The sequence below is a fragment of the Crocodylus siamensis genome, chromosome 3, assembly GCF_052110815.1.
Source record: "Crocodylus siamensis isolate JL-2025a chromosome 3, ASM5211081v1, whole genome shotgun sequence".
In the NCBI taxonomy this organism is placed as follows: domain Eukaryota; kingdom Metazoa; phylum Chordata; order Crocodylia; family Crocodylidae; genus Crocodylus; species Crocodylus siamensis.
The window spans coordinates 206,233,681-206,355,576 of NC_143397.1; the positions used below are offsets into that span (position 1 = coordinate 206,233,681).

Genomic DNA, 121,896 nt, shown 5'->3' on the forward strand with positions numbered 1-121,896 from the left:
CCGGCTGTGGCCTCACCAACGCCGAGTACAATGGGAGAATGACATCCTGAGATTTACTTGAGAAGCATCTATGGATGCAAGCCAGAGTTTTGTTTGCTTTACCACCTGTGACATGGTGTTGGTGGCTCATGTTCATCTTGTGGTCAATCATGACCCCAAAGTCTCTTTCAGCCATGGTGCTAGTGAGTGTAGTACTGCTGAGCCAATAAATATGCTGTGGAGTTCCTCCCCGCTCCCTCCAAGACGGAGTACCTTGCATTTTTCGGTCTTGAACGTCATCAGGTTTATATCTGCCAACTCTCTAAGCTTATCCAAGTCAGCTCGGATTATTAACCTATCCTCAGGGGTGGAAGCTATGCCTCAAAGTTTAGTGTCATCAGTGAACTTGGCCAGTGCACTTCTGACACCAAGGTCCACATTGTTGATAAAGATGTTAAAGAGAACCAGTCCAAGCACAAAGCCTTGGGGGACACCACTGGTCGTGGAGCACCATAATGATTCACTTCCATCCACTACTACTCTCTGGGTCCAACCTTGGAGCCAATCTCCCAGCCATCAAACTGTGGTGTAGCCAAGGCCATGGTTGGCCAATTTTTCCACGAGGAGATCATGGGACACCTGATCAAAGGCTTTTTTAAAGTCCAGATATATGATGTCAATCTCTTCTCCCTTGTCCAGGTGATATATCACCTGGTCATAGAAAGAGATGAGATTTGTCAGGCAAGACCTGCCCACGACAAACCCATGCTGGCTGTCCCTCAGGATGTTGCCATCAGCCAGCTTATCAAGAAGGGTCTCTTTGATAATTTTCTTGAGAATCTTACCAGGGATTGAGGTCAAGCTCATTGACCTATAATTCCCAAGATCTACTTTCTGCCCTTTCTTGAAGACAGGTACCACATTGGCCTTCTTCCAGTCTTCCAGTTACAAATCATATTTTTTTACATTTGCAAATACGCAGTAACTACACCTCAGCTGTCCTGTTTTTAAAAAAAAAGAAATCATAGGTACCAATTAAAAGCACTTGCCATATGTAAAAACATGTCTGCATTGTACAGGAGGAATTTGTTTGCCTGGAACATATATACCTCTTGGTATTAGAGTTAGCTTGGTCCAATGGCTTCCTTTAAGAGGTTTTACTAGAAGGAAAACCACTGTGTACCAGCACACATGGATTTAAAGACAGAGACATCATTATTTACTGTTTATCAAACTGACAGCAATTTTCACAATTCACACAGTTTACTTGAAATACTGCAATCAGTTCTAGGGACAAAGGAACAGCATGACAACCATGAAAGGAAAAAAAAATGCAAGAGAAAATAAATTAATTCAGACTCAGGAAGATGAACACTTTTTCAAATTCTTCCGCCTCTTGAGCTTTTAAAGTCCAGATTGCAGCTTCTACTGATGTTGACACTTTGGCAGACTGTTGTTAGGAAACTGCAACACTGTAAAACATACTGGGTGTTTACACAGGTGCAAGCAACCTGTCGGGGAGGCACTGTAACCCATGGCACTTTACACACAGCACCACGAGTTAGAGTGCCATTGAACCCAACAACTGTTTTCCTGTTGCAGGGTGGAAAGGGTCAGAGCCTGCCTGCACTGGTCCTGGCCAGCAGGCAGGGGCACTCAAGCAGCCTCCCAGGAGGCTGTCAGACTGCCCCTCTACCCAGCCCTGCTCCCCCCCTCCCCCTGCAGCTACCCCTGCTAGGGTCTTGGATGGAGCCAGGCTGAGCTGGGCCCATGTAGTGGGGGGGTTCCTTTCCCCTGCCCCTTACATGAGTGTCTTGACAGCAGCAGAGGTTGCCATGCCTAGAGCTTTAGTGGAGGGGGGAAATGGAGCTCCTCGACTTCGTGGGACCAGCCCAGCTCCTCCCAAGCCTCCAAAAGAAGTAGCCAGCTCAGGCCCATGAGGCAGGTAAGATTCACTTCTTTCCCCCCTGCCCCAGCTTCAGGCATAGCATCCACAAGTCTGACATCAAGAGCCTCAAGTGGGAGAAGGAACAGAGTCCCCCTACTGCCCAGGCCAACTACTCCTGCTGGGGTCTTGTGGGGGGCTGGGCCAGGCCCATGATGCAGGAGGGCTCTGATTCTCCCTCCTAGCTCCAGCTTCCAGCACAGCAGCCTCTGCTGCTGTCAAAATGCTTGTGGTGGGTGTGGGGGGGGGGAAGGGAAGGGAGCCCCCTACCTCACAAGTCCAGCCCAGCCCCTAAGATCCTAGCAGGGGTAGTTGGGGGGGGCACATGCCTGCTGCAGGGCGGGGGCATTTTCCCACCACTTCTCACTTCCCTGTCACAGACAGGAGACTGTTTCCTCTCTGTAAGCCCCACAAAACTGCATGGGATGCAGGTGGAATCACCCAAAATTAACCTGTACACAGGTTCCCTAAGGCACTCTGCATTAGAGTGCCTGCGTCTGATACTTTATCAGACTAGGGTTACATTTTCACGTGACTGGCCATTTAAAAAGTGATCTATAGCCATGAACATTCATTATGTTTTGGCTGTAGAGCGCTTTCAGGAACCTCATCACATGAAAAATGTAATTTCTGTAAGTGCCCACTGTTATGGTTACAATATGGTATACTGTGTCTGGCATGGTAAAAACCCTTAAGTTTGCAATTGTTGTCTGTCATTGAAGATATACGCAGGATCATTTTCATGAAGGAATGAATTTCTTTTCACTCAGAGCTGGCCTTCAAGAATAATAATAGGATATGGACATTTTCCTTCTGCTTCCACAATGATTGGGGTGGGAGGCAAAGCTGCCAAGACAGATTGGCTTGCCAGAACTTAGGAGGGATGGTCAGGAGTTGACTTCATTCCATCTTCCTCACTGAAAAGATGGAGCATGGTGTTGTGCTCCAGCACTTAACTGTATTTTATAAAGCATGACAGGCTGCTCACATGCTCCACATCTGCCACTATCTAAAGAGAGAATGGATAAGCCCATTAATTGAATGGCTATATTACTCTGATAAGCCCAAGCCAGGGCCTTTGCTTCCTTTCTTACACTTCAAATAAATTGTCCTCAAGAGCCAGTCAGTACCAGCTAAAGAAATCAGATTTCAGATAGCTTGTGAATCAGCTGTCCCTGGATTTTTCAAAGACCTACTTTAAAACATAGATAAGACAGGCTTCCTCCCTTTCAAGTCCAACAAGGGGCTTTGACAACACCTCTGCTAGGCAGGAAAAAAATATAAGAGACCCTGTAACTGAAGGGTGGGGGGAAATAAGTATAAGAATGTTTCTCTTTTGAGAGACTTGATAGTTACAGACCATTTTATTGGATGCAGCTGAACATAATTTAGGTCTTCATTGGCTCCAAACTGCTCTCTGAGAGATGACTTTGTCACCTGTCTTTGTATAAAGGACCTATTGCAAGGAAGGCTCTGATAAGTAATTTTTACCCAAAGCCTCTGGGGAGAAACTAGTAATAATGAAGCCAATAATTTGTAGATTTTATTTTAGAAATTTGCATGATTTTTTAAGTTCCACACAACATAACTTCATTTCATTTTTAAAAACATAGTCTCAAAATGCTGCATCTTATGAACTATAAAGGGACCTATCTTCTTTAAAGTCTTTCATTTATTGTTTCAGGTTCTGTCACTGTTGCCTTTTTCATGTTTTATTACTGGAATTAAGTTGGAAACCACAGTAAAGCAAGACAGAGCAATATTTTCCTCTATCTTTCTTCCTCTTCCTATATCATATGACTCCTGCAAGGACATTTTCATTCACAGTTCACAAGACAACTTTGGAATAACTAAGTATATTTTATTCAAGGTTTAAAGGTAGGCTAAGTATGCTATCTGGGGGCTAGTTTCTCAGTAAAACAATAATTAAATAGTATAATTGAGCTGCTTCTGATCTCATTCTGGGTTTAAGTTTGAAGCAAGCTAGAAAAATTCCTTATCAAAATATATTCCGCATGTTGTTAATGGGTAACAGGATCTGGATTCAATATCATCCACTGTTTTAATGAAGTTGTTTTTATAATGAGTCAGTAATAAAAAATAGATTCTAGTACAAGTTAGCTCTTTACAACTTTAAGCCCTTGGCCTACAGGATTTAAGACAAAGCATGTACTGTAAGGACATCCATGTAAAGCATTGTGACAATGCATACATTGTCAGACAAACAAGGGAGAAAAGAAATATAGCTCCCAACCCATTTTAAAAGGAACCAAATAGAATGGTATTGTTTTATACAACATTGCTAGAGACAAAGAATGCTGAGCAAGTGATAAACTTAGTCTTGGCATGATTAAGTGCAACAGCTGCATTTCCAAATTTTGACAGTCAATTGGCTGATTTTCAGTGACCTTTGAATGAAATATTTGCCATAGTCTTTTCAACGTGCATTTCCCACATGCTGTGGACTTGAATAGCAACCCAGAGCAGCTGTCTAATTTATAACAAGATTTTTCACATCATACTACTTCCCATCAGCATCATATAACATGAGTCATCAGAATAATGTTGGTGTGACATGACACATCATAAGTTAAAGCAAAATATTCATTAAAAAATGTCTACACTCCAAGTCCTGTAACTATTTGCTTCTGATAGTGTCCATAATATGCTAAGACTTTCCAGAAATAAAGGAACATAGGCCCCTCCCCAAAGAACATATTTTCTGAAACGTAGAGATTGGTATAAATGGAAGCAAAAAATCCTGTTCATTGGATAAATAAGGTGACTAGGGAGTGATTCCCAAGAAAATTCAGGTTACAATAAAAGAGACAGTAAAAGAGATTCAAGGAAGATGGTAACTTGGTAATCATGAGAGGCCAGATCTAAGCTAGTCAAGATGTTCATCAGCAGTGCTCATCAAGGAGACTGTTTTCTACTGTCAGAAGTCAGAAGCACAGAAGCATGCATATTTTTGTTTCACGCTTTGTAAAGAAAGTTGTGATCATGGAATTCCTGTTATCCCCAATGACAGCATCTGTGACACATCCTGGCCCTGAATTCAGTCAGATGTGCTTGTGAAAAACACGCCCAGTATAGGGTGTTTTTGCACTATTGGGGTGCCCTTCAGTCCCAAGCCCCTCTCTGCCACCAGAGAGAAGAGACTGAGATGTTCTCTGAGAACAGACTGAGATGCTCCAAAGGTCAGCTCCCTTATTCATGGTACCTCCACTTTACCTATCTAACCTACGTCTTCCTTCCGTTAGCAGAGGGGATTCTGTCAGCTAAAACAATCATCTACTTGTCACTCAGAAATTTTAGATCTCCCCTTCCATAAAAGAGGTCCTGCCTTGTGTGTTCAAATGCTTTGAAATCACAGTTATCATTGACAATAAGCATTATAAATACAAAAAGGATTTATTATAAAAACAAGAACAAACATAACAAATCAGTAACTATACATTAAGACAGACAATGATATAAGAATAAAACAACAAAGAAAATATCAGAATAGCTTTACCTCATCCCTGTGTCTTAGCCCCAAGCCCTAACAGTGAAGCTTTACTTCTCTTTTCAACAGGTTACAAAGCAGCTGCTGCCTCTGACCTTCATGCCAGGGCTCCTGGGAACCTCATTCCCTATGCCTAGAAAAACTGAAGACAAAACACTTGCTTCCAATGCAAGGCTTCTGGGAGCCAAGTATGTTTTCTTACGTGACTATTTACATATTTACAATTACATGCGTTATCCCTTTGATTCTTGGAGAGCCCATACTATGCATATAGAAGATCCAAGCCCCCCAAGGGGATATATGTTTACCAGACCAGGAGTTTGTCCTGCTCCATTTATGACCCAGGAGTATTTACATCCTTTCAGGCATATCCTTAAGGTCCCCACTGTGAAAAATGGCCTTTCCTGAATAGCCAGGTGTCATTCTCACCCCATGTCTCTTATTTTAGAATCTAAATTCATCATTGTCTGGAAGGTCTTGGCTCACTTGTCTCAGACCATGACCAAAAGAATATATTTGGCTGGTCATTAAAACATACTCAGGTTGGATGGTAATTCTCAGTAACTAGCTCTTTCAGCTATTTAGGCTGTTAGCTTAGAAACCGATTGCTTAGGGAGTGACACCTGAAAATCATTTTCATGTTATGTAATCCTGGCCCTATTATAACATAAGAAATACATTTATATCAAATACCGCAATGCAGATAAACAGGAGTAGGACAAAGCTAAATACAGCTTGATAGTACTATCTGTAGAGACTACACACGTCATACAGTAAAACAAATTCAAGAAAACATTCATGTCATTTCACAAACACTTCAAAATCCTATGGGTTTATGACAGCATCTCCTGTACTTTCTATGCTAGTTCTTTCTACATGACTTCAAAGATTTTTGGAAAACCATTTCTTCAACTTTGTCTTTTTTAAGGTTGATATTCTCATTTCTTTGTCTAGGTATACACTGCCAGCGCTTGTGGGATATATTTGCATTATAAAATACAGGAAATCAATGTTACATTCCAAGAGAAATCATTCTTGAAATCCTTGCTTCGTTCTCTGCTACAACTTGGGTAGGGAAGAGTCACTGGAAGCTGGATGAATTCCCCCTTACTAAGATAAGCATAGGGGACCAAATTTTCACCTTATCTTTACCTCGGTCTTAATTCATGTTAGTAATACAGATTTAAAAGTTCTATTAAAAGGAGCAAATAGTTGGCTGAAGTGTGTGTGAACTTAATTTTATGCATGTCCCAACATTGTGGTAGCTAGGTGCAGTTTAAGGATATAGAGTAAGCCAGAAGACCAAGTTTCCTGGGGCAGTTGAGAACTGATTCAGGCAGGTCTGTCTGTCTCCTTGGAAATTTTATTTGAATGTTATAGTGATTTATTTTAGAAACCACAGAAATAAGGCTAACCTGAATAACATTTAGACAACTAAAGTCAGGAGCTGACTTCTGATTTACTGACTGGGTGATGACAGGCAATCATAGCACATTTCATAGAAATTTACTACACTGAATGAAATTATTCACATGTCCAATTCCTAAAAGTGTGTGTCTGGGAAAACCCTTATGTAAGTCGCAGAATTCCATCAAGGTGGGAAAAAGAAGAAATATAACCTATTTCTAGAATGGAAATAAATAGGACAGTGAGGCCTATTAATAGTGATCACTAAAATGCCTGTTATTTTATCTTTCTTTACAACAGGTGACACTGCAAGTGACAGAAAATCTCCCAGCCACTGGGATGTGACTTGTTTATAAAGAGATGACCACAGTAACCAAAACTTTCACTGTTCTTAAGTAGAATATGGCTAAGGATTTACAGCAGTGAACTTGGATCAGAATATTGGAGACTTAAGCCAAGGGTGGCTCAAAAAAAAGAAAAGAAAAAAGAATATAAAATTCAGAAACTGTTATCTCTTAGAAATTAACATCCTAAACAACCAGGAAGAGCCAGGGCTGTGTCAGGCGGCCAGCAGTGGCAGTGTTGGGAGCGGAGCGGCAGTGAAATTTAGGGTGGATGCAGCATCTTCCCAGTGCTGCTGGCGCCTACTCTAAGCCCAGCCCCCTGCCAAGAAGACCCCCACTCAGCCCTGGCTGCAGCCCGCCCCACCCCACACAGATCTGGGAGGCACATGCCCAACATGCCCTCCCGAGGTACAAGCAGTGAGTGGTGAGAGCTACCCACCCCATGAGCCGCAGCTCTGCCCCCTCAACCCACCTGGGCAGTCCCTGCCCCCTCTCTTACTGTGTGGGGTGTTGATCTACAGCCCGCCATCCCTTCCCTCTCTCCTCCCCTTCCACAACACCGAACTTACCAGCTGGAGGCAGCTCTCCATGCTGCCAGCTGTGCTCCTCACTGCCTGAGCGCTGCACTGCGGCTGTGCACAATGCCGGCATTTACTGGACAAATTATTGGCCCATCAGGCTGTATCCAATAGAACCAGTGTTCTTTATATCGGCACCATTCTGATATCAGACTGATGCATCAGTGAACCTCTAATTTAAAGTGGGAAAATCTTTTAATAATTTTTGCTTCATGTAGCACAATTGAAAGTTTGAAATTTAATCAGTTATCATTAGTAGCAGTATATACACCAGTTAAGAAGCAGAGTGATAAAACAAGCATTAGTGTGCTAACTGCAAGAGGGAAAAGGTATCAGAAGAAAGTGAAGTACTTAAAGCACTAGGACAGCACTCAAAAAAATCAAGCTTCAGCTGTCACAGGCTTCCTCTGAGACTTTGGACAAATCAGGTAATTGTACTGTACCACAGTTCTTCATCTGTAAAGCTGAAATATACTCTCCCTTTCTTTGTCCCTTTTCCTAGCATTGTCCAACTAGATTAAAAGGTCTTTAAAGTACAGCCCATACTTTACTATGTCTGTACATCTAATACAGTTTGTGCAAACCATGCTGGGGCTTCTCAGTTTTACCATAACACAAATAAATAACTCACAGTGCTAATATAAACTTATTGAAAGGAGCTTTCTGATGCATGTTTACTTCAGTCTATGTGATTTTTGTAGCATTTTGTTGAATATATGATATTTTAATGCACGCATCAAATATTCTAAGAACCAGTGCAGCTTCCTAACATTCTGGCAACAGTCAATATCAAAACCAGATAAGAATGGAATCTGTCTGACTTATACATCTTTTATACTTTCTTTTCTGTAACACTGCAGCTATTATACAAGATTTCTAGGTTTTAATAACCTTAGCCGGTGAAAATTCATAACATAACTTTTAGAATATGATACCGAAAGAGATAGGCAACCATCTGGTAACACTAAAGAAATGAAACATCACTGCATAATTAGTTATAAATGCATCTATAAACTCTTTAAAGTGTCAAAATTAGTTACATCAGTTTGAGAGACCAAAAAAAGATAAATAGCTGATGATAAAAAGATATAACTAAAATGGAGGTGACTTTGAAGATAATAACTATGAAGGCAGAGAGAGCAGGGTAATATTCAGAAAAGACTGTGTAGGATATTTTACTTTCTGCAAGTTTTTGAACAATGTTAAGGCTGAAAAGGTATAGCTAGTAGTAATAGAATAGACTGAAATTAATAACAGTACACTATTAGCTGAATATAAGGAAAATACTGTCTCCAAATAAAGCCAGTTCCCTTCAGGGTCTAAACAGAATTGACTTTATGGTTGTGGAATGCATTTTAAGAAGATACAGCCTTGAAATCAAGATTCAAATTGTTTCATTAACAAGTAGTGCATTGGACTCAATTTTAAAACTTCATCAAGTTAAAGGTATCAATAAGATAGATGAGTTAGCAGTGTGCCCTTATTGCCAAGAAGGTTAACAGCATACTGGGCTTCATTAGTAGAAGCATTGCCAGCAGAATGAGGGAAGTAATTATTCTGCTCTATTCTGCACTGATGAGGCCACATCTGGAGTACCGTGTCCAGTTTTGGGCTCCCCACTATAGAGTTCGGGAGTGCATGAAATCCCCACGGCTGGGGATCATGGCTGCCATAATCCCTAGGGCTCAGGGGTTCATGAAACCCCCAAACCTTAGTCATCGATGCAGGCATGATCCCTAAAGTTCAGGGATTTCACAGTGGGCATGATGCACCATTGCAGCTGACAGGGCTTCCAGCCACAGGGGAGACCCCGCTGCATGTGCAAATTACAGCTGGATAGCAGCCAGCTATAAAGTTAGTGCACACTTTCAGGGTCTAATTTTATAGCTGGTTGGAGGTTTTTATTGTAATAGTTACCTTGCACATGTAGCTGGTCTTAAGGTAACTGCACAATTAACCAGCTAATTGCACAAATACCTGTAACATGTAGAGGGGCCCTATGACTTAGTTAAAGAAATTCTTTGTTTAGTGATCAACAACTCTAATATGAGATAAAGTTCCAAAAAGTGACTTTCATTGCACGTGGATAATTGGTAGAATTTATCATCATAAAGTCAGATTACAGTTTACAGCTACCAAACTACAAATAAATGTAGATGTTATCAATTTTAAGCAGGTATTTTTGCCAAAATAAGAACTAGGGTAAATCATTACAATATAAGTTTGGCTTACTAAGTTTAGTGTAGCTGTTGCTAACTTTGAGAGAGGTTTCATATCTTTCTCCAAGTGTGTCCACCAGAGACAAAATTCCATGAGAGAAAACTCTATCTGGAGCAGCTTGTGGCTTGGTCTGGTCTTCTCTCTTGTAGACCTCTAAAAAGAGCACTGACAGAGTAGCCCAGAGAGTCAATCATTTTAATACAAAGAGTATTCTACCAGCATGAATACTGAAGAGATTTGGAACTCAGCCTCTCCATGGATGTTGTGCCCATGTTTTGAACCAAATCTCAATTCAGGCAAAAATGAATAAAGCGTGAAATGAGAAGATGGCTTTAATCAGCACATTCCATCTCTTATGTGCCTGGTTATACTTTAGAAATGTTTATACTCCACTTAAATATTGCTTCTGTGCTTTGCTTAGGAAGTAGTTTTATAGATAAATTGTATTCAGAGACTGAACAATTACCATATTATATTTGGTCAAGAAGCACTGTACTCTGGATGACCTAGGGAACATTATTAGTATATTTTTGTGTATTTCACTTTTTAAAGTATTAAAATGATATAAAATTACTTATAGTTTAGTTTGGAGAATAATCAGGTGGAGGAGAGGAGAGGGGAGAAGGTTATTTGTTCTGATTGATCTCCTCAGACTGTTGAACAGTCCTCATCCCAGTGAATTCCACACTTCCAACAGGATCAAGTGAAATGGCAGCAGTAGTAGAAAAGGCTGGTGATGGAAACACCAAACATGACATCCTCTTTGATGGACTTTTTGAATAGGGATTTTGCTATTTAATGGTGTGATTCCAGGATTTCATAGAATAAGGTTGGAAGGGTTTTCAAAGGCTATTTAGTCCAACCACCTCCATTGATGCAGGATTCACTATTCCTATATGATTTGGCCTCTTCTTGAGGCCAACTCCAATGAAGGTTCTGTAACTTCCCAAGGCAGCTTATTCTGTTGGACTACTGTTCTTAGACTGAGAATAGTTTTCCTGAGATTGGATACAAATCTGCTTTTAAAGCCAGATAGATATTCAATATAGAGGGCATATTATTAACTCCTTACTTCAACTTTGTTTTTATTAAACACATAATAATGGAGCAGTAATTTCTCACTGGTGCTGATTAAGTATGTTCATAGGACCTTAGCAGTGATCACTGGAGTTGCAAAATTAACAAAAGCACATAAACTATGTAAAAATCTCCATGGAAGGGACTAGATGACTGCCATTATTAAATACTTATAGAACTTGTTTAAATAATCTCTTTTTAAAAGTAATTTTTAAAATATTTGCTGCCATATAGTGCAGCATGAAAGACGTTACGGTGCAATTAACTGGCTTTGTGTTCTGAAATGAAATGATTTATGATATTAATAACAACCAAAATACCAGGAAAGAGGTCATTTTGGAATATCTGCACCAACTGGATTCTATGCAAAGCAGGATGAAAATAGCAGCTGCTTATAATGCCAAAACGAACAGAACTGTAAGCTTGGCATCAGAGCCTCAGCTGCCTGCATTAGTAAAAACAAGTAGTCTTAGAATACTTGGCTCAGAAATTGTGAGCTCCAAGTCAGAGCCATCCAGTTATCTACCAATTAATTACTCTTTTGTTGCCTTAAGTTAGCTTACATATACTGTCCAAAGGCTCTTTGGAAATACTGTCTGTTCTATGTTCTGCTGCTTCACTGACAAGCAATTAGAAAGCAAAGGGCTCACCTCTAGAAGACAAGTTCTGAGAACACGCAAGAGGTTCATTTGTATGTGTGCTTGCCTGGTTGGTATGACAGTGTATATTATATAGCTGAATGTTTATCATATTTTTATATTAACTCCATTAAAAGAACAATGAAGTTGTCAAACAAATGCCAAAGTTTGACCTGTCTTAGGGTTTCATTTTGCTGGCCATTACTGTAGCTTCTAAGCTCCTGCCACATAAAACGAGATAAAGACTCCACTCTTCTTTCTCATCAGATCATTTTTTCTTTGAGCTGTATAATGGCAGTGTTGGAATTTTAAATATCATTCCGGTTATTCTGGGAAGGCATTTTAGGAGAAGAAGGTTTAAATTATGTGATCACATGCTGGTTCAAACAATGATGTATCACACAGTGTTTCCTATAAAAGCTCAGATATCCACTATCATGCATGCCAGGTAGATTCAATGAAAAAGACCTTTACGTGAAAATTAAGGAGTTCACAGAATTCACCTTGTGTGCAAGAGGCTTTCTAATGATTAGGAAGCTTATGTTATGACCATAGTTAATTGTACTGACTGATATTGTTTCATTGTATCCTTGTTTCTCCAAAGGGCTTACCCTCCTATAAAAGTCAAGTGACAGAAAAACACCAAGATAGCAATTCCAGCACAAAAAATGAGACATGCAGATGGCTGAGTTTGTCAGGCCCTAAAGAGATGTACAACTATAGAGGAAGGACTCAGATACCTGATACTTGAGAGCTGGGGCTTATCACTGCATTATGTTGACTTCCAAATATACATAATGTGATCTTGTATGTACTACATCAGTCTGTAACTTTTGTTATAGATGGTACATAGTGCACTGGGCTCCTCACATTCAGTGGTAGCAACATCAAATTTCCATGTTCTATAGGCCAGATGACATGGCTCAGCATACACAGCCAGGGTCAGACTGGCCCTGTATGCTGGATTGGACCCAAGGACTAGATCTGGTCTATGGACGAATCTGCACCATTCATCCAGCCCACAGGCCCAAAAGATTGTGCACAACTGCATTACATTACTGATACACACCAAAGAAGTTTTGCATTGAAACCAGAAGCACACTTATAGAATGGGAAACTCCCTTCTTGAGAGCACGGAGGCAGAAAGGGATCTTGGAGTCATTATTGACTCCAAGATGAACATGGGCCGACAATGCGAGGTCACGGTTGGCAGGGCTAACGGGACCTTGTCATGCATCCACAGGTGCATCTCAAGTAGAGCCAGGGAGGTGATCCTCCCCCTCTATGCGACGCTGGTCAGGCCACAGCTGGAGTACTGTGTCCAGTTCTGTGCGCCCCACTTCAGGAGGGATGTGGACAACACTGAAAGGGTCCAGAGGAGGGCCACCCGCATGATCCGGGGACAACAGGGCAGACCCTACAATGAGAGACTGTGGGACCTGAACCTGTTCAGCTTTCACAAGAGAAGGCTGAGGGGGGACCTGGTGACTGTCTATAAACTCACTAGAGGGGACCAGAAGGGTTTAGGGGAGACGCTGCTTCCCCTAGCGCCCCCTGGCATGACAAGGAACAATGGACACAAATTATTAAAGAGTAGATTTAGATTAGACATCCGCAAGAACTACTTCACAGTTAGGGCAGCTAGGAGCTGGAACCAACTTCCTAGGGAAGTGGTGTTGGCTCCTACCCTGGGGATCTTTAAGAAGAGGCTTGATGACTACCTGGCTGGACTCATCTGAGTCCAGTCTTTTTCTCCCAACCAGGTGGGGGGTCAGGCTTGAAGATCTACAAGGTCCCTTCCGACCCTACTTCTACGATTCTATGATTCGTTGCTAGAAATCTCCTTCTATGGTTGCTGATTTGTTGGGTTTGTGCAGGTATCCCTGTTCATTTTTTCTTTCTTATGGTCTTAAAAAACATAAGAAATGAAAAGAAGCCTACTCCCACCTCTCCACCCCTGCTGGTGCCCCTCACTCCTTCAACAACAGCCCCCCAGCTCTACTGGGGCCCTTCACTTCCCCCACATCCTCCCCTCCCCTGCTTGTACCCTTCACTCTCCCCACAACAGGCCCCCCGCCCTGCTTATGCCCTCTTCCCCCTACCCACAGCCCCTGATCCCCAGCCCTGCTGGAGGGGGCCCCCAGCCACCAGGACTATGGGGGCAGGGACCCAGGTGGCAGTGGCACAGAAGGCAGTGGCTGCTGCAGCAGAAGAAGCGTGGAGCGGGCTCCCCAGCAGCTGCCTGCCTGCTGCAGGTGGGGGCAGAGTCGGCTCCCAGCTCCCACCCTCCTCCCCAGCCCTGCCAATGCTCCCCAGCCATGACCTGAAACCCCCCAGCCCTGTCCAAGGCAGAACCCAGCCCCCTGAAAGCCCCACTTACCTCACAGGCTCCAGCAAGAATAGTGAGCCTGAGCTAAGCCTTGACTGAATGAGAGCCTCAGGCCCTGCCTTTTCCCCTCTCCCCCACCCTTGGGACAGGGTTGGGGCTTTCTTGTCCTCTTTGCAATCAGCTCTTGCAAGCTGGAACTCTGCCATCTTCAGAGCTCTTTGCAAAAGCAGGAAATCTATGGGAATCTCTGCTGAAAGGGAAAATCTGTTTTTTCTCTGATAAAATCAGGAAATCTGTGGTTTTCTCTCTTTTTCTGTGGGAAATGGAAAACCCGCAACTCAGGCAGTCTGCTGATGGGCAGGGCCCTGGGAATATATAAGCCCAGAGCCTGTACCGGCAAGCTAGCCTCTCCCTGGTAGCCACAGGGGAAGGAGCTCCAGCCCAGGAGAGCTACCTGGGGTTGCTAGGATAACTGCTGTGCTGCCTGTGGGAACAGGGAGGTTGCAAGGAGCCTAGGGCTGAGAGGTATGCAGTTGTTTTTGAAGACCAAATTAGAAAAGGCATTAAATACTTCAGCCTTTTTTTGCATCATCTGTAACTAGGGTGTCTTCTGCATCCCATAAGGAACCAACTGTTTCTTTTGCCTTTCCTTTACTCTTGACATACATGTAGACTGTCCCTTCCCAATTGCACCTCATATTTGGCCTTGGTTTAACTAGTTTTTCCTCTTAAAGGGGCACAGGGCTGTTTCCCCTTTGAGTTTCTGTTATAGCCCAGGGGCTTATGTTTATGTTGTAGTTATACTGGTAGTTTAGGTCGGGACTGTACGTACCTGAGGGGCACACAATCACCTTGAGCTCTGCTGGGGCAGGCTTAAGGCTTGAGCAACTATTGAGCCCGGAGTGGGCAGACAGCAAGGCCACAGAACCAGACAGGGGTCAGGGGCCCGGCGCCTGAGATAGGTGCAAGCAGACAGGTCAGGGACCCAGTGCCCAAAAGGGCCAGACCAGAGCTAGTGCCTCAAAGGCAGGTCTGAAACAGTGGACCCAACCTACAAGACCTAGTGAGAGTAAAGGTGAGGAGGCTGAGCAGGCCAAAGGCCCAACAAGTGAAGAATGGGATGATAATACCCACGAGGCTTGGGGTGTGGTGCAGAGGACCATTAGAGCCACACAATTAGCCCTTAAGGCTGTAGATACCCTTCAGGACACAGCTGACCAGTAGAGCCCCAGTGAGGGGCCTGGGACCAGTAGCGGTCCAGTGGGGTACTGAGTGATCCTAGTGGAGGGTCCAATTGGACTGGGGCTACATGAAGGCCCTGGGCCTTAGATTTTGATTCTTAGAATCAAAAGAAACATCAAGGCATGGTAGGCGAGACAGAAAGGAGGGCACTGTATGGGCAGAGCAAGGCACAGTCTCAGAGCCACCAGGAGCATCATGGCTGCCCCTGGGACTCCAACATGTTACAGAGGGACAGACACAAACTATGTCATCTCAAGTAAATAAAAAACAGCAGAGACAACATCAATATTGAACATGAACACTAGGCTAACCAACCATGGTGCAAAAATCACCTGGTATCTGGAATTAAGTCATTAAAGGGGGTAGGGGGAGGGTGCAGAGTAGCAGGGAAAAGAGGTGTGTTTTCTCCAGTCACCCCCTCCTGTCCCCCACCAGAAGTATATATTCTGTGAACATTCCTGACAGCAGGAAAAGCAAAAATAGTTGCTCTTTACATGTTATTTGAAAACTATGGTGCCAGCAGCACTGAAGAGGTTTTCCAAGTACATGTTTGATGACAGGAAAGAGGTGGGTGGCAGCAAGCTGAAGCACTGTTGGCCACATATATTTCTCTAGCTGTCAGAAGAGAAAACAAAAAGGATCTGAGTCAGCAAACCCCAGGATCCTCTCTCTCCACTGCAGCAGGTGAGAGAAGAGGTAAAGGTGAGAAGAAACAACGTCAGGGCCAGCCCGTCCTACACTGTGAAACCTGCAGCTAAGGGCCCCCCTGCATCTGGATGTTCGTGACCTCCCTGCGCCCCACCGCCTCCAGCTTCTTTGGTCGCTTGCCACTCCCCCCCCCCCCGTCACTGCTGCCACCAGCTTCTTTGGGGTGGGGGGCTCAAAACTACTTCTTGCAGGAAGGCCAAAAAATTGCGGGCCAGCCGTGGATAATGTGCATCAATCCATAGCTCTCTTTCCTGTGACAACCTTGTGCTTTCCTCCTGGTAAAATAGCACCAAAATTGCCAAGACCCTGCTGCTGCAGCACTGCCACCCAGTGAGGCTGTTGTATTGAATAGACCTGACAATGACAGTTAAGACAGATACAACTATGCCATGGCAGCATCATGCCGCAGCTGGACTATTTCTAGGTACAGCCCACCTACTTACTCACTGACACATACACACACACCCCCCTACCAAATTTGAGAGTCCACTGATGAATCCACTATGGGGTATCAAATACCCTGGGTACTTCCAGGTGTGAAGAATCAGAATATGAGAAAGTGAATGCAGTGGGAGTGGGAATAATCCAACTGGGACATGCTGCTGTTGCAGAACAGGTCTGCCATAAATCTGTTTCTTATTCAAGTGGATTATCCTTGCCTTGCTGCTCCCTGCTGAGAGAAAGGAAGCCTTTGTTCTTTTCCAATGTCACCTTCCAGTCACGAGATGGTTTTTTATAAGAAAAGCAGAGAGCATGACTCACACAAGGGATTCCATCCACCATGTTTCTCAGAGTGCATCTGCATGTTTCTCAGTTCTGTCTCCAACAGATGCAGCATGGAATTACATGAATCATCCTTGCTGTAGGATGTTGATTAGCTTCTTTATTGTCACTGGGTAGGTGTAGTCTGGAAGGTGGTGTCTCACTGTCCTTGATTGCATCCACCAAATGGTGAAGCTGCATGTCTTTGTTCATACATATTTCCAGAAGTAAAAGGTGGAGTTTTACCTGCTTGTAACCTCCAGTTTCATCTGGGAATATGGTAATTTCTTTGAGGATTTAATCTGCTCATACATAGGCAGTGCCTTGCCCAGGGCCTACTGAAGATGATCAGATGTTCCTGGTCATGTGCAGTGCCTGCATGACTGCCACAATCCAGAAATTCTCTGACAGCTAGACCAATGCAGTAACTGAGATAACAGATAGGCTGGAAGTGATCATCATACACTGCCTTCATAACATCTGCTCTCGTCTTCTTGTTCCAAATGCAGCAATGAGTGTTAAGGGTCATAGCCCTGGCTTCAGAATATCATAGTTTGTCCAAAACGCTGTTATTTGCTGAGGCTGTGCTATACAGATGGAAGCTTCCAAATCGCTGAACCTGGTGGTTCTCATGAGGGACTTTAATTATTGGGACATATGCTACAAGGGAAACACACCAGTGCAAAAGCAGTTCAGCAAATTCTTGCAGTGTGTTGGGGATAACCTTTCATTATGGTTGGTAGAGGCCAACTTGGAGGGAAAATCTCCCCTAGCTGCTCACAAAGAGGGAGGAATTGATTGAGAAGGTGGATGGTGGGTGACAATGATAGAGTTCAAGATCCTAAGATGACAAAGGAAGGAGAACAACAGAATAAAGCCACTGGACTTCAGAAAAAACAGGCTTCAAGAAGCTCAAGGAATGGGTGGGTAGGATCTCCTAGGAGGCAAGTCTAAGGGGAAAAGGAGTCCAGGAGAGCCGGCTGTAGTTTAAGAATGTCCTTTTTAGGGCACTGGGGCAAGCTATGCCAATGTGACAGAAGAATGGAAGTGCAACAGGAGACCAGCCTGGCTCAGTAGCAATTTCTTCAATGAGTTGAAACTGAAAAAGAAATCCTACAAAAAGTGGAAAACTGCTCCTGGGACATCTTGGAGGTAAGAACAGGAGCTATGAGGATGGTTTGGAGGCTCCTGGTCCTGGGCATGACTTAAAACTGCACCCTGCTGGGAAAGGGTGGCCTGGTAGAGCTCCCTGTGGCAAGGGAGTTTCCAAAAAATGCCAGACCAGTTACCTCCATGGTGAAAGGTGAGGAGGGGCACCTGAAACCTCAGCTCTCACCTAAGGGTGGGTTACAATGCAGAGAGGAGAGTGGGGCCAGGCAAGCACAGCATCAGGGCTGCCTGAGCCCAGAGTAGGGGGCCAGGCATGGCGACAGCCACCTGAGCCCACAGGGTGGAAGGCCCCAGTAGCCCCAGTGAGAGGGGCTGAGCAAGGAATGCAGCCCTGGGAGTGCTGAGTGATAAGTAAAGCAGCCCAGAGTGTGGTTGTGTGTGTGGGGTGGGGTGGGGGGGCAGTGATTTAGTGACATTGTGAATAGGGAAATATTGGATGTGAGAATCAATATCAGTGAGGCATGGGACACGTGTAAAGGGAGGTCAGAGTGTGTATCAAGGCCCTTGGCATGAGAAGGGAGAGCAAATGGCAGCCTCCCACCTTAGAAACAGCAATCATAATTATTTCCATTAAGACGTGGCGAAGGTTTTTAGCCCTGAAATGCTGGCTGGCTGGCACTGAGACCCAGCCCTAAAAGGCCAGCCTGTTACAGCATGGGTGGAGAAAATTAGTTAGACCAAGGCCCAGTTTGAGATGCAACTGGCAAGGGACAGTCTACAAGTATGTCAATAGTAAAAGGACAGCCAAAGAAACAGTAGGTCCCTCATGAAATGCAGAAGGCAACCTAGTTACAGATGATGCAAAACAAAGACTGAAATATTTAATGCCTTTTTCTAATTTGTTCTTCAAAAACAGGAGTAGCTGCCAGATGACAAGCACAGCAGTCAGCAAAGATAGGGAAGGAGTAAAAAAAATAACCTACAGTAGTGGCAGAACAGGCTAGGGATTAGTTAGAATAGTGTTGGACAACCTGCAGCGTGAGTGCCACAAGTTGCATGGGCAGCTTTTTTGCATGGAATACAGCAGATCACTGGGGAGAGGGCAGGAATCACAGTGACAGAGTAGGAAGAAGAGCAACAGATCAAGCTGGGGAAGGGGATCAGAGTGGCAGTTGGGGAGTGTGCAGGCTTTATGTGTGGCATGCCTGCCATGGTGGGCCCCTACCTCCTACAGGTGGTCACCACTCGCCACCCCCCTGCCCCCACCACTGATGCTGCTAGCAGTGTCTGTGAGTGGTCACTGACCCCTGGTCAGTGCTCTCCCTACCCCATCCTCCCCACTATTGACACCGTTGGCAGCATCTGTGGGAGCTCACTGCTTGCCACTGCCATGCTCCCAACGCTGCAGTCCTTTTTCAGGACTCATGGAGGTCAGGTGAGGTTCAAAATTACTGGAAAAGGGCAAACATAGTGCCCAACTTTAAAAAAGGAGTATCCAGGGGAACTACAGACCAGTCAGCCTGACCTGGACATCTGGAAAGATCATGAAACTGGTCCTCAATAAATACATTATGAAGCACCCACAGAACAAGGCAATCAAGAACAGCCAACATTGATTCACAAAGAGCAAATCATGCCTGTACAATCCAATTTCCTTCCATGATAAAGGTGATAGGCTCTGTTGATGGGGAGAAGATTGGGGTGGCGGGGAAGAGGGAGGCGAAGCAGTGGATGCAATATATCTGGACTTTAGCAAGGCTTTTGCCACTGTTGCCTATGGCATGCTCATTAACAAGCTAAGAAAATACAGACTATATTAAAGTACTGTAAGGTGGACATAACGGGTTGGGTTATTATATTCAATAAGTAACCATCAATGGGTTCAATGTCTATTTGGGAATAGGTATCAAGTGGGTACCTGTCTTGGGTTCAGGATTCTTTTAGCATCCTTCACTAATGATCTGGATGATGGAACGGAGCACACACTTACCAAATTCTCAGATGGCATTAAGTTGAGTGAATTTATAGATACTCTAAAGTGTAGCATTAAGATTCAGAATTACATGGATATGCTTTTGGCCATTTCTCCAGCCTATGACCAGGATAATGCATGAATGTCTCTATATTCAGGCCAGCTATGCTGCCTTACATCTGCACCAAGTGGAAGGCAGAGGGTGGGGCAAAAGTCTTCCTTCTCTTTTATTCATCAGTTCAGCAGCAATGATGTGAATACATAAAGTCTTAAAACTCATTCACTATCTACAGTCTAGCATTTACCAGTTATTCAACCAGAACTCCTTAGCTTGGAAAGGTAGATCTTCCACCCAAACCCAACACTGTGTAGTTACCGAGATCAGATGAGTGGGAAAAAAAGTGTATTTAGTCCAGCCTGGCTGCTCCCAAAATGGAAATTTCCTCAAACTAACCTGCAAATCAGTTAATATTCTAAGAATTAATCCCATCCTCACAGTCACAGAGTCGAATAGGAATTATGCTTTTCTAAATGAGGGTCAGAACAGGTACCAAGGCCAAAAATTTCATACTGGTCCCCAAAGTTGGGCACCTAAGTCAAAATTATGAATATCTGTAAATCCCAGAAAAAACACAGTTGATTTTTTTTATGATCAATCCTTCTGGGGACAAAAAAATTACTCTTCTTTAGAAACCTAATTTTAGCCACTCAGTTTGAATGTTTTCACCTTACACACTTAATTATAAATTGTAATTCTAGAAAAGAAATCATCAAAAGAAAGCAAAGCTAATATCTAAAACCAAAACACATACTTCACTTATTTCAGTGTTTTACCATCCATTACTCAGGGGCATGAGAACAAGCAGATAGAAAGAGGAGGAAGACTATTAAAAAAATCAATACTACGCTTAAGTAAATCTATGTATGACCTGTATAAGAATGGAAGTCTATCCAAAGAAAGATGTAAGGTAAGACGTGAATACATGAATCAGAACAGAGCTCCTGGGAATACGAATAATGGTGAAAAGAAATGCATTTAAAGATCAAACAGGGCTAGTTGTACACTCATGGGCATTATAGGCAGAACTGGTACTACCAACTGTTATTAAAATAGCCAGCACTTCCCATGGTAACATCCTCTTTTCCAATTGCTTTCAGTTTTGCCAAGCTTTAATCATAGAATCATAGAATTATAGAAAATGAGGGTTGAAAGAGACCTCAGGTGGTCATCTAGTCCAACCCCCTACTTAAAGCAGGACCATCCTCAGCTAAGTGCATTCCACCCAAGGCTTCGACTAGCTGGGTCTTATACACCACTTTACTACCCTCCATGTGAGAGAGTTTTTCCTAATATCTAGCTCGTGCTGCAACTTGAGACCATTGCTCCGTGTTCTATCATTTGCCACCACTGAGAACAGTCTAACTCCATCCTCTTTGGAACCACCCTTCAGGTAGCTGAAGGCTGCTATTAAATCCCCTCTCAGTCTTTTCTCTAAACCAGCGTTTCCCAAGTGGTGTGCCCTCGGGCACATCCAGGTGTGGTGCAGAATCTTGGGAGGATGTGGCTCCTAGGGGGGACATGGCTATAGGCAGTGATGCCACTCCTCTTATGATTAACTTTCCTTTCAAATGGTTTGGAGTCCCATACAGACTCCAAAAAATCACCCAAGTGCTTCCCAAAACTACTCCAGTGTACAGGTCCCAATGCTCAGATGGAATCAGGATGGGTTCCTCTGTGCCCAAGGATTCACCACCTCCTTCACGCCCACCTAGCCAGTACCAAGTTCCTGGCTGAAGCCATTTCCCTTACAGCTGAGAGGGCTCCAGTCCCTGGTGAGGGTAGCTAAGCCCTTGTGGCAGGGGAAGTGGCTTCAGCCAGGAACTCGGCATTAGGTCTGGGGGGAGGAAATCATCTGAGCCCTTGGAGCTGCTCCAGCATATGGTCCCAGGGCTCAGACAGAACTGGGATAGAGGAGGGACACTCTGTTTTGTACCAGTTTGGATATGACATTGGCACCGCCTCCCCCCCAGCAGTTTATGAGCCCTGCTGCTTCCCACCCTCCACCTCTGTCCTATCCAGGGCCAAATTAATGCATAGGCAAATTAGGCATATGCCTATGACCCTAAGTGAAGAAGGGCCCTGTTGTGCTTGTTTTACATATTATACTCATTTAGTGAAAAAAAGTAGGGATGCATGAGTTTGCTTCGCTAGGGCCCACTAAAGGGTTAATCCGGCCCTGGTCCTGCCTGAAGCTGACAGCTTGAAAGCTTGGGGTTGGGGCCTGCTGGGCACTTGGCTGAAGCAGTTGAGCCTGAGCCAAGTTCCAATGTGAGGAGTGGGGGGAGGGGGGGCTAGCAGGAAGGCCACAAAGCAGCCGGGGATGCCAGAGGACAATGATCTAAGTTGAGTCAGGAGAGGTTCTGGTACAAAAGTTCGATAGACCGGTCTAACCTAAATCAATTAAGTCTGATACTACATCCACCCAGGTGCATCTGAGACTGGGTTCTGCCATTTTTAAACCAGTCTATGTGCACTGAACTTCTATTCTATTACAAGTTTGGATCACTTATACTGGTTTGTGTGTAATGTCTCTATCTGGTCTATAAATGCAAGCATTCAAGAACTAGAACAAATCTGCCCCTCTCAAAAGACTGTACCTTTTATCCAGATTTTATTGTATTTCCTCATATTTGACCTTTATATAACAGGTAGCTTCTTCCATAGTTCCATCAAAGAGCTGGAATTTAACAAAAGGAGCCAACTTTCTCATCAAGCTTAAGGCAAGTCTATACTTGGCAGTTGACAGCAATGAAAGAACTTGCATGCATTAAAAAATATTTTTAAACAAGTGGCCATGGAGACAGAGCTGAGTCTAGTCTACTGTTAAAAAAAGAAAAAGAAAAAAAACCCAAACTGCAACTACAATATTTTCAACTACTTAAAGTAATTATTGTTGTTAATACCCTTTTGTGTTTGCTTTTGGGCATGCCCTTTTCTTTGAAGCGGCAAAAATAATTTAATCAAAAAGGTAGCAAAAGGAAAAGATAAACTTAAGCCCATCCTATTGCTTTCTATTTCCATCATAAACTGTCTGCATAGCACAATGTTTGTGTAAGTTCAAGAAGGAAAGGATGCATGTCAAATGAGCAAAATAAGTCAATTAATGAGCATCAACAATTTGGCACTGAATGAAAATTCTCATTCAGATGGTGACAAATATTCTATGGGTACTGTCAAAAACACATCTTGATATTATTCTGTGATCAATTCCAGCATTTCAGGGAATGACATTTAATTGACTCAAACTGTCACCACAGAGAAGAATTTGATGCAGACTAAAAGTAAAAAAAAGAACCTTTTGTTCCCCAAATGGAAAATGGCATTTAAATGGGTTAATAAGAGGGTTTTTTTTATAAGAGACAATGTATTCTTTACAACGCTAATTTTAAATATCACTGCAACCATGTTTTTCTAACATAAATTCCATTTATTATATAGTCCTTGGGAACTGTCTTATGCTATGCTGCAAAATGACACTTGGGCTTTGTTTACCTGCTGTGTCACAGGGACTTGTATAAGATTTTGTAAGGATTTTTTTAACTCAAGGACGGCCTGTCCTTTAGTTATCTACTGCTGAGGAAAGTGGAAAGTACATTTTTACGGAATATGCATATTTAGTTTATTATTAAATGGGAAAGAAATTAACAGCATTTTATAGAAAAAAAAAGTATATGATAGCAAAAGTTAATTTTTGTTGTTCTTCAGGGGGGAAAAAGCATATTGCATTCTTGCAAAAGCTACCCAGAGAGGCAATAGAGCTTTACCAAAGAAAAGCACCTTAACATGACTATGTAGCACTTGCTAGGTAAAAACAAAATACATTATTTAAAAGATAAAATGATGGGATAAAAAAAATGGCTGGATTTGGGAGGACAAGTTTAAAGGAAGCCTGAGTTAGTGTCATTTATACTTACTTTTGGCCTCTAGACTATATGTATATCAAGGATTCCCCAGGGTTTGGGGATGATCCTTTTTTGAAGCTGGCCAGTATTGTTCACGATGTAATATTTCACCACTAGGTTTGTAAGGTTAAATCTCCTTTGTTCTTCCTGATCCATATAATCTCAGAATAGACAGGAATTATAAATCTTCTCCACTGGTTAGTAGGCACAGAGGGTCTTGAGAAAGTGGAGCAGGAGGGCTCCCAAACTCCAGCCCAGGCTCTAAGATTAAGTTTTCCAGACAACATCATTCTTGTCAGCTTCACCAAGGCTACTTCTTACTTGTACACTTTGAATCCTATTATTACCATACCCTCTACAGATCTAATTTGTAGTGGTTGTCTATGGTATATACCAATTCTTCTTGACACTCCTGACATGAAGGATGGAACAAGTTTAAATGAACCTATTCTGTCTGGTTTCTTGTAATTTATATTAACTCTGCAGTGCCCTAGCATGTTGGGCCAGATTTTCAAATATTTAGCACCCACAACTGATTGGATTTTCAAACAAGCTTAACAGACCCCATTTCATAGATTTTGTAGATTTCATAGACATTTGGGCAGGAAGGGACCCCAGATGATCATCGAGTCCAGCCCCCTGCCCCAGGGGCAGGAAGTCAGCAGGGATCATAGGATCCCAGCAAGATAAGCATCCAAATGTGTTTTGAAGATGTTCAAAGTGGGTGCTTGAAGCGCCTCAGGTGGTAGTCTGTTCCAAACCTTGGGGGCTCGGACAACGAAGTTCTTTTTTATGTCCAGCCTGAACCGGTCACGGCGGAGTTTGTGACCATTTGATCTTGTCATCCCTTGGGGGGCTCTGGTGAACAGTCCTGATGAGCACCCCGATAAACTTATAGGTGGTCACCCGGTCACCCCTGAGCCTGCACTTTCCAGGCTGAATAGCCCCATTGCTCTCAGCCTCTCATCACAAGGTCTGTTTTCCTGACCTCTGATCATGCATGTGGCTCTCCTCTGCACTTTCTCAAGCTTCTCCACATCCTTTTTGAATTGTGGAGCCCAAAACTGGATGCAGTACTCCAGCTGCAGCCTCACCAAGGCCGAGTACAATGGGAAAATGACGTCCCGGGATCTGCTTGAGAAGCATCTATGGATGTGAGCCAGTGTTTTTCTCGCTTTACTAGCCACATCATCACACTGAAAGCTCATGTTCATCTTGTTTCTCTGTTTCAGCTCCTTTCGGCGTTTTGCCCATAGGCTATAATGGGGAATCATGAATATGCCTAATACATTGTCATTTCATGCTTGATTTGGATGCAAATTGCAGAGATGGTAGCCCCTTCTGAGGGCATGAAACCTGCCAAGTTTAAAGGAGATAGGTGCAGAAGTTTCTCAGAAACTACACATCAGAGTATTGAAAGCAAAATTTGCTGGCAATGGCAGCCTCCTGTCATCCGGCATTCATATCCAGGAGTTTGCATCCCTGGGAGGGCTGTGGCACTGTGCTGGACTCCTCCTGGGGCTGTGGGCCCCCGGATCCGACAGGAGGCTGCTGCTGCTGCCTGGGACCAATGCTGGAGACAGACTGTGCCCAGTCCCGGGCTCCATGGAGCTCAGCCCAGCACTGGGAGGTGGAGTACAACCCCAGCTCTGCCCACCTCCCACCACCAGGCTGACATTCATGGGGCTGCGGAGCTGCTCAGAGCACAGCCCAGCAGCAGAAGGTGGGCAGCACCAGGGCTGCTCTGCCTCCTGCCACCAGGCTTAGCTCCATGGGGCTGCGGAGCCACTTGGAGTGCAACCTGGAGGTGGGAGGCAGCCAGAGCCAGTGCTACACTCCACTTCTACCAATGAGCTGAGCTCCATGGAGCTGCAAAGCCATTTGGAGCTCAGCCCAATGGTGGGAAGCAGAGAGAAGTCCCAGCTCTGCCTGCCTCCAGCCACTGGACTGAGCTGTATGGGGCTGGCAGAGCTGATCAACACATAGCCCAGCAGCGGGAGGACTGTCACCCCTTGGAGCTGTGCTCCAATTGGCTCTGCCAGCCCCACAGAGAGCAGCCTGGAGGCAGGAAGTGGGGAGAGCCAGGGCTACGCCTCCCGCCAGGCTGAGCTACGTGGGGCTGTGGAGCTGCTCAGAGCGCAGCCCTGGCTCTCCCCTGGCTCCCACCACTGGGCTGCTTTTAAACTTTTGAAACATTTCAAGTTCCCTCATTTCGTTTTGAAGCTGTTTTGGTGGGGACATGCTTGGGAGGGATGGGCTACATCTCTCCCCTAAAGGCAAGCATGTCTTTTCTTCCAGGTTGGCTGATATCATACGGTGTGCTTTAAACTACCTTTGCTGAGGAATGGGGCCACAAGAGGACATAAGGACACCTCCCAGCCAAGACCGGTGACGTGCACAAAGAGTACCCATGTAAGTGACGGGGATCCGGATAGTCCTAAGAATCGGGGTGGGGGGTGCATGCACCAATACAAGGCTTTAAATGCCTCTACACTAATGCTCATAGCATGGGAAATAAGCAGGAGGAACTAGCCCTCTGGATAGCTAATACAAACCCGGACATAGTACAGCTTACAGAAACCTGGTGGGATTCATCCCATGACTCGGAGGTAAACATTAAGGGCTGTACACTATACAGGTGGGACAGAACGGAGGAAAAGTGGGGGTGTGGCACTCTACGTCAAAGAGCAATACACATCCTCAACTAACAGGATGGGGTCAGAGGAGGGGCAGGCTGAAGTGCTCTGGGTCAGAAGACAGGGGGGTTGTGGGGAAAGGGACTTAATGGTGGGGGTCTACTACAGACCACACAGCCAAGGAGAAGAGCTGGACCATGAATTCTGGGGTCAGCTTGCAGAGGCACTTAAGGCAAGAGATATAGTTGTCATGGGTGATCTAAATTACCAAGACATCTGCTTGGAGGAGCAGTCAGCCAGGTCGGACCACTCACAAAAGTTCCTTGCTGATATACAGGACCTCCACTGAACCCAGGAGGTGCACAGTCCCACCAGGCGGAATGCCCTCCTGGACCTGGACCTAGTCCTGGCCACAGGCGATGACCTGGTGAGGGGACTCCAGGTGCTTGGCCACCTGGGCAACAGTGACCATTGCCTACTGGAATTCATCATCCAGTGTAGGGTGTCAAGGGCCTGCAGCAAGGCAGTAGCCCTTGACTTCAAGAGGGCCAACTTCAACGAGTTGAGGAAATTGGTTGGAGAGGCACTGGGGTCCTGGAGGGGAACTGGGTGTCCAAGACAAGTGGTCGTTTCTTAAGGAGACGATCCTCTGAGCCCAAGGGGTGACAGTCTCAACGAGAATCAAAAGGGCCAAGAGTGCTCAAAAGCTCCCCTGGCTTACCAAAGGCATTCAGGAATGCCTGAAAGCCAAAACAAGGCATACACCCAGTGGAAGGGAGGGGCTAACACCAAAGAGGAGTATACCTCCATCGCTCGGGTTTGTAGGGGGGTTGTTAGGAAAGCTAAGGCAGATATGGAACTAGGGCTAGCATCAAGGATCAAGGACAACAAAAAGTCCTTTTTTAAATGCATAGGGAGTATGAAGAAAGCACCGGGTAACATGGGTCCCCTGTAGGATATGCTTGCAATCTGGTGGTTGCACGAGAGGAAAAGGCAGACCTTTTTAAGAATTTCTTTGCCTCCATTTTTTTGTGCAGGGACTGTGACTCCCCCACTGAGAGTCAGGACAGACTCAGGAGAGACTCTGCCAGGCCTAGGGTCAGGGAGGACCAAGTTAGGGAACTTCTGGAGAGCCTGGACATGTTCAAATCAGCAGGTCCAGAAGCTCTCCACCCCAGGGTTCTGAGGGAATTGGCAGGGGTTATCGAGGGGTCCCTGACACAGCTTTACAAACAATCGTAGTGCTCTGGCAAGGTGCCAGATGACCAGTAGAAGGCCAATGTGGTCCCTATTTTCAAAAAAGGGAAGAGGGAGGACCCAGGCAACTATAGGCACATCTGGGAAGGACCAGCAGTGGGGGATGATTCTCAGGGCAACCAGCATGGGTTCGTTAGGGGCAAGTCCTGTCAGACCAACCTGATTGCCATCTACGATCAGGTCACAGAATCATTGGACGCAGGTGTTGCAGTGGATATAGTCTTTCTGGACTTCAGGAAGGCCTTTGACACCAACTCCCACCCCATTCTCATTAAAAAACTAGGCAACTGTGGCATTTATCCCTACACAGATGGGTCACAAATTGGCTGAGGGGCTGCACCCAGAGAGTGGTAGTGGACGGGTCATATTCAACCTGGAGGGACGTGGGCAGTGGAGTCCCCCAGGGCTCGGTCCTCGGGTCCGCACTGTTCAATTTCTTTATTAATGACTTGGACGAGGGGATGAGAAGCACCCTATTCAGGTTCACTGATGACACCAACACTTGGGGCGAGGTGGGCATGCTAGAAGGTAGGGACAGGATACAGCTGGACCTGGACAGGTTACAGGGGTGGGCAAATGAGAATAGATGGGATTCAATACTGACAAATGCAGGGTACTGCACTTGGGCAGTAAGAACCAGCAGTGTACCTATAGGCTGGGGAACTCTCTTCTCAAAAGCACAGAAGCAGAAAGAAATATTGGAGTCATTATCGATTCCAAGATGAACATGGGCCACCAATGTGAAGACGCAGTCAGTAAGGCCAACTGCACCTTGTCATACATCCACAGATGCATCACAAGCAGGGCCAAGGAGATGATTCTCCCCCTCTATGTGACACTGGTCAGGCCACAGCTGGAGTACTGCATCCAGTTCTGGGCGCTGCACTTTAGGAGAAATGTGGCCAGCATAGAGAGGATTTAGAGGATGATTTGGGGACAGCAGGGCTGACCCTATGAAGAGAGGCTACAGGACCTGAACCTGTTCAACCTTCACAAGAGAAGGCTGAGAAGGGACCTGGTGGCCATCTATAAACTTACCAGGGGGGACCGGCAGGGAATGGGAGACCCTGTTCACCCGAGCACCTCCCAGAGTAACAAGGAATAACAGCCATAAGTTGTTTAAGAGTAGGTTCAGCCTGGACATTAGAAGGCACTACTTCACAGTCAGGGCAGTTTGGATCTGGAACCAGCTTCTAAGAAAAGTGGTGCTGGCTCCTACCTTGGGGGTCTTTAAGAGAAGGATTGACAGTTACCAAGCTGGGGTCATATGAGCCCAGTATTCTTTCCTGCCCATGGCAGGGAGTCAGACTTGAAGATCTACTTAGGTCCCTTCTGACCCTACATCTATGAAACTATGGATGCTTTTTATTTCATTTCTATTTTGTGTTTTGAGCTCAAAACATGTCAAAATACCTTTGAAATGAAACAGTCAAGTGAAATTTCGCACAGCCCTACTTGTTACTGTTGGCTACAAAGCACCGACTCACAGGATCATCATAAAATTCTAGTTTATTGGATGGATGCAAAAATCAGACCATAAACTTTGGTGCTGATTCCCTCAAACACACACACATTCACACACACACACACATACTCACAGTAGCTAGCTCTGATCACTAAGCACCAGTGTCAAGATATACCTATCCCCAAGTGCTGCAGTCCACTGTTGATGGCCAGTCGAGTCTACCTTCAGTGCAATGTTGCTGCAGAGAGGGGCGCTGGCTGGTCCTTCTGGCTGAACAGGCGGGGTGCTGGTAAGGTCAAAGAGGGCACCATTGGGGGGTCATTCTTCCCTGCCTTTTATCCCTCTCTGGCTGACTTTGGTGATGCCCCAATTCTTGGGCTTACCCAAACCAGGGGTCATTAACCTCAAGGGACGTCCCTCTTGGTAGCTGCTGGATGGCAGCTGTCAGCCCCAGGGGTCACGTCCGCACATACGTGCAGTCTCAGGAGTCCGTTGATGAATTTTGATGATGCCATGATGAATAGAGCTCTGGAAGTGGCTGATCAGGGGGTATTTCAGCCCCAAGGGTCTGTTTCCAGCATTGATTAGTTCAAATGGGGGCTTCCATACCTTTAATAATGAAGTTTCCAGGAATTCCTGGCTCTTTATTGATTCTTTCTTCTCCTTGGTCTCTGATTTTGTAGGTATTAATTGCCGCTCATTAACATAATTATCCAGACTAGCTACTCTGTTACACAATCAACCATAATTCATTCAGGGACCTGCTCCATACAGAGATTCCTGCTCTTGCTAACATTGTTACATGGTACAACTTACTTTTAAACTTAAAGTACATTTGTAAAAGCATCTACAAGCTCTATTTTCACTACAAATACACCTTATATAGAAATAAAAATGATAGGATAGAAGAAAAAGAGAGAGGAAGGAAGAAAAGGTAGAAAAGAGAAAGCATTCCCAAAAGGAGGCAAATACTAAAAAAAGGGGCTTTTGCCATATGGAGGAGCTTCACATTTGAGAGGGAGGCAGACAAAAGGGTTTCTTGCTACATTACCATATATAATCTCCATGGCAATTTTATCGTGCTCATTTGCAAAAGTGGTAACTTTTTTTCCACAACTGTTCTCTTTGGAAAGATCTTACTCTTCTGATGGTTTGAAACCTTCTTCTAATTGCCAACTCAAATTTATTATCATGCACAGTATACCCTGTATTTATTTATAGGCAGCCAACACAAGAGGGAGATGTCATATCCCATCTTATCCTTTATTTGCCAGCCTAAGCAAGACAAGTGTTTTTTAGCCTCCTCTCATAAAAGAGGCTCTTGATTCTGTTGAACGTCCCATAACCCTTTTCTGCACAAGTCCCAATTTGAATTGTTTGAATTCTTCTCTCCTAAAAAAAGGTAAGTAGAACTAAACATGGGATTCAAGAGGAAGTCCCACCAGTGCTTTGTACAATAACATTAATATATCCTATAGCAAGTACAGTTTTCACAGCCCCACTCATAGTGAAATAGATAACTTACTGCTCTCACTACCTCAGCGTCTCCAATGCTCAGGTATAGAATAATATGTCAGAACAGTAGCAAAACTTGGGGTGGATGACTGGGGCACTAACCACAGACACTGACTTAGAGGAGGCACCAAAATGGCACCTTCCCAGGGAGTCCACAGCATAGCAGTACCTATAGGAATAGTGTATTGCCAGGTGCAGGGATACCGCACCACTGCAGTAGCAGCAGCAACAACCACAGGAGACAGAGCAAACCATTGCAGGTAAAACGGACACATTTTCAACACATAGTTCTTTGGGACTCAGCATCCCTCCCCAACTGCTCTCTGACCAAGTTTGCTAGCTATGCCTCTGTATCAGGGGATCTAGCACCATGGGATTTATGCCCTCCAACCAAAACATTTTCTTATTCCATTCTTTCTTGTGTGCAAAGCCCCCAGAATAAGAGAAAATACATTTAAAATAGAGTCACCCAAATAGTCTTTGCCTTTTTATTCAATACCTGTTATCAAATCAGCAGCCACAAATTTGTTCAGTATCCCAGGGCCCAGTGATTCCATCAACAATAAGGCTTGCTCAGCCAGAAAGCTCCAGTTAAGAAATATAGATCTTCTTTGTTCTAGTCCTTCTTTCATACAGCTGACTTGGAGCAACAATTATAAGTCCAGTTTAAGGTTAATTAACCAGTCTATGCTCTTGAGGAAAGGGACTGTATCTCTGCAATTTGTATAGAGGACAGGGTGCTGTTATGCGGACCATAGCTTGATCAGGGATGCCACAGTTACATTCTGTAGAACACCTAATACACCATCTGGGCATTAAGTGGCTGCAGCAGCCATGCCTAGTTCAGATTTAGAACCTTCCATATTTTTTGAGGAAAGTCAAAACCAGGAAGCTTTATTGCTAGGTTGGAAATTAGAAGTTTATTCCAAATGGTGGTTTCATTCCACGCTTTCCTCCAAGCTGCTTCATTGTTGTGTCCTCTGCAGGCTTGTACACATGCCCACAAAGGTTTCTGGGAGATTCTTTAAATCTCTATGGATGGTGAGGTCTGGACTGTCATTCATGCAGAGGACCTCCCTGTATGTAGCTTTGTTGCAGCGAATGTCTGGAGAAGCAATATTGGCCAGCTCCAATAATCACTGAGTTGGTGTAGATTTCAGGGTTCTGGTGATAGCATGCATTGCACAATTTAACTGGACATCCATGTATTTGGTATGAATGTTAACTGGTTAAAATGCAGTTCAGCTAACCCCTCTCCTTTTAAACACTGTCCCACACCTGCTGCAGATGAAGCTGCATGGGGTAAACTGAGCCTACATATCTGCATTAAGTTCACCAAAACCTGTATGCCCCTACCACTTACTGGGGCCGGAGCCTGTCAGTAAGTGGCAGATGTGGAGGCTGCAGGTGTGGGGGCAGAGGTTGCAGGGCAGAAAGGAGACAGCAGAGGAGGGTCAATGCTGTGGGGCATGAGGATTATGGTTGGAAGAGGGGACTAGTAGCTACTGCCTTCCTAACCACTGCCTCCTGTACACCTCCCCCTGCTACCTTGTACTTAAATCCAAGATGAGGGGTTTCCCCTCCACACACACATGCATTAAATATAAGCAAGAAACCTCATTTTGGATTTGAGTAAATACAGTACTACCCACAATTTGCTACACTCATTTTTAAAAATTGTTATTGGATTAGCTACGTGTCAGCTCTTTAAGCATTCTTAGACGGAAATTATATGATACCCTTGTTTTAAATCAGTAAACTTTTCCACCTGGGACAGAACTGGAAATGGCACTATACTCTCACTCGCATTAGATTCCTGTCACCTACCCCCACCCTCCAAACCCCAGCCAGCATTTTCTGCATCATTCTCCTTATTGAAAACTGAGGTAAAGCATTCATGTAATTCTGAGACCACACCTAGATGACTATTTTTTAAATTACAAATTGACCTTATTTCTCCTAAAAAAAGAACTATAAAAATCACAGTTGACTAGTATGGATGTCAATCTATATTCAGAACAATACATTACTACTGTAAGAGCAAATAGCCCTGCATGACTCTGTAGGCCATGTGTAGGCCTGTGCAGCATGGGCTATAGGTAGGCTGCCTATATAGAAATCCCAGAAATCTAAAACATTATCCAGGACATTACCCTCCACTCTCCCCAAATTGGTGGGGGTGGAGTGGGGCTGCATGGTAGGCAGGCAGCAGTGCCTGCCTGCCCACCTGCAAGACACTACTCGCTGCTCTGACTCCCAACCAGACTACACCTGTGCCCTTGTGTTTCCAAGAGGCTTATTATAGTTCCTAACAGCTGGCTAGGACCAGCCTCTGACATCCGGGACTGTCCGAGCTAAAACCGGACATAAGGTCACCCTAGCTTTAGGTAACAGGTTGTATCATGTTACAACCTGTTCTAAGCTTGACCTACGTAGCAATTATGTAAGTTAAGCATGCATAGTAATCAAGTGCATTAACATAACACAAGAAAGTGAAAAGGGGATCGATGTAACCAAATGTATTAGATATTAGTTTGATATGATAGATACGTTTTTGTTAAGATGCTTAGATAGTTATTAAAAAAGCAAAACAGCCTTGTTAGAGAAGGCCATAAAGTAAGGTAAAGAAGAAACAGGCCAGTGTTGACAATGAACAGCATTCCACAATGGGGAAGAAAAGGAGATAAAAGACTTTCCCTTTTACTTCCCAAGGATATAAATCCCAACAATTGACACCTTCCAAGTCCATAAGAGATCTGGTTCAATTCAGTTCCAAAAGTTTCAGTGAAACAAATACATTTAAATAAAATCAATCACTTATTAGAGTATTAAAACCAGCTAGCAATACTGGGCATAAGCTGGAGGAAACTTCAGAGAGGAACAAAAAGGAACCAAATCAGCAAAAATTCCCAAGGGAACAAAGTGGACCTTGTCCCCTTGAAATCCAAGGCTACATAAGCATTGTCTTTATTAATATGAATAAGTCTTTGCTCTTATATAGCCTAATAAAGGTTTTGAGTTGTGACCAGAACAGTCTCACTGGTAATCAATCTGACTCTAAACCCCACTTAACATTTGAAGTAATAACTCCTTAAAGAGTCCGTTAGTATGTCCCTTAAGGGTGTGCACAGGGTCATCTGCTCCACCATGGTGTCTGCTGCATGGTGTCACAGAGTTCAGATTACAAGGAAAAAGGCCCCAAGGACTGGCTGACCCAAATCATGATGACCCCTAATTTCCCAGGATGTCCCTGGAGTGAAAGACAGGCAAGCTAGGTGCGCAGAAATCCTAATAGGGGGAAGTCTTGGGTCCCCAGCTTTAGGGCTATCCATGTAACTGCTAAGCACGTCTGCCACAGAGCTATTGCCCACAAGGTTTGTTGACATGAAACCATAAAGAGCTGGATACACTTTAGAAGTGTGGATCAAAATCAAAATGGGTTTTAAATGATTTTTTGTGGACTATGAACTTATTATTCAGAAAAAAATCAGTGATCCTAAAAATTTCTTGAACTAAATTCAAGTCTAAAGTTAAATTTAAAATATTCAAAAGATAACAATTAGTGTCATTCTTCCAAAATACAAATTAACTGAACTGATCCAAAACTTGTACATAATAATTGTGTTACTACAACTACTTGCTTTCTCTTTCTCCATAACATAACCCCCCACAAAACCAGGAACATTTGAATTTGGAACCCCTAAAACCATGTCTGTTTGGATCCAGAGTTTCAGCTCTGTATGTCATATGAGGTTTTAATCTAGAACTGAAGTTCAAATCCAATGATTTCATAAAGTCCTTTTTAAACCAGTTTTTGTTTCCATTTAGCTATTTTATTATATTGACATAGAATTTTGAGCTGAAGACTATATGGTGAGCCTTGAGCAGAATTATTTTTTGGTAGGGAGGCTTTTTTTGTGTGGTCATTTTAGCCTTTTTGGTATATTTAACCCTTAGGGTTCTTTCCTTGATTGTGTGCTTCCCCTCTAGGATTTTTATAAAACTAATAATAATTCAAGGACTTTCTCTGTAGTTATCAACTTATATTAGGGGGAAAAGCTGTTTTTCTTAAAACTGAAACTGACAATGTGAGGTCAACTTATAGGGACAGACTATTTAAAATCAAACCAGTGTATTATTCTTAATTTCAATCCTATTCTTACTGCATAAATTCTCCACTTTTTTCTTTCTTGGTTTTGTTTTATTTATAAGGCTACAATTTGGTTTTTAATATTTATTTTCATTTCCTCTAAATAGTCTAACTCATCCTTATTTTTAGCTCATCTTCACTTTATTCCTTCATTTTATGATCCTAGGGATGTGCCTTCTTCTGCTTATCAATCACTATTTTCCTTTCTTTAGGCTTTTGCAGTGGTTATTCATTGAGGTAAATCTAGAGCCCTTCCCTGCAATAATTTTGTCCTCTTGCTTTTACAAAATCCAGAGAGGTTTAGACCCTTTGGCTACATGAAATTTGCAGTCTCCTCCATCCCTAAAATCTTCTATTCAGCTGAATTAAGTTATTTTCTCAAGCCTGCCTTTTGAAATTTCAAACCTTCGTTACTAACATATTATTGTTTATCTTTTAATTTAAACTGAATTAATTCATGATCATTTGCTACAAGGGTATTTTCTCTGAATGGAAAAGGATCTCTGGGCATCTTTAAATAATACTAATAAATATACTTCCCCAGTAAATAACATAAAATTAGATAGATCTTCTCCATTTTGGAAAATGATGCCTTTTGACTATTATGTTTAGGCTGGGAACTTTTACTTGTTTTCTTTTATTTCAGTGAAAAATAACAAAACCAAAAGAGCCTGTCCAAGCTCACATCAGAGTAGCACAGTTAAGGTACTTCAGTACAACAGCACAAAGATGTTATGTTATGGCTCACATCTTATTTGAGCATATTTGTCTCCCCACCCTAAATGACCAGTTATAGCAGGGCTGACTGGGGCAGCGTTAGGTGCAACTTCTGAGCAAGATGTCCATTCATATCTCTGGAGCTATAACAAGACACTTTAACTATGCCACCACAACTTAGCAAGACTTTGTGCCAATGGAAAAATAATACTAATGACAAACGCAGGCTTTTTATATGCCCAAACCCACTCACTTATAGTAACCGAAAATACTTAATAAACTGTAAACAGTGAGATCACTTACCCAACACTGAAATGCAGCTACTTCCAGGCTGGGGTCAAGCAGCCATTCTGCCCTGGGGTGACTTAAAATATGCAACAGTTTTGAGGTAAGGACTGAAGAATAACTGCCCTGATTAAAACAACAGTAGGAATCCAGGAGAATTTCTTGCTGTGAATGCAAGAGACTGGCCTCAGTGGCTCACGAGACTCTCCTTCTGAAGCTCCCCCCTTGTTTCCAAGCTTGGAGTGGAAGCACTTCTTCACAAATTCCCCCTCCTGTCTCAATCCATTTTAACCACTGTGAAGGATGTCACCTTCAGTAGCATACTGGCTCCCCAACGCTTCCTCCAAATACAGAGGATTGGACTCAGTGGCTCAAAAAAACCCTTTCATTCGTATGTTCCTAAAGCTCCCAGATATATCATAATTCTGGCGTGATTTGAAGGGAAAAATCAAAGTATTGTTTGGCTACTGAGTGTGCTCTACCTCTGTCCTGCGGACCAAATGTAGCCCATTGAGTTGTGGCACCCAGTCCCCGGGGCTCCCCACAGGTTGGGAAATTTGGCTGTGGGGGAGGGGGTGGTAATTAATATGGCCACGTTTCCCCATTGCCAAATTCCCAAACCCAACCCCCAAGCCTGTGGCAGGTTGGCGACAGGCCAAGCCCTCTCCCCTCTGAAGAACCAGGCTGCGACTGCCACAAGCCCCACCCCCAAAGTGTGATTACGCTGGAGCTGGGCCGTGTCCCCCCCACTCCTTACTGGGTTGGTTTGGGGCTCTGTGAAGCCCCCTTTCCCCCTCTACAGGGCCAGGTTGGGGCCCCCTTTCCCCCTTCAGGGCTGGGTTGGGTCACATGAAGCCCTTTTCCCCCTGTGAGGCCAGGATGCCCCCCACCCCACCTCTGCATGTGCCAGAACAACTGCATTGGCAGTCCTTGTGCCTTTGTGAGAGCTTTTCCATCAACATGACCAGATGTGACCCTGCTTAGCTTGTGAAATACAAAGCTCTCCCAATGATATGGCCGTCTATATATTTGGAGAAGGCAAGAAGGCTATTATTTATGTAGCACCACAGTGAACTGTTCTGTGTACAGCAGTGGTTTTCAACCTGTGCTCCGTGGACCCCTGGAGGTCTACAGACTATGTCTAAGGGATCTGCAAAAGATGACTATGACCAATCAAATATATGTGAATACCCACACTTACAATTCAAAGGGCGCCGCACGTCCATTTGAAATTTCCAAAGGGCTCCGCATCTCCATGCAAATCTGTTTAGGGGGTCCAGAAAAAAAGTGGTTGAAAACCACTGGTGTACAAGACCCGTTCATGTTATCCTCAGCTGTGGCTGGCACAAACCCCAGGGGATGGAATTGAGCCTCATTTGCCCTCTACCTGCCCAGTGCTCCAGGAGACCTGGCTGCTTGTGAATCTTAAAAAATTGCCAGGGTACTTTTCTAAAGACAAGAAATTGACTTGGTGACCTGGGACAGGGAGCCTGCCCTTGTTCTTCACCCTCCCTGTACAACATGCTGGACAAGGACTAGAGGGAAACCAGAGATGCTCCATGCCCAGAAACAGCAAGGAGGCTTGGGGCAAGTTGACTGAGCATGGCTGGGGGTGACGAGCTCTGCTGTCAGTGAAGCCAGAAGCACTGAAGTCCTAAGCCCCTGAGAGATGAGGTTTTTTGGTAAATCTGATTATTTTTTATTACATCAGCTCAAATAGTTGGATAATTTCTTCTTTGTAAGCTTTTAGGTACAAAAGCCCTTCGTCAGGCTGAGGTAGCATCTGCAGATGGTCTGTGCTCTTCCTGGAGGAAGTGGTAAAGCAGCCAGAGACCAGCAGTATGCAAGAAAGCCAGTCAGTGAAAATGTACATTAGGGTGGTTGGTAGGTGAGACACAGGTTGTTCTTTTTAATATAAATTTTCCATATCCCAAGCTAAATTAGCCAAAACAAATTCCAAATCCATGAGTCAGTCCAGAACCACAAGTGGCCTTACTATCGGCAATCATCCTCCAAACCCATCTGGGGCTTCAGATGTTTCCAAAACCATTGGTGGTGCATAGGGGGTGCATGTGCACCCCGAGATTGGCCCCGCCCCCCCGGAAACACAATCCGTGAAACTAGAAGTGCACATGCTCACAGACCGGCTGCCGGGGACCCTCTCCCCCTCCAATCTGCGATCGGCCATCGGGGACACTCACCCCCTCGGCGATCTGGTGCCCCCCCCCCGCCCCAGACTCGAGAAGCACCAGTTGCCCATGCCAAAAGCTTTGCCAGACATCCTACATGCAGGCCCAGCCCAGAGGTTTGGCATTCAGGTGCCCAGGGGGAGGGGTGAATCGGGGTATCTGTCCCAGGCCCTGCATTTTGGAGGTCCCCACAGAGTCAGGCGGAGTGGCCGTAGTGACTCCGTGCTGTCACGGACTTCCGTCGAGCCTCTCAGCACCCCACAGCCCTGCCGCTGAACGGTTCATTTGCCAGGTTCATTTGCCCCGGTCCCGCACCCTGCTCAGGTCGCCTCTGCGGATGCCCCCGCGTTTCGCTTGCCCTCAGCCATAAGGCTGCAGGAGCAAGCAGGGGGGAGTCTCCCCTTTCCACAAAGTAGGCATGAAGCCAAGGCCTTCCCACTCCGGCAGCTAAGTGGGAGGCTTACTACACATCACCCTGGCAGGCGCTAGTACTATCCCCGTGCCAGGACAGCGGCCCTCCCCGGGTGCACTAGGAAGGTCGCCTCAGCGGTGACCCGGTAAGCACAGGACTAGGCTGGATGCGAGGCCGCCAGAGGCGGGGGAGACACAGGTGGGGGGTGGGGAATGGAAGTAGCCGGTAAAACCCCGGAGAGGAAGCTGGGAGCGGGGGCGCACAGCTTTGCCCAGCCCTCCGTGGGCTCGGGGCAAGCAGCGGCCGCTGGCGAGACTGGGGCATGCGAGGGCGGTGCTCAGCGCGGAGCCCCCGCGGCAGCGAGGCGGGAGAGGCCGGGCCGCAGCGCATCCCCCGGCGGCGCCTGCGGTAGCGGGCGGAGCCGGCAGGGGGAGGGGGAGGGGCGGGGGATGACTTCATGCGGCCGGAGCGCGGCGCACGCGGGAGCGGGAGCGGCAGCTGCAGCCGGAATGCGGGCGGGCGAGTGAGCGCGGGGGCAGCGCCGGGCGGGCACGTCCCCCCCGCCCCGCTCCTCCCCGCGCCGGCGGCACCAGCGCGAGGGGCAGAGGACGATGCGCTGAGCTGGTCGCGGCGAAGGTGAGTCCGCAGGGGCGGCTCCCGGGGCTGCCTCTGCTGCAAGCGGGGAGGCCTCCAACAGGCCACAGCCCCCCGCCCGGGGGGTCTCTTTAAAACCCTCACGTCCGCCCGGGCTCTGCTGCAGGGGCGCCCGGAGCTATGTCGGGGGATGCCCGTTTTCTGCCCGGCCCCGGGGCTGGCTCCTCCGTGGCTGTCATAAGCAGCCTGCGGGGTGGGGGAAGGAGGTGGAGGAGGTTGCGTCTCATGGACAAAATCCTAGAGGCCTCCTGGATCCATGGTTGCTACAGGTGCGGCAAGATGGTCCCCCCTAGGTATGTTTCCCTGGGGCTTGCTTTAATCTTCTTCAGCTTTCCAAGCGGCTTGGACTTCTCCTTTGGAGGTAGCAGGGGGGAGTGAAAGGAGCTACCATTGATGGACAGGAGCCTCCTTGCTGCACATCCTCACCACCCCTGAGCTAAGGGCGGTAGAGGAGGGCCAAAGAATTAGCCCTGGCACTGGCAAAGGACAACTGGTACCTGGGACTGGCAAGAGCTGGGACATCTTTGTGAGCTGCTGCTGAAGCTCAAAGCTGAAAGGGGTACCAGTATTCAGTGGTGGCAAGGGTCATTTTCTCGGAGGATGATCTCTGCTATGGCTGGTTGATGGGTCTTGAGGTGACTTAAGAGTCCAGTAATTGTTTGCCAGTATTGCCATTATTCCCAGTTGCAATAGAATAGATACCTTGGGGAGCTGCGGCTTCAACCTCATTCCAACTGGGGGATAAAAGAGTCGAGAGAGGAGGCAATCCTAGGTGTTTTGATACAACTTGGTTGCTGATGCCGTATCTTGTGTATGGAATATACCCAGGAGCTTATTTTCACGCATGAGACATCTTAAGGATTGAGCTGACAGAGGAAATCCACCTGCTGTATGTCTGTATTTGAGGGGATGGGGTTCTTGTATTTTTTCCCTTGTTCTGTTTGTTCTAATGAAAATGTGCCCCGAGCTAGCATGTCGACACAAGAAGGGGATTGGCATGCAGAGATGGATCATTAAAGAGAGAGAAAGGATTGTATGAACTACTGGTTAGCAGCTTTTACATGGCTTGAAGTGAAAACAAAAAGTGCCTTGGTACAAGGGAGAGGTGTTAGTTTATCATGAATGTATAATAAAGAAAAGAAGCCGAGCAGGAGAAAGCTGGAGGTTTAAATTCCCTGTGTGTGTATTTAGTTCTGTGTTCATCCAATCAGACCCTGGTATAGCCTGTTTCCTGTGTGTTTGTACTGGTATGATATGATTGGAGCCCCAGTCTTCTTTGAGGCACACCCAGCATTGTGTAACATCTCAAATACATGTATTGTGGTGAATAGTTTGTTGAGCTGTAGCTGCTTCTTTCTGGGAAGAGGTGCAGAAAGATGTGTGTCTGCCCCAGCATTGTTGCTTAGCCCAGAAAGAAGGCCATGGACTGAATGCAGGAGATGTAGTACAAGAAATGCTGGTTTGAAAACAAAAGGCGATTGGTTAATAGCTTTATTAAAGATGAAAAATTCACTAACTTGAGTTGTTGCTTCAAGAAATCTCTGCTAAATGCAATCCGTCAATGTAGCTTCAAAACCTTCCCTTTTAAAACATTCCATAATAATAGAATACCGTTTTTAAGTGTGCATTTTGACATTTCTACAGGTCATCTGGCTAACAATGATTGTCAGTTGGTGTCAAAAATGTTCTCACTGTGATTATGTGTTGTTTTGCAAAAGGAATTAACTGGTATGCTAGTACCTTTTTCATGATAGCCCATATGGTCTATATATTTGTGGTCGTTTCTCTGCTGAAGAGATGCATTGTGATAGCCTTCCATTTTATTTCTATGTAGTGTAGAATGGCATAACTAGTTATTTATGTTGACACTGCATTAGTGCAATAAATGGAGTCATTTGTGTGCTAGGAAAACTAAACACGACTGACGCGCAGTGTTTAACTTGCAGCTAATAAAGCAAGGGTAGTGGAAAAGGAAGAATACCAGAGTACCAGAATAACAGAGAGATGGCTATAAATTCACCTCTGAGGCAGTAAATACCACTGGTTTAAAAGTGAAAATTGTGCATGCCATTCTTTGGATCTCTGCACCTTGCAGATGAACAGGCAGTGTAATAAAATAAAGTGCCCGGAGGAAGAGGTGGTATTTAAATATTAACTTTGATTTCAGTTGTGGCTGCCAAAATGTCATTTTATTTGTTAAGTGTCCTAGAAGTGAAGCACGTTTGTCATTCACTCCATTATCTTATTTTTAAAAAAATGAAACTCTCTCTTCAATCATTTAAATATGGCTTGAAATAACTGAAGTGGGCATGTTTTAGACTAAGCATATAATCTTTCAATCACATGATTTTCTGAAGCATACCTCCAGTACACCACTCATGAACTCTGGGAAAGAAAGGGTTGAGCTAGCTGGAGTGGACAGGAAGGAAAAACAAATGCTTTTAACATCTCTGTAAATGTTTCCTTTAGTACATGTAAATATTTTTTGTTTTGCAAAGTTTATTGTACATTGGAAAATAATATGTGAAGATGGTCTTGATTGTTTGCATGGTCTAAGGGCAGCAGTGTTATAGTCCCAAAAGAACAGAGCACTTCAAATACCTAATTTTTTAATTTGTGTGTAGTAAAAGCATGTGGTATTTAAATGCATTACAGGCAAATCTCTTGAGATTCAAATGGCAGATGTCAGTCTGAATAGCTGCCTTACTCTATGTAAGAGGAATTCCCATGTAAATCTTTTATTAATGATTGCCAGTGGATGTATGAGCACAGACAGCAGACTGCCAAAGCTGAGTACATCCATGGACACCCAAGATGAGAATTCTGATGATTTTGAATAAACAGCACTTGGAACAAGATACGAAATTCAGCCAGTCCAGTAAATGCCTTTTCTTTCTAGGTCTGGGTGTTCAGCCTTTAGATCTAATACAAGGGGTCTACTGAACTCAAAGCAGTGGCCAGCCAATTTTTGTGTGCAAATCGCAGGACGGGTAGCGATGTTTGCAGGCAAATCTTGGACATGGTGACTGAAGTCCATCGAGCTGCCCATCATGGGGAGATCAATTCCAAAATGAAGTATCACTTAGAAAAGTAGTCATTTATCATGGCATATAGTGACAGTGCCATGAGCATAAGACTGCCAAGTTGACAGTTTTGGTATTTTTGGAAGAATTTTTTTTCAACCTTACTCAGCCTATGATTATGTGCAGCATGAGACCAAGAAGAAGCTTCTGTCTTGAATCTTTTTGGTAATTTAGATTTCCTCAATTAGTAAAACTCAGAAATGACACACTTCTCAACAGAGTTGGGTTTGTGTTCATGGTCCAAAATGTGATGAGAGCAAAATAGAAAGTGGAGCAAGAGTTCATAATTCATGTAAGCATTGGAAAATGCATGGAAATTTTCATAGATGTCATAGACATTTGGGCTGGAAGGGACCCCGAAGGATCATCGAGTCCAGCCCCCCGCCCCAGGGGCAGGAAGTCAGCAGGGACCATAGGATCCCAGCAAGATAAACTTCCAACTGTGTCTTGAAGACTTTTAAGTGAGTGCTTGAACCACCTCTGGCGGCAGCCTATTGCAAACCTTGGGGGCTCAGACAGGAAAGAAGTTCTTTCTTATGTCCAGCCTGAATCAGTCATGGTGGAGTTTGTGACCATTTGATCTTGTCATCCCTTGGGGCGCTCTGGTGAACAGACGTTCCCCCAAATCCTGGTGAACGCCCATGATAAACTTATAGGTTGCCACCAGATCCCCCCTGAGCCTGCACTTTTCCAAGCTGAAGAGTCCTATGGCTCTCAGCCTCTCATCATAAGGTCTGTTTTCCTGCCCTCTGATCATGCGCATGGCTCTCCTCTGGACTCTCTCAAGCTTCTCCACATCCTTTTTGAATTGTGGAGCCCAAAACTGGACGCAGTACTCCAGCTGTGGCCTCACCAAGGCTGAGTACAATGGGAAAATGACATCTCGGGATTTGCTTGAGAAGCATCTCTGGATGCAAGCCAGCGTTTTGCTCACTTTACTAGCTGCAGCATCACACTGAAGTCTCCTGTTAATCTTGTGGTCAATGATGACCCCCAAGTCCCTTTCATCTGTAGTGCTAACCAGCGTAGCACGGCCGGGCCTATAAGAATGCTGCAGGTTTTTCCTCCCAAGGTGGAGAACCTTGCATTTTTCAGTGTTAAACACCATCAGGTTCTCATCCGCCCATCTCACGAGCATTTTAGGCTCTTAAAAAGCTGCCTTAATGTGTAACACTAAAAAGGAAGCATCAGGTTTAAACATAGAAGCTGAATTTTAAATAACATTTATTTATAAGAATTTTCTGAGCCAGAGTCTAGAATGAGATGTGCATAAATTACAAAGGTTACATTGCATGAGAATTGACCACAGTTCATATAAAGATGGACATGACATGCATGAAAAGCTTAAGGGTACCACACTCGTTCATCACCTAGGAAAATATGATTATGCTGCATCAGAATATGGCTGATTATGTTAACCTATAACGTAGTTAAAATTCTGCCTGTTTTAATTCGTAATCTCAAATGGAGACGAGCAATGGCATTTCCTATTGCTATTTTTATGTTCAAGATGCTCAGATGCTGTGGGAGTGAATCAGTGTAAACTCATAAGATGCTGAAAAAAACCGCAAGATGTTGGTGTCATGTATAAATAGCCAATGATATATGCAGACTATCTAGATGATTTCCCACATGTTGGAAACCTCCAATGATGTCACTAGGACAGGGGCAGGCAATTGTTTCGGGGAGAGGACCGCTTACTGAGTTCGGGCAAGCTGTCGAGGGCTGCATGGGTAGCTCCGCCCCTTGACAGGTTCCCTGCCCCCTGGTTGCCATCTTGTGACCAGAAGTTCTGCCCCCTCACCCCTGACCTTTGCCACCAGAAGTCCCTCCTCTTGCCTCAGGAAGTACTCCTTTCAGCAAGAGGTTTTGCTATCTCGGAACCAGAAAAATGCCACATTATATTCTAAAAGGAAACATCTATAACACTGATTAATTTGATTTCAAAACATATTTTTGTCTGTATTTACATGTGTAGTGTGCATAGAGGTGATTGCACAATAACTTAAAATGAAGTCTTACTTTTGTATGTTGTAGGATGTGGCTGTAGATTTGTGAGGGGCTGTGGGTATGTGGGGTATGGGGGAGGGTGTGGGTGTGTCTGTTGGGGTGGATCGGTATGGGGTAAGGGCGCATATGGATATGTGAGTGGGTGTGGGGTTTGTGAGGAGCTACCTGTGGGGGGAGAGTGGCTGGGGTTTGTGAGGAGGTATGGGTATCTGTGTGTATGGCAGTGCAGGGGGGGTGCAGCGGTAGGTGCATATGTATAGTGGGGTGTGCATGTGGGACTCACTGTACGAACATGCACACACCCTCTGCCCCTGCCTACATAGACATCCCTCCCGGTCCTGGCCCCTGGGGTAATGGTGTGGCCCACACTCCCCTGTCCAGCGATGCAGCCCTGGGCCACGTGGTGCTGGAGCAGTGCATGGGCAGGAAGGCAGGGAAATGGCTGTGGGTGGAGCTGGGCTGGGCTGCTCACTCCTTCTGGCTCCCCCTGACTCCTACTGCCCTAGCTCCTGTCATAATTGACAGGTAGGCAGGAGCAAATAAATATTAATTTAGTAATTTTTTGAGGGGCCCCATGAGCCAGATAGAATGGCCTAGTGGGCCAGATGTAGCCCACGGGCCATGTTTTGCCCTCCCCTAAGCTAGGATTTATAAGATATGAGAGAGAGGCTTAACACAGATGCTGTATGGGGTGCTATATACTGGCTGATGCATTTCAGTTGTACTGTCTATATGTGTTATGTAATCACTTGAGAGAATGAAGATCAAGAAGAAATATTGTTATCTTCCTGTTTCCAAATTTTGGAAATTCATTACTTATACACCACCTTTCATCTTGGAACATCTCAAAACACTTTACAGCATGTTTAGATCAGGGATGAAAGTCGCTATTTCAGTATTTTCTCACAGAGAGACAGCCAGTAACATAAATGGGTTCCTTGATCTGTAGTGCTAATATTGAGTAAAAAGCATTTCTGCCTTAAGACTGCTGCAGTGTACTGAGCCATACTATTCTTATGCAAGCAGAAAATTCTCTCATCCATGTTGTGCCTCAGAAAGGCTATCCTTTAAGGCTTTTCATCTGTTCCAGAATGCAACTGGCAGCCCCTTAAGGAATGTTTCCAGTGAGGAGCACACTACATAAATGTGTTATGCCATACACTGACTACCAGTTCATATCTAGATTAGGTTTAAAGTAATGGCTCCAAATAATTTGTTCCTGACCTTCCTTAGAAATTGCCTCACTGCTTTCATGGTAAACTAACGTTTGAAATAATTGCACTCATCATAACGGAAGAAATGAGACTAGCAGCGTCACGTTTGTATTGGCTTTGGAATTTACTTTATCTTCCCTTCTCACCAGCACTGACCCTCACACTTGACCTTGGGGGGTCTCCAGGAATCCTGGTACTCTTGGCTGCTGGTCCTCTAACGCCCCCTCCTGAGAGCTGGAATGCATGCAAGAACTGCCAGTTCCCTAGGTATAGTGCTGACCTTTCAGACTTTCCTCTAATTGAAATGCACCCTCTCTCAAATTCTGTGGGAATTCTGGATAGCATTAACTCTTGCAGTGTATTAGCAGGTGTAAGCAAATACACAGAAAATGTCTCTGGCTCTGCCATTAACAGCATTAGAAAATTAAAATAAATGAAGATAATTTTGAAAACAAATGTTCTGAATGCATGATTCTCAGTCTAGCTCTCCAATCTCTGGGATGCTGGGATTCTCAGTCTAGCTCTCCAATCTCAGGCAAGCAGAATCATCAAGCTCCAGGAACTGGGGAAACTGATGGAAGCGTCCTGTGCCTTGCTTCAAGCTTCTTCCTCATCTCTGTGAGGCCTTCTTCTCACTCCATTCTCTTTCTTTTAAACCCCAACTTTTGTCATCTTTATTCCCCAAATCCTGTCCTGAAGAAACCCCTCCTGGGCTTGTCAATTGTTGGCCAAAACTTAGTCTTGGAAGTGCTCTCCATTTATCTCTAGTTTCATAGCTCCATAGGTTGTCAGGCCGGAAGGGACCTCGGCAGATCGTTGGGTCCAACCCCCTGCACCAAGCAGGAAAGATAACTGGGGGTCACGTGACCCCAGCAAGGTGACTGTCTAGTCTTGTCTTGAAGGTTTCCAGGGTGGGTGATTGTACCACATCTGGAGGGAGCTTATTCCACAGTCTAGACACCCTGACTGTGAAGTTTTTCCTAATGTTGAGCTTGAATTGATCTTTCAGGAGTTTGTGGCCATTACTCCTGGTTTCCCCCTCAGGTGCCCTGGTGAACAGTTGCTCACTGAGCCCTTGATGTACTAATGTAATGTAACAGTAAGCTGCTAACAGGTCCCCTCTCAGCCACCTTTTCCTCAAGCTGAAGAATCCCACATCCCTCGGCCTTTCCTCATATGGCTTGCCTTTTAAGACTCTGATTATATAGGTGGCTCTTCTTTGGACTCTCTCAGGCTTGTCCACATCCTTGTTACGGCGGTGCCCGGAACTGGACACAGTACTCCAGCTGCGGTCTCACCAGTGCTAAGTAGAGCGGAAGAATCACCTCCTTAGTTTTGCTGGAGATGCGTTGATTGATGCGCTCCAGAGGAGTATTTGCCCTACTGGCTACAGCATTGCACTGCCAGGTCATATTCATACTGCGGTCTATTATTGCCCCCAGGTCCCTTTTATTCATAGTGCTAGTCAGTATGATGCCGCCAAGCCTGTAGTTGTGTTGTGGGTTGCTCATCCTGAGATGGAGCACTTCACGTTTCTCAGTGTTGAACTTCATCGGTTCCAATCTGCCCAACTTGCTAGCCTGTCTAGGTTCACCTGTATCTGTAGTCTATCTTCAAGTGTGACCATGCTCCCTTATAACTTGGTGTTGTCTGTGAACTTGGCCAGTGAGCTCTTCACCCCCACATCCAAATTATTAATAAACATGTTGAAAAGTACTGGACCAAGCACCGACCCCTGCGGGACACCACTGCCCACTTCTCACCCGGCTGACACAGATCCATTCACTGTGACTCTCTGGGTTCTATCCTGCATCCAGTTTGTCACCCACCTGACTGTCCTGGAGTTAAGCCCACAATCATCTTAATTTTTTTCATGAGGACATTGTGGGATACTAGATCAAAGGTCTTTTGGAAGTCTAGGTATACCATGTCAACCTGCTGTCTCATGTCCAGGTGGTGAGTTACCTGGTCACAGAAGGAGATGAGGTTCGTAAGGCAGCCCCGTATAGCTACACTCCAGTCGTGTGAGGAGTCCCAAAGTTGGAGACCTTGTTAGCAAAGTTAGACATATAGAGCTATTTTATGCAGTTTTCCGACTAGCAGTGGTATATATAACTTCATGATATGGAACATTGTTTCTTAAGTTGATGAGAGTTTTCAAAGTTGTCATGGTGATAGAGAAAGGTTAGGATCACAATTTGTGCTTCCCTTCCTGGACAGTATGTCTATATGGCTCCAGGCAGTGCAGTGATAATATCAGGATTACCTTAGTGCTTACTCTGAAACCAGAAGCAATATGCCTACATAAGTAATTAACCCAAGTTAATTACTTCTGCCAGTCTCAGTGGCATGCCATGCTAATGTGTACAGATTGCTCCTGCTTGTGGAGCTGGTAAGCACAGAGCTCACACGGGTATCTCTGCATGGTACTGTCTTATACCAGGTAGATGTACCCTAAATGTGCAGAGCAGGGCTCTCAGCTTAGTGTGTGAGCATAGTTAGAGCAGATTTAAGGTATCTTCATGTCCTTCAGACACTGAGTTGCTGCAGGCACTAAAGTGTCCCCTGGCATAACTTGACTGGCATGGCAGAAGTAGTCCAAATTATGGTAGCCTCTCCAGGCTGACTTATGGTGCACAATACTTCTTGGACTCTCCACATATTCTGTAGTCCTAAATTGCATGTCATAACTGTGCCTCCAGTATATCCTACCATGTCTCTGTACCAAGCTTCAGAGGAAGTCTTTGGCTGGGAACTTCACAACTGTCTTATTCTGTACCTCTCTGCAAATAGATATGGGAATTTTAGGGCTCTTTATGTTGTTCTGGCCCTTTTAACTTCCATATAGAGTAAAGCTGAGAATCTTGTCTAAGATGTCTAGTGCACTTTCTGAGCTTGATTTTACAACTTTACCTGACACCATTTTTATGTAGTTGCAATCCACATTGTAGGCTTTCTTTAGAAAACAGGTTAAGTTAGCAGATCTAGGTGCTGTTACACCTGAACCACCTAATAGCAGGTATCTCTACTCTGACAAGGATAAAAATCAAAGATTTCTCCTTAACCATGTATGTATATGCATCCTAAGATCTGTTTAAAATCTGATAAGAAAATGGAGGTGGGCATTTTCAGTACATATATTTTATTGGTTCAACAAAACCTAGGATCTGTACTATTTGTTGTAGTCATTTTTTTTTACTGTTACTCAGTAAATGATAGAGCATTTCTGTAACAGTTGCCAAAATGGCCTATGCTCTTTCCTGGCTTTCAATAAGAGATAGTCACTGGCCTCAGGAGTCTAATGATAAACAGAAGAAGACCAGTGAGAGGAAAAGAAACTACCAATGAGATACCCTTCTGCAATTCAAGTAGATTTACTGCAGGCAGGTCAGTAGAAGTTTACATAGTGTTGGGGGGCTTCTGAAAGAGTCACATCTGTTACTTCATCCAGTTAGCATATATGTACATGTTAAGTTGCGTTTAATGGTATGTCTGGTATTTTTTAAATCTATCTCTTTGTTTGAAATAAATGAAAGGTGAGCATATTTTTACTTTTCTTTTTGGTTCAGCCTGTTTAGTGGTGGTGATAGACTTTGAATCATTAAAATAAGCATAGCTGGTGCCTTGGTGATTTTATTAAATGCTTCTTGAACAAGCTCAGTGTGGGTACTGTCTTCAGCTTTTTTGTGGTTCATTTGTCTTTTGGGGTTTTTTTGTCTTAAATGAAGAATGTAGTTGGGAGGAGGGGGGACAAAAAGCTAACTTTTTAAAACCCTGTATGAAGACTTCTTGAGTATACTGTAACTGAGTAGCAGAAGATGTAAATACCCCTGAATGAAAAAGGAACCAGAGAGACCTGAGAAACTGTTAAGTTGAAGTAACAAAATATAAGAGTTTATTCAGGTCAGAGTGATCCTTCAAGAAGCTCAAAGCAAGCCAAGAAAAAGGGATACTTATTGAGGAAGCAAAAGGGAAACATGGAAATTAGGAAAGCTAAAAGCTAAATTTGGGTAGCAAAGTACTGAAGACAAAATGGAAAGGCTTCAATTTCAATAGGAATAAACAAAATGGCAAGAAATAATGACACTGAATCATCAAGAGAACATTCTCTAATTTCCAACCAATTACAGCAGTGCAAATCTACTGGAGGGTGCACAGATGTATTATTGCTAACTCTTGAAATTTTTATTGTAAGTCTCCGGAGGTTTTTTATTCTCCCTTAAAATCCCAGCTGCCTGAGTAATGTAATTCTAAAAGTCAGTCTTAGCTGTCTCTTTCATTTTCATTTTCCCTTTTTGTGGTACTGGTATTGTAAAAAACTTAAACTGGATACACACACGTGCACCCTAAAGTTCAAAAACAAAGCTTTGTAATTGTTTTGAATTTTTAAAAATATTGCTTAATTTTTAGAGTGGGGTAGTCTAACTGATTTTGTTTTTTAAATGCATGGTGGACAGTACTGCCCATAACAAAAAGGGCATAAACTTGAACTTTAGTTCCCTTGTTTTTTAACAAATGTTTTCTATCCAGGATTCTCAACCCTGAGTTTCTTAACCCCTCTTAACATAAAATGAGCTTGGCTGGAAATCCCTGGCTTTTAATGGTTTTGTGTATGTGTGATTAGTCCAATGTGACAAATTGCATTCAGAGCAGCAATTGAAAGACTGGTATATGCTTCCCCTGTATATAGTGTTAGCCTTTCATATTTTATGGCTACCCTAATAAGAGGTGTTATGCAGTGGCAATTATTAGGGGGTGCACAAGGGTGCATGTGCACCCCCTGAGAGTGCCGGTGCAGCCCCTGACAAGCTGCGCTTCCTGCTTAGGCAACAGGTAGGGCGGGCAGGCAGGAGCGCTGGTGCCCCCCCCCCGCGAACACCAGCCAGGGTGTAGGAGCGCCAGATAAATTGCTGCAGCCACTTCTGAGATTGCCGTGGCCCCTTTCCGGTCAGCACGATTGGCCATGGGGGACCCCCCCCTCCTTGGTGAGATGTGCCCCCCACCCCTGCTGCCAGTGGCCCTCCCTTCTCTCCCCCTTTCCCCCCCAACTAAGGTGGCACCAGTCACTTGTGGTGTTATGTGTTTCATAGATGTAGGGTTGGAAGGGACCTAAGTAGATCTTCAAATCCAACCCCATGCCCTGGGCAGGAGAGAATACTAGGCTTATATCGCCCGACCCCATGGTTGTTTCCACGGGTTGTTTCCTTGGAGAGAAACTGGTGGGATTGTGAGTTGATTGATGCAATCTGTTATATTTACAAAACTGTTCAGTGTACCTGTTGACTTATGGCTTGCCTTACCGACCCAGAAAGGATTGGCCCTATTCCCAGGGATGGGGTTAGGCCCTCGTCCTCTGACCTCCTTTGATTTTTTTTTTTTTTTTAATCCAGGAAGTAGCTGGTCGACAGGGATCCAGGTTTTCTATTCTCCACCAAAAAAAAAGGGGGATACTTTTTCCTTTTTAAAAGGGAAACATGCAGGAACAGGAAACAGCAGGTTTCCCCTTGCAGGCTAGCAGAGTTCCAGCCTGCAAGGGGATACTTGGAGCTGTGGGGAGTGGGAGAAAGGTGATTAGGCAGGGCACACACAACCACATGCACGTGGTAGCCAGGCAGCATGAAGAGCAGCTCCCACAGCTCCCCCACAGGTAAGCCTATGGGGGGCAGATTGCAGCCTCCATGGAGTGGGAGGGAGTGGGGCTGGGGGCGCAACCCCAGCTGGGATGGTGCATGGGGCCTAGGTTTGGGGTGGAAATGTGCAGCCGGGTAGCAGGAGGAAGCCAAAGGCAGCTCGTCTGGGAGGTGGCTAGGGGGGCCGGCGCCTTACTGCAATGCACACTCCAGGGGGAGGTTCGGGGGGGGTGTGCAGGGCAGGGGGGAAGTGGGCTGCAGGCTCAGGGTTCCCTGCCCTGCTGCCTTCCCCCCAGGGTCCTCTGCAGCCCAGTGGGTGAGACTTGGCATAGGAGGGCAATGCAGGGTAGGGAGGCTTGGTGCCACAACCAGGAGCCCTGTGTCAGCCATATTCCTATTGGAGGTACCCCCTGCCACTTGGCAGCAGCAGAGAAACACAACTCCGCGCTGCCATCCCCGCTGCTGCTGGAAAGGTTAGGGGGCACCTTGTCATGGTAGTGCAGCTTGTGCGGGGCTCCTGGCAAAGGCACCAAGCTTTCCCACCCCACTCTACCCTTCTGTGCTCAGTTGGACTTGCTGAGCTGTGGAGGCCTCCAGAAGGAAGGCAGCAGGGTGGGGAGCCCTGAGCCTGCTTCCACCCCTCACCACGGCCTCCATTTGGCTCTGCTCCAGCCATGCTGCCCCAAGGGCAGGGAGGAAAGGGGAAGGTGCACTCTGTTCCAGCCACAGCAGCCTCTTCCTCTCTGGGGTGCTGCGGGCCCTGGGCCCATAGCCCTAGCGGCTGGAGGGGTAGGTGGCTGCGGGTCATGACTGAGGTGCACCAGGAGAGCTGGGAGGTGGGTTGGCAGTGAGGGGCACCAGCAGGGACAGGGGGCTCTGGGCTGGGAGTGAGGGACAATGGCATGGGCAGGGCACCAGCATGTCAGAGCTACTTGGCTCCACAAAAGCAGCAAGAAGTACAGCCACAGCTGGACCCAGATCCTGGTGAGCAAATGGGTTAGGGGGAGCTCTGATTTTCTGTGATTAAAAAAACTAATATCAAAATATTAGGTATTTGGAATTTATTTTATTATAATGATTGAGGCACTGATTGCTGATAAGGTTCCAGATTGTTTTATTGATATATTTACAATTTTAAAGCATTGTGTTCAAGTGATATAGATAGATAAATAGATATAGATAATGACATTTCATTTTAATCATAGAAAAACATACATTTTGACTTTTTTTAATCAGACATTTTTGGATTTTTATCAGAGAATTTGCAATTTTTAAACAGAAAACCAGGATCCCTGCTGATCATCCACAAATAAAGCTGAGCCCAGCCTTTTCTTTTATAGGGTCAGTCACTATATAATAATTCTGGTTCTTTGACCACAACAGAAATCCAACAAGGGTCTCCCCATAGTTTCAAGCCCCTTTCCAGTTAAGAACTCAACTCAAAAGCTCTCTTAGTCTTCTCAAAACAAGCACTGGGGATATGGTCATAGTTGTGCTCATGCTTCTTCTGGTATTCATTCCTACTTCTCTCAAAAAGAAAAATGTGTAAAACTTCCCCAAACGTCCTAACCCCTGCATTTGCTTTATGAGGAACCTCTCAACCCACAGGACATGGCTTCTGTTCATCCTTACCTTGCAGGACTTAATACTAGTTTCTGCTTCAGCAGCTACTGAAGTAATCTCTCGCTGAATAAAGGGCAGTAAAAAATAATGTAACAACATGCAAGTGACACGGTTTTAGCAATCTGAAGCGTCTGTCAGGCCACTTTATATCAGAAACCCAAATCAGTTTTACTTCCAAATCTCCTCGGAGTCTTTCTTTCCTTGCCCACTTTTCCTTCTTGATAGTTGAATGAATTCCTTTACAATAAATCTCTGAAAAATGTCTCTTTCTACAGAATTTCCTGGCTGAGACAGATCTTGCGCATTTGGTTTTAATATGGGCATCACTATTGACTCTTACGGTCTCTGTTTCAGCAGCTATATTTGCAGTGTTGGCAGCAATGATACTGAAATCCTGTGTCCTGACACGTTCTCAAGTATTCCTTATGGATAAGAAGATCTCTTAACCGTGCCCTTCCTCCCCGCTTGCAAAAAAATAAAATATTAACTGTGTCATCTACATACATTTCATCAGTTCAGCACTGTGTAGAGCCCCTCCCAAAACTTACCCAGCTCAGAGTTCCTCCCCGTTTTTCTTCTAGACTTGTGGAGCAAAGGCAGATCCCTCCCTATGTTTTCCACATCACTGCAACATCATAGGTGTTTTTCTTTTTGCCAGTGTCATTCTCTAATTTTCCCTAGCAAAGGTGTGTGGGTTTGTAGGAGGTTTTACCATATTCCAGATTTATTTTGTTTCTGTTCAGGAACCCCATACAACAGGTTTACTGGTGGTCTCGGCTCCTGCCTAAACAATGAGAATCACTTGGGTATACTTATTATCATTGACTAATTGATGCAAAAGGGATATGCTGGTCTCAGTTGTTGTTTGATGTTCAGCCAAGTAGCCATGAGAGCCAGCAAAGTCCATCTGATCCCTTCCACATATCATCAGATTTTAGGTGTGCTAGGATACTGTGGACTTTGTGGATCTCTGAATTTAATCAAATCTCCTGAAATACTCTGGATTCCAAGTTTCTCCCTTGACCTTTGCATAAGTAATTTTTTCTCCCTCTGACCTCAGTAAGTCTTGGAAGTTCCCTTGTCTTCTAGAACATGAGAAGAAAGGTAATTATAGTGCCAGTGTTTAAGAAGGATAAGAAAAATAAGTAGCTAGCTAGGTCTGCCAAGCTGATGTTGATCCATGGCAAAACGATGGATTCTCATTGTAGCTGTGTGCCTCTACTACCTCTGCACAAATGCTCGTAGTATGGGAAACAAGCAAGAGGAACTTACCCTCCTGCTAGCTGACACCAACCCAGACATAGTGGGGCTCACTGAAATGTGGTAGGACCCAACGCACAGCTAGGCGGTGAATATCAAGGGCTATGGGCTGTACAGGAGGGACAGGACAGGGAGGAAAGGTGGAGGTGTGGAGCTCTGCATTAAGGGGGAATACACATCCTCATCAAGTAGCACAGAGTCAGAGGAAGGGCACTCTAAAGTGCTTTGGGTTAGAATACAGGGCAGTCATGGGGAAAGAGACTTAACCGTGGGGGTCTACTACAGACCTCCCAACCAAGGGGAAGAGATAAACCAGGAATTCTTAAGTCAGCTCACGGAGGTAGTTAGGTCAAAGGACGAGGTCATCATGGATGACCTGAACTTTCCAAACATCTGCTGGGAAGAGCAGTCAGTCAGGTCTGACCGCTCACGTAGGTTCCTAGCCAGAATGCAGGACCTCCATCTAACCCAGGAGGTGCACAGCCCCACCAGGGGAGATGCCTTGTTGGACCTGGTGCTGGCCATGGGTGACGACCTGGTGAGGGGGCTGAGGGTGCTCGACCACCTGGGCAACAGTGATCATCGCCTACTGGAATTGTACCCTGCAAGATTAAAGGAGCTGCAGAGCACTCACTCCTGCTGTGAATTCAGCAGGCCCCTACTCATCAATGATAATCAGTCTCCATGTAGCACTATGTGAATGTGCCTGCACTGTTTCCCAGTTAAGAGGCTAACCTTCATTATTTGAGGGTGCTATTGTCTGGCACGGTAAGCTTACTGAGTAGATGTGGCCTATAAATTGCTTTGTTCCGTATTTAAATGTTCTCCTGAAGTTCTGTACAAGCCCAGTAGGAGCTCTGGGAGCTCACCTTCACCCCCTTTCCCCTTGTAGTTTTCTCTTGTATCAGCTTCTGCCAGATCCATTGACTCATTCTGCAACAGGCTGTTCAAAATTTGCAGTTTATCAAAAAAAATTAATCAACTTTACAGGTATACATACCTACTTCAGATTCATAACAGCTTTAGTAGCTGAATTCTGAAGTTTGAGCCACTTAACTCTTTCCTATGGTGAAAAGTTACTATAGCACATAAGTATTGGAGGTACAACAAATTGTGACTACAAAGAACAAACAACAAACAAACAAATTGACTACAAAGTATGTGTAACCTGTCTACATCTTATAAGGAAGCTTCCTGGATTGAGTCCTGGCATTGACTCCCACTGGTAGCCATAATAGAATCCATACTGATTGTTCACTCATCTAATGCTTCCCCACCATCTGCCCGGAGGCATGCATGCCTAGCAGAATGCCTTTGTATGCCACACTCTGGCACCTGTCCCAGGGTTGCCTACCCCTGGCCTAGACCTAATCCAGTATGTAGGGCTGATTCTTGTACCTCCTGGTATTGCTTCTTTAACTTGGTATCCCATTCTCCTCCATTCCACTCTCACTATATCTCAAATGGGGGGAAGGGGCTTTTAGGCTTGCAACCAATCTTTTTCACAGTATTAGAATTTAACACAACTGCTTTCCTTACCTTTTTATTACAAATCTCCCTTCCTTATTTTTTATAAGCTTTCTTAGTAAGTTTGCATTAAACTCAAAAACTGACTCCTTCCATGTACTTAAAGAAAGTAGGGAAAAGATTTCTGCAGCTTCCTGTTACCAGACTTACATGGGAGTTGACAGTTCAGGAGGAAAAAGAACAAAGAAATACTCCAACTGCTGGACTCTGTATAAGTTAATAGGGTCCTGGCAAAGCTATGGAAAACCTAAGGAAATTATAATTTGGATTAGGATGCTTTCCTAGCTGCAATTACCTTGGCTCACAGAATAAGGAACCTGTGGTGACAGAGCCACTTTGAAATCAAGTTATTTGAGATGTTAGTTGGTACAAAGATATCATCAGATGTATATACCAAAAACATGAAATTCTTGCTCATAAGCTGTCAAAGCTGTTGAAATGGTCAAACTCTGTAATTCTTCATTTTGGAGGTGATTTTGTTGTATGGCTCATCACGTTTCTTGCCTCATTTAAACCTTTTACACCTCATTATAATCATAGAATTTAATTTTGGGTCTTTGTTTTTTCATTTCTACTCTTGTGCCTTTCTGTATTGGGATAGTAGGCATGTTTGTTTTCTCCCATTTTTATAGTCTGTATGGACAAATTAGATTCTGATGTTCCATTCTGAGTTGACTACTATTTTTCTAGCACACATCATGTCCCCATATATAACATGCACCTGTTTTTTCAAAGGCAGCATGACAGGAAAAAAATCTTCCTTGTAGAAAGCAGTTAGGGAGCTGCTGAGACCTGCTCCTGAAACGGCTTCCAGACCCTCTCACACAGACCAAACTGGTTTTGCCGGGTCCAGGGCTGCACACTAGGTGTGACTGGGCAAGCAGCCTGGTTTTTGAGCTATAGTCTACAGCCGGTCTCTCCACAGCATGAAATCAACTTTGGTGAAAGGAATCTTGTAAGTATAGTTCTGTAGTACTTGTGACAAAAAAAATTAAATTTTCCTGATCACTGAAAGTCATTAATCACATTAGAACAAAACAAAAACAAGCATCAAAGCATATAGATATTTATAATTTATTTTATTAAGATGATACACTGGTAGGCTTCCAAACTACTTTAAAATTGTAAATATGTCAATAAAACATTGTCCAACTGATATCTCTCTCTTATGCATGTATGTGGTCTTTTGTTTTAACTATGGAAGAACATGGATTTGGGGTATTTTAAAGAGTGAATTTGGGATTTTTTTATCGGAGATTTTGCAGTTTTTAAATGGGGAACACCGAAATTCCTGCTAGTGAGGTAAGTGGCAGGACCCAGGCAGAGGAGCCTGCTCAGGGCTGGCACCTGGGACCCAGCTAGAAGCGACTGCTGTCCTGGCCACTTGAGGCTGGGAGGATATGCTTTGACAGTTCAAAGCAGGCCACCATACTGAGAACATCTTCCAGGCAATAGTTGCCCAGATGGCAGGGTGGCGGCACATATGGCAGTAGCGCTACACAAAGGCCAAATGTACAGCCACAGCCTGCTGGCCCGGAGGTGCAGATTCCTCTGCTGTAGCTGTGGAGTCCCCATCCGGGTCTGGCAGGCATGCAGCACAGGGCAGGTTTTTATACTGGTGCAGCCAGCACAGGTGCTAGGTCCAGGCTCTAGCTCCCCCGGCTGCAGATTCGAGAGGAGATAGTCAGGGTTATTTTGTCCCACACCAAAGTGTATGTCTGGGCATGTGCACTGAGGCAAAAATTCCTGGCTCACATTTGTGCTACTCCTATTTGAGCTGCTGCAACTCAAACATGCAGGATATGCCTGCATGTGTGGATGCACCCACAGGGATCAAGTTTTTCTCACATATAATGCATACTCCAATTTTTACCAGCTGGTTTTGTAGTGAAGAGTACAGGTTATAAGCAAGAAAATATGGTATTTCACAAATGTTCCAGCACAGTCTACTGTTCCAAACTCAGTGTATAATGACATTTTGGCAGAGGTGTAATTACATGGTTGGGTGCTGGGGCAGCAGCTGCACACGGGGCAGCTTCTGGTTTGCTACCACACGATTCTGATTGCACAGATGCAGCACCAGCCTTTATTCTTTTTTTCCTACCTCTCACCCCTTTTCCCTCAAATAAGCACCAGAAGCAGCTACCCCAGTTGCTCCACCCTAATTATACCACTGCCTTTTGGTCACTTTTTTAGTATTACCAGATATCCAGTCTTCTTTCAGTACAGAGGATTTTGCATGACTGAAATTTCTCTTGCTTCAAAGCTCCAATTTGAATGCATGCATGCTGTCTTTGCAAGTATAAAAAATATACCTTGTGGAACGCAGTCAGAAGTATACCTGGGTTTTTATCTTCTAATCTTATGTTTACACTGTTGGATCATACAAGCAGTGTGTCATGAGAACATGCAGTGTCCACTCTCTCTCACCTTGCACACAGAAAAAATGCCATATAGGTTAGGGACAGAACTCACACATGAACCAGTTTAAGTGATCAGAAACTGGTTTAAACCTGTAACAGACTAGAAGTTCAGTGCACATAAACCAGTTTCAAAATGGCTGAAACTGGTTTAAGATAAATCTGGTTGAATGTAGTATCAGACTTCACTGATTTGGGTCAAACTGGTTTATGAAACTTCTGTCCCAGCCCCTTCCTGGTTTAAGTGAAATGATAGTCCATTTCGTAGGTTTCATAGACATTTGGGCTGGAAGTGACCCTGAAGGAACAAGTCCAGCCCCCTGCCCCAGGGGCAGGAAGTCAGCAGGGATCATAGGATCCCAGCAAGATAAACATCCAAATATGTCTTGAAGGCATTCAGAGTGGGCGCTTGAACCGCCTCAAGTGGTAGTCTGTTCCAAGCCTTGGGGGCTCGGACAGTGAAGAAGTTCTTTCTTATGTCCAGCCTGAACCGGTCACAGTGGAGTTTGTGACTGTTCGATCTTGTCATCCCTTGGGGGGCTCTGGTGAACAGTCATTCCCCCTGATAAATTTATAGGTGGCCATCAGATCACCCCTGAGCCTGCACTTTTCCAGGCTGAAGAGTCCCACGGCTCTCAGCCTCTCATCATAAGGTCTGTTTTCCTGACCTCTGATCATATGTGTGGCTCTCCTCTGCACTCTCTCAAGCTTCTCCACATCCTTTTTGAATTGTGGAGCCGAAAACTGGATGCAGTACTCCAGCTGCAGCCTCACCAAGGCCGAGTACAATGGGAGGATGATGTTCCAGGACTTGCTTGAGTTCCCCTGCATCCCAGCAGGGCTTCCAGCCCTGGGCTGGGCTATGCTGTCCGTTCCAACAGAAGGATTTGGTGGGGGTGGGAGTAGGGGAGGGGATGGAAGCAGGAACTGCTCTACCTAGGCAAACCCTGTCTGGGGCCAGGAAGCGGGGTTAAACCCCCTTTGCCTTGAGTACAGAGTTGACCCACTCTGCTTAACTTACTGAAAGTTACTTTTGGCCGCAACAGTGTACTACAAATCCCAGAGGTACCTGGAAGCAGGAAGAGGAAATGGTGAGCAACCCTGCAGAGTCCTGCTTTTGTGATTCTGGACTGCAGATTGCAGAGAACTCGGGGGGGCAGGTGGAAGAGGAAATGAACACAGCCCATGCTGGCTGCGTGCCAGACATCCGTGCACTAGTGCTCGCCCCCAGCTTCCTGGCCTGAGCCACTGCAGGCATGTGGCTGCATTTCCTGAATCAAAAATGAATGTCTGTGCAGTTGTTTCTCCATTTAATCTGCAGTTTAGACTAACCTACAAAGACTGAATTGATTCAGCCGCAGGCTTTTTGACCGTCTGTACTTGGCTATAGCCATCAGTAGCCTGATGCTAGGTGGGCCCAGTGCCATTCAAACAAGCATGCACAAGCCTGAGAGGCAGCAACAGATATACCCTGGCTTTGCACCAAAAAGCAGCTACATGACTTATTTTTTCTCTGGCATTCAGCGTATAGACTGATTCTGATTTCAGTGCCACTCCTTCGCGCAGTCCAGCATGGTATAAATATACCCACCAACTTGAACCAGAAAATTTGAGAAATGCAAGATAAACCCGGGACAAATGGCAACAAATATACTAGATAGATACTCAAAAGATTCTCTGTAGTGTAGTTATCCAAAAATATTAACAATTTAGAAAGTAATTTTATTCAACATCATAGTCATGATTATGTATTTAGGAGTAACAAATGTGTTGATCTTCCAGAAAAAGGAACCTTTACAATTCTCTTGTTTTCAGCTTTTAATTCCTCTGGTTCAGCCTCTTTTCTCCATCCTATGACTTTTTCCCACGGGGGGCTGAGATGGTGGTATTTCAGCTCTTTGCCATTGGTAGTCATCCTAATATGTGTGCACTATACACTATGTATTAATGGCCTAGTTTATTTCTTTTCAAAATGATATTGAACCACACTACAAAGGCTGTACTTGTTTGTAATTGAAATTGGCTACAGAGTTTTCCCTATCCCAATGCAAAGCATTAATTTTTAGTTCGTTCTGGCTGAAAAGCTGGATGGAGTGGGTGGTGTTTTGACTGCTGTTGCATCTCTCTCTCTCATATATTTTGGATCATCTTTCATTTGAGAACACTTCAGTTAAATAAGTCCACAGCCCAATAGTAGCTTTTAAAAATGAATAGAAAAATACCGCCCCCCAAAACCCCCAAATCACAACAACCTTTCCCGTATTTAAATTGCTTCACATCACCATGTCTTTCAATGCACTGCTCATCTACCAGACAGTATGTTTTGGCAGCAAGCTGCATAGGGATGCATGTGCCTCCATTAGAAGTCAGGCTTAAAGCCAAGCATTTTCTTTGTTAAAAGGAGTTAAATATGCAAAGCCTTTTTTCCCTAAAAATTGAATGCTTGCTTTACTTTGTGGTTAGAATCTAATGAGGATTCAAATTCTGATCTTTCTGCAGTAAAGTTAATTAAAAGCAGTGTTCTGAGAAAACGCAAAAAGCCCCACAATTTTTTTTTTTTTTACTTTGTTAGACATGTCTCTGGTACCCTAAGAAACCATAACTTATCAAACATTAATGATTGCTAAATTTCTGGAACCTCTTTTTGAGCGCAAAAAAAAAAAAAAAAGTTAATTAAAATGCATCTCATGTATACTCTAGTCTCTGGACACGTAAAATGTACAAAAAGGAGAAAAAAAAAGCACCTGATTCTGGTTTCTTACTCCAGAATAATTACACTGAAGTTACTGTATTTCTGTTCATTTAAAACCAGTGCGAAACATAACAGAGTCCAAGCATGCATCCACAGGGAGGGGGTAAGGAAAGGGGGATTAGTCAATTGCCATCCATTAATGGAAAAGATGGGTTTTTTTCAGTCTCAAAGGCTTGCACAAAGGGGCGAGCAAAGATCCAGTTAGGCCCTAACATGCACTACATCCTCAGGAACATGAGCATATTAACCTGTCATTTGGAATTTTAGGTGGATAATGCAGTTAACTTCCTTTTTTACACCCCTCTTGTTTTCATTCAAAGCCAGCTAACTTAAAGCAAGTCCAGGGTAAGTAGTCAAAAACTACCATTTCATCCTTGGCCTATGGAATATGATGGTGAGGAAGCTTTGTTTTAAGGCTATTCCCATTGCTTGCTCTAATATATAGTGTGAGCTGGGGTCGGGGATCATCCCCTACTTATGCACAAACCAGCAGTTCAATTTGAAATAAATTACCACTTTATCCATCATGGATTTTTTTTTCATAACACCCAAATATCACAAAATGCAAACTTCTATCACAAGTTATCTTGAATCCAACCATTTCCTTCATCAGCTCCCACCCTTCAAAACACCAGTAAATGGCTATGAAATTATTTATCTGTCAGTCTGGCTCTATAATAAACCAGAGGAATTCAGTTACAGCTAGAATCTGTTCACCACAAATAGCTTTGTCCTCTTCTCATGCAAGAAAGAAAAGGAGCAGAGAAACTGAGGGTCTGAGAGAGGGAAGCAGTTGGTACAAGTATCCATGACAGTGATGGCTTCAAGAGGAGGTTTTTACTAGCAGTTGTTTTTAGTACAGTTGTTTTCTTGAAAGCTGATAATAAGTCTTTTCAACAGCAGAGCAGCCAAGTGTATCTCAACTAGTTTTGTTTACAGGAAACAATATAAATACCTGCTTCATTTTCCCAATGGCCAGAGACAGAAGTTACACACAAACTGGTTTAAGTTAGCAGAAACTGGTTTAAACCTGTAACAGAACAGAAGTTCAGTGCACATAAACTGGTTTGAAAATGGTTGAAACCAGTTTGAGATGAACTTGGTTAAATGTAGTCTCAGACTTCACTGATTTGGGTCAAACTGGTTTATGAAACTTCTGTCCCAGATCCCTTCCTGGTTCAAGTTAAATCAAAGTCCCCCAGCATCCCAGCATGCTTTGCAGGGTTGGGCTGAGCTGTCTAGCTGGAGCAGTGAGGGCTGACTGAAAAGGGGATAGAAATATAAACCCCTTAGGGCAGGGGCTGTTTTCTGAGTATGTGTCTGTGTGCATGCTAAGCCGTGACATACATCAGGGTTTTTTTCTGAGTGCTACTACAATACAAGTAACACACTAGAAAAACAGGTAAGATGTAAAGGAAAAAATAACAACGTTTATAAACAAAAGCTAAATGGAGAGAAAAATAATTTAAAAAATTATCTCCACCAATGCAGTACGAGTACAGTCAGCCAGGTATGTGAAATGGATTGTTTCTGGCATTATGCAGTCTCCCTCTCTTTAACTCCATAAAATAAACTGTAACTGAAAATGTCTTAAATGCTTCCCAGAGCAAAAAGTGTTGTCTTTTATTGGAGTTTATCGTTGGTTGGAGGAGAAGGGGGTTATCTACTCAGATAGCCATCATATTCAGTCAAGCCACCTGTTTTAATATAAGCTAATAGTGGAGGCAATAAAAGGGTATTCCTTTCAGGACTTAACCTTTTATTCGAAAAAAGTCTCTGGATTCTATTAAAACCTGAACACTTGTACACCCCCAGCTACTGTGGTTGTCTTCAGAAAACAAAGAATAATCTCCATTGTTGTGTTACTAGGAAAACCTGAATCAAGCTTTAAATCCTACTTCTGTCTTTTAGACAGCTGGTTTATGCTCTTTAAATAGTATGTTCAAGTGGTGCCAAGTGGGGATGCTGTCACCTTGACCTAAAAATAGCTTTACGTTGTATACTACCGAACAAGAATGAAATCCTAAACCTGTTGAAGTTAGTGGAAATTTCATTTTTAAAGTCAGGTTTTTGAAGACACTTAGTGATGGTGGCCATTGAAAACAAATGGTGATTCTTCAACATTTCTGTGCGTACTGCTTTGTTCCATTAATACTGGCAGAGTTCTGTAAGAGGTATCTTTGTATATTTAATTGTGGGGCATAAGGGATAGAGGATTAAGCATGTCAAGCATGTGTTTGTTTGTTGTTAGGCCATTGGTGAAGTGTTCAGTGTTGTGAGAATCTTCAACTGGCAGTGGCACTGGATAACTAGCCTTCTACTTCATGCTCTTTCACTTATTTCCTTTCTTCTTTTTAATGAACCAACTGGTGTTCGAGGTCTTGGAGCATGGTAAGAATGCCAGAATACAAGGCAGAAAGTATTGCCAAACTCTGACAGTCATACAGAGCTATCCCAAATTAAAATATTAATATTAATGTAGCATTAAAGTTACAGCCCTTTAGTGATGAGGGTAGGTTTTTTAGGGAGAGGGAGTGTTACCTTGAGATATTGTTAATGGACTTGATTTTAGAGGGCAGAAACTGAACAGCATGCTAGTTCAAGGTTTTGACCATCTAAAAGCAACATGCATGTTTCAAATGTGGAACTGTGAATATACATTCATTCAATTAAATTCATCATACTACTGTGTTTTGTATCTGCGTCTTTCTACCTAGTATTCTTGCAAAGCATTTACTTGTAAAACAAGCTAATCAATGCTTTTATTAACAGACAGACAAACAAAGGCACTTGCAAAGCACTGCCTCCTGTCTCAGTCAACAGGACATTAACTAAACAGAATAAGAACTAACCTGGTATGATGTAAAAGACCTTACAATTTCTTTGCTCTAAAGTATAAACTGTTTTAGGTGCAGCTTTTGTGGTCTGCAAAGCTGGCAAGCCTTTCCTTTGTTTTTTACTACTTTTGTAAGAGTTAGGAATCCTAGAAACGTTAAGCCTGACCTCTGTTGTTTTAATAAAAGCAAAAAAAAAAAAAAGAGAGAAGTTTTTTTTTTTTATGCTTTCCCATGTATAGAGATCACTGAAGTGTAAAGCAAGGGTTGTAACGTTTGATCAGCCACCAACAGCTTCTTTCTGATATCTGTTAAACCTATGAACAGAAGTCCCTCCATCTTTGGAAGAATGCCAGGTCCTCTTTGTGATTATGGTGATTAGTGCCATACAGGCTGCCTTGATAGCTGGAATACCAAAGTGTCCCTTCCCTGGAATAACAGAGACACATTTGTCCTCAACCTCATACAGCTGAAATGTGATATACTTGCCTGCAGGATGTCTGATCTTCCCATCTGAAATGCTTGTCGACTTGACAGTTAGATGATGGTGCTTTTGGAAGAAGCGTTTGTAATTATGATGAATTAAAGGGAAAAGGGGGCAGGTATGGAAGGAAGCACCATTCCCACTTATCTGCTAAAACAGATTGTCTTCCGTGTTCTTTCCTTGGCTCAATGTTGCAAAACTTTGTCATAGCTCTCGCTCCTGCTTGATAGGTGTTATGAAAGCCACCCCCTCTGCTCACCCCACTCAGCCACCTGCGTTCCTGCTACTGCTTTCCTGCTGTGGTGGTAGGGGGAATGAATTTAAGATGATTCTCTGATAACTAAAGTCTATACTTGGCAAATTGCAACAAATGTATACATTTTTCTCTATATAGGATATAATTTTTGGGAAATTGTTTTAAATTCAAAGTAATCTTGAATTCAGGTAAATACAGTAATTTCATTGGGTGAAAGTGTCACTTGGAGAAGTGTATAAGAGCAACTAGATACTAGGGCCTCCACACCTTGGCGCCCTGTGGGCTGCCTCCAGCTCTTCCCTTAACCAGGCTGTTTGACCTCTAACCATGATTTGGGGGTAGGAAAATAGCTTATTATTTTTAATAGAGAACATTGTAATGTCAATATTTGGATATTTGGATTTCCAGAAAGCCTTTGACAAGATCCCCCATCAGAAGGTCTTAACCAAATAAGGTTGCTTTGTGTGGCTTGTGTGAATTCACTCTTATGCGATGACCATTTTAATGCTAAAAATTTGTTATATGCAAGGTAAATTCACTCTTATGTGATCTATGTGGTAGAAGCCCGCAGTCAGCTGCTTTGTGCAGTCCATTGTAGGAGTGACGCACACCAAAATATAGTTTCCTGTGTGGCTCTGTGCTCCTCGCTCATTGTCTGCGACAAGTGTTTCTGTAATTGCCATCCCCATTATGGTAACATTCACCATCACCCTGTGCTTGCCGTTAGTGAATATCAAAATTGTCTTGTAAAAGTGGTAGAAATGGGTCTGGGGGTCAGTACAGTTGAGGTCTTGGAACATATCCCTATTTGTTACATTGTAAAGTGGGTTTCATTTATGTGAATTCGAGTTGTGCACCGTTTTCCAGGAATGCATGTACAGCATAAAGCAAGGGAAACCTGTAGTCATGAAATTACAGGAGATGTCCAGTTGTGAATTAGAAATTGGCTTAAAGATAGAAAACAAGCATGAGTATAAATGGTTTTTCAGGATGGAAAGAACAGTTTTATGCTGACCTTGATGAAATCCTGTCATCCTGAAACAGGACAAGAGCATCCTCCTTGGAGACTTGAATGCAAGAGGTGGCTGGGACTTTAACATGTGGAGGGGCACCACTGGGAAGGAAGGAGTAGGCAAGGCCAATTCCAACAGCATCTTTTTATTTAGTAAATGTGCAGAGCATTACTAGCACTATCTTTAGACAATGTGACAAGTACAAAACTGCATGGCAACACCCCTGTTTGAAACAGTGGTACCTCCTTGACTACATCATTGTAAGAGTGTGTGATCTCAAAGATGTTCATATCGTGCCATGAGAGGAGATGACAACTTCTGGACGGATCAGCACTTAGTGAAATCAATCATGTCCGTCCGGAGTTGCATTGTGGAAGAAGACTGGCAAGCTCTAAAAGATACCATCCATGAGGCTTGCACAGAATCAATTGGCTTTATCATCTGATGCCATCAGGACTTGTTTGATAAAGTCCTTCCTTCTCAATCTGAATAGAAAATCTTTCTGTGACTGGCAAAACCATCCTACGTCTGGACAAAAGCATGGAACTTTTTGATGACTTAAAGCTGACACTTAAAGAAAGATTTGAGAAATCAGAAACAAATGGTGGGAAGAAGTGAAAGAAATCCAACAATTTGTTGATAGTCATGACATGCAGAGCTTCTTCAGTGTAATCAAGGCTGCGTATGGATCAAGTTCTTGTGGACTCACCTGTGTAGATTGGAAAACAGCCTCAAAGACAAGTCCATGAAAAGCCACTGGAAGGAGCACTACCAAAACCTCTTGAACAGAGAATCAAAGGTGAATGATGAACCCATCAAATCCATACTGCATTATCCAGTAAGGGAAGCACTTGCCAGTTCACCAACCTTTGAAGAAATCCACAAAGTGGAAGAACAACAAAGTGCCTGTCCCTGATGACATACCAGTTGAGGTCTTCAAAGTTGGTGGGGAAACTATGACCAACAAGCTTCACACAGCATTTCTCAAAATCTGGAACCCTGAGGAAATTCCTGCTGATCTGAGGAATGCCAATATTGTCACCAGTTTTAAAAGGGAGATAACTGTGGAAACTATTAAGGTACTGCCCTCCTTTCCATTTCTGGAAAGATCCTCACTGAAATTCTGCTGAATTGACTGCTCCCTCTTGCCAAGGAAATCCTTTCCAAGTCTCAGTGCAGCTTCAGACCATTGAGAGACACCATGGACATGATTTTTGCAGCCCAGCAGATCCAGGAAAATGCCGAAAACAACACAGAGAGCTGTGTATAGCATTTACTGTTTTGACCAAAGCCTGTGACTCTTAACTGTGAGGCTTTATGGAAGAATTTATCAAAATTTAACTGCCCCAGAAATTTATTATCATTGTAAGATGCTTTCATGACCAGATGACTGCCTGTACAAAATGAGTTTTCAAAATCCCATCAACTAACCCCTAAAACTGTATGAACTTTCCTTTCATAGATGTAGCAGACTAGAATAGAGAGCCTGGCTTACAGTGTGTTTTGCCTGGGTATCTATTTCCTTGGCATGGGTACAACATGTTTGTTGCATTTGTGCATTTTTAATAGACAATCATTTGAAAAGATTGGCCTTTTCCAAGCATGACATAATTGCTCAATGTATCATGAGTAAATTGAGGTTTTACTCAGTTTTTGGCATTCTGGAGAGAATGGGTTGGTTATTTATATACTAGCTAATATCCCATCAAGAATGATGGATTTCAGGGAGTGTTTACATGGCACTCCCTTTGCCCCCTGCTCACCCTTCAGGGCCAGCCACGTAAAGACTTCTTCCACCACCACCTCCAGCCTCTGGCGTGGGGCATCCCACCATCTGCCTCTCCCTGCTGGCTGTTGTTGGGACTGGGCAATGGAGGGGTGCTGCCACCATGGCACCCTTCTTCCCTTACTTCCTTCCTCCCTGGGCCCTCACCAGGCTGCTTTTTGCTTTTTTTTCATTATGTAGGAAGTTGAAGATGTTGTCAGGTGTATGATTGGATAGAGCAGGGTAGGAATCATTTATAGAGGGCTTTGGTCTATACAACTCTGTGGCCAGTGTCCCAACCGCATAACGGCATGTATTACAGTAATTTAATATGTGTAATACAGCAAAGGTGTCTGTCACGATGTGATGTTATGAATGTAATGACATGGTACTATTGGTTTGATGGTAATTAGTTTGTCTTTGCTCTCTATATTGGACCTGGACCCTGGAGATGCCAACTTTCTGTACCCCAAACCCCTGAATAAAGTAATTAAAAAGTCAAAAGTCCTCCCTTCCGCTTTGGACACACCGGACCAGGCTCGCTTGGAGCTGTATGGGGCGATCCCGAGCATAAGACTCCCCGGCTTCCTATCTCTTTTCTTTTCCCACTCTCACCTATCTAAAGGTCTCTAGCCTCTGTTTATCTTGCTTTCTCTCTCTTTTCTTGCTGTTTTGCAGCTTTTTCCCCCCCTTTTCTCTCCTCTTTGTCCCATCCCCCCGTACTTCCGGTCTCTTTGTCTTCGCCGCCTTCTTTCTTACTGTCTCTTTCTCGCTCTCCCTCTTTTTTCTTTCTTTTCTGCTTGCTTGTAGCGGGGAGTTATTTTCCATTAGCTTGCCTTTCGCAGGGTGCTCTAAATTACCCCTTTTCCCCCTTCCCTTTTTGTTTTTGTCTTTTTTTTTTTTTTCCTCGCTTTTTCAAACCCCAGCCGCTTTTTTTTCCCCACCCCCTTCCCCCCTCCCATCTGGAGTTTTTGTGGCTGCTTTCCCGGACACTTATCTTTTTTAGTCACTATAAACTTTTTTTGTTGTTGCTCTGCTTAGTTAGAGTTGGGAATTAACCCTGTCCTGTCAGGAATGGCTGCTCCTACAGCCAGCAGCTGGCACGAGGATGCCTCCCAGAACCTTCCCATTACCTGTGGGTTGAGGGTGCACACCCCTCCCTTTGTTGGGGTTGAGGTCTGCGTGGATGCTTTGGCTAGTCTCTTGGGACAGCAGACCATCCGTTACGCAGGTCGTGTCAACACGGTCCCAATGGTCTACCTGAGCGACCCCACCCTAGTCCATAGGGTGTGCGTAGAGGGCCTGGACATTGCGGGCGCGCATTATTTTGTCACCCCTCTAGATAGCCTGGCGGTGAGGGTGGTGATCTCCAATGTGCCCCCGCACGTGACCGATCGAGACCTGACCGGGGTACTCGAGCCCTATGGGGTGCTTACGAGTCTCTTTCGCTGGTTGACCATAGGGAGCAAAAACCCCAAACTGAGGCATGTCCTGTCTTTTCGAAGGCAGGTGTTCATGCTCTTTAGGGAGGGCTCACGGTCTCTGCCTCAGTCCTTGAGCCTCTTGTCCAACGGGCGGAGGTATGTGATTTATTTTTCTTGTGGGGAGGCCACGTGCTTTCAGTGTGGGAGCTCGTCCCACCTAGCGGCTCAGTGCCCACGGCGGGGATCAGCCAAAACGTCGGCGACTGCAGCGACGCCAACAGACAGCCCATCCACTTCCGGGATGCAGGCCCCACCCAGTGAGGCCGAGAGTCTTACCCGACCTCCTCCTGCCCCTGTTCCATCTGAAGGGGCTCAAGTCTCTGGTGTGGGAGTGTCGTCCGGCGGAGGGGCTGGGGCTAGGCCCCAGCCCTCCCCCCCATTCCACCTACGGTGCCCACTCCCACCAGTGCAGACACGGCACTGGGGGAGAGGCAGATGCTTCCGCTTCCGCCCTGCCTGCTCTGACCTCCCCGATCGAGGCTGGGGTGGTCAGCGATTGTGGCACTGAGGCCCCATCGGACGACGGGGCTCAGACCTCCTGCAAGTTGCTCTCCACCACGGCTTTGGCTGAGGTGGCTGGCTCTGGGGAGACAGGCCAGGCACAGTCTGGCCCATCCTCTGTGAAGGATGGGTCATCTGCCACAAAGCAGAAGAAGAAGAAGAAGAGCAACAAGGAGAAGAAAGTGAAAGGGACCCCTCAGGACGCCCCATCCCCACTGAGGCCTTCCTCAGCTGGTGCTGGGGAGGCCCCTGCTGGAGAGCCTGGCCCTGCCCCGGCTGTTACGTCGGCAACCCTGCTGACTGGGGATGAGGGCAGTTTGGAGGTGGGGGAGACAGGGGTCATTAACGCCTCACCCGTCTCCCAGCTCTCGGAGATGGGGGGCAAGAAGACGTATGCACAATGTGTCGCCTCTGGAGGTCTGACCCAGGGAGCAGCAGAAGAGTCTGCTGACCTCTTGGTCACGTCCCAGGCCACTGAATTGGGTGAGGAAGCTTGTGAGATGGAGATCCAGCTTTCTGAGTGTCGCAAGCAACCTCGAGAGCGAGATGACCTCCCCCCCCAAGAAGGCGGGGCTTGCTCCTCAGGAGCCAGACCTCGACCTGGACGATCAGAGGAGGTTGATGGGCTTGGATATTGAGGGTGTGGATGTAGCGCTCCCAGCCAGTGTGCGCCCTCGCCGCTCCTCTGTGGGAAATGTGCAGCCCATGTTGGCAGACCCCCCCGGGTCGGTCCTGACTATGGGGGGCTCCTGACCTTTCTAAAGCAAATGAAAGGACAAAAGAACATAGCGGCCCGCATCACCCAGTGGTGTGCGGACCCTAAAGTGTTCATCAAGGCTGCCAGGGCGGCGGCCAAGCTCATGCAGTAGGATCTGGGCACTAGGCAGATGGCCTATCGTCTGGAGAAGCTCGCCCAGCGGGTGAGAGATGAGTGGGGCCTGGTGGGGTCCCTGGACTAGAGTAGGGCACGATAGGCCTTTTCTTTTCGACCTGTCTCTGCCTTTGCTCGGCTCTTGGGGGCTTTTTATCTACGCCTTGCCTCACTCTTCTTCTTCTCCCAAACTCACACCCGTTGCAGCCACAACCATTGGCACTTTTAACATCAACGGCTGTCGAGACCCGGTGAAGCGAGAGGCCGTGCTGGAGCTCCTGTGCCAGAAGCGGCTGGCTGTCGCCTTCCTCCAGGAGACGCACTCCGACAGGCACAACCAGTTGGCCTGGCACGCTGCCTGGCAAGGCCAGGTGTTCTTGAGTCACGGCACCAACCTTAGTGCCGGGGTCGCGACCTTACTATCCTCACAACTGCAGCATGACACGGCGGTGGCACAAGAGGTTGTCCCCAGCCGCCTGTTGACGGTTCGCGTCACCCTAGGGCAACACCATCTGCTGCTCGTCAACATCTATGCACCTTCTGATGGCCAGGAGAGGGTCACTTTCTTTGAGACCTTTGCCAGCCTTTTGCTCCAGGTCGGCGAGGACGATGACCTGGTTCTTGTAGGCGGGGACTTTAATTGTACCACCGATACCCTGCTCGACCGTATGGGGCCCGAGCCTCACCTGCCCTCAGCCCGCAAGCTGCAGTCCGTCTTGGAGACTGCAAGTCTCGTCGACGTCTGGCGAGCCCTGCACCCCGACGCGCGCCAGTACACCTGGGCCAGGATGAGTGCTGGGGGTCTCACTATGGCCCGCCTCAACCGCATTTATGTCACCAGGCACCACCTGTCACTCCTATGCAGCGGCCGCATCGTTCCCTCGGGCCTGTCAGACCACGGCCTAGCCTTTTGTGAACTGAGCCTGCCAGGGAGAACCTGTGCACGAGCGCCTTATTGGTGCTTCAATGTCAGCCTGCTTCAAGACTCTTACTTCTGGGACTGCTTTGCCAATTTTTGGCGGGGTTGGGGGGCCACAAGACCGAATTATTCCTCCTGGAAGCTGTGGTGGGATGTGGGCAAGGTACAGATTCGGGCCTTTTGCCAGCAGTACACGCAGCTGGCCACCAATGAACTGTGCCGCCGTATCAGAGAGCTGGAGGAGGACGTGGTGAAGCTCGAGGCTGCCCTGTTGGCAGCCGGCAGCGATGCGGTGGTGCGCGAGAGCCTCCGGTTCCAGAAGAAGTGCCTGCGTGACTTGGCGGAGAGTGCGGCCCGTGGAGCGAGGATCCGCGCCTGCTGGCAAGAGCTGGCCGAAACGGATGCCTCGACCCGCTTCTTTTTCAACCTGGAGCGACGGCGGGCAGCGAGCAAAGTCTTAGATCACCTCAGGACCTCTGAGGGCCAGGTCATCACTGACCCAGGTGAAGTACGTGAGCATGCTGTGGCTTTCTATTGTGACCTGTTTGCGGCTGAGCCGTCCTGCCCTGGCGCTGCGCGGGAACTCCATGCGGGCCTGCCGTGCCTTGGTGCCTTGGAGGCTGGCGAGCTTGAGCAAGAGTTGTCTCTGGCGGAGCTGGTGGCGTCCGCCGCTGGCCTCGCCTCCGGCAGGGCCCTGGGCCTCAACGGGCTACCTGGGGAGTTCTACAAGGCTTTCTGGCCTCTTCTCGGCCCCTGCCTCCTGCGCGTTTTCCAGGAGAGTGTTGCCGACAAGGTCTTGCGGATCAGTTGCCGCCGTGCAGTGCTCACGCTGCTGCCCAAGAAAGGAGACCTTGGCTGCATTAAGAACTGGTGGCCGGTCTCCCTGCTGTGTGCGGATTACAAGATCCTGGCCAAGGCGCTGGCCACCCGCCTCCGCACTGTCATGGCCTCTGTCACTGGGCCTGAGCAGAGCTACTGCGTGCCGGGCAGAACCATCCAAGACAACCTGTTTCTGCTGCGCAACCTACTTACAGCCAGCGACCTCTTTGGCCTGGACGTTGGCCTTCTCTCCCTGGACCAGGAGGAAGCCTTTGACCGGGTGGACCACGCCTACCTCTTTCGGACCCTGGAGGCCTTTGGCTTTGGGCCCCTTTTCGTCGGCGCCCTCCGGGTCTTGTATCGAGACGCTTCCAGCCTGCTCAAGGTGAACGACGTGCTCTGTGCCCCGTTCCCCGCGCGCAGAGGCATCCGTCAGGGCTGCCCCCTGTCAGGCGTGCTCTATGCCGTGGCCATTGAGCCACAGTTGCATGCGCTGTGGCACCGCCTGAGCGGTGTGGCCTTGCCACCAGCAGTGAGCCCGTCTCTTGCCCCTCCGCTGCGGCTCTCAGACGATGTGACCGTCTTCCTTAACACCCAGGAGGACGTGGAGGCCCTGACAGCCTGCCAGCGAGCCTATGAGCGCGCCTCTTCGGCCCATATCAACTGGGCCAAGAGTGATACCCTGCTGCTTGGAGAGTGGATCGCCACGACCCCCCCGGCCTTGCCCTGGGGCCTCAGCTGGCGCTGCGAGGGCCTTAAGATCCTGGGCGTGTTGCTGGGGCCACCGGCCTTCATGGCGCGCAACTGGGACGGCCTCGAGGAAGGAGTGAAGGCCCGCCTGCAAAGGTGGCACTGGCGCCTGCCCAGCCTCTCCTACCGTGGACGCGTCCTCATCATGAACAACCTAGTGGCGGCGAGCCTGTGGCATCGGTGCACCGTACTCGATCCGCCGGAGGACCTGCTCGAGAGACTCCAGCGCCTCCTGGTTGACTTCTTCTGGGACGGGCGCCACTGGCTCCCACGACCTGTCCTTTACCTACCTGTGACTGAGGGGGGCCAGAGTTTGGTTGACCTGGCGAGCAGGGTGGTCTCCTTCCGCCTCCAGGCCCTCCAGCGACTCCTGCACAGCGAGGAACACCCACCTTGGCAGCACCTGGCATGCCGGTTTCTGCAGAGGGTGGGGGCCCTCGGCTTTGACCGGGAGCTCTTCCTGCTGGACCTCACGCTTTTGAACTGGGCCGTGCTTCCAGCCTTTTACCGTAGCGTGGTACGAGCCTGGCAAGCCACATTCCACCTCCAGTCCCAGGCCCGTCACCTTCAGTTCCCGTGGTTGCTGGGGTAACCCCTGGTGCACAACCCGGCGCTGAGGCACCCCGTGCCGAGCCTGGCCTCTGCCAGTCTCACAGCCGCTCTCATTCAGGCGCGTGTTCTCCGCCTGGGCCACCTCCTTGACCCCGCTCGGTCGACCTGGCTCTTGCCTGAGGCCTGGGGCAGCCGGCTGGGCACGTGCTCCGTTCGCAGCCTGGGCCGTCTCCTGTGCGACATCCGGGCTGCCCTCCCTTTGGAGGCGGCAGCCGCCCTGGAGGACCATCTCCGGGCGGGCCAGGTCCCCTGCACTGAGGATGCCCCGAGCAAGGCTTTCCCTGCGTTACCCCAGCCGTGGCCGACGATCTGGCCGGCGGCCCTGGCACCCTGCTGACGCTCCCTGTGCCTCCTGACAGTGACACGGGTTGTCCTTTTGCTTCTCTGTCGCGTAGAGGTTTATACGCCTGGGTGATCCACGTCCGCCACGCCCAAGTGCTGGCGGGCCGCCCCGACACACCGTGGCGACGGCGCCTGGGGCCGCCAGGTTCCCCACCGGCCCACCCGGCGTGGTGCACATTGTATAAGCCACCAATCGCCAAGAAGACTGGCGACCTGCAGTGGTGGTTGCTGCACGGCATCCTAGCCACCGGTACGTTTGCGTCCCACTTGGACCCAGCCGCCTCGACAGCCTGCCCTCTTTTCCCGGGGGATGTCAAGGAGACCCTTTTTCACGCTTTCCTTGATTGCCCCCGCCTGCAGCCGCTCTTTGTCAACCTCAGCCTGCTGCTGCGGGCTCTGGGCAGGAGCTTTTCGGAGACCACCTACGTGTGCTCCTGCCCGTACTGGGCGGCTGAGAGGGGCCCCGTCTGCCTGGCCAACTTCGTGCTGGGTCAGGCCAAGTTGGCCGTCCTCAAGAGCCGCCGGAACCGGCTTGCCGGGACCGGCTCAGACGATGTCCTGCGGCTTTTCCGCCTCCTGGTGCAGGCGCGCCTCTCGCTGGAGTTTGAGCACGTTGTGCTCCGGCGGGCGGTGCCCGCCTTTGAGGCGCGCTGGGCCCTTGAGGGCGCGCTGTGCCGGGTGGAGGACGGCCGTCTCAAATACGCGCTCTGATGTCATGACCGGTCTGGGCGACCGGGCTGGCTCGGTGTCGAACTGCGACTTCCAGCTCTGCCGCGTCCTGGGCCCTCGCCAGGCTGCTTTTTTGCTCTCTGTTGTGTGGAAGTTGAAGGTTGTGTGACGTGTATGATGGGATGGAGCAGGGTCGGAATTGTTTAGGATTGTGTGGCCGGCACGCCGACCGCGTAGCATGTGAGACACGACGGGAAATGCAGCGAAGGGGTGTGTCACGGTGTGATGTGTTGGTGGTTTGGTTGTTCCGGGGATTGTTTGTGCTTTCGCTTTGCAAGCGGTCACCATTGTTGTATCCCTGAACCCCTGAATAAAGTATTTAAAAAGTCAAAGTCCTTCCTTCCTTCCCAGCCTGGACAACAGTGGCCACCATGACCCCCCCCCCCTTTGCCTTCCCCCTGCTGTGTGGGTCTGCCCAGGCCCACATAGCCTCCCTCCTTCCCTGCCACCTTCCCCTCCCTGCTGGCTGTTTTTCAGGGCACCCTTCCTCCTCCCTTCCCTCCCCACTGCCCGGCCCCAAAAACAGCCACCACCATGACCCCTCCTCCCCCATTTTACCTCCCCTACTCTGCTCCTCCCCCTCCCTGCTGACTGTTTTGGGAGGCATAGAGGATGGGTGGAAGGGGGGCACCACCACCCTGATTCCCCCCCCCCCCTCGCCCTCAGGCAGGGGGGCATAGGGAAGCCCGACTGTTCACTGCCATCACACGCTTCCCTGTGAGTGGCTCAAACTTGGGCCCACACAGCCAATTGGCACCCACCCTCTCGACGGTGCATGTGCAGTTGGCCAAAAGCGTTATAGACAGACAGACACACAAACAGACTAAGCCCTTTATTATATTAGAATATATATATTTTTTCCTTTTTTCATGCTTCTTCCCTCCCCTTTGTGTTTAGCTTAAATAGTAGAAAAAATATCCTACTTCAAAAGATTTGTGTTTTGAACTTTTGCTGAGACTTGAGACAATAGAAGCACTTAAGTCTCAAACAAGCACAGTTAGACCCTCTATACATGTGCTGGTTTAAGGTGCAATGGGGCATTTCAGCTGAGGGGCTTCCAGTCATGGGGGTGCCACATGCACCCCCCAGGGCTACAGGATTATGGCAGCCATGATATCCCTGGCTTAGGGGTGTGTGAAACCTCTGGGGCCTAGGGATCAAGTCAGGTTTCACACAGCCCTGAGTCCTGAGGATCACAGCTGCCATGATCCCTGTGACTCGGGGGTTTCATGCTGGGCATGGGGCACCCCTGTGCCTGACAGGGCTCCTGGCCGCAGGAGAAACTCTGCTGCACACACACATTAAAGCTGTACAGCGTGTATCTATGAAGTTAGTACATATTTTTGAGGTCTAACTTTATAGGTGGTTGGACCTTTATATTGTCTGAAAACTACTTTGCACAAGTAGCTGGTCTTAAGGTAAAGGCACGGTTAACCAATTAATTGCACAATACCTGGAGGGGGTATTGTAATACCTTGTAGAGGGGGCCTTAAATTCCCTGTTGTTAGCCTCTGGTATTTGTACAAGCTGTTTGTAGTGGCTGGTGGGAGTTGTCTTCCCATAAATAATACACTGATATGCAGGGATCCTGGTTTTTCTTGAAGAAAAAAAATATCACAAATTTTCTAATAAAACCCCCAAAAATCCATGATTAAAATGAAAACCCCCCAGCATCCCAGCCATGCTCCTGCCCCTCACCCACCACCTACTGGAGGGGGCTCCCAGGTGCCAGAGCCACAGGGCCAGGGACTCAGGTCCTCACCTCCCTACCCCTGGCAGGAGGTGGTGGTTGCTGCAGCCTAATGGAGCCTGTCTCTTCCCCGCCTCCCTCCCCCGCCGCCTGCCCACTGCCCCTGCCATGGCTCACACTCCTCGGGGGCAGGGGGACCCATTCCCCCCACATCTGTGTGCAGGTGCTGGGCTCTGCACTGCCTGCTGCGAGCTGCTGCCCTCCCTCAGCACCTCCCCAGCCTGACATGTGTGACCCAGCACTGCAAAGAACAGTGGAGCTGCACAGGAAGTTGCCTGCCACTACAAGCTCCATGTTGCCTTGCCTGCACAGCTGTAGCTGGGGCAGCATATGGGGTTGTGCGTAGGGAACACAGGCAGTGCAAAGCTTCCTACGCGATTCCACTGTTCCCTGAAGCACCGGGTCACACCTGCTGGGCTGCGGAGGCCCTGGGGGAAGGCAGTAGGGTGGGGAGCATGAGCCTGTAGTGGGCAGCGTGCAGTCCCCACCCTGCACACAGATCTGGGGAACACAGATCCCCCCCGCCCTCTGGGAGTGTGTGCTGCGGTGGGGAGCTGGCCCTGCCCCCCAACTACCTGGACGAGCCACCCATGGACCTATCCTGTCCCCATCAGGGCCCTGCAGCTGTGCACTGCAGCCCCAGGCCCTAAGCCTCAGGCACTGTCCAGCTGGCAGCAGCTCCAGTCCTGCCCAATTCCCTTTCTCCCTCGCTATGTGGGCCTTAATTCCTCCCCTTTCCCCCAACTTACCTGCAGGAACTGCTTTCCAGGCTGCCCGGGGCCTTGTATATGCACATGGCACCCCCTGCCAACCTGTAGAGGGCTCATCACAAAACTGCAAAATCTGTGGGCTTCTCCGGTAAAATCCACGTTTGCTTCTGCTAAAAGGTAAAACTCACAGTTAACTCTGTTTTTACATGGGGAACAGAAAACCCAGATTCCTGCTGATTATATGGGTACTTATGTTTGCACATAGAAACATCTCTATGTGCAGGAGTAAAATCTGTGGACTCACTGTTGTACACCACAACTGCTAATTAAATAGTTGTATATGCAAGCCACTTCTTGGTTTCCATCTGTTAACAGCACACAGATATTTGTCGTTATTGTTAACAAGACAGCTTGGCTGTTAGTATCATTTCTAAAATTCAGGACTGTTAATCCCAACTGTTCAAACAAATGTCAGGCTTCCTAAATCAAGAAATTGTGTTATTTAAAAATAACTGGGGCGTTTTTACATGTCTTATGGGTTTTCAGCCTTCAGGAGGTCCTGCTTTACATTTTCTCTTGCCAAATGTGATGCCTTACCTTTTTTCAATTAAAAGTGGATTTTTTTCTGTGATAGCACTACTCAAGGACTTGGGGCTTTATTAGAAGAGCAGCATACTTCACACAATCTGCAACAACATGGTGGGAGTTGATTAATGCTGAAAACGTCTCCTGTAAAAGCTGTGATTTGACTGGCTAACTGAAAAGAATTCCAAGTTACACAAGCTGAAAGGGAACTTTCTGTCTCAAAGAAGACAAGGTTCTTTGGGTGAATCTGTTATCTTTTATTAGACCAACTTAAATAGTTGGAAAAAAAATTAGGAAGCTATCGGGTTTAAAAACCCTTCGTCAGGCTGAGGAAACCTCTGCAGTTGGTGAGTGCTCTTCCTGGATGGAATGAATAGTAAGGAAGCCAGAGGCTGGGTTGGTATGCATGCAAGAAACCTGAATGCTTGCTAAAAAAACATTTTCCAACTATTTAAGTTGGTCTAATAAAAGATATCAGATTCACACAAAGAACCTTCTCTGCCTATGTCCTTAGACCAACACGGCTACAACCTACTACCCTGTCTCTCAAAGAATGCATTTGTCTGTATTTAAAAAGCTGCTTCTCTAGTCACTACACAATGCTCAGAGGTCCAGCCCAGCTGGGCAAAGGAGGCTGTGCTTCACCGCTCCCCGTTCTTCCATCCCCTCCATTTCATAAATGCTTCGGAGACGCAGCTCAAAGATAAAACTAGTTTTGTTCAATTGCATGGTAACTGAAGGATGCCATCTGCCACCATGATGATCTATAGGGAGAAGGAGGAGTTTAAAAAACAAAATAAAAGCTAGTTTCTTTTTTTAAACAGTAGTTACGGTACTTTGAGGGTGGTAAATTCCTTTAAGAGTGTTTTCAAACTCCTTTTGGGAACAGATTGTATATCCCTTGGAACTAGCACTTGCTGAGCCAGCTCACACAGTTAATTTTTGGTGCCCATAGAAAACTCCTGTAATGTGGGGAGCTCCATCACAAGCCCACTTTCACATGGCAGAAGCAGCTTGCTGTGCTCAGTTATGGCTCTTTCTATGGATGGCCTAATACTTCAGATCTTGCAGGCTGCATGAAAAATAGTAATCACTTCCGGCCTTTGGCATACTGCAGGCAGATGGACCACAGCAGGCAACTTTAAATACAAGTAGAATGGCTGAGCTTGCCAATGCATTTTACTCCCTCTGGCTATGGAAATCTCTGCCACCTCCATTCTGGTCTCCACAAAAACAACTGCTGGTGAAAAATGCTGAAAGGAATGATAAAATAGCTACCAACTTCCTAATAGATACAAAGGGAATGTCCGTGGTATTAAAATCCTATTCCTGGTGATAGAGCTTGTCTGTTACTCCCCATGTCAATGGCTTTCACAATATTTTGGGCCTCTTCAGGTTCTGATACAGCACAATAAGGTATGTTGACTAAGGAGCCCTGTGCTTCTATTGTCCTGAATATTGTTATGGCATTGAGTTTACTTAGAGAGAACATGGAAGAAAACGAACTCATACGCCTTTACCTTTCCAAATGACAGCACTAGAACAATGAGCAATGATCTGAGTGCTTGCAGGGCAAGGTCTCTTGAGGGCAAAAGAAGGTATTTGCCTAAAAACAAAACAACTAGAAATGATTTAATAATACCTTTTTGCTTTTCAGTGGAAGGACATCAGAGATGCAGCTCCATGTCTCAAAGTGCTCAAACTGGCATGTTCTGTGAAGACTGACAAAGGGGAATGTCTTCAGAAAGACTTTCTGCCTACCAAGTAGATTATTTCTTTAGCCTTCAGATTAAGGGGTCTCTTCTAATGGTGTTATAATTCTCAACTAGGCAGTGTCTCCTGCTCCACTGAATAAAAGAGGAAAAGGAACAACAAACCATAACCTCTGTCTATATATAGTAACACATGCATGTGTGTTACTATATATAGACAGAGATTAACATGTGTGTATATATATGTGTGTATAAAAATAAATAAATGAAACTATGGTTTGTTCTCTCTCTCTCTCTCATATATATATATATATAAAAAAAAATATTAGACATGGAGAGCGTGTGTGTGTGTGTGTATATAATCAGGAACTCCATCCACAGGGTAACCGGACAGCTTGTCAGATCGCCTGCATAAAACAATGAGGAACGCACCATAATATGTATATAAAAAGAAGATCTTTTGGCTTGTTCCTCTATATCAGTGATCACACACTTAAAGGAAGACTCAATACTCAGATGGATGCATGCATGCTTCTCTGCACTTACTGTTAAGAGAATGCCTTGAATTTAGCATGTATCAAAGTTATTATTTAATCAAAGATTACTGACAAGCCTGGGGCCAGGGCCACCTAATCTTATGGTGAAAACCTTAATGGAACATTATAAAAAAGTGTAAATGGATCTAAAAAGGCACATACAAGACGATTATTATTTCATCAGGAAGTCCTAACTAGGCTACACTGTTGCTTAGCAACACAACCAGGCAGCCTTTAGAATCGAAAGCAGCCAGTAAACACAGGGGAACAAAAAGCAAATATGATTGAAACCTTGAAGTGTAGGACTTCAGCTAACAGAAATCTGAGTGAGAGCGTGCACAGTATATAGAGTATGTATTTATCATAAGGTAGTGGATTGAAGTGATTTTTACTGAGGCGCATAAAGCTGAAATGCTGTCAGATAAATTGTCCTATAACTGCTACATTTTCTTTAAAAGGTAGGCAAATTGTTTAGTAGCTGGGAAAACTAATTAAATGTAAAGTAGAAGTTAAATGCCTGACATTACTGGTGATCTATATATGATCATGAAATATTGATGAATGTGTGCTAAAGGACCCTGGCTTAAATATTTTACAGATCATCATGCTTTTGGTTTTTCAAAAGCTGCTTGATTCTGTTCATCAGAGTTCTAATGTATAGGACAATACTAATTTCTTGGATTTCAAAACTGGCCAAATAGCGTTTATCTTTGCAAATGCTGAAAATATGCAGCCTCGTGTATATTTTTGAACTCCATGGTTGCATGACAAATAGCAAATATAAGGAAAAGGAATGCCTTGTGTCCATGTGAAGCAATAGAGAATTTCCTTACCTGACTAGTAATCTGTTGTTGTTAAAATCAAATGAAGAGCCCTCTGAGTAGCCTACGGCCGCTGATTTCTCTTACAAGCAAATTGACTCCAACATTGGTGGTTCTTGCCGCTGCTACTTTTGAAGCTTGTGCAGCCATGAGCTCTTCTGGTCTGGATGCTGCTACACATATTTGGATGATGAGTTAAAGGGTTGATTTATATTTTCGAAAAGGTCACCAAATGTTATCAGTTGCTTTATGGAACTGTGACCTGGTTAAGAGAGGCTTGGCATGAAGCATATCCAGTGCTTCTGTAATGGCCTAATGTGCTGTTAAAGAAATAAGGGAGCACTTGATAAAAAAACAAACCCAAAAATGAGTAGTTATTGGAGTGTCCTTTACATTGTCTCAGTAAAAGTGTAAAATTCATGGCATCTTAAGTTGTGTGCAAAATTAGTTCCTGCTCAGATGGTGCTAAAATCAAGATTGTGTGTTTAAGCATGGTCTTCCTAATTATAAGGAAATATAGATATAGATGAAGCTATACATCTGAGAACCTTTTAATAGGTTTTGAACTCAAATTCACAATCTCAGTAAATGTGGATTTGCACTATCGGTAGGGATCTACTTAAAGTGCTGATTATAAGCTAGACATTACAAAATGCCATCCTAAACATGGCCTTACATTGTATATCTGTAAGGATATAGAGGACAAGGTACCAGTGTTGACCAATGACAACAAGGCTATCACCATATATATATGGAGAGAGATATGTGGTAAATGTGTATATACCTCCGTGTGCATGTTGGCCAAAATATGTGTTGCCAGCACCTAAACACTTATCAGCATGTTGGAGACTTTAAAAGTGACCATATCATTTGGAGGTCTGAAAAATTGGACAAGAATAGAGAAGAACTTCTGTACTGGGCAACTCCACAAGATTGCCACCTGCTATGTGATGCCAAGCAGCCTGGAACATTTGGATCAGCGTGGTGGAGGAGGTCCTACTATCCAGATCTCTGCTTCATCTCCCATGATGAAAACAGCTTTCTTCTCCAAGAATTGTACTTTCCAAATTTCCCTACACACAACATAGGCCCATTGTCATGAATATAGGACTTCAGCTTCCTTCCCATAACCAAATCCAAGCCAAAAAGTCACTGGAACTTTTGGAAGGTGCATTGTGCAGTTTTTATACAGCATATATTGAGGCAAACACAATTCTATCCAACCTTTGGCCCCAAACTACAGCCATTTTGTCAGCCTGGTGATGAAAGCAGCAAAGAACGGTATATCTTGCAGCTTCTTAAAAAAGTACATGCCATGTTGGTTATCAGAAACTAAAACCCTCTCCGAACAGTACCAAAAGGACAAAAAATAGGCCATGACAACAGCTCTTGTAAAGTTGTTGAACTCAAGAGTGTCAAGAGCAGTGGCATGAAACAGCCAAGAACCTTGACTTCACAAAGTCAAACCACCATACCTGGAAGCGTCCTTGGTCTCTTGGTGCCACTACCCTGCCAACATACCGACCATCCCAAGTGACGCCTGATTCCATCGCTTCTGTCTTTGTCCCTAATTCAAAGGTGCCAGTGATCAAAACAGTCAGGCAGCATGTCCACAAACAGCTGCAGCAAATTTATTCAGCCTGCTAACCTTCCTCCCTTTTCTCCATCCCTTTCCCACTGGATGAAGTAGACAAAGGGCTTGCAGCCACAAAGTCTGGAAAAGCGGCTGGCTGTGCCGTAGTATTCCCAGAGTTCCTTAGGAACCTGGGACTGTTCTCATGGACTTAACTTGCAAATCTTTTCAGCAATATACATTTCACTGGTCAACTCCATAAAGAGTGAAAAAGAGGCAAAGGTCATTGCAGCCAGAAAGCCTGGAAAGCTTGCTGATGACTCAGAATGCTACAGTCAATCTCATCTATCTATGACATCTAAACTTAAGGAGCGACTAATCCTCACCCATCTGAAACTCATCCTGGCAGCCATCATACTCCAAAGAGCAAGCCAGCTTTCAGAAGCTGTTGTAATTGGGTATTAGCACTGACCAGTCAATTGAGGCCAAATTTCAGTGCAAATTTGATAAAAAGGGTAGCTTTTATAGACCTTTCCTCTGCATGTGACGTGTGGAGAAAATGACTTTAGCAAAAGTTGGTGTATGTCACCAAGTGCAGACCAACTCTCACACTTTTATAAATGTGTTCCTCTCAAACGCTAGATTCCAGGTACATCTCGGTGAGAATTTAAGCCACTGGCAAGTGCTGAATGACAGTTTCCCTCAGGGGTCTGGTCTTTTCAACCTATACACCAGTGATATGAGTAGTAAGTGGTGCTCTAAAATCCACACCGATTCCGTGGCTGCTGGTGTTATCAAATACCTCTCCCTCCACAATGAGAAGGGACTCAACCATACTTCAATACTATGAAAAGATTATGGCTGACCCTGAATTTCCGTTGTATGAAGATATTGCCCACCCACCAACATCTAGACTTAAGTCAAGGAAACCTTTCTAGTTACACATGCTCCAACTTCCATCGTACAGTCTGGATGCTGAGAGCCACTGGCATGAAATCTGGTCTGCAGCAACAGCGTGAAACAAATTTGGTTGTAGATCCAACTATCAAGCTTCTAGGTTTCTGTCTGCAACATAAATATTGAACTGTGTTGAACCACATTCATATGGGACATGGAAGATGTGTCTATTTAGTGAAAAAATGGGGCATCAAGAACTTGCCAAACTGCATATGTGGTGAGTGCAGTGTGAGACACATTGCAAACTCCTGCCCTGAACTAACTCGTATATCATGGAAGGATTTAAGCAATCACTTAGTCAGCCCAGTTGTCATCAACTGACTATCAGACTTCAACATACAGCTTTAATTAACCTGTACCTTCTGTGCTGTTGCTTGCCCTAACCATATGAAAGAAGAACTTAAAGCAGGGGTTTTCAACATTTTTTAAGGAGTGTACCCCTTCTGTTCTGGTGGCAACGGCCAGATGTGGCGTAGAGGGGCAGGGCTCGCATACGACGGCACTGTGGGGTGTAGGATGGCAGTGGTGGCTAGCCAGGCAGTGCCCTTGTGGCTGGCAGAGGGGATCCACTGCCCTCACCCTCCCCTTGGCCCTGCTTCTGGGAGGCAATGGCAGTGGTGAGGGGTGGTGGGTGATAGCGCTTCATCCCCACCTGGCCACCTGCACATGCCCCCCAGCACCCTTCAAAGTACCCCTGGGGTATGCGTACCCCCAGTTGAAAACCCCTGACTTAAAGAGTACAGAGACAAAGTAAAAATTCCAGACCACTCGCAGCACCCAAGACCATTTTCATGGTTTTTTTGCAGTGAGTCCCCTCCCCCTTCTGCTAATTGACCAAGGGGTCCCAGTGGGCCTGCCCCTTGGTGCTGATTAGCAGAGTGGGCTGCTTTTTGTGCAGCCCTGCCACTCGCCACTGATTGGTGGAGAGGGATGGGGCCACATAAAGGCAGATCTGTTGGCCAACTGATGGTGGAGGAAGGAGGGAGTAGCTGCCATCTTGGCTCCTCCTCTTGGTGCAAGCAGTCCCTCCCTCACCCACTGGGGAGCTAGCATATTATTTTTTGTAAGGTTATTTTTTTCCTAGTGATTCCATGCAAAATTATGAAGAATACCAGTTTCTTGGTGATCATGGAAAACCACCTTTTTGTGGTTTCCATGAAAATCGCAAATTGAGTAGATCCCCAGCTATAGGGCAGTTGTTGAACTTGGCAGTGATCTATCACCGTTTTTCCAGTTTAATGTCTGAACATTAGCTTGGTGTTCTACTATTGGTGCTACAATAGGACCTATAATTGGCTGTTCTGGCTTGCATGTCATTGTCCCTCTGCCACATCTCCCCTTTCTGAAATGCATTTGTTTACAAGGTGACACTTTAGGTAATGCAAATCTATAGCACACTTTGCGCCATTTTATTGGCAAGTGCTTTCCATGTGATTTGGCCTACGACTAGTCAGAAAATGGGGCAATCTTTATAGACTGCAGATATTTTTGACTGAATTTAATTGTAGCTGTGAGGGTTGGCCAAGTGTGATCCCAGTATAAGGCAGGAGAAAGCTGGGCCATTATATTTATAGAAATAGCACATCATGGTGACTTTAGAATTCTTTGTGTACGATGGGGGAAAATGAGGGAAAGCAAAATAGTCACTCATGCCAAATCTTGATCCCACAATAGTTGGTAATGGGTGGAAAAAACCTGCTGATCTCATTGGCAACAAGATTTCGCTGTTGGGAATAAAATGCCTCTAAGGTAAAGCAAAGTCCCATATTCAGAAAGAAAGTGCTTTTTCTTTTTATTTAATTAATTATTATAAGTAGAGTCCAGAATGTTTGCAGTAACCTCTTTATTGTAAATGCAGAGATGCATAGCTTCTTAAAATGACTTTCTACACTGTTAGACTTCTAAGTGAGTCCTGCATAGTTTTCCACCTCTCTGTTATGATGAATTGTTAAGAAATGAGGAGTATTTGCAGTGCTGGCTAATTTATTTTCATTAGCTGTTAGCTTTATTGACATTTTAAAACCAATAATGAACAACAGCAAGACTTACTGTCATACTAATGAAGTAAAATCCACACAATTAATGCATGCTAAATCTGTTAAGGCAAATTGGTTTTTGCAAGGGTAAGAGAATGAAAGTAACTGTAAACATTGCTTGTGTTTTCAGCAGTTAAAAGATCCTGGATTGGAAATCTTCATTGGAGATGTATTTGTCTCTGTTAGAAACTATAGTATATGGCATCCTTTTATCTGTGAAAGAGGTGGATGTTGCAGCCTAGAAACTGTGGCAAATATAATAAATTGCGTAGTGAGTTTCAGCTAGTCAGATCTCCAGTTCAGCTGAACAGTTCTCCCCTCATAAATATGAATCAAAGTTGTCCTGCACTACAGAACTGGTTCATAAGAAAACATGGTTGGTTCCCATTTAACTACAGAAAGTACATCACAAAATATGCTACATATCTCCAGTCTCCTGTCTTTGTTTTGAGCTGTTCTTTTATTTATTTGCTTGAGGCACCCTTTGCTTGAGGCACCGCCACCCTTTCCCTGTTGTCTAAAGTAAATGTCAAGGAGCATGTGTCTTGTTTGTTTGTTTGTTGTTTAAACACAGTTGCATTATAAATCATAACAGTGTGCATCCGGAACAATTAAGAGTGGGGTGAAGAGTAAAGAAGAGAAATAGCTACTTCTGCATAAGCATCCATGTGGCTGAAGAGAAACCCAAAACAGACAAGAGGAAAAAAAAATCTGAGAAGAATAGAAAATTCAAGTGGTAGTACATGATTCAGGCAGCTGTTCAGACATTGCCACTCTCTAACCATGTCAGCAGAACTGCTGCAAGCAGATGCAGGCAGGGGCATAGGGGACACAGTCCAGCAGAGAGGTGGGGCAGCGTGGTGTGTGCCCGTTCAGGCACTACTCAAGAGGAGCCAGGAGGTGGAGGCAGGGTAGGCTGGGCACCACTCTAGTCTGCTTGCCTTGCTTCCGCACACCAGTAGCAGTACCTTGCTTGCCACACTCTGCCGCTCCACCTCCCTGCCAGACTGCCCTGTGCTCCTGCCCATCTGCCTGTGCCTCTGTTTCCAGGATTTTTTACCAATCGGCTGGGACCAACCTACAAAATCTGGGACTGTCCCAGCCAAAATAGGGTGAAATATTGTCACCCTATTTCTAAATGTATTTTAATCCTTTCTGCCAGTTGTATACTCAGTATATAACTGTGAAGCTTTGAAAGGTGGTGATGGTTGGGGGTCAGTGTCTGTCCCAGATAGGCCAGTGATTCTCAACCAGGGTGCCCTTCAGATCTTTCCAAGTGTGCCACGGGGTGCCACACTATGTTAGTATTGTTAGGAGCACAAACATGATTTACAAAGTAAATTCAGAGATTTCAAATAGGAATCCACAGTACTAAAAACATGCTGGCATGCTGTGGTCTTTCAGTTCCTTGCAGCAGAAAATTGCTCTTATTTTTTCGTAGTCAAAAAATGAGTAAAAACTAAGAGCTGGCATTTTCCAAGGGATGCCTTCAGCCTAATAAGGGATGCCTTGAGTCCAAAAAAGGTTGAGAGCTACTGAGATAAACATCACTCATAGACTTAAGGCAGGGGCAGGCAATTATTTCGGGCAGAGGGCTGCTTACCCAATTTTGGCAGGCTGTTGAGGGCCGCGTGGGTAGCCCCGCACCTTGACAGGTGCCCCACCTCCTGGTCACCATCTTGGGACCAATGTCCTAGGGCCAGCACTGGCAGGGAGAGGGGGGAGCTGGCCTGGCTCCATAAAGCCCCTGCTAGCTGGGACCCCACGCTCCTGCTCTGGGCCCTGCTGGCACTGACCCTGGGTCACCAGTGTGGGCCTTGTGCTCCCACTGCCTCCCTGCCCACTCACACGCAGTACCTCCCAGCCACATAGTAAAGATGGGGCCAGTGCACAGCCCCGACCCCCTGCTCACTGGCAGGAAAGGAGCTGGTGCTGAGCATGGTGAAAAGTGGCTCCTCACCTGCCCCATGGCTGGTGTTCCCTGCTGCAGGCACTCACAGCCCACATGGGCCTGTCCTAAGCATAATTTCATAGTTTCTAGGGTCGGAAGGGACCTGAGCAAATCATCAAGTCCAACCCCCTGCCATGGCAGGAAAGAGTACTGGGGTCAAACGACCCCAGCAAGATGTTCATCTAGCCTCCTCTTAAAAACCCCCAGGGTAGGAGCCTGCACCACTTCTCTTGGAAGCTGGTTCCAGACCCTAGCCGCCCTGACCGTGAAATAGCACCTCCTGATATCTAACCTAAACCTGCCCTCTGCCAGCTTGTGACCGCTATTCCTGGTCACTCCTGGCAGTGCTCAGGGGACAAGGGACTCCCCCAATGCCTGTTGGTCCCCTCTGACTAGTTTGTAACAGGCCACTAGATCCCCCCTCAGCCTTCTCTTGTGGAGGCTGAACAGGTTCAGGTCCCATAGCCTGTCCTCCTAGGGCCTGCCCTGCTGCGCCCTGACCATGTGAGTGGCCCTCCTCTGAACTCCATGTTGTCCACATCCCTCTTGAAGTGCAGCGCCCAGAACTGGATGCAGTACTCCAACTGCGGCCTGACCAGTGCTGCATAGAAGGGGAAGATCACCTCCTTGGACCTGCTTGAGATGCATCTGTGGATGCATGACAGGGTGCAGTTAGCCTTTCTGACTGCAACCTCACACTGCCGGCCCATGTTCATCTTGGCATCGATGATGACTCCAAGATCCTTTTCTGCCTCTGCACTGACGAGAAGGGAGTTCCCCAGCCTGTAGATATGGTGCTGGTTCTTCCTCACCAGGTGCAGCACCTTGCATTTGTCAGTGTTGAATCCCATCCTATTCTCATCCGCCCACCCCTGTAACCTGTCTAGGTCTGATTGTAGCCTGTTCCTCCCTTCTAGCGTGCCCACATCCCCCAAATCTTAGTGTCATCAGCAAAGTTGAACAGGTGCTTTTTACCCCCTTGTCCAAGTCACTGATGAAGATGTTGAACAGTGCGGGCCCGAGGACCGAGCCCTGGGGGACCCCACTGCCCACATCCGTCCAAGTCAAAAATAACCCATCATTACTGCTCTCTGGGTGCGGCCATCCAGCCAGTTGGTGACCCATTTGACTGTGTGTCTACACCACAGTCCCCCAGTTTCTTAATAAGAAAGGGGGGAGAGACAGTGTCAAAGGCTTTCTGAAAGTCCAGGAAGACTATGTGCACTGCTACCCCTGCATCTCAGGATTTGGTGATCTGGTCATAGAAGGCCACCAGGTTGGTCTGACAGGCCCTGCCTCTAATGAACCCGTGTTGGTTGCCCCTAAGCATAATCTCCCCTGCTGGCCCCACATGGATGTGTGCCAGAATAATTCTCTCAAAAAGCTTGCCCAGTATTAAAGTAAGACTAACTGACCTATAGTTTCCCGGGTCCTCCTCCCTCCCCTTTTTGAAGATGGGAACCACAATGGCCCTCTTTCAGTCTTCTGGCACCACACCAGAGCACCATGAGTGCTTGTAAAGGCCTGCCAGGGGTCCCGCAGTGACCTCAGCCAATTCCCTCAGTACTCGGGGGTGGAGATCGTCTGGACCAGCTGATTTGAATACATCCAGTCCCTCCAGATGTTCTCTACCTAGCTCCTCACTAGCCCTTGGCCTAGGTATGCCTCCCCTGGGGTGTAAGGAGGGCCTAGAGGTGGGGTGGCTGTTCCAGTCCCTGCTCAGGAAAATGGAGGCAAAGAAATCATTACATTTGTTAGCTTTGTCATCTGGTGTGACAACCAAATTTCTTAGTGTGTCTTGCAGGGTTCCCACGTTACCCGGAACCTTCTTTTTGCCCCCTCTGTATTTAAAAAAGGACTTTTTGTTTTCCTTGATCTGGGAACATAGTCCCAGTTCCATCTCTGCCTTGGCCTTCCTGACTGCCCCCCTGCATCACCGAGCAACTGCAGTATAATACTCCCTGGTGATGGCCCCTCCCTTCCGTTGGGTGTGCACCTCCCTTTTAGCTAGGAGACATTCCCGGATGTTTTTGGTGAGCCATGGGGGCTTTTGCATCCTCCTGCTCCCTTTGATCTGTGTTGGGATTACCTCCCTTTGGACTTGGAGGATCATCTCCTTATGGAGTGACCACTCTCCTTGGACACCTGGCTCCCCTCTGCTCCAAGACCTCAGTGCTTCCCCAACTATTCTCCTTAGCTCATTGAAGTCCACCCTTCTGCAATCTAGGGCTGCTGCCTTGCTGTAGACCTTTGCCACCTTGTGCGGGATGATGAATTTGAGCAAGCGATGATCGCTGTCACCCAGGTGGTCGAGCACCCGCAGCCCCCTCACCAGGTCGTCACCCATGGCCTGCAGCAGGTCCAACAAGGCATCTCCCCTGGTGGGGCTGTGCACCTCCTGGGTTAGATGGAGGGTCCTGCATTCTGGCTAGGAACCTACGTGAGCAGTCAGACCTGGCCGACTGCTCTTCCCAGCAGATGTCTGGAAAGTTCAGGTCCCCCATGATGACCACATCCTTTGACCTAGCTACCTCCATGAGCTGACTTAAGTCTAGCTCTTCCCCTTGGTTGGGTGGTCCGTAGTAGACCCCCACCATTAAATCTCTTTCCCCTTGACTGCTCTGTATTCTAACCCAGAGCACTTCAGGCACACGCAGCCCCAGGCAGGCTGCAAGTGGTTACAGCACAGGGTGCTGGCCACGCGGCAAGTGAGGGGCCGCTTTTCCCCACGCTCAGCACCAGCTTGTAACCTACCCCACTGCCAGCCTGGGCCCTGTTCTGGCGCTGGGCTCACCTGTCACACCAGGCAACGTTTGCTGCTGCTGCCCTCCTGGAGCACGTGCTGGGCAGCCCAGAAGCAGCGGTGATGAACACTGCCCAACACAGCAAGCGGGGGGGGCCGCAGCCGCTGTTGCCACGCGCAGCCCCTACGGGTGAACCTGGAGCCAGCACGGGGCCCAGGCTGGCAGTGGAGGTGGATTACAAGGTGGTGCTGAGCACAGGGGAAGGGGGAAAGCAGTTCCTCCCCGCCCCGTGCCTGGTGCCCCAGGCTGCATCTACTCCCAGCCTGCCTGGGGCTGCCTGTGCCTGCTCCAGACAGCCCCACAGGCTGCAAGTGTTTGCACCAGGGAGTGCCAGCCACAAGATGGGGAAGGGGCCGCTTCCCCCGCCCCCACGCTGAACTTTTCCTACCCCCCCTGCACTCCTTCCCTGCCTGGGGTCCCCCCCTTCCCCCTTACCTGAGGTTCTGGCATGGGGTTGCCACATGCTCCCTGGCCAGAAGTTACAGCTGGGGGAGGCAGGGCCAGGAGGGCCCTGCTCTTGTGGGAGCCCACCGGGCTTCCCCTGGGTCCTACTGCCCTTGGTTCGTATCATTTTTGACCAAAGGCAGATAAATATTAATTTTCTACGTTTTTAGGTGCCCCATGGGCCGGATAGAATGGTCTCACAGGCCAGATCCAGCCTACAGGCCATATTTTGCCCACCCCTGACCTATGGTTTTTGGATGACTCACGAGTACTTGCCTGAAAAACATGATTCTAATTAGAATTCTGAGGGTGTGACCTTAACTTCTTACATAGGCTTGTCTTTTCCACAAAGTTATTTCAAGCCTTTTAAATTTTGTCTCAAGGCTTTGGTGGAATGGATATATCATAGTGTCTGTGTGCTTGTCAAACAAAGAAGCATTCCTTGGTCAGTGAAAAGGGTCTTGCCACATTCCTGATGGGTAAGAGTGGGATACAAGACACTTTGTTTAGTGCTGCTGGGTCACCTAATAAGAACTATGATGAAGTGATTTCTTCTCCCTGTATCCCTACCCCTCTGCTCCAGTCTAGAGTTATATTTCTTTTTGAACAAACAACAGTGTTATGATCTTGACTCTAGGATATGCACATCACTCTGTGCACATCACTCTATTCTAAGTAAATAGTTACTAGTACTACCCACACTGCCTCTTTTTTTTTATAGCCCTATATCAATCATCCTACAGCACAACTGGTGATGAAAATACTTGACAGAGCTCTGCCTGCTGCATATCACTTAAAATGCCTGGGACTGCCAAGCTTTGTACTCCTGACTACTGTGGCTAACACCCTGAGCCTTGATTAGGGGTTTTTTGTGTTACCCAATGGAAATGCAGTTATCGTTCTGTAAAGGTTATCAGAAGTCATAAACTGGAAAGTATCTTAAAAGCTCCCTGTAAGCCATAGAATAGAAAAACTGCCTTGGTTTTCAGAGTTTTTTCCAGAGTTTGCTTTTTTTTCATCAAATAGCCTTTTTCAAGGAAAAGTGAAGAGATTCCCTATCCTATACCTGTGTACCATCCTCCACTTTTTTTTTTCTATTACTATGACTAGCTCAGCAATGTAATGGGGACAGGAAGTCCTCAGCTTTAGAGCTCATCACACTTTCCTATTTAAATTGCAGGCTCTCAAACTTGAAATGTTTCCCCTCCTGCCCTTCTCCCTTGGTAAAGGCTCTTGGTATGGTTAATTGGAACCCAATTTAAATGTAACAATCGTTGCCCGTAGCAGCTTACCAATTTAAAACCACAAACAAATTAACATAGATGTTATACATTCATAGATGTTATACATTAAGGAGCTCTTTGTGGAGAAGAGTACTCAAGCATTGTATCTTTATGAAAAACCAGGGCCCACTATAGTGTATGTTGTTTCAGTGGTTCTGCCATTTTCTCCTCCCTATGCCCAAACTCTAAAGTAGAACCGGTAGAAAAATGGGTGGATGGGGGGTGGGTGTTAAAAACTGTAACGACTTGTCCCAATTTAATGTGAGAAAACCCTATTTCCATCTATGGAAAATGCAAGTACTGAATACAGTCTCTAAAAACTAGAATATTTTAATTTGGAAATATAGCTATGTTTCTTTATGGAGGTTTCTGTCTGGATGCTTCAGTCTTCTCTGGACCAGGCTTCTTGTCAGACAGAGGGAGATTCATTCTGGGTCAAATTTGCCGTGCCAGTAGCATTATACTCAAACACACTGGGTATGTCAACACGTGCATTTATGGCATCTTAAATTTACTGTGCAGTAATTTACTGCACCGTAAGTGGGGGGGAAAGCTGGTGTCTACACATGCAGGTGACCTGTGGCTAAATTTAGTCCCAGGTCAGAGCAGTCTGCCATGCGGCCACCAGGGGGGGAGCTCCATCCTCCAGCCATATGGCTGTCAGCACTTGGGACTAACTTTAGTCCCAAGCTGAAGCCAGAAGAGGTGGCCAGCCAGGAATCCCGGGGCTGGGCTCAGGTCAGCACCCTAGTAGCTGGGCAGACCCAGCAGGGAGGCCCCCTGGGTTACTTCAGTAATGCGTCTACACGTGTGCTACTGCACAGTAACTAATTGGGCGTAAAGTTGATACCTGCATGGTGCGGGTGTCAAATTTATGCTCAAGCTGGCATAAATCATTGTATTTATTAAGCAGTACGGCCATACACGTGTGGACACGAACCTTTACTGTGCAGTAATGTTGGTTACTGCACAACAAATGCACATGTGCAAATGCGCTCATGTGAGGTAGTTAAGAGATGCTTTCCAAAGAGGTACTATGGCAATATTTAAAAAAAAAAAATCATCCAAAATCAAAATATTTGTAAGTTTTCACTCTTTCACTATTTTTTCCCCTCAAGCCTAATTTTTTATGACTTTTTGGTTGAAAATTTTCAGCAAATGTTATTATACAATCATGAATAATACCACATTCTTACAGAAGGTATATTAACTACCTAATAATACATTAAGAAAATATTCTTGGCATCTGGTTAAAATATCTGAACATTCAGCTATAGCAATGTGTTTGGTTTGGAAATAAAAATGAAAGTTTTTATTTAAATGAAATATAGTGGCTAAACTTCATTAAATGCAAATCTAAAATATGATCTGAGAATTCTTCGGTGACAAAGCACATGAAACATACAAAAACAAACGGACTGAATGGCTGAATCAGATTGCTGGGTACATCAGCAAACTACTTGCAATTTATTTTGTAAGCAATAGATAAAAATGCTCCAAGGGTAAATAGGAGTTAAGTGTTGTAAAAGAGTAAGACGGGAGTTGTCATAAAATTCAGGGCTCAATCCATTTGACTTCTGAGGAACAGTGTCTTATTTCAGAATTTAACTAGAGCATGTTGGCTTGCTCTAACATCCTACCTTTTGAAGGCTGGTAGCTAAGGGTTTGTTGCATCCCTCGTTGCTTATAGCAACACAAGGGCAGCTACGTAGATTTGCAGGGTGTGGGGAAACACTGCAGAGAGGCTGGAAAGCTCTGTGATTATGTATTCCAAAGATGTAGTTGCCAAGCAGTCAGCAATTACATAATTTGTGTAGTTAGGGAAAAAGGTAGCTTTAAGCCTAGATGTGTAGTGATAGTTTTGCCAGTCTAAGCTGTTTTCACATTACGGTGTTCTGTGGGGTTTGTTAGTTGGGTGTTTTTGCGAGGGTGGATAACCCCACACCAATGTAAATGCAGATGAGAGAGGGGAATGAAGCAGCAGTCAAGGACAGCAGCATATATGCATGTCCACAGTTACATTGGGGTAGCCATTTGCTCAATGGAAGGAGGCTCGTCTGCTATCTTTAGCCCAATGCTGTAATAGTAGCCACTGCAGCAGTTACCCTATGGTAGCTTATCTGTCCATTCTGTGTCCTGCTGTAACTTACATTTGCTGCTAGATCCTATTTCACTTTCAGTGCCTAGATGTCAGTTGTATGGCCATGGAAGTGCTACTTCTGGCACACATGCATAGCCTGCAGCTTCTCTTTCAGGCACCCTGTGAATGCATAACCATCCACAAGGCTACTGAGCATGCTCAGTAGGGCCGCACTGTAGGCAGGCAAGCATGTGGCACCTTATGCTGCCTAACTATTCACGTAAATACTCAAATTGTAACAGGGCGAGAACAGGGAAAGTGGGCGGCCCTCTTACATTTTAGGTCAGTATCCTTGTGGTTAGCACTCTTGAACAAGGAATAAGAGATCCAGGTTCTAGGCCTCCCTCACCCCAAGGGGGCTTGAACCTGCATCTCGTGGTTTCCAGCGGTAGCATGGAAGGGAATCAGCAGGGCACTACCCCCAAGTGTGGACTGTCAAGGGGTGCCAGAGTACCTCCCTGAGAGTCTTTGCCATGGCACAGGCAGCACTGCACTGCCCAGCCACAGCACCCAGCAACATATCTGGGGGTTGAGTGGAGCAAGAAGGATGGTGTGTGTGCCCTGCCTGTCGCCTCCCCCCAGGAGTCTTTGTCACAACAAGTACAGCCCTGCATCCAAGAGAGTATCTGGGGTGTGAGAGAGCAACTGTGGCACCAGGTATGGCTCCCAGGGAGCCTACAGGGGCCAAGTTCACTTTGCTAGTGCAGCTGCAGCAACAGCAGTTGCTGTCACTGTGCAGAGAGCCTGAGCAGATAAGACTTCCCTTCCCCTCCTCCCTACCTACAGTGGTTAACTTACCCTTACCTCCAAGTGCTGAAGGAGTTCACCATGCCTCTTTTTTTCCCCAACACAGTACTCTAACCACCAGGATCCATTTCAAGTACTACACAGAACCCCTTCCAGATATCCTCTTGAAGCTCACCCACTGCATCTTGCATTTAACCTTTATTAGATAACATGGGTAGAAAGCAGTGGGGAAGCTTCTGTCCCATTGGGAAGCTTCAAGGAAGATCCATTCATACGTTACTGAAATCTGTTTGGGGCTACCTGACTGGGAGGGCCTGTGTGTAGGGAGGTGGAAGAGCAGGGGATGCTCCACAGCTACTAGATGTTTTGTGGGTTTCGTAGAGCGCCTTCCCAAATTGCTCTTCACTTTACTTCCATTTCAGGAAACTGACCTGGATTTGGTGCATCCTAAGCAGATTTGGTGATGAAGTGCGGGCCAGGCAGAGTGGGGTGAGGGGGCTACCTGGATGCCTGATTCTGTGTGCCTGGAACCTGGGGGCTCAGAGGGCAGCTGTCTGCTACTTTTAAAGGATGCACAATTTCCTTCTGGTGGCAGCAGAGTCTTTTTGGCAGCTCCTACCCCATCCCACAGAAGCCCTTAGCCTCCAGAATCAAGGGGCCAGGTGGCCCCTCCCCTCAATTAATCAAGCTTGCTCCAACATGCTGTAATTACAGCACCAGAGCAGCCTTGATGCTCCTGTAAGATGCCCTAGAGGCTAACCACCTCTGTATTCAGATGCATTAACATCTGCCATCAGTTTCCTCACCCACCATGTGTAAGCAAATTTTATTTATTCATTCTGTACCACAATACAAGGCCTGGACGAATGACATGTTAACTCCCAAGTAATTTTATTCAGCTTTGTACATCAAGGGCTACTTCCCATTTCATTTTGCATGCCTAAATTGCAGTTATCTAGCCATATGTGTGCTACTTTTGGCACAAATACAGTTTACAGTTTCACCTCTGATGAAGTAGAAATAACTTGGCTAGCCTATGTGGGTGTCAGTGGAAACAAACATAGGAAAGACATGCCCATCCATTTTTAGCCCAATAGCTAGTGGTTACGGCACCCATCCAAGGATTATAGGCTGTTCCCCCCCCCCCCCCCCGTGCAGGTTAGGCATTATTCAGATTCTTCAGACTCTCACCTACAAGGGTGTGTGTGTGTGTGTGTGTAATTACATCTTAAATAACACTTGGATTGTGATGCAACCATTACAAGCCAAAGTTTGGGAATTTTTTCTTTAAAGGCAGAAAAAGCCATTGTTAATTCTCCATTGAGTATGTAGGTTGAAAAGGATGGTGTTTCTCAATGCAATAATCTTTAGAGCAAATTAAACTACCTTGTACTCCAGTAAATAACATGTGCTACATACCAGAGTGAACTGCTTGTCATGGGCTTTTCTGTCTCCATCTTAGTGTTCCTTCTTTCCCTTCTGAAGGGAAGGCAAGCTGTAAGAAACTACAGATGTGAGTTAAAGACCAATTAAAAACCTCAGTAGATTTACCAGTTCCTTGAATAGACTGAATTCCAGAGCCATGTGAACTACTAACCTGTGTTGTCTATGAGCAGCAATTTCAATAGGTCTTAGTATGGAGCATGTATTTTCATGTATTTTCTCTCACTTCAGATTACAGGTTTCCCTCACTTTATGCTGTACATGCGTTTCTTTGAAAATGGCACATAACTTGAATTTGTATAAAGGGAATCCACTTTAAAATGTAACAAATAGGGATGCGTTCCAAGACCTCAACTGTACTGACCTCCAGACCCATTTCTACCACTTTTACCAGACAATTTTGGTACTCACCAACAGCAGACAGTACACACAAGCGTGGGGTGGTGGTGAATGTTACCATACTGGAGATGGCAACTACAGAAACATGTCGCAGAAAACAAGCGAAGAGCACAGATCCCACACAGGAAACTATATTTTGGTGCACATCGCTCCCACAGTTCACTGCACAAAGCATCTGACTGCCACATATATCGCATAAGAGTGAATTTACCCCCCATATGACAAATTTTTGGTATAAAAGACCCATTGCATAAGAGTGAATTCACACATACAGAACCCATATAAATCGAGGGAAACCTATATTTGAGGGTAGCCCTAAACTCGCTGGTTAAAGAACTCTTCCAGTAAAATAAAGGGAGAATTTTGTCACTGCTTCAAGTGACATTAAATAACCAAACTTGACAAAAATAAGAATAGACCCTTTTCACGTGTGGAAGTCGTTAGAAAATCTGGACAACCATATATGTATATCACTTCCTCTTAAGTTGGAGTCCACTATGCTTATTCAGCAGCGCTAACTTAATGACCTTTATTTTGCTGGTAGTGTTAGAATGATGTTTGTAGCTGTGAAGGTCCAGTTCCATGATAAGCGACAGATTTCAATATTGTCTATGTTAAGGTACTGTTAAAGTGATAATCCAGTTTTATTTCACTAACTTCTAAGCGATACAAATAGCTGTAATCTGCCGTTGTTATAGCTTGAAGTGCAATTTGATTATATTATGAAGAAAGAAGAATGGAAGAAAGGATACAAATCTAATATAGTTTCAAAGCAGGAATTTTTAACCTAACATTTTGTAATTTAGTGTATTGAAGAGGCACAAAAGAAATTGATTAAAATAGTTTCCTATAAGACTAGATTTTCAAAAATTTTACTCTCTATTTAGTATGGATTTGATTTAAATCAAATCAGTGTAAAACTTGATTTAAATTGCTGGTCAGGGAAGCCTCGATTTAATCATTGTTTTCTACAAAAAGTGCATTCTTGTTGTTTAATATCCTTTATTTCTTGAACTTCTTGAAACTTTTACACTTCTAGAGAAAGGCAAGGGCTTAACTGTGTACACAAACTTGCAGAGACAACAGGGATGGTGGGTAATCAGGTCTTTTATCTCTCATCTCCATGTACTGCTGTTAACAAGGATGTTATCTCTGGAGACAACAAATTCTCCCTATGCCTGAAGAAGGGCGTTTATGCCTGAAAGCTTGCAAAGAACAATTTTTCTAACATTTAGTTGGTCTACTAAAAGATACCACATTTACCCAAAGAACCTTGTCTGCCTATGATCTCTGGAGACACAAATCCACAGTTTGAGAACTGAAACTAAATATCACAGAGATGTTTAATGGGCTCTTCTAGACAGAGCACTGAATCCCATCAGGTAGAGGGGTTTTCTTTAATCTTTACTAATCTATAGAGGAGCCTCTGGGAACCCCATATGATTGGGCCCCTAATATAGCCCGTAGTCTATTGTGGCCTATTCATAAAACTTCTAAAATGATTACATGTATATATTGTCTCAAATGTATATAATTAGAAGTTATAATCCCTACTCCATAATGATATCTTCAAGCTTTAACATATGTTAAATTAAAACTATCTTTATATAATTTTTAAAAGCATCTTAGACAACCAAAAAATACAATTAAATAAAAAAAAAGATTTCAATAAAAAATCTATTTTATTATTTTTTACTTTTAAACCATTGATTTTTATCCACCCTGCTTGTATTTGGAATTTTTTTTCTTAGAAACTAGAGTTCATTCAAACTTAGTGATTATCGTTATTACTCTTTCTGTAATAATATTCATACTTATTAAATTAAAGATTTAAAATGTGTATGTTTATGGAAATTCAGTATCGCATGATACTTGCTTCTCTGCAGCTATCTAATATGATTTCTGATAAACTATCTGATTAGTCCCAGAATGTCAGAACATATGCCAGTCCAGCCAGCCTCAGTACAAATCAGTGGGCAGGACCCTGTTGATCTGGTGAAAAATCAGAAAACAAAAGCATGGTTTACACAAAATTCAGGCTTTCATGTATGCTTACTTCATGCTGCTGGGGGAAGAAACACCAAAAGCTTGCAGAGACCAATTTTTCCAGCTATTCAGTTGGTCTAATAAAAAATATCAAATTTACCAAAAGAACATGTTCTGCTACTGGATACATTATCACAGCTAGTAGCATAACTGAGGTAGAATGACCAGGGCAGGAGCCCTGGGTGCCACTTTTGTTGGGAAAGGGGAGCAAAAATAACCATGGCTGTAGCTGCCCTGCAGTACCTCTTGTGGCAGCTTATTAGAGCACCAGTCAGACTTTTTGAGGGTGCAGATAGGATGCAGGTAGGCAGATGCCAGGACCCAGCTGCCACCACTGCCTTTCCCACGGCAGCAGAGGAAAAGTGCTTTTCTCCATGATGGTAGGGGAAGGATGCCCACAGCATTAAAAGTTTCAAAATATTTTCCATGTTGTTCTGGAGCATCTGAGAAATAAATATAATCTGAGGGCTTCATGGATTCATGGTCTGCGTAAAATACTCCAGAACAACAAGAAAAATGCTTCAGAAAGTTCTGTGCATTTCTGCATGAATCCTAAGCAGTCCACTCTTCTACAGCCTGCAGCCCTTTGGAGATCTTGGTCATGGGAGCACTAAACCTGGAAGAGTAATATCTTGCTGTTGAGGGAATGAATTCTGGGAACACAAATAAACTACTCTGTTTTCAAAATTTAAGTTTAACAAACCAGGCTTCCAAGAATGAGAATTACTTAAAAAAAAAACAACCCTCTTGAGTTGACTCGGGAGGCTGGGATGACAGCTGCCAGACTTGGATCATGGCCTAATCTGGATTGGGCAATGCAAAAGGCTTGATATATCAGGGTTACTGGATGCCAACAACTAAATAACTTATAAAGTAATGGCTCAAGAAACTACGCCCCTCTGAATAACTATTTTCTCATTATTATGTTAATATGGACACAATAGGCAAGGCTAATCCAAGGACAGGTATAACTTGGACACAGTGAGGGTAGGGATATGTGCCAGTTACATAAAGCAAGACTGCATGTACAGGTGTCATTTGACAACTAATTCAGAAGAGCAGGGCAGGAATTCAGACTGGAGCAGACCACCCCTTCTTCATTGTCTTCCAATAATCATGGTAGATGAGGGCCTGCTAAAAGACAACTGGTGGAGTTTCTTGGATTCTGCCAGTGAACACTTTGCATCAGAAGCCTGGTATTTGGAGGCTTGCTTTGTAATGGCAGCACTACAAATCTGGTCTCCACCAATCTCTTCTCTTGACAGAGGAGAATAATCTAACCTGTTTTATGGAGAAATCTTTATAGAGATCCCATTATTTATTAATCCTGTTAACTCTGGAAATTAGGCAGAAGGCAGAGTAGATTTGTTGGAGAGGTATAGCATAACTTTCATAAGCAGAGGCCTTCATAAGCAACTGCAGGAAGCTGAGCTGCTAAATAGGAAGCAGTGGTTAGAATACAAAGGGTAGAAAAGAGGACAGGAAAAGGGAAGGGGTCCTAGAAACTGCCATTATTGTTATGAAGGATGGGAAGCAGTGTAGCATTAATGTGGAAAATAAAAGAAACATGAGGAGTGGCTATAATTTGCTGTAGTGTTGGGAGATTTTTTTTCCCCTACCCCCTTGCTCCTCATCAAGTTGCTAGCAAACCCACTCCAATCAGCAACTTGTGTAGTTTTCCATGAATGGAAAGATAATTCCTTATTTAGAGCACTGTTGCACTGAATTTAAGGCAGCATCCTGGAAGGGGGTTATACTGGGTAGACTTCAGACTGATTTGTTGGCATCAAAATTCAAGCTCCTTGCAGTTGCAACTTTGAATTACTCCGTGGCTTTACATGTAGTGTTCTCGAAGCCAGCCTTAAACAAAGGGACTGAACGCACATTATACAAGTATGTTTCCTAAAATGAGGGAATAGATGTCAGAAAGATGACTAAGAGGTCATGTCATATTTACCTCTCTGGAAGACAGGACAGATAATTCGGAAGTTTTCTTTTACTTTCTATTGTGGCCCATGAGGATAATGTTAGCTGCCTCTTCTCTGCTCCCACTTCCACTTTATTTGCCTTGAATTGATTTTTTTTGTTTGTTTAATTAAATATTTGCAGTTGGAGGCTATACAGAAGAGTAAATGCCTCAACTGTGTCACTTCCACACTGTTATGAAGAGAGAACATTCTGCAGGAAGCAATAAATACTCTGTGCTGTGGATTATTGTGGCACCTATGAAAGCTTTCAGTAACTGAAAAGCACAAGACAATTCTGCATACATCGACAAGCTTTCAGTCGTCATTGACCTCTTTCCGTTCTGTTTTTCTCCCAAGCAGGTTTCTTGGCTGTCTTTTATAGGAATAAAATTAGCATGTAAGCCATTCAGCATTTGGCGCATGTCACTACTTCATTCTCAGAAGCTTCGTAGCCCCAAACTTCTCTTCAGAGAAGTGACTCTTGCAATGATATTTGATACAGCTATATTTAGCCTTTATAAAGTACTATACATAATCCCTTTTCCCTGGCTTCTCAAACAACTCATCCTTATGCTTCAGTAAGGGTGCAAGGCTGACTTGACTGACTGACCCCGGCTGTGCTGACAGTGAGGGAGCTGAAGAAATAGGATCAGACAGGAATTGCCAAGATTTGTGAAGATAATGGCTTGTTTAAGAGTAAATAAAGACAGTTTGTTAAAAGAAAAAGGGTTGAATGTCTCTTGAATACTCTAAATCCATTGCATAAAAAATGTTGTTGACTTTAAGGGTGTATTTCATAGTGCACAGATGAATTAAGTTAACAGTGATATGTAAACATTTTTAAATAATACTTGGAAACTTTGCTGTAGTTATTCCAGAAATGCCGATATCTAAATATGACTACTGGGTGGATTGGTAGGTATGGATTGGTTTAGAAACGGCATATGTGATATCACCCTTCTACCAGTGCCATTTTCTGCAGTGTTTACACGTAGCATCTGTTCATCAAAGACTTGTAGGGAGAAGGCAATCATGTGAAATGCCTCTGGTTACAAAGTTGATACTATTCCACATCTTCCACATATCTTTCTCAAAGCCTTTGAAACTCTCTTTTAGCGTGGTTCAGTCTGAGTTTCATGTATGATTCAGCTGTTGGGGTGGAACAAGTAAATGAAGAGAATCCATGCCAGTGCACAAAGGAAGCAAAACCCCCACTTATTTTCATCAGTAATAGAGACACAAGCTTCTCTATGTTGTAGTTTAAATGGGCAAGAGTTGGGCTTCAGTTGCAAGACACATATAAATTTTAGGGAAAATGTTCTAATTCTAAGCATGGTTAAGCTCTGGGCTCGATTATCTTAGGACAATGTGGAAATTGCATCACTGGAGGAGTGTAAGGAGAGTTTGGACAAACTGGACAAGAGTGGTTGACCCTGCCTAGGGGAAGTGTTTTATCTTTAAGGCATTGTTAACAAAAAAGAAGGGGATAATTCTTTTTGCTGCTGTTGTAAGTGATCCTTCTGAGAGGCCTGTGCAGCTTCTGTAGCTGACTTTTGTGGAACTATCAGCATAACTGACCCACTGAGAATTTTGACCTTCAGGAAACCACTTCTTCCTGGATGACTGCTTGTGTGTAGAACTAGTGATAAAGGGCAGAAACTAGCTCTCCATGTGCTTTTTGATGGCACATTTCTTCCCTTTTATTTGGATCCTGGTGCTCCCTTTTCCTGTAGCAGCAAACTGGACTCTTCTGGAATTTTTCAAAGCCATTTTTTGTTTGTTTTGTTTTTTAAACCTAGCAATGTGGCTGTAGGCAAGGGGTTGTAGATAAAGGCCAAGTATAGATGGTCAAACAGCCCGAGGCTGAATTGATTCAGTCTTTGCAGGTTAGTCTAAGCTGCAAAGATTGCACCAATAAGCAAATGAACAGATGGTCACTTTTGATTTGGGAAATACAGCTACATGCCTGCAGTGGCTCAAGCCAGAAGCCTGGGGGTGCTAGAGCGTGGCTCTCTGATGCACAGCCAGCATGGGCCGTGTGTTTGCTGCTTCTTCCTGTTGCCCCTGTGGGCTCTGGAATTTGCAGACCAGACTCAGAGCAGTAGGACTCTGTAGGGTTGCTCATCACTTCCTTTTCCTGCTTCCAAGTGCCTCTGGGATTTGTAGTCCACAGTCATAGCCAGAACTAAGTAAGCAGGGCAGGGTACCGTCATACTCGGGGGAAGGGAAATGTAACCCCCTCCCTGGTGCCAGACCCCAACAGGGGGTTGCCTGGGGAGCCAGTGAGGCCAGTGAGCCAGCCCTCACTGCTGCAGCTAGGGAGCAGAAGGGCAGAGCCAGCCCTGCTCTCTGGAGCAGACAGCACAGCCCAGTCCAGCCCATGGCTGCAAAATGCTGGGATGCTAGGGGACATTGATTTAACTTGAACCAGGAAGGGGTCTGGGACAGAAGTTCCATAAATCGGTTTGACAAAAATCAGTTAAGTGTGATACTACATTCAACCAGGTTTATCTTTAAACCAGTTTCAGCCATTTTGAAATTGGCTTATGTGCACCGAACGTCTGTTCTGTTACAGGCTTAAACCAGTTTCTGATCACTTAAACTGATTTATGTGTAACTTCTGTCCCTAGACAGCAAGCTTGAAATGCTTTATAAGCTTGAAATGCTTTATCTTCATGAAGAGAAGTCTTTGTCATTTTGGTGTTCTAAATATTTGTCTTCTTTTCCTACTTTAGGTACTGCTATGTGGATATTTTTTAGCAATGACTGATGTGGAATCTACATATGCAGATTTTATCGCTTCAGGAAGAACAGGTAGAAGAAATGCACTACATGATATCCTTGTGTCCTCCACAGGAGGGAACTCCAGTGAACTAGCTCTAAAGTTAGCAGAGCTTGATATAAACAAAACAGGTAAGTGCTTTTCTTTTATTCTGCTTGTTGGTTTTAGAAAGGAAAGTTAAAAAGCCAGTAACTTGGTAAACAGAGAACAGAGCTTGCTTGCACACATTCTTCCTGTCCTCCGTCCCAAAAACTCCCAAACTCTAAAGTAAATGCATAAATTCAGACACTTCATCTAGTATTGCCGATGTGGGTTTCTGTATCTGCATTAACTCATTACATTTGAAGGTTTTCTACTTCCATACTTCAGCCCTTCTGATTCCTTGAGTGTATTGTTTAGAGCAATGGGGAATGGAAAAATCCATGTAAGAAAGGTCCCTTGGGGAAAATCAGATGTGTTCTCCATGGCTGAAGGAAAAAAATAGTTGATTCACAATGTCATTGCAAAAATAAAACCCTTTAATGCAGCACAGGCATGCCTGAGGTTTAATAATTATGGTTTGCATAAAGTCAGACAAAGTGATGGTAATGTGATTGTTATTAATATGAATAGTCATTTCATGTTGACTTGTAGTAAATGTTGATGCTCTTCTTTCTTGATTTGAATTGCCATGGCCATACATCTAGTTCTTAATGTTTACTAGTTGCTCCAGTGTTTTATTACAACAAGCTCCCAACAAGTTTAATGACCCTTAATGTAAGAAGTAGAGCATGAAAAACCAGGCAAGTGGCAAGCAACTATCATGCATACTCGTGCATACATACACACGCTCCTGGTGGAGAGGGAAAGCAGGGTTTGAGAGCTCATCTCTGAACAGATCAGGGGAGAGAATTTCTGGATTTGGGTGACTAGATTTGTTTATCTTCATGCACCAGACCAACCTGGAGACTACGTAGGTCTGTCTATGGTGAACTAGCCACATAGAGCCTCCTGGGACATCCCTTTTCAGGAAGGTTAAAAGTTTGGGTGTTTTTTTAATGGGACAGGACTCTCGCATCATATACAGTAAAATATTTGTATACCGATATTTTAAAAGATGAAGACCTGAGTTCCTAGACTATATTTGAGATGCAGTCAAAAGGTCTAGCATCAGTATTCAACATATCCTGCTTCTATCTTTAAATTTACCTATCACAAAATTCAGTTAGAATGAAACTTAAATTATTTTGATTGGAAACATACTGCATATTGTCTTGTAGGTAAATGGCAAATGCAGAGAAAGAAATTAGTAGCTGGATCTATATCTTGTGCTCATGAAAGGGAATTTGATGTAGTACCAATAATTTGTGTTCCTATATTTATTAGAATGCTGCAGCTGTTGTGATGAGAGGGATCCTTAATCTGAAATCCAAGGAATGGTTAAACAATTATGAACCTAAATTTGTAACACAATTCAGGATTATATTTCATTTGTTTCAGACTTCTCTCTTGCTGCTCAAATGATTCTAAGAGCAGTTCATAAAAAACGTGTTAGGTCACCGGCTATATGAAAAGTGTCTTCCATATCCTCTAAAACGGCATGGTTAAATATAGATATTCCTGTTGCAGAATGCCTTTTTGTGTTGTTTTGGTTTCAGTTTTTCCTTATTTTGCAAATTTAAGTCCTGTTGAAAAGCGTCAGATTGATAGCAGCTAAGGCGAACATCTTCCCTAATAACAGATCCTAAATTTGATACTCAGTGTCAGAACAACTTGTTATGAACCACTGCTCCCTCAAAGTTTTGCCAGGGTAAGATAATAATTCACTCTCTTCATGCCAGTCCAATACTTGGCACTACACAGCATGGTACAAATGATTTTCTGTCTGTCATTTTGGAAACTTTATGATGCAGACACCTGTTTGTAAGGAACAGGAATAACCTTTCCAGTATGTGTACTACCAAAAAGTGGGGGGAAATAAATCATTTTATAGAAATGAAAGACTTTAAATGTATACTTCCATAGAGAAATTAGTAGTTCAGTGAGCTGAGTGTTTTCCTTTAGAATAGATTCAAACCATTTTCTGTCTAGACTACCGTACAGACTATTACAATGAAATAATACAGCAAGGTGAAAAAGTATAAGGACAGGAGGTGACTTTGAAATGAGACTGACTGACATGCAGAGCATAAGATTAGGAAAAAGGTGGTCATAGCTGAAGCATAGATCAGTAAAAGTAAACAGAAGAAAACATAGGCATTCAAGCTTATGTGGTATGTTTTGAGAGGATTAAGTCAGTGGTGTGGCCTCTGGGAGTTGATAGACCCCGAAAGGCCAAGAGTAATTGGATAGGACAGTAAGATGGAATTTGAACAGAAATCATTAGCAGAGATGTCTGATCTACCTCCAGTTTTTCTAAGTCTTTCAATATTTTATCTCTGTTTTAAAACCCTATCTACTAGAATAAGCACAGTATGCAAGATTGTTAGCTTTATTTTTTTTTTAAGATTTGTAGCCATCCTAGTTGTGGGAAAGAAAGTTTGAGACCATTATCTACATGTATTCTGATGCTTCAGAAACCAGGAGGGAAAAAATTATGTTAAAGGATTTTTTTAGCCAAACTAATTATTTTGGGAGGCCTGGACCTCTGTTTTTTGAATGTTGGCCATATACTGTATCTTAACCAATAACCAATAAAAGATCTTAAAGGAGAGCGAAAGTAATAGTTAAACCAAGTAAACTAGTTTAATGGAAATTAGACAGGACTGCTTCTTTTTAAAGATGAGTTGAAAAGAATCCTTAAAGAAATAGTATGCTTCTGTAGCAAAGATAAGAATCGCAGGAACCTTTGTAGAACAGATAGAGTTCAGTGGGCACAGTTAGCCGAGGCTTGGCCATTAAATAGGAGGCCTGCATACCAGCTGATTGATCAAGAAGCCTGTAGCGTAGTGGTCTCCAACCTCTTTAGGTGAAGATCACTTTTTGAAGAAAAAGTCCAGTCCAGGATCTACTGTGTGTCTACCCACCCTTTCTCCCCCCACGCAGCAGGTCACTCAGGGCTTGGGGTGCAAAGACCCGGGCACATATCAGGGGGCACGTGGCTCCCATGCCTCCACTGGGGTGTGTGCAGCAGTAGGAGCCTCCTGCATGCCTAGACAAGCTGCCCAGGCTCCGACCCTTCCTGGCCCAACTGGGGCCCGACTCAACCAATGGCAGGGGGTGCAGAGAAGGAGTGTCCCACTCACCTGGCCCAGTCCCGGAGCCAGGGGGTGCAGTTCAGCCCAGCCACGTGTGTCCTGCCGCTCCCAAACTGCATCCCAGACACTCCCCATGTGCATCCCACTGTTTTAGACTGCAGAGCCTCTGACAGTTGATATCGGTCTGGGGGAGTACCCCCCCAGACTAAGATTGACTCTCAGGGGCTCCCCAATTGACCAATCAATCAGGATCAACTTTTTACAAGTCAGTCTGTTATGAATAGAATAAGCATTATTGTCTGCAAAAGCATGCATGTTTCAGCTACCCTTGCTGGTTCTTGGGCAGGTCATGATTGTTACAATTTTTAGAACTTATTTTTTATGAGACCATACCTTACACTGCACATGTGTATCGCCATGCATGATGATAGTTATAGATGCATAGTATGTAATTTGAAAAAGGAAAATAATTTGGATATACATTTTGATGGCAATACATACACACTTAATCCTACTGAAAGCCTAGATTCCAGTAGTAGAGTGGGCTACAAACCAATGTTTAGATTTTTAGGAGTAGCAGGATTGATTTGGCAGATTGCAAACCTGGTTATGCCATCTGTGAATAGTATAAGCAGATTCAAAAAAAGCATATTAGACAAATTCATTAGTTAATGCAGCTAATATTCACTTCAGATTTGGCCAATTCAGGGGACAGTGATTCTGTTCAGTGATTCAAATCACTGTCCTGAATCTATTTGGCCGAATCTTATTCATAGATTCGGTCACCACTGAATTGGCCAAATCTCCAAATCGGACAGGCCCTATCCCCCTCACACTCTCATGCTCTCACAGATCTGTCAGTGGCTGCCTAGCATGCTGGCTCTTTTTAAAAAAAAAGAGCAAAAAAATAAAAAAAAAGCCCCACACTCACCAGCTGTCGTGAGCCCCCAGATGTCCCGATGGCCCCCCAATGGCCCCCCCACCATCCCCTACTTACTGGCACAGAGTCTGGATCCAGCTCCCTGCAGCGGTAAGCGGGGACTGCCAAATCTCTCTGAATCTTTTCTGAATTGATTCAGAGAGCTTTAAATCAATTCGGACTTTTTTATTGGTCTCCTGATTCAATTTGGATTTGGCTACCAAATTGGGCCAAATCTCCTCCAAATCAAATCAGTACCTAAAGCTTCATGCAGCCCTAAAATTCATGGAAGACAGGTTGGTTGATAGCTATTAAATAGAACATTCCGGGGTATATCCTCTGACATTTCTTAAACCAATGATGATTAATGTCAGGGAGGGTGTGGAAGGGAATGGATTATATTAAACTTCTAAAAAGGTGGTGCTTGACCTTTTTCGGCCCTACAAGCCAGGTGAGTGGGGTAGAGTCGGTCAAAGCCCCAGAGCCCAATCCTGGCATGTGAGGCTGGCAACACCCCCTCCTACCCTTGCATGCCGGGATTTGGCCCTACAGCCCTGGCACCGGCCCCTGCCAGCCCTTCATGCCAGGATTATATTCTGGGTCCCAGCACTGCCTCTGCATACTGGGATCACACTCTCAATCCAGCACACAGGGCCCAGGCTATGGGTCTGGAATTTTGGTGGTGGGGGAGCCTTGCCACCTCTCTCCTGCTGCCAAATTTTTCATGTCAATGGGAAGCACTTCAGGCTGGATGACAAAGAGCCAAAGGGGGTTGAGAACCCCTGCTCTGAAACATCTCCCACTTACCACTGTCAGATACAAGATACTGAGCTAGACTGGTCTGACCAAGTATGGTACTTTTTATTGAACCAACTGTTGGGAAAGATGTTAGAGAGTCTTTCATGTACATCATGCCCTTCTTCAGATCTACATTTTTGGGTCAGGAAGACCCCTATAAGCATCTCGTCTGACCCTCTTCATAAGCCTCCATAGGAACTTTCACCTAGGGATTCCATTAGAGTGAATTATAGCATAAATTATCTTCACACTTCCAATCTTCACTAAGTTCAAGTCATGAAGAATTCACCCCATCCCTTTGCGGACAGCTTCAATAGTTAATTACCCTCCTAGTTTAAAAACTGCCTTATTTTCATTTTGTAAATAAACATAAACTTTGAACTATTCACTCTTACTAAGTCTGAATCTAGGGGACAAGAGCTTTTGAAGTATGCTATCAGATACTTTCTTCCCACATAGGTACTTTGAGGCTTTGTCAAGTCTCCTCTTAACCTTTTTCAAGGTAGCAAATGGAATTTCATTTATGACTAAAGACACATTTAAAGACACATTCTTGTAGCTTACAGTGAGAAAATTGAACTGATGTAGGGTGTAGTACATGGAGAAAGAACTATATTACTACTATTTTTTGTCTTCTGCTGTAACAGCTTCTCCCTTGACTGAACTGTATTCATATTCAGTACATTCAAGTGTTTTCTTATATTGTCAAATTAATACACTTATGATATCTAGTAGGGCTGTGTGAAGCTTCAGTTGCTGATTCAATTTGGAGGAGATTTGGCCCAATTCAGCAGCTGAATCTCCAAATCTGAATCGAATCAGGAGACCTATTAAATGGTCCAAAATGAATACAAAGCCTCCACATTGACTCAGAAAAGAGTCAGAGATATTCGGAGGTTCAGATCGGCCAGCGAGAGGCAGGCACAGCTGGGCAGCTGCAGGCTCTCATGTAGCTCCTTCAGCTGTGCCTGCATCAGCCCCAGTGGGGGGAGCCGTGGGGAAAGCCCCCATGTCGGCCCTGCCCAGCCCCATCCCCTGCCTGGCCCTAGCCTCCCGGCACTTTAAAAAAAAAAAAAAAAAAAAAAGCCCTGCACTCACTGGATGTAGTAGTGGCTATGAGGGCCTCTGGGGGCAGAGCCACCCCGCACAGCACAGGGCAGTGGGGGGCAGCAGGGATCACCCCCCACCTGTTGGCACCCGTGCAGCAGCTATTACATCATGCGAGTGTAGCATGGCTCAGCAGGGCTCCATGCATTGTCTGTGAACTAGGGCAGCTCCACCTGTCAGCCAGAGCCCAGCAGCACAAAGTCCCAGTGGTCCCAGCTCCCAGACAGTGCACAGTGCCCTGCTGAGTTGCGCTGCACCTGCACCATGGGACAGCTGCCACATGGGTTTCAGGTTGGGGGGGTATCCCCACTGCCCCTCACAGCCCTGCGCTGCACAGGGGGCTCTGCCACAAGCCCCCAGAGGCCCTGATAGCCACTGCTATAGCTGGGGACAGTGAGGCTTTTTATTTATTTATTTTTTTAAGTGCTGGGAGGCTGGGGTCGAGTGGGGCATGGGGCCAGGCAGAGCAGCCATGGGGACTTTTCCTGTGGCTCCCCCCACCTGGGGAGAGGCAGGCACAGCTGGAGGAGCTACAGGAGAGCCTGCAGCTGAATGTCCAATTCTTATTTGGCCAAATCAAATGGGGATAGTGATTCCAGTCACTGAATCAAATCACTGTCCTCCAAATCGGCCGAATCCAAATCGAACACTTCTCTATTTGCACAGGCCTAATATCTAGATATCTGCAGAAAGACTCTTTATAGTTTGTTTGTTTTTACTGCTAGTAATCTTAAGTGTTGCCAGAAATGATAGATAACAGTTCAGACACAATTGCCTTTTTTGAATATGTGTTTTTATACAGTTTTCCATGTAACAGAATTTAAAAAAAAAAATCAGTTCTGATTTTGTTTTTTAACACTTTTCTACTAGGGACCATGTGCAGGGGGAGGGGACGAGAGGGACAAAACATATTCTGAGAGAGAAATGCCTTTATGGAAGGGATCAGTCATCCCTCTCGTTTGGTTCTTGCAGAAGGTGAAGGAGATGCACAAAGAAATCCAAATGAACAAACTGGAGAGGCCCAGGGGGAAGCAGCCAAACAAGAAAGCTGACATCCAACTTTGACTGACAGGAGCAGCTGCTGGATGTTTTTCCAGACTCCGAGAAACAAATTTGTTTCCACAAGCAAGCAGATGGAAAAGAAAATGGATGCGTTTCGCTGCTGGAGCCTGCTCACTGTAATGCTAAAAATGAGGGGGCAGGCTATGGCAGCAGACAGAATTCTCTCTACCTCTGTCATTAGCAATGGCTGAAACTCCGTTGTTGATCCCAGGACATAGTTGGATGGATCTCTTCAGAACAACCACTTCATGGCACAGCTTGTAGAAAGTAGAACAAACTAGATCATTCTTGTAGCAAAAGGCCTTTGAAACATTGGGGATTCAATTGTGTTCTGTGGCGAAGGTTTGCGTGATCCTCAGAGTTTTAAATTTTCTGGCCAAAGTGTTCACCCACTAAAAGAACTGTAAAGAAAGCACTGTTTTTAGAACTCTGCATCTGTGTTTTACAGCTGTTATTTACAATGTTTTTGTATTGTACAATTTAGATGCTCTACACTGCCCCTTCAAAATGCTTATGAAGAATATTTCTGTTACTGTGAATTTTTCTACCACTTGTTTGAAAGGGCTGGTTTTTGCATAACGTGGTGGTGCGCACGTGATAGATTTCAATGTCAACTGCTAAACTGATCATGCCTAAAACTAACGACTCATCAACACTCCATTTAATTACTAGATGAGCCTTCAGAGTGATTCATTAATGTGAAATAGTTTGGTGTGTTTTGTGTCTGGTACAGTTTTGCCACTTGCCTGTAGTTAGCTGCATATCAGAAATTAGAACTGAATCTTTACATTTTGGTCTTTCCTATCTCATAATTTGTCTCCAATTTATTAATCTTTCTCCAGGCTCTTTTTCTTAAGTCAGTCCAATTAGTTTGTTATCACTGTAGTTTCAAGAGCAAAACTTAGCCTATGTGGTTAAAAAAAACACGAAAACAACAAAAAATGATTTTAAGAATAACTACAACCCCCATGGTGCTAGTGAATCCGTGGTTCCTGCTGTTAAACACACGTCTTTTGTTAACTTGTGGGAAAAATGACCAACATAACCATTCTGGTATGATTTTAGCTATTCTAAAATAACTTCCCTATGTGGACACTCTGTTCTGGAATAAATTCACTTTTATTCCAGAACGAAGTGTCCATACTGTTAAGTTGATTATGGAATAGCTCATTCTGCTGTAGCTATGCCAGCCTGTCTCCTCTATAAAGACTAGAAATTACACTAGTGGTTTGAATTGAGGTAGTCCTACCTCCTTGTGAATGAGGTATGTGAGAAGAATGACTAATACTGTGGCAGTCGCATAAGCATCAATCACAGAATAAAAAGTGGGGGTTTTTTAATTAACAGAAAGTGACATTACCTTCTTTTGTTGGTTTAAAATGTTATGCACTTTTTAATGTTTGTAAACTTTTATTAATAACTTGTGTGATTGCTTTCTGATATATTAATAATCAGTTAATGAAACATTATTTACTGTTACAGCCACAGCCATGGCTGTTTCTACAATATGTATCATGGTACTTGTCACATGGAGTTTTTTTGTGAGATGTGTAAACCTCCTGATCAGTATTATGAGCTCATTTATTAGTGTTAATAAATAACAAACCAGCAGTGTGCTTGTGGTTCATTAGCACAATCTGATTCCATTTACCTTTTGTTGTCTGTCTGACCTGTAAGCTATAAACAGATGTTGCATTTTTCCCAGGAGAAAAGCGTCTTGTCCTGGGATCCTACAGGCATTTACACCTATTGTCTTGCCTCAAGTGAAGTATGCTGGATAAAATTTGTTAAGTTTTTCTGGGATATTGCTGCATGCTTCTAAGTTAATTGCAGCTCATTTAATTTAATTGTGGTTCATTTCAGGGACAAGCTTGACAAACTGGCCTCCTATTGACAGAGGATCAGAAATGCAGCTTGGAAAAGGCTTCTTCCTATCTTCCAGCCCCTTGCTGAATTCAGCAGCAGGATAAGAGGTAGCAGCTGCACTTGCACCCCTGGGATCCTGAGCTGCTTGAAAGTAGTAGCTCCAGCCACAGCTCGCATTGATGGGTAGTGATCTCAGAGCTCATGGCACATTCAGAGAACCAGCTCACTGCACATGCTCCACGTAGCCAAAAAAGGATGCAACCACACTGCCATGCCCCTTTCTCCAAATCCACCCCTTACTATTCAGTCAAGACATTTAAAAGCAAGATACTAAAAGCACCTTTGTATTCCACCCTTATTAGTAAAACACTCCACTGCTCTGCAGACCTTTCAGTCCACCTCCAACAGATACAAAGACTCAATAAGTAAACCAACTTCATTAAGCTAGCACTTCAATGCAAAACCCTGAGAGTGATCTTGTCTACTGTTGTTAAAAATGGGCACAGCTGTCACACAATCTGTATCTCAAGTTATTTGGTGCTAATGCTGAATGTGCTAATATGCATGAATAACTGTGTTTTAGATTTTTTTTTCTAACTACTTTCTAGAAGTTGTATTACTTATGCTTCTAGTGTGCTGGGAGGATAGAGCATATCCTGTCACACTAGACCATCCCATAACGTAGTAGATTTCTCACAAAAAGAGAAACTAAGAACAAGATAATCTCATGGGAAAACTTGTAAAGATGGCCTGTCTAGCAATACATTTTTTCAGCAACATACAAGGAAGAATAGTATGTGAAGGTCATATTCTGTCCTGAATTGTATGATTTCAGTGACATTTTTATAAAATCAAGGTTTAAAGTTCTGTTTAAAACTGAACATAGTGATCTAACCTTAATGAAGTTGAAGCAGTAGCTTCATCTTTGTTGCTTCATATAATCTCTTTTCCTTACCTTAATGTGCTGTTCTAAGCTTTCTCCCCTTTGGCACTTAGCCTACCCTGTTTCTTTTCACATCTATGGTTTCTTCATTCTGATGTTTTCCATCTTTCTCTCAAAAGCAGGAAACAAGGGGTGTCTATACATGGCCAGCGAGGCTGTTCTGATGCACTGTAACAACTGTTACAACTGGAGCATGGTAATTACTGCAGTCTAGCAGACTCCAGCATAATGTGTATCAGCATCTCCGCACTGACAAATGGCAGTGGGGGCACTTTGTAACTAAAGCTTGTTGAACGAACTTTAGTTAAAGCACCCTGATCACCATTTTTCAGTGTGGAGACACTGATACACGTGATACTCTGGGTGCTTTACTTAGAGCGGCTCTTGGAACCGCTCTAATTAAAGCGCCCTCCCTCCCCCTCCCACAGCACATCTGTAAATGCCCAAGGCTGCCATGGAATGGATGGGAGTAGATGACACAAGTGGTCTTTTTATACTTAATTCACTCGAACAGTTTTTGATTGTGCGGCAAATGTGCTGCCTCGTTCTTCTTAATGAGCTGCATTTCTGTGTCCTCTGCAAAGAGGCACACTAAAATACTCCCATGAAGTATAAAAATGAAGAGGCTCGGTGCATGCAAAATCAAGTAGTACCACAGCCAGAAAGATAGCAGATATACTGGATTCTCTACAGAAATAGCATGTTGTTAGGAGGTGCTAGGGTAGGAGTGGGCAAAATACAGCTAGCAGGCTGGATCTGGCTCACAGAGTGGCTTTGTCCGGCCTGTGGCAGGTCCCTCAGTCCCGCCTGGCACTGTCAGGCAGTGGTGCGTTCTAGACAGGAGAGGCGGTGGCAGCTTCTTCCACCTGCTGCTGGCCCCAGCCCCACGGTATCAGTGGGGACCTGCGCCACATCCCTGACCCGGCTCCGGACTCGCCTGCTCCTGCTAAATAGTGGCAGCAGCAGCACCGGCCAGGCAGAAGCTGTTGTTCAGCTTGGGGAGAAAGCAGCCCTTTCCCCTTCCTACTGCCCAGAGCTCCCTGCTACAGTCTCCCAGAACCTGTGCTGGGCTGCCTGGTCACCGCCACCTCCGGGCTGCTCTGTGGGGCGGGAGTGGCAGCGCAGAGGAGCCGCAGAGCAGCCCAGCATGGGCTCTGAGCTGCTTTAGCAGGGAGTGCCAGGCAGCAGCAAAGGGAGAGGGCTACTTTTCCCCACACGAAGCAACAGTTTTTGCCTGGCCAGCACTGCTGCTGCTGCCACTATTCAACGTGAGCAGGCAAGTCCAGGGCCAGGTCAGGGCTGCAGCGTGGGTCCCCACCAGTACTGCAGGGCTGCCTAGAAAAGCAGTCCTGCTGCAGGAGGCAGAATGCACCCCTGGTAGGGGGTGTGGAGCAGGTACGAGGCACACTGAATTGGGGCTGTAGCACAGGTTCCCACTGATCTACTCCCACCAGGGTGAGTCTGGAGTGGGCATGGGGCAAAGGCCTCATTCTGTTGGTGGTGGCGGGCAGGTGCTGCATGGCACGTGGGCTCCAGACTGTTTGGGCCAGGGGTAAGTGCTGAGCTACCCTGATCACCACCTCAGCTGCCCCACAGGGCAGTGGGGGCAGTGCAAAGGAGCTGCAGGGCAGCCCCTGCGGCTGCTTTGGGGGGTTCCCATGCACACCCCGCCATACCCACAAATCTTCTCCTGAAAACCCCACAACCACACTCTCCCCTACACAGTCACACATCTCACAAACCCTGCACCCACCTGTCGCGTCCAAGGACCGGTGCACCCTTAACCTGTGAGCCTGGGTCGGCACGACCGGCTGGATGTGGGTACGATACGGTGGTCGTACAGGTGGAAAAGCGAGAGGAGTCAGGGAGTTTAAATGCGTTTTGGTTAAAGATTTATTATTACTTACACCACAGAAGAGTTGCGGCGTAGGAAGGAAGTCGTGGTTACACAGTGAGAAAGGAGAAGTTCAGTTTAGCTTGCAGATGCTTTTCGTTGCACAGATCATAAACTGCTTGGTGCAGATTTTCAGCAAAGCGCACAGGTAACTTCGGTTTAAAGACGTTCGTGAGCTCTTGGTGAGAACGGACGAGTCGACAAAAATTCAGATACAACACCTGAAATTTTTTCGCCGCAGGTGGGGAGGGGTCAGCGACTGGCCAGGCCACTGACTATGTCTCCTGGGTGTGCATGGAGGTCTCCGCAGAAGGCGGAAATCTTTCCAAAATTAAAGGTTTTCAGGTAGCCAATCACAACACACCAGCCTTGAATAATTACAGGACTGCCAGTTATGACTGTGAGCAGACTTTGTGTGTTCTTAGGTTTCATGCGAGATTGACTGCGCATGTATTTTACATTTGAGCTGGGGGAGGGCTGAATACAGAACTATGATGATGAAATATGTTAACCTTTTGACCTTTTTGCCATCAGCAGCTGAAATCAAAGATTTTTCTTTGACACCACCCACACCCTCCCCCACACCTTGGCATAAACCCCACAACCCTTCCCCACATGCATCCCCACACACACCTGCGCACCTTTTGGGGGGAGCCCTTCTCAATGTTATGCGCACACATACCCCTAGCTACCCTCCTCCACACATCCCCACAAACACACCTCCCACAAGCCAGCCATACTCACCTACTCAGATCAACACCCTCCCCCACATACACACATATCCATACACCCACCCACAACCCCCCACAAACCCCATACCACCCACCCATACTTCCTCACACCTCTGCACCCCCCCCCCAATATACAAGAATAAACTTCATTTGGGGTTATTATACAATCATCTCTGTATACCCAGGACGCAATTCCTCTGCGCAGGAAGGCGGGAAAAGGGTCCAAGAAACCTTCATGGCTGAGCGTGGGTATCCAGGCTGGCCTGAAAGCAAAATAAAAAAGCGTACTGGCAGTGGAAGCAGGGGGCAGGGACAAAGGAGGAGTACACCTACCTGACCCAAGCTTGTAGGGATTTGGTGAGGAAGGCGAAAACAGCACTGGAGCTTAGATTAGTTTCTGGGATTAAGGATAACAAAAAGTCCTTTTTCAAGTATATAGGTAGCAAGAAGAAGTCTCAGGGTAACATTGGACTCCTACGAGGCAGGGGAGGGCAGTTGGTGACAGATGTGCAAGAGAAGGCAAAACTCTTCAATAAGTTCTTTGCCTCCGTGTTCCTGTCCACTGACAATGGGCTGCTCTCAGGTGACAGCGTAGAGAGGCCTGGGAAGGATGAGAGTCCCCCGACTTAGTTCGGATCTAGTTAAGGACTACCTGGAGGGCTTAGATGTGTCCAAGTCAGCGGGCCCGGATGACCTTCATCCACAGGTGCTGAGGGAATTGGCTGGTGTCATTGCAGAGCCATTGGCACAGCTGTTCGAGGACTCCTGGTGCTCGGGCCAAGTCCCTGAGGACTGGAAAAGGGCCAGTGTGGTCCCTATTTTCAAGAAGGGGAGGAAGGAAGAGCCTGGCAACTACAGGCCAGTCAGCCTCACTTCTATCCTGGGGAAGGTCTTTGAAAAAATTATCAAGGGCCACATTTGTGAGAGCCCTGCAGGGGAAGTGATGTTGAGGGGTAACCAGCATGGGTTCATGCAAGGCCGATCCTGCCTGACTAACCTGGTCTCTTTCTATGACCAGGTAACAAAGAGCTGAGATGGGAAGGAGGAAGTTGATTGTCATCTTCTTGGACTTTCAGAAGGCCTTCGACACAGTGTCCCACCCAATTCTGGTGGGCAAGCTGAGGCGCTGCGGCATTGATGAATGCACGGTCACGTGGGTGGCAAACTGGCTCCAGGGGCACACCCAGAGGGTGGTGGTGGACAGGTCGTTGTCGACCTGGGAGGGTGTGGGCAGCGGAGTCCCCCAGGGCTAAGTCCTTGGGCCGGTGCTGTTTAACATCTTCATTAGCGACCTGGATGAGGGTGTGGAGAGCACCCTGTTCAAGTTCGCTGATGACACTAAGCTGTGGGGTAATGTGAATACACCGGCAGGCAGGGACCGCATCCAGGCAGACCTGGATAGATTAGAGAAGTGGGTGGATCTGAACAGGATGCGGTTCAGCAAGGACAAGTGCAGGGTGCTGAAGCTGGGGAGAGGGAACCAGCATTATGGTTATAGGTTAGGGGCTAACCCTCTCAGCAGCACAGAGGCAGAGAGGTATCTTGGAGTCAGGATTGACTCCAGGATGAATGTGAGTCGCCAATGCGATGAAGCAATAGGCAGAGCCAACCACACCCTGTCATACATCAACAAGGCATCACTAACAGGTCCAGAGAGATCTTGCTCCCCCTCTATGCGGCGCTGGTCGTGCCGCAGCTGGAGTACTGTGTCCAGTTCTGGGCTCCGCACTTCAAGAAGGATGTAGAGAACCTGGAGAGGGTCCAGAAGAGGGCCACTCGTATGGTTGAGGGCCTCCGTGGCCAGCCCTGTGAGGAGAGGCTGAGGAACCTGAATCTCTTCAATCTCCGCAAGAGGAGACTGAGGGGGGATCTTGTGGCTGCCTACAACCTTATCAGGGGCCACCAGCAGGGACTCGGGGAAAGTCTGTTCACCAGGGCCCCCCTTAGAGTCACCAGGAACGATGGCCACAAGCTGAGGGAGGATAGCTTTAGGTTAGATATTAGGAAGAATTACTTCACTGTAAGGGTGGCCAGAGCCTGGAATACGCTTTCCAGAGAGGTGGTGCTCTCACCTTCCCTGGAAATCTTCAAGAGGAGACTGGATAGGCACCTGGCTGGGGTCTTATGACCCCAGTGCTCCTTCCTGCCCATGGCAGGGCTCGGACTAGATGATCTGTCTAGATCCCTTCCGACTCATTGATTCTATGATTCTATGATACCCAATGCAAATGTGCACAAATCAGGACAAAATATTTTCTAAAAATTAAAATATGTTATTGTGGATATATTGTTAAGTTTTAGTATATAATTTTTTTTTCCAGTTCTAAGAGGGCAACCCCCTTTCCCAAACAGAGTACTTCTGGGGCAAGGGGAGGGACTTCCAGTGATAAAGACCAGGGGTTAGGGGGCAGGACTTCCGGTCCCAAGATGGTGACTAGGGGGCAGGGCACATCTCAAGGGGTGGGGCTACCCTTGTGGCCCTTGACAGCTCACTAAAACTTATTAAGCGGCCCTCCAGCTGAAATAATTGCCCACCTCTGTGCTAGGGAGCTGTAAGAAATCAATTTGTCATGGGCCATGTGAGATATTCCATGATGGAAGCCTCATTGCAAATGGTGGGTGATGGAGTATTACACTTTGATCACCTAAGTGGCAGTTATGCAGCCATGTAACTGCAATATTCCGGCATTTATGCAATTCAATTCTGGGGAGGTAAGCACTTGCACACTGGGCTGGTACGTTTGTGGCAACTACTATCCTGCAACTAATGTGCACAAGACCAGGTAAGTTCCGAAATGTCAGTTAGACCAAACTATATGACCGATGGCTATTAAGCACTGGAGCACCCTCCCATGTTTTGGTCCCATAAACCTATGCTGTAGGTGCATGCCGCTGGAGTAGGAAATGCAGGTTCTAGACCCCACCCAAGATAGGCTTTAAACTTATGGTGCCTGCTTGTAAGCACACTGTTCTAGCCCAGTGATTCTCAACCAAGGTGCTATGAGATTCTTTTAGGGGCATTGTGCAGTGTTAGCAGTTAGGTATGGAAACACCTTCACATGATTCACAAGATAAACCAAAAAGGAATCCATAATATCAACACCATTCTGACCTGTTGTGGTCTTCCTGAGTTCTTGGCAACAAAATAATTGCTCTATTATTTTTCTGTAGTCCAGAAATGAGTGAAAGAAAACTGCTGGCATCTTCCAAGGACTGTCTTGAGTCTAAAAAAGTTGAGAACCACTTTTGTACCCACTCAGCCACAAGCTAGGTATTATCCAGACTAGGAACCAGAAGAAAGAGTGTAAGCCAGAGGGTATGCAGTCAGTGACATAGTTATTGCCCTCAAAGAGAGGGGGTCCTGTATCTGAATGGGCAGAAACTTTCTGTACTATTCCTAATTCAATGAAAGCTAACTGCAAGGTGTAGTGGATCAGCTTGGTTAATCAGCTAAAACATTTGGCATGGTGATATAGTATCCAAACCTGCATGCATGTGGGAAAAACTGCTGTTACACAGCTGCATCAATGGTATTTGGCAAGTAAAGTTACCAGGATTTAGATTGTACCCAGCATGATGTGTCACTATTCAAGGAATATCCCAAGGTTCTCGCTAGGAAGAGTGAAGGAATATAGACACTCTAAAATCCAGGCAATCATGTGAAATCCGAAAGTTGTAATGAAATGGAAGCATGATATAAACCAGGGGTAGGCAACATTTTTTGGCTGGAGTGCCACAAAACACCATAATGCCTACCTCGAAAGGTGCTGGAGTGCCAGCATGGCAGAAAAACAAAATGAGGGCAAGGGGTGCCCGGCAGGATGTCCTGCTTGTGCCCCTTGCCCCCCCGCCCAAAGCCTCTGCCCCCCAGCCCTACTGCCCCTGACTAAATACCACCACTTCAACCCTGCTTGCTGTCATGCAGTAAATCAGTTAATTCTAATTAAAGGCATAGAGAAAGAGAGATGGAAAAAATAGATGTTTAATATTTTTCCATGTATGTGTTATTTATGTTAATTGCTACAAATGGCTTGCTGTACAGAGGCAGAGCAATATAAATAGCAATATTCAACCAGAATTAGAATGATGAGAGAGTGGATTAATGCCTATTGCACGTGACCAGCTTCCAAAGGCTCCTAGAACTACTTTGAATCTCAGCAGCTGTTTGCACAGGAATCTCCATCTCTCTAAATCAGAAAAATACCCAAGCAAGCATTAAAAAAAAAAAAAAAAGGTGAGCAGATGCATGGTTGCAGGTGACAGTAGCATCTTTCAAAAGTGTCCACATTGTCATCTTGCAATGCAATTTTTATACAGGATGAAAAGATGTTCTTTTTATAGGTCACTCTGTCTTTGAATACAGATATGTGTACATATTTGCATTCTGGAATACATTTTCTGTCAGAGCAGAAGGCAGTAAGTGCCTGAAAAGACCTGTGTCCCTTGATGTCCAGTTCATAGATTTTTTCACATTTTTTCTAGATAATTATGTTCCTTTAGTATCACATGTATTCAGTCCCTTTTGCTATCTGTAGTTCCCTGTAACAGTTCAGACACCCAAAACCTAATATATATTTATCCTATGTGTATCTTTCAGAGAGCTTCCATGTCCTGTTCTAGGCCAATATTTGCAGCACCATCATGCCACCATGTAAAGCATATTATCTCAACACTTCTTTGTAAAACATGCTTCATATCAAAGGATCCTTTCTAATCCATAAATCAAATCCGTGCTGAGCTATACAATTGAAAAACTACTGCTACCAAAAAAACCCAACAGACCATGAAAGGGCTGATCATGTTACATGTATTATCTGCAAAAAGAGGAGAGTCTAGTAAAGAAGGTTAGAAGGAAGTGTGTTGCATCAGTGGGCCCAAGTCATGGTGGGTCATCATGAATTTATATTGTGCTATTGTCACATCATCCTAGTGAAGAAGGAAGAGATCATTTTTAGATGTCTGATCTCACCCACTGAGAGCTTTGCAGATCAGCATCAGAACTTTAAACCTATGTGACATGCAGTTGGTAGGTAGTGCAGTCATCAAAGTTAGGCACTTCTGATAGTTATTGTGTTAGCAGGTAAGTTAATTCTGCATCAGCTGAAGTTTCTTCAGTGTCTAAAATTACAGACACACGGATCCCTGGGCTGGTTCTTGAATGTGAGCAGATAAAATATTAATTTCACACCAGCTGAATGGGAAGGTGATCATTTTTGCTCTCTAATGTAATAATCCTTACAAAGGCATTTTTCAGAGATTGCTTTCAATATAAAATGAAATGCTAAATCTTTGTTGTTATCAGCATGTTGTTGCTTCCCTACCAGTGTTTCCTCTAAAGGAATAAGTGCAAGCCATACAAAAAGTGCAACAATAGCATCATTGCATGCTAGCAAAAATGTTTACCTGTCACTAATGAGGATTCACAAGGAGCTTTTTTCTTTAGTTATAGTTAGAAACTAAAGTGACATGTATCCTGCTTTCGTTGAAGTGTGTTTTATCATTCATTTTCACCATACTTCATCATGTATCATATTAGCACACCCCCTGCTTGGTAATGTAAAAGTATTGTGATTTCTGCAGTCCACCTTATCTCCTATAACAATTCTTCAATTCAGCGTCTAGTGATTTGAGGTAACATCTGTTACCTGTCAGCTCCATGTTCTTAGGGAACCCTGACACAGGACACAGACTGTCTGACTCACAAAGAATTGCCCCCCACCTAAACAGAAACTGATTAAGATGCAGTGCGAGACACACCTAAAACCCTCCAGATAAGGGTGAGAAAAGTGAAACAACTGCCCTAGGTCTCATTTGCATCTGAGATGGGAACAGATGACCATTCATTTACATGAGAGATGGAGAACAGAAAGCCTGAAGCAGAGACTGCAGTGAATTCTGGGATCAGCGAAGCAGGGGAGCACTGCATGATGGGGAAGCTGTGCTCCAAATGCTAATCAGCCCTCACACCCAGCTCAGCATTTAGCAGACCAGTTCTAATCTGGATTTACAAAGGACTTTTCCTCCCCGCCCCCAACCCCCTCCAACACACACACACACCTCTAAGCAAAAGTAAGTTTACTAGGCATCTCGGGCCGTACATTCCCCAGTCCCACTATGGGAGGCCTATGTAAACTTAATTGGCTAAAACTCGGTTGCTGGGTTAGGGAATGCTGAGGCAATAGGGCGAGTCCGAGGGGGTATGGGCAACATTTGAATAATGGTACAGGGTTTATCACAGCATCCAGCCCGTTGGAGCCCTGACCACAAGTGTTGTCATACTTTTCCAGAGACAACTGGTGGAAGTCCTCCCCACAACAGGTTACGAACACTCCAATAAGTGCCTTAAGTCGTTAAAAGACTATAGTAAGATCTGGAAAAGTCATGCTAAGCTGAGGCTTGTTCACAGCAAGTAAAAATCCAAAACTCTGATGCTGCAATCTATTGTTTCTGAAGACACCAGGAGATATCCCATCAAGTATATAATGTCAAGATAGCTCCCACTTAGGTGTTTCCTGAGTATCAATCAAGTTCCAGCCAAATAACCCTTTGTCAATAGAGAGGACAATTTGATTTACACTATCGAGAATGCCTGAAAGAAGCTGAACTGGGTGTATAAAATTCTGTAAAAGAAGCAGCAGTGTGTATACTGACACCTGCTTTCTTCTGGAGAGGCTGAAGGAGGAAGATCATCTCCCTTCAACGATCATGCTGAGAACTTTGACCTGTCAGCTCTGCAACCTGAGTGCCTTGGACT

At 45.3% G+C, this 121,896-nt stretch overlaps 1 protein-coding gene and 1 long non-coding RNA gene across 5 annotated transcripts; one reads left to right on the top strand and one right to left on the bottom strand.

The window, feature by feature from the left end:
• The first annotated feature begins 38,424 nt into the window (after positions 1–38,424).
• PKIA (cAMP-dependent protein kinase inhibitor alpha) lies at positions 38,425–111,349 on the top strand. 3 transcript variants are annotated; one of them, XM_090040216.1, is made up of 3 exons: positions 38,425–38,553; positions 102,600–102,777; positions 109,619–111,349. In XM_090040216.1, exons 2-3 carry the CDS (start codon positions 102,627–102,629, stop codon positions 109,696–109,698), a joined length of 231 nt encoding a protein of 76 aa, XP_089896342.1. In that variant the 5' UTR covers positions 38,425–38,553; positions 102,600–102,626; the 3' UTR covers positions 109,699–111,349. The 3 variants fall into 3 exon arrangements, with proteins under 3 accessions (XP_089896342.1, XP_089896343.1, XP_089896341.1); XM_090040217.1 differs by lacking the exon at positions 38,425–38,553 and adding an exon at positions 38,877–39,044; XM_090040215.1 differs by lacking the exon at positions 38,425–38,553 and adding an exon at positions 39,079–39,355.
• On the bottom strand, positions 65,204–80,411 carry LOC149869370 (uncharacterized). Of its 2 annotated transcripts, none has more exons than XR_016441466.1 (3): positions 80,087–80,411; positions 76,460–76,590; positions 65,204–65,877 (listed from the first exon to the last, which is right to left on the bottom strand). It is a non-coding gene; the product is annotated as an uncharacterized LOC149869370 (long non-coding RNA). The 2 variants fall into 2 exon arrangements; XR_016441467.1 differs by lacking the exon at positions 65,204–65,877 and adding an exon at positions 74,847–75,557.
• Positions 111,350–121,896: the final 10,547 nt, after the last annotated feature.

Excerpts from the sequence above, each read along its gene's own strand:
- PKIA (XM_090040216.1), top strand. The coding sequence starts at position 102,627 with ATGACTGATGTGGAATCTACATATGCAGATTTTATCGCTTCAGGAAGA. Across the intron at positions 102,778-109,618 it reads GCTTGATATAAACAAAACAG|AAGGTGAAGGAGATGCACAA; the intron begins GTAAGTGCTTTT and ends TGGTTCTTGCAG.